The sequence below is a fragment of the Catharus ustulatus genome, chromosome 3, assembly GCF_009819885.2.
Source record: "Catharus ustulatus isolate bCatUst1 chromosome 3, bCatUst1.pri.v2, whole genome shotgun sequence".
In the NCBI taxonomy this organism is placed as follows: domain Eukaryota; kingdom Metazoa; phylum Chordata; class Aves; order Passeriformes; family Turdidae; genus Catharus; species Catharus ustulatus.
Window position 1 is genome coordinate 63,352,563 of NC_046223.1, and position 137,169 is coordinate 63,489,731.

Genomic DNA, 137,169 nt, shown 5'->3' on the forward strand with positions numbered 1-137,169 from the left:
ACTTCCTGACACTATGTTAAACTGATAGCCTCTGAAGAGAATCCTGTCTTGCTTCTACTCTGTGTATTAGTGGCAGGTTTTGCTGTTTGTTTGTTTTTTAATTTTCCTCCCTTTTTTCTTAATATATCTGTGTGCTGGGAGCGTTCTTGTGCTTTGCAATAATAGATCTCTTTAATAAACGTACTTTGAATTTTTTCTTGGGTTTTTCTATTTCCTAAGATAATCTTTCTCAACTCTTTCTCTGGAACTGACAAACTGTGTGGGCCTGATGTAAGTGCAGACTGCCAGCTGCTGGCAGGCTGAGGAGGAAGAGAAATTACCCTGCCTTTGCCTTGCATTTGCTGCTCGTTCCCCAGTCCACTACTGGCAGCTCTGTGCAGAGCAGGGGTACCAGGATGGATTGCTCAATCTGACCATTTTAATTTTCTCGTGTAACTTTAAATTCCTCATATTTGTTAACACATGGGTGTATGTGAAAAGAGTTGCATGGTGTATCAAGGGGCTGATTTCATCAGGATCTAAGAAATGCCTGTACATCCATGTGTCTTATCCCCATGTCCTCTGTGACATTGTCCTTGAGGCTCTGGATGCAGCAGTGCTGGCAGCCAGAGGCTCAGGCCAGCCTCAGAAAGCAGTAATTCTTCCCAGGGCAGCCTCAGACGTTATGATCTTCCTTTCTTCTAAATATACCACTCTTTTGTAATTCCTCTGGTCCTCATGCTGCCGAGGAAGGGTCTGAGCAGGGCTCAGGATTGCCCCACACAGGGCACTGCAGTTACTTTGTCAGCAAAAAGACTGTTTTCCTTTTTCTCTCTTGTTTTCACTTGCCTGCTCTCTTAGGTTCAGTGATCACATCTGTTAGTATTTTGGGACCTAATGTCACACAAAAGGAGAGGTAGAAAGAACCTTTCTTTCTGAAATAACTTTACTAGTCCAGAAGGCTGGCTTATACTGCCACTATCTGTCCACCATACCTGCTGCAGCCCTTTCTGGCAAACACATACACAAACTGTTCATGCAAATTTTCCCACAGCTGCAAACAGTTTACAGAAGGAAGTGAAAGACATTAAGGATTTTTATTTATTGTTCTATCTGTCCTGGAGAGTTTGATTAGGCATGAATCAGTTAAAAACCATTTTTGAATTATCATGTTTTTTCTAGCCATGTTTTAAGTAGGTATAAACGTCTTCTAACAAATCTTTACATGATTCTGCCTCCATTCCTCATCCTCTGAACCCTATTTTGAGCCACTGTCAATGTTTCCCAACTGAACAGCCCTTTCCAGATGGTCCAGTTAGGCAGGTCTGCAGCCCCAGGCTCCCCTACATCCTCCTAGGGATCCTTGACAGTCCTGCCTGTGGTAGTTCATGCCGTGTACAGCGCTCTCAAAATACCTCATGGCAATTGTGTTTCACTGTGAAAAAGAGAATTACAGTAAATTCACGAATACAAGCCGCACTGAGTATAAGCCGCGTCTCTGGGTGTTGGCAAATATTTCAGTTTTTGTCCATAGATAAGCCGCACACGAATATAAGCCGCTCTGTCGTTCGCAGCGAGGACCCGCGTGCAATTAGTAACAGAACCGCGGGAGGGCGGGGTTTACTGGCTGAGCTAAGGCTGTGCAGGCTCGGCCCGCTAGGGGCCGCTGACGGAGCCAGGTGGCCCAGCCCGGTGCTACCGCTCGGGGCCGGCCGCCGCTGCCCCTGGGCTCGGTCACCCCAGGTCGGCGCTGCCCCGCGGTGGCAGGCAGGGACGGAGCTTCCCCCGCTCCTACGGCAGCGGCGGCGGGCAGGGACGGAGCTTTCCCGCGCCCGTGGCGCCGGTGGCGGGCGCGGATAAAGCACCCCGCCGGCTCCCCGAGCCGCGGCAATGGCGGCGTGCACTTCCCCCCCCCTCCCCGGGCCGCAGCAATGGCTGCGCAGGGCTCCCGTCGGCTCCCGGAGCCGCGGCAATGGCGGCGCCCCCCCCACGTCGGCTCCCCGGGCCGCGGCAATGGCGGCGCGGCCCCCCTGAGCCGCGACAATGGCGGCGCCCCCCCCGTCGGCTCCCCGGGCCGCGGCAATGGCGGCACGGCCCCCCCGCGTCCTCCCCGGGCCGCGGCAATGGCGGCACGGCCCTCCCGTGTCCTCCCCGAGCCGCGGCAGTGGCGGCGCCCCCCCCCCCGTCGGCTCCCCGAGCCGCAGCAATGGCGGCACCCCCCCCCGTCGGCTCCCCGAGCCGCGGCAATGGCGGCGCGCCCCCCCCCCCCCCTCCTCCCCTGGGCTGCGGCAGAGGAGGGAAGAAGAGAGCTCTCCCACCTCTCTCCCCGCCCCCCGTGCTGCCTGCAGGGAGCCAGGGCAACACGGTAACACTGTAACAATTGCGAAATGCCGGCTTTTACTGGCCGGTGCTTGGCTCGGCACTCTGGTTGGCACGTCTGGGTTGTAAATGTCAGAAAATTATTAATATATTAGCCGCACCCGACTATTAACCGCACTTCCGGGTTTCCACCAAAATTTTTGTCAAATTGCTGCGGCTTGTATTCGTGAAATTACTGTAAATCCAAAATGAGCTTTGACTCAGATCTACAAGCATATTCATATTTTTTAATTATATCAAAACCAGAGAGGCAACGTTCTCCTCCTGGGGTCACTGAGGTTAGGGTGATGGAAATGTTATAACAGGTCTCCATCATCTTGAATCTCACTACCTTTGTTAGCAGGCACTGAAGCTCCACAGCCTCAAACACCCTGCTGAGTGGGGCAGGCAAAATGCTTTGGTCAGAGAAAGTAACTGAACACTTTGGATTTAGAAAATGCAGATCATTGTAATGTTGTGCACAACAGTTAGGCTATTTATATTAGGTCAATTTTGTTTTCTGTCTGTCAGAGTCCAAATCTACATTTTCTGCTTCCCAACAAAACCTCCTATCTGCCACATTAGAGGCTGCCTTAGGCAAGAATGTTTTTGTTTTTCCCTCCACACCTGCCAGGTGTGGCTTTTCCCACCAGAAAAAAACACACTTGGTTATTCATTAGAGAGCATAGGCTGGAAAGGAACGCCCAGTTCTCCACAGATTAGGGATCATAGGGAAGGGAAAACCTAGAAATCCAATTCCTATTTGAAAGAAAAAAAGACTTTTTTGGCATATTTGCTAATGGCTTCCTTGGATATAAGCTCCATGTCTTTATGTCTAAGAAAGCTGAAGAAGTGCCTGCTGATATCTGTCTGCAGTTCTGTGAAGACACAGGTATCTTTCCTAGAGACGGACAAGGTTCCCATTCCCCTCATGGCAGAATAGGTGGAAAGGTCAACCCTTACATATTTCTGTGATGTGAGTTTAGGACAGAATATGGAAAGGCACAGCAGCTGTATGCCCAGCTTAACCCCCTGGCTTTCTGAAACCAGCTGTGCCTTTGCTTTTTTTAAGCACCACCTCTGTCAAATAGGAACTAGCCCTACTTAATGCCAGGCACTCCTAAGTAGAGAGACCACATGTGTAAAAGGCATGAGAAGAGAGCAACAAACCCCAGACTAATGCTGAGCAGGAAAAACCCCTTATGCTTTGTGACCCCTTATCGCTGGGCAAACCCCTGCTTAGGTAGTCCTCAGATTTTGCTAGCTCTTGTTAGCAAGCAGGCTGCTTCAGGGCTCTCCCATTCCTCTCCAAAGACATCCTACCACACCTCTACAGCTTTGTCTTGATGCTTTTCTTTCTGTTTAGTTTTTGATACTCAGAAGTTTTTCTGCAAAGATGCATCTATACTATCTCAAGATAACTGGGTCAACCCTACTTGTAAGAATCCCTCATCCCATTTTGTCTGAACTTTTATGCATTCTTCAGCTTCCAAAGAGCAATCACTGGCCAATTTCTAAAGTCTTTATCTAACTTGTTGTCTTGTTGGATTACAACAAAGTGTAGAAATATATAAATGCTGTATTGAGAATGATAACTCTTTTTCAAAATTCTGTACTATTTCCTAATGTTTCCTAAATTCAGGTAAGGAGTAATTTACTCCCGGAAGTGCAGCAGATTGCAATTTATAAGTTTTTATTAATGGCTCTTTATGTTTTTTCAAAGCGCACCTTAAGTTAAATCTAAGTTAACCACAGAAAAAGTAAAAAAAATTTTCAAACTTTTCTGGAGCACAACTAACTTAATATTTTAGCAGCTGACAGCTGTGGTGATTACTTTTGGATTATATCTAAAGTCTGCTGGAATCTAATTACTGTGATCTATGAACCAGGTAATTAAGGTAAAAACTCCCACATTTTCTTATACCTCATTAAAGTATTTCCTTTGAAAATTGCCAGCTAATGATGGTACATTAAGAGTTTATCCATTAAATGACAATGAATAATTAACATCTTTGTCCTGGGACATTAAAGGACAGAATGGTGTTTAAGTGCTCAATGTGACGATAATTATTTTTTGATTTACAGTGCAAATATGCAAGTTTGGGGAAAAAAAGGACAAATCAACCCGGGAAAATGGAAGGGAAAGAAATAATTTTCTTTTCATAGAATTGCAGTAGGGTTTGGATTGGAAGAGACCTTAAAGGTCATCTAGTTCCAAGCCCATTTCTGTGGGTAAAGACATCTTTCATTCATTTCCTTCTTTCTCAAGAAACTTCAAGCCCTGTCTGCATGCAGGACCCCTGACCCACCTTCCCACAACCTCTGTTTTCAGTTTATAACTGATTCCAAATGTGTGTTATCAACCTTAAGATTGGGATCAACACTTGGGTCTGAGTGTTCCAGGCACTGGGAGTACAAGCATTGCAAATATATCTCTTCCTCAGTAATCAAATCTAACACGTGACACACAACAAGTGGATTAGACATGGGGGAATGGAAAAGAAACCTGTGGTTATATAGCATACATAATTCCATAAATTGATATACAGATCAAAGTTTTCTTGAAGTGAAATGAATCAAATACAAGGAATCTCTGCTGTCACGTAAAAGCTGGTGCCGAGTAAATTGTTTCAGGACTGGCTCTGCTCTACCACATGAGATATTTACTTGCTGCAAAGCAGCATAGCAAGGGAATCTATCTGTACTCAATTATTTAATCTGAAAAGCCTGGAAGCTTCCAGTTTGCAGGTGCTCTGTGAAATAACAGCTTTGGTGGGAAATAGTCAAGGCATTGCTTTTGGATCAGAATTTCAAAGAAAAGTTTCTCATGATCATCTGTTAGACCATCAAGGACCTGAGTAATTACACGTCTAGTGGAATACCTGCCTACAGGGGAAAAAATCCAGTCTGAAACAGAATACATTTTACTTGTTTTTATTTTTGTCTCCAATTATGATACATTATTTATAAAGTCACAAAAATTAGTAAAGTAAGATTTTTCTGTGAGGCTTTTTATTTATAAGGAATTGAATTAAACAAATGAGATAATTAGGAAAATTAAGGCTAAAAATATTGATTCTATATGAGAGAGAGACACGCATGGCTACTCAGGAAATCCTACTGTAAGAAATTGCCAAAGCCAGATTACCAGACACATCTGCTAAAAGATTAAATCAATCCGCATTGGAACTGCTCTTTCTCAAGGAACTGGGAACTTTCAAACAATCTCCTTCCAAATAATTCTAAATTCCTTCTAGGTCGAACTCATGGCTCGAAGTCACGCTTTCAATCAGTTCTCGGCCCTTTTTTCTTCCTTCTTCAGTGGACATAGCCTTTTGCCAGAGCTTCAGCAGCAATCCTCCTTGGAAAGAAACACAACAAGACATTGTCAGATTGGCATGGAGCACATGCAGCTCGCGGTGTACCAGGAACCAAGTGCGCATCTGGCAGCAAGCGCTGGACACTCCTGGGGACAGTGAAATGTAGACAAAGCTGGAGCTGGCCAGGGGCTGATAATTGCCTACAAAAACGTACAGGGAGATGCAGATCATTCATTCAGCTCAGCATCGGTTGTATTGACAGGCAACGGGGCTTGTTCCCTCGTCGCCAGTGTTGGGATCGAATGATTGAAGATTTATGGGAAAGTTTTTGTCTGTTCCACACAACTTCGTGGTTTATGGAGCAGTAGCCTGGGAGTTATAATCAGGCCTGTCTTCCTTTTCACTCTAAAACAAAGTGTTCACTTTCTGAGCTAAGACCTCAAGCTAAAGAAGCAAATGACGCTAATACTTTTGTCCTGGTGATAAGCGCTGACTCTCTATGAAGTGTGACTTGACCAACCCAGTCTAGTATTAGCACCACTTTGCAGGACAGTACTTTGCAGGACAATCATGCTTGCTCCTCACTCCACTCAGTACTCATCTTTAGAGTGGATAGAGGGATATCTGAGGGTAAAAAAAACTAGTGGAAAACGAAACAGAACTTATTCTCCTCCTGTTCTGCCTTTGGGTATCAGTGAGGGGCAGAGCATAAAAAGTTGATCTGACAGTCCACGAGTAGAAAAGCTTTAGAAGCAGCACAACAGTCTTTCAATACAGGTCCTGCTGGACTAACAGGGGCAACTAAACAAAAATTAAGAGTAATCAAATTCTGAATGAAGAAATCAAGTCTCACTCTGGGTTGCACAGGGTCCCATCCCAGGAGGTAGTAAGAACCTGTGTCTACTGTTGAAGTCTGCACTACCAGTAGAGAACCCTGTATCCCACAGAATGTATTTAAAAGCATCTACAAAATCAGTATGTTTTGTCACCTGTGTTTTGTAGCACTAAGGTAGGGTCTTTCAGGATCCTGTTGGGGCTGTGGATTTAGACACAGTCAAATTTATTTTAAATCTCCTTTTTCTGGTCTGCAAATCAGTTACCAGGCTGAATTAGCTGGCATTTAATTCTCAGCTGAATTCAAAGTTCATCCCTTAGAGCAAAGTCAGGGAAATCTCTCACCTGCAAAGCAAGGGATTTCAGCAGTGGAATTCATTATGGCTGCACCTGCATGAAACTCAATCTCTCTCTTTCCTTCCATTTACGGTGTTCAGCATCCATACATCCTCTGCCCTCTCCCTGCAGTGCAGTCCTCACCTGATGTGCTGCCCTGGTGCTCTCCTCCCTCCTTCCTGTCCTTCTGGTCATGCTTCTCCTTGCTGTGCTTCTCTCCCTTCCTGAAGGTATGTCAAGAAACCCTGAACTGTGTCATAGACTACCAGGCAGCAGATAGATCGTTTACACCCTTATTCAGATTTCAAAGAATAACGCTATGTGAAAATGTGAGAGAAGCACTCTGTGATGGGAGGATGCTCTTTTGTAGCACTCAAGAGCTTTATTTCAGATATTTTTCAGCTTTAAATACAAATGGTGAGTGAATTTTCAGTGAAATGTACAGATGGAAGAAGAGCATCACAAATGCCATAGCTAGGCATACTAATTTTTCGGTGTATTTTTATTTAAAGATTCAAAATAACTTTGCTTCATAAAGGTCAAACAAAAATAGCCGACTCAGCAGTATCTGTGAAAGAACTGAATCCTCAGGAGACTGTAATTCTGTGTTACACCACTGGATGGTGATGCAAGCCTTATTTTGGTGAATATGATGAAGCCAGCATTGTCTAAGGATACAGTTTTGCTGTACAGATCTCTACTAAATCAAAGACTGAGATAAAACTGAAACCAGAACACTTGTGGACAAAAAATCTGTCTCTCATGATAATTTATTTGTTTTGGGTTTTTTTGGTTTTTTTTTTTTGTTTTGTTTTGTTTTGTTTTTTCTTTTGGGGGTTTTTTTTTTTTTTTTGGGGGGGGGTGTTTTGTTTTTTTGTTTGTTTGTTTGTTTAGTTGTTTTTTGGGTTTTTTTTCAACTGGTCTAATAATATAATTTACAGTTCTAATGGTTCAGATTCAACTGGTAAAACACAAAAAAAAGCCTCTTTTTTTAAGGTGCCTGTGAAAATTGGGAAAAGAAAGAGTGAGATCATCTGCTCCCAAAATGTTCTTTTCTCACTGAAATCCCTCATATTGTCAGTGTTATCCCACCAGCATTTGCTGTCTGGTGTGTTGTTTGCTTATGGTTGTATTTTTAACTGTTTTACTGTTAGTCTTTATACATGTTTATACTACTTTATATCAAACATTCACTGTATTCATATGGAGAAAGGTATGTAGAGAAGAACAAGTTATTAAATAGCTATAGACAGCAGGCATCTGTAGGTCAGGCTCATACCTGTCAATTCATTTGCTTTGTGAAGAGCTCTCAGCGACATCAGGACTCTATTTTGCTCTGGACTGAAGTCACTAATGAATGGGATGACATCCCCTTCAACAAGCATCCTCTGGGGCAGGAAAGCCTGGAAGGTGTTTGTGTTTGGTAAGTCTGTACTGAAGTGTGTGGCACCAATGAAATCTACACCACTAGCCCAGTCTTCACCAAAATTTGCTTCTGGATCAGAGAGGTATTTTAAGCTGAAAGAGAAGAAAATAAAAAATGGGACAGATAATTGAACTCTGCTGTAGAACACACTAGTTGATCATTTTTCCCAAATGTTCTTGTTCAGTGTAAAATCCTGAGTGAACTCAGTGCCACAAGAACTTAAAGCCTCCTTCGGTACTTTATACCTAATTTATCCTGGCAACCTTACCTCTGCCCATATTAAAAACAGCTCCTGAATCTGTCCCTGGCCCCCAGAGGGCAATCAGCATCTCATTTTAAGCCCAGAGCCTGATTGGTCCTTGTGGTTTGAGCAGCCATCTCTCACTCTCACATCATCCCACACTCTGAGAGAGTGGAAGGAAGAGCAGAGTAGGTACGTAGCCTAAGGTACGAAAGCTCATGAAGACTTTGTTAGGATACTGTCCTTCCAAAGAGGCATGGAGGTGGAAAGGTCCTGCATGGACACCACTCTGTTCCCCTTACCTGTCCTGGAATTTGGGGAGCGCGTAACCAATGGAGTTGGTGTGTGCCTTCCACATGAGGCCAAGGGCATCATCCAGTTTGAAGGAGGAGAAGCTGGCAGAGCTCACAGCTTCGTGTTCTGTAGATAACAGATACTACAGCAACGGGGGGCAAAAAGGGCAGAAAACAATTATTATTTTTTTATATAACCACCGACTTCACAAAATAAAAAGTTTGACAGCTAAAGGAAATTGCATTTAAATAGTGGAAGTAGTTGCTGTTCTTCATCTTCAACATTGCAAAGGTTTTATCCACATAATTTCAGTATTTGGTTACAAAAATTCAGCGGATTTTTTTATCTGAGTACTATGGAAGATTCAGTACTGAAACAGGGGACTCCTTGAAAACTTGTCTATACTCTTTTGACTACAACTTTTTAAAGATTTTCAGAAAAAATAAGAACATTTTCCTTGTTATCATTATGGTTATTTGAGGAGCAGATATTTTACAACAACTTCTGAAACACGATACATGGGAAAAATGATCTTTTGAAGACAAATCCAGTCTTACTCAAATCATCTACCTTCACTTACAAGAGGGACTTGCAGTTTAAAATTTCTGATCACTATCAATCATTTGACTACCAATAAAAATTGTTGACTGCAGTAGCCTAGTTATAAAAAATAGCTATTAAATCTATGGAGTAAGAAATATGTCATCTTTGGGATTAGAGAACAGCTAAGTGAAGAGGAACAGAGAATATCTATTTGCATAAATAGGTGTCCCTCTGAATGATGTTGCAGCATTTTGAAGTTTTTAAGATGTTTAGAGAAATAAATGAACCCTATAAAACCACACATAGGCCACTTCTTAAGGGCAGTGTCCCACCTCACAGGCTTATTTTGCATTGCTAATATAAGCAGTATTGGAGGAATACAAATTAGTACAAAATAATTGAATGCAAAACAGTGTCTTGTAACAGAGGTCAAAATACAGAACTGTCTCAAAGGAAGAAAAAAATTCCATAACTTGTAAAAATCCTGTCCTACTTACCTGTGACTCACTCTATGTTATGCTTTCCATTTTTTCTGCTGCTTGTTTTTATATGAAGCTGTTATTGAAAACAAACTAAGCTCTCTGAATATTAAAAATTACAGTAATAATAATTTTTAAAGCTAAAATTTTGGTATAATTTCTAAAAATATTTTTTTTTAAATTATTTACTTCAAAATAGGCCTTCCAGTCATCCATGAGCTCGGGCATGCGAGACCAGCAGTCTTTAACACTGTAACAGAAATCATCTTTTCGCTCCTCTGGTGGCAATATTTCTATCTCATATGGCAGCTGCCCAAAGAGGCCAGCCTCCACCGCCCCCAGGAAGGGTATAATAGCCAGATAGTAATTCATACCTGCAACAATAATTAAAAGTTAGGAGGTGTTAATCACAAGTGAATGAAAAATTCCCACATAAGAAAATGAACTCCTTCCCACACCAAGTGCAACTGTTCCAAATTGCCACGAATACAACTTTGTTCAGCAGTGGAATATATGTATGTACTGAAATGTAATAATGATGATACTCGTATTGATTTAGATATGATTTGTAGTGTTCATTTATGCATTGTCCTTTAAGAGCCTTGCATGAGCTTACACTGTGCTTTACTTCGAAGGAAACAAAAAAAAAACTAATGGAAAAAAGTTAGATCATTGTAGCCTGTCATGGACAGAACAAGAAAAGTCTCTCAAATATTAGTTGTGAACATAACTAAGGGGTATTCCACAAGTATTATTGCCATTAAAACCCCTCTTTTATGTATCCTAGACCTATAAGAAAGGAAAATGTGAACTTTGACTATAGTAATAAATAATAATTTTGCTTCTAAAAAATATTTCACTCATTGAAGATTGCTTGTTTATTACCTGAGTTTATCCATTTAGATTCATTTTATGATGATGGCATTCTTTGGTCTGATCCATTAGTTGGAGCAGTCAGATCCAGGATGTAGGAAACTCAGGCTCAGTTCTCACTGGGGACAAGATTTGGCATCATAGGGCTATTTGATATTCCTCTCTTGAAACGAGGATTTAAAGTTCTCCTCTTAATTGTGTCCCCTTTGTAGAAATGAAGAGTGGAGAAAAGCCTGGGGATCAGTTGTTCAGCTGTTATGCTGAGAGGTCATTTGGTCATACTTGGTGTCAGGGTCATAGACTGCACTGATATTTTGCACAAAATCCCAGCAGTAAGAACCAAAATCACCAAAACCTGAACACCTCCCACGTCCTCCTAATGGGAAGCTATTGCTCCACCTTAACGGTGAAGATCACAAAACAAAGTTCACGAAGAAGGAATGTCTGTGTGTTGGCTGTAGCTCAGCAGGGACTGGGTCTGCACACATTAGGAACAGGAATACGGAGGGAACTTGGTGTGTTACTCTAAGCATGAGATTCAAAAAAAGGGTGGAGCAGCATGGAGGTGCTGTGGCCATGGTCTGTCAAAATCAATGCAAATATGAAACAAGGGGTAGAGCAACACAGCGGTGTAGTGGTTATGCTCCACTGAAAACATACAGCTAGCAGGAACTAAGCCAGAGGAATGAACCAGACAGTAACCAGAAGCTGGCCTTTGCTTCATTAGCTCAAAAATACATCTTGCTTCCATACTGTACATATACTAATGACTCAAGCACCACATCAGCATGAAATGTCACCAACTGTAACTTTATCTTTTCCCTCAAAGAAAATAATACAAATATAGCTAAAATGAGAAGGGAGGTCAGAGAAGACTCCATCATAACTTCTGGGATCAGTCAACAGGTTGAACCTGTCTTCTTCTCTATAGGGATGCATATTGGGTAAGAACCTCATTCTGTGCAAGGTAAATTATCTATAATCTAATCTATCTATATAGCTAGCTTTAATTGTGATTAGAATTGGTCAATATATTGCTTCAAATTCCTTTTTGCAATCAGTTACGATCAACAGCAATCTCTGAACCTTAACCTGTCACAGTGTTTGACTACCAGTGTGTTTGTTAATAAAGTGTGTTATTCAGTAGGCTATTTAGTGTGAGTCCTTCAAGGGCACTAGGGGAAGAGTGGCCAGCAGCAGATAACATACTTGACAAAACTGGAAATATCTACCAGCTCCAAGTGAAAACATTGTTGGCGTGTGACCCTAAACAGGTTGGTCAAACCATGCTCTGATAGAGCGGACTGTTCATGGGATCCCCATAACAGTGCACTGACAGGCTGGTCAGGCACAAGGGTTTTGACTTCCCTGGGGGAAATGATTGAACAAATACAAAGGATTATATGTACTGTAAAAAGAAATCCCTTGTCTCATGTGACACATCTCCTAAATGTGGACCTGGTTGAGAATTCAGGAAGAAATGTATGGCCAGTCAGAGGAGCAAAGGAAAACTCTGAAGTGATGAGAAGACAGTGTTTCACTGAGACTCAGTACTGAGCTGGCTCTTGCTTCTTGTTCACTGCTTTCATGAGAAGTATTGAAACCTTGATGGCGCATCACAAAGTGCTTATATTCTTTTAAGTGTTCTTGCCTATGTTATATATTTGCACCTGCCTGGGTGACTTAGAGGGCAGAAAACAATGCAGGACAGGACTATACTGAATATTATTCTAGGCAAAAAAAAAAAATGTTCTTAAGCAGATAGTATCCCATACACCTGAGATATACTAAATGTGAGTTCCTGGTTTAAACTCATTCCTGGTTTTATGTGACTGTTTGTGCCAGAGAGGGCTGTTCTGAAGGCCAGCTGAAAGCATTCATATCCTCAGAACACTAAGAGACATTTCCATGCAGTCTCAAAGACTCTTTGCACGCTTTTGTTGCAATAGGGTAAATCAAAGTCAGTATATATCTTTTCTGGAGGCAACAAAATAGATATCAAGCAAACATTTAGAAGTAAATGAAAAGCAGGAATTCAAACACTGAGAAAATAAAGGTGGTAGTTTCTATTCCAGGAAAGTCCCCTGCTTGCAAAGGGCTATGCAGTGACTTTTGTTACTTGACACTGTGTGGGACACCATCCCACAGAGCACTTGGTGCTATCCAAACACAGAGAGGTAAAACCAAAGCTAGAGTGAGTTTCAGTCTATTTTACCCTAGATTTACATTTTAAATTTTATTTATACTTATGTCTTTGTTCACTTGAAGATATATGCGTTTAACTGGTGATTCACAGACAGAAGTTTAATCCAAATGGCCACTGAAGGAAAAATGTTCCTGTGGTAGGGAAGGGACAGAGCCACTTGCTCAAACCTGCTGACAGGTCTGGGGAAAAGGGGAACTTACAACAGAGCATCAGGGAAGCTGAGGGAGCAAGGGACAGAAGTGATGGAGGGAAAATATGCTGTGGGAAAAAGAACCAAGGATGGTATAAGAATCACAAAAATTCCTGCATGACATTTTCTCACAGAGTTTTAGTTTGAAGTACAAGCATCTAAACTGAAGAAATCTGCTCTAGACTAATTGTAAACTGCAATTATATATAAATATCTACAAACACACATACCTGTCATAGTGTTTGCCACACATTTTCACATAAATATTTTCAGTTTTTAAGACTGCAAACTTGTTTGGTTTTTTTTCTCCTTCCTCAAGTAAATACTCAAAATCAATTAACTTTCATTTGTCTTGCTGCAAGTTTGTGATGGAGAATTACATAGCACTGAAATTATAATGTAATACAGAAATCCAAGGGGAAGAAATATTTTGAGATGGCCTTCTAGGACACTAATTTATTTTGGAGAAGAACAGTGTGACAGCATATACTTACAGGACCACCAGCTTCTTACAGATAGGCACAGGAGCTCTCCATTTTCATAGCCACAGGAAGTCACACCAGAAGGATCTGCTAACCTGCCTGAATGAATCAAATGAAATAATACAACAAATACTTCTTAAACTTTTCATACAAGAAATCCCGCTGAGATGAAAAAAAAAATAAAGGAATAAAGCATGCAGACTTTTGGCTAGAGAAGCAAAACAATTATTGTTGCTTTGCTTCATAAACTACTGTTCCTAGAGTGGTTGAGTTTCTCAGTGCATAGTAATTTGATTGTGTTTTACAGTTTGAGTTATCCCTCACTGTAAATGTATTCTGTGAATCTATTGAACTGTTTGAAATTGGGACATGGCAGTGTTTTTACTGAGATATAAATATACATTCACATACAGACATGAGCACGTGCATAATTTCTAATAGATGTAGGGCTGCTAGTTCAGGAGAGCTGCATAATGAGCAAAACAGCACAAACTAAATGTGCTAGTAATTGCCCCACCTAATTGGGTTGTGTGATACAGAATTACTTCCAGTTTAATCATGCAGACAAACATGGCCTTACTGTGAAGCTAAGCATGCAAACATTGTTGTAACTAATTAGCAAAGTTTGCAAGCATCTGTGCTGTAGAAAACATGCAAGACATTTCACAATTACTCATGACAGAATATTTTACTTTAAGCACGTGGCTTGAAGAAATAGCCTAAGCCCTAAAAGAATACCATATGTGTACATTAAGTGCTGTCATGCAGAGGGTCAAAAAATCTGCTTTGAGTGCATGACATGCAATTATCACGGCCTTGTGCAAAAACTTGAGCTATTCCAGAAGCTCCCGAAGTCTACCCTGCACTGCGCTTGCTCTCTAACAAGTCAGCTGAATAATGGCAGTGTCATTTCTGTCAGATTAGAACTAAACCTCATTACCAAACGAAATTTTCTGATACTTTTACTCAAGACGAAAAGATGATCGTCAACAATGTGCATACAAATTATCCTAATTATTTTCCCTAGCTGACTGGGCAGAGGTTGTGCTTTAGGGCATGCTAGCTATTCAAAAATGTATCTTTCTGCAGCCAAGCACTTGGCATGAACTTACAATGATGAGGATTGCAGTTCAACCCATTTTTTTAAAGGGTTATTATATTTTTTAACATTTACAGAAAGATTCTATTTTTCAAGATTTTACTTTGACAGAGTAAAACAGAGTAAGACAAGGTTTTACTTCAACAGAGTGTCAAAAAAACAGGCAGCAACATACCATTTGTGTGCAAAGGGGATGAATGGGAAGGATAAAGGCTAAGAAGAAAAAGAAGACAAAATGTTGCAAAATAATTGTACATGAGGTTTACCAAATATTGTTAGCCTTGGTGTTTCAGGGAAATTAAGACTTCCCAGGCAGTATCAATGATAATTATAAGATATGTAGAAATTGGAGCTGGAAATATAAACTGTATTTACAGGTATGCACACCATTTTTGCTGTCGCTGCTTCCTCCTATTCCCTGCGCTTAACACGACTGTTATTTCAGTCTTCAGATCTACCCAAGCTCATCTGTATTGTCAGTGCCTTCCAGCTGTGTTATTGGTAACTATGTGCAACCTCATCAGCTAGATTTCTCCACTATTTTTTGTGGTGAAACACTTTTATCAAAAGTGCTAAATGTAGTTATTCTCATCTTGTTGATGAAGAATTTCTAGCACATCCTCCACTTAGCTGTAGACTTTTAGCAACAGTTATCACTAAATTCTCCTTCAGGTGTTCCTTTACCAGATTTGCAGTTCCCTTGCCTTGTAAAGTATCATTTAAATTTTTTCATTCTAAGCTTTGCTTTTACAAAGAGAGTAAATGCATTTCTGAACTCTGAAAAAAACTGAACATTTATATAATGAAAGGAGATATTTGATTAGCCTGACACAATCTACCTTTGATTCACATAAACCTATGCTTTATCCCTTTTTCTGTCTAGTTCCATGTCATTAAATTTTCTTTCTTCTGTACTTATCTAAAGTCTTGTTTACTGTTGATATAAGACAAAAAAATATATGTGTATTTATCTCCTTTTTTCTTCTTAAATACAGGTACAACTTTTCCTACTCTTCAGACATACAATACCACATGAATCTTTCTTAAAATTCTTGATCCTGGATTTGTACTTCTGGATGTGAAGGGGGGATAGAGACTATCGTATTTCCTCAGTTACTGTAAGGAGGACTCTCAGTTTAGCTGCACCTCCCAAGTGACAGTTTCTGCTTCCACAATCACGTTCCTAACAGCCATGCTGTCTCAAGATCTTCATCTCTGCTGTAAATTTAGGCAAATTACCGATTTCATTTTATGTCCCTGAGTGGATTATCACAAATCTTTGTACCACTCTTGTTAAGTAACAGCTTCACTTTTTCTTTATGGGTTATAAAGAACCATATCCATAAAAATATTGTCTCAGTAACATAACTTTCAGGACCAGATGGAACTGTTTATTCTACAAATTTTGTAATATTTACAAAATATTTAAAGTTCTGTTGTCTTGCATCATGAAGTCTAATCCTGTTTTTGTTTGCCCAAGCTTATTATGTTGATGTACAAATGCTTCAGCCATTTCTCACTGCTCTATCCCCCATCTATTTGGATTAGGTTTAGCCCTTTGCTAACCTCACTACTGTATGCACCAGAATTATGTCATACTTTGTCCCTTATCCATTTACCCTTCAACTTCTCACATTTTTATTACTGTAAAACTACTTTCAGCTATGTGATATTTCTCCTATTAGTATTTTTTTAACCTTCTGGTTATGTAAATTTAAAAATATATCTGTTTTGCCTAAGTGTTAGTCCTATGACTCTTTAGCAGGTGACAGTACATCTTTAGCTATCTATGCAACCAAGGGCAAATCTTCTCCTCACAAACTATATCCCTTGTCTCTGGAAATTGTCACTGCAACAAGGCACGTCCCTTACTTCGGGGATGAGGCCATACTCCCCAACTCCTCCTTTCCAGCAGTAGCTGTTGTATCCAGTCATTTTTGCCTCTGCCACACATTGGGTCAATTCTCCTGCTGTACCAGCCATCCTTTCATCTGGTTTTTTTTTTTTGTATATAGAAAGAAGGAAGGAGGAAAAAGCTTGCCTAAACTCCAACCAATTATTTTTGTTGCTATCTGTTTGCCATCTAGTTTTCCTTCTTGGACTTTGCTTGCTATCTTTGTTTCCTCATTTAGGAGTAAATTTTTCTTTAGTTGTGGCTAAATGCTGGCAGCCTTCCTTCATCACCAGCTACAGGACCTTTGTCTTCTCTCAAACCTACAGTGTCACCCAAACCACCATTACATGTAACTACAGGTAACATTCAATAAAGAAAACAACAGACAGACAGATGCATTTGTTTACCCCTTGTTACCACCAGACACAAGTTTCTGAAAACCTCATTGACTCTCATTTACTTCTTCCCCCCTTTTTGAGTTGCTAGAACAAAGCAAGTCAACTCTGGCTTTGAATGAAAAGCTACACAGACCGCTGTGTGTGAGAGAATGGGTTCTCTGATAAAGCTCCTGATAAGATACCGCAGCCTTATCCTTAAGGGACCTCTCACATGTGTTCCTGTGTCTGCTCCCCTGGCAGGGACAACAAGCAAACCAGAGTGACTGCCCTACACAACAATCAGTTTTTAGGGGATAAACTCGTAGAGTCTGCACATAATTTAAGACAAAACAAAACCAAATGAACAAACAAACCCCACAAACAAGCAAACAAAAAACCCCAACAAACAGAAAAAAAACGTTAATTTTTGTAAAAAACATTTTTAGCAGATAAGGCTACTTCAAAATTGATCATGAAGGATAAAGGGAAATAAGTTCTCAGAGGGAGACATGAACTTTCAAATATCTGTCTTAGAAATTAAACTCAAACCACCTCTAGAAGCTTCTAACGTTAAGAAAAATAAAAACCTATTAGTTAACAATTAAGAACAACACTGTAGAATGCATACCCTGAAAACTGTCTACATAACCTGAAGCAACTGGGAATACCTTTCCAAAGATTTTTAGTTTGCTGAAATATTGCCCACCTATACCACAAACCTGGATTCTGACCTCTTCCTATAATGAATTTTAATAGCTAATGCTCACCAAGGTAAGGGTGTTCACTCAGCATTTCTTTTTCAAATTGGCAGCTGTGCCAAAGTTTACACCCTCTGAGGCTATAGTGGGCTTGTGAGGCAGAAACCTTGGAAAGGAAACCTCTAAGCAGGCCTGATAAACACTTTTCTAATCCAGCATTTTAATGACATAATTCATACCTGTACGAAATTGCCACCCATGTTGCAATGGTAATCCCCAGAGAATATTGCCACTGTTTTGGGGTCCAAAAGCAGCAAAATATTTGGCTGAAGCATTTAGTAAGCTCTTATACACTCCCAGTCGATCTTGAAAGTTCCAAGCCCTGATGACAATTTTGTTGTCCTTTACTGGGAAATCCAGCACATTTTCAGGGGCCAGGTCCCACAAAGGGGGATAGACATTTTCTCCAGTGGCATCGTTCCCACTCCGTGCCGCGGCAGTCGCAGGACTCAGGGTAACAGCCACTACGAGAAGAGCGTGTATGCCAAAGCAGGGCCACATGGTGCAGGTTTGTGACCCAGGTGATTGTGGCTGCAGGGCTTTTATTGGGAAAGGTGAGGGCTGGGCAAAGAGGCTGACTCAGATGCACAAGCCTTTGTCTCCCTTCCCTCTTCCCAGCCATGACCCTGACGTGGATTTTTCCAGACTAGTAACTGTGAGCAATGCTCTGTCCCATCTGTGAGATCTAGGGAGCATCAGTAGAAGTTTAAGAGGAATCAATCTAGTCAGAAAAGGTTCAAATCTGTGCTATCCATGACATATGCACATGCTTGCAAATGGTTGAGGTGTTGCAACACTGATTGTACAGTGGTGCTATCAAACTTTCTGTGTCTGTGTTTCTTACTACTGTCAGTTTCCCTTTCCCAGCCCAATTCCTTTGGGTGAAGAAGGGTCAACAGGGGCAGAAATCTCACCTCAACACAGCATAGGGTATGGCTGAGATATTCCGAGGAGGGCCCCAGGCACAGAAAAGACAGACACAAAAGCAGCAGGGCCATGCTGCTGGTGCTGATGTTGTCAGTTTTGTCTTTTGGCCTTGGGACAACTGCCTGCAGCCTTCAGTTCATAAGAGTGTTGAAAGCAGCCAGATCTGCCTGTCTTCAGGCCATGTAGCACCTGGTAAGCTGTGCTTTTGGTGCTGGTCATCATTATAAAGTTCAAAGGTCTCCTATTAAACCTCCATGATCCTGTAAACTCCAAAGGGAGCACAAAGACCATGCCTCCAGTGATAAATTTGACGTCCAAGTTATACTCCAACAAAAGTGAAACTGTCCAGCTGCCTTCATCTCACGTACTTTTGGGAATTCTAAGACTTTATAGTCTTCAGCTGCTTTTTCTCAGATAAGCAATGATTGCAAAAGAACACTCAGCAAACAAGCACGTGGTTTGTTATCACTGTAGTCTTTTATTGCATGAGAAAAATTGCAAATGCTGCTTCTCTTTGAAGTAATTCTGTGAGTTTCGGTTGGGCTTTGTGTGCCTAAAGTACCTTAAACCTGTGGGTGGGAGCAAGTCGAAACTGGCTGCAAACTTCTGATAGTAAATTCAAATACATCACTTCAATTCAAAATTTTTCTGTTTACTCTATTTGTTAAGGAGACTTTCTAGTAAATAGCAGAAGTTTTCAATGATCACTTATATTATTTTGTCTGCTACTGAGAGAGAAATCCAAAAGATTTTGAAATACAGTGTTCAACAGAGATTAACAGAAGATCATGCTGCCTTGAAGAAGTGTTGAAAAATCAAGTTGTTCTTTCATTAATTTTATGTAACCCAAATGTGGGCATTTTAACATTAACCTAGCTATGATAACCAAATTAGAGAATCAGGCATATCCAGAACGAAACTTATTAAAGCACACCTCTGAGAGATGTATTGTTCCTGACTGACTGTAGAGGGAGTAGAAATTATAAGATTACCTTCAGACATAGAAAAAATATTTTTAGATTAAATAAAATCAATATTCTTTTTACTACTTTTCTGAAATAATTTCTGATTTATATTCTGAAATAGTAATTTCAGAAATGTTTTGAAAGGTACTTTTTTTTTCATGAAATAAGGCATTCTATTAAATAATCCTGAGGACAAAAGCCAAGAACTCTGCTGATTTTATATATATATATATATATATATATATATATATTTATATATTAGGCTACTGAGTCAATGGGCAGTAAGTCTCACCTAAAAAGGAAGGATGATGAAAGGCATTAGCTAAGGCACAAGATATATGGAGAAAACCTGTGACTCTATGAAATAAAAGGCACAAAGCTCATAATTGCATTAAGGCAGAAATTTTATTTAGGAACATGAAGTGAGTAAGAGGTGTTGGCTTTTTCTTTTCTTTTTTTTTTAACCATCACTGAAAGAAATATCCAAATTGGGAAACTAAAATCCTTCTGTTTTTCTCTAGTCAAAAGGGAGAGTTTGAATTCTTCTAATGAAAGATACTAGACATTTGTATTTTATTAGTGATTTTGCTTAAAGTATGTAGGGTAAAAAGAGACGAATAATTTTTTTTTTTTTTTTTTTTTTTGTGGAGATACCATATATTTACATCCTCATGGCAGATTACCTGGTAGTGAACTACCAGTTCCATGTTTATGTGGAACTTTATTTATTTTGCACGAAAAACTGTTCTCCTGCTCTGCCATCTGGTAACACTGACCTGGGCAGGTATGAAAATATTAATCACTAGTGTAAATGCAAACACCTACTTTCTCAAAAGACTTATAATAAAATATTGAGATAAATGAATTACAGAATGCTTGGCTTACATCAGTTTTGGAGCTATTTGGTAGAAAAGAAATTGTGTTATATACTAAATGGGAAATAATGAACAAGAATACATCTACTTAGGCTGCTGAGTCCCTTCACTTTTAGAAGTTTCAGCCTCTTGCCTTATTATGGTAATAAAAGGACTTCAATAACATGGTTAATCCTTAAAGAGTCAACAATATTTTTTATTAATATAATAAAAAATTCTTCCTGAAAAATATAATTCAAATTGTAGATCTTACTTAATTTTTGCACTTATTTGTGTGTGCAAACAAGTTGCTGAAGTTTCAGTAAGACTTTAAGGACAACAGTTTTCCTTTGAGAAATATCTGAGCTGGTGTTTCCAGTTTGGAATCCAGTCCAGTTAGTTTGGCTGTCCTGAGGGGAGAGAGGGGAGGTTACAAGTGATGTCAATTGGACATGACAACACTGGTGTTGGTGTTGAGTCATAGCACCCCTCCAAGGATGTCAGCATTTTAAGTGAGGAGATTAAGGAAGGCTATTAGTAATGGTAACACCACTATTCACCACTCTGTTAGCAAGTACCCTATCAGTTACTCAGTAAGAATATGTTCCTAGAGACATTAAAACAGAATCACATGCTGGAAAAGACTGTAGGATACAATAGGTGGTAATTTCAAGTATATATCAATTACTTGATATGTAATGATCAAGTTTCAAGAGAGAATGGTGCAGTTTTCAAGGGAGCTACAGATTTTTGCTTCAAGACAACTGCAGAAAAGCTAATCAGCATCAATTAGATTTGTTGAGGTGACCACAAGAAGAAATGGCAGCCCTAAGCCCCCAAACCATAAGGTTCCTTAGTCCTGACTGGATATATTGAGAAAGGAGCTGGAAAGCCAGTAAGGAAGGGACATCAGTACTCCCAGTGGAATTAATTCAGAGTTGACACTGTGTTTTGCAGGTGAGAAACCTTTAAGTAAACTGGAGATATCATTATCCTTCACCCACATAAAATAGCATTGAAAGGTAGGGTTCAGCCACTTCATTTTAGAGTAACATTACTAGGAGAAAGAACAATGAGTTTTCATTTAGATGGGAATGGTATGAGCCTCCCTATCACATGGCACCTATTTTCATGCCCTGAAACTTCCACCAGTAATTGTGGGTGCTCCTTGACTGTGGTCTGCTTCAGGGGAAAACAACTACACTCTAGCTAAAAGTATTCTTCACGTATTCCACTGAATAAGTATAAAGCAGTGAATATAGTTTGGTTTCTTGTTCTGTTGTTATTGTCCACAGCTATTGTCTTGAAGACTTTGTATTTCTTTTTGTCACAGGCCTCTAGTATTTGACAGGGAGGATCTCTCTGGCTTCAGTATCCTCGAGCAAAACCCCTTAACGGGGCTATTAAAGGGTTTAGAAATTGCTACTAGTGTTTTTGTGAGTAAAGGTCATCAGCCAAACCCTGTCGTCACCAGTGGACCCAACCACTAATGCAGCACGACACATTGTGGTAGGAGCCTCAGGCACCTGAGAGGAAATTACACTGTGTGTGTAGTGGATCTAGCAGGAGGTGCTGCATCATCATATCCTGGCTCCTTCCTACATCCTTGAAGCTAACATTTCTCCTTCTTTGGAAAACATCATTCTCGTGTTGCCCATTAATCCCATTCTCCCCTCTGTAAAAGCCTTCCTGTGTTCCCTGCTGATCTTGCCTCACTAAAAAGAGTAGCTGTGCTGAAGATCCTGACAATTCAGAATATAAATTGTGATTAATCAGCACACAGAGAAATACCAGATTCATATCTGTGGTGGGATTTTACCATTTGCAGTTTTTCTTTCCCAGACAAACAATATTCTTTCCACAAGGCTGGCTGAGTGGAAGTCTGGCTGGACAAATGGCTACAAAGGCAATTGTAAATCCAGCATTTCCAGAGCTCCAGTTCATAATAGTAAAAGAAGATTAATTGCCACCAAGGTAAAAATATGGGTTGAGGAACAAGCTACACAGAAGATGTGTAATGGGCACCTACTGGTATCCTAGGTGTACTTTCCAAATCACAGTGCTTCAGAGGACTTAAGGCCATATTCAAATTTCCTGAACAAGCTTGCTTGCAGGGCCAATATTAAGATGTGCATCTGTAAATAAACAAAAAAACATATAAATAAATATTATAGCAACCAGCCAATTAAAAAGAACATTTATCAGACCCAAACCAGGAAAATTTGAATTAATCTATAATTTTCATTTCTAGAATGGTATTACGGAGGTATATTTAGCTTAGAGGTTAGTTCAGATTATACCATAATCTTCACTGTTTTTTTTTGTCTTCATTTAGAAGGTGAATGTGATCACGGAGTCAGATATCTGTAAAATTTAGCACCTACAGAATAGTCTTCAGCATCACCTCTTCAACATCTACCATAAAATATTTCAGCCTTATTTTCACAGTGTGAAAGAATTCATTCAATTGAGTCAGACTATACAAAAGCTCCACTCACTGAAACATGTACCTAAAAGTTGATATAACCAACATAGAGTGATATATTGCTGAGAGCAAATGAGTTGTAAACACCTGTTTAATGGAGGAAGATAATAGTAAAATTTTAATATAATAGGTCTACTTTTTCTTAGAAATTGTTGTCAAATACAGCCCTAAGACTGCTTATGAAGCCAAGGAAATCTTTTGACTGTTTGTTTGTATATCATCAGGGAAAGAGTAAACTGCAGCAAAATTTACTAGAATCACGTTGTGAGTTGGGTTTATTTTGCAATCTGCCATTAATTATGCATTCATTTATAAGACAAATAAACTGAATCTTCACTTATAAATTTAGCATGACGGTTTAGTTAGATGAAAATGAGAATAACTAATTAGAAAAAATCAGCATCATGGAAAAGATTCATTAAAAGAAAGACACAAATATCCAAAGCCGTAAATCTGTGGCTAGATGCTAGTGCCCAGATTTACTGATGTGAAGTATGCAAAATAACTGCATCAGTTAGAAACTTGGACCAAAACAGCTTTTTTTTTTTCCATTTTGAAGGAGTAAACAATTAATTCAGCAATTAAAACCAACTCTTGAAACTCAGAGACAGAGAAAATTTTAAAAAGACTACCAACCATCTTCTTCCAGCTGCAGCCATTTTCTTTAGACTGAAAAATAAAAGGAAGGGGGAAGGGAGAAGCTTTCTTGCAAGAAAGGAAAGGAGAGCTAGCAAAAATAATTCTCAAAGAAATGGATTAGTCTTCATTGTGTAAGTAGGAAAAATAAATTTTAGTACAAGACAACTGGAAAGAAATGTTGAAAAATAAAACATGAGGTATAAATAAGACTCACATTTATCACCCAATTTTTCTTCTGCCAAGGGAAAGAATAACACTCTTGTTGTTTCTAATTGATATTCTGTGTTGGTATACAACACTATTTGGGTTCTGCTGTTCATTTGCAATGAGAGAGGAAATAAGAGTGATTCAAGAAAAGCAGATTTCAGTATAGTTTAGAGAAGTCTGAATAATTCACAAAAAAACAAATTCCAAACCTGTTTGATTAAACTAAAATATATATTCAATATATAATTCCTAAACCAAATCAGTCATTTTTGAAATATAATTATGCTAGTATAAACCCAGAAAAGGTGTGTAAGGAGTAAACATGTGCATGGATAGGTACCAAAAGACAGAAATGACTGGGTATTCACAAATGCTTGCATAACAAAGCTATCATTGAAATGAGACCTAATGACAGTGTGTAGAGAGATGTCATGCCACCAAGTTGACAGATGACAGAAAAACATTTTTTCAAACAGAATATTTTTTTCTGGAAAACATGGTAAACATTTGTATTGCCCAGTTTTTCATGCTTTTCTTTCCCTTAACTTTTATTTCGTTTTAGAGCACACTCCAAACTCCAGTACCTGGGTACTCCTGAAAACTCTGCTTCTGAGATTTCTCACATGACATGATTTCATTCATATCAATGTCAATTCCATAATGCAAGTGTCCAATGAGTAAAGATTCATGTGAAATTCATTTTCTCTATCTGACAGCCGCCTGCTGATATTATACAGCAAACATAAATAGGACTAAGCTCCACAAAGGCCACCAAGCTTGGGACCACAAAAAAATCCCTGAGGCACACAACTGGGCAGCTATTGCAAGACAGGAATTTCTAGTCCATTGTCCCACATCATCAAAAATGTAGGCCTTGGATTATCAAAAGGATGCAAGCAAAACATGTTTTTAGTTTTAAATAGATTTGAAAGAAATTCATTTAGCTCCCAGGTGTTCCTATCAAACAAGAACCTCTGAGGACTCCATGATTTCGCTAGAAAAAATGTCCAGTTTCCCAAATATTCCTGGCCTGTTCTGAAGTGCCATTTCCTCAAATGAGTGTGTCACAGTACCTTACTCATCTTGAGTCATAGTTAATTGTCCCATTTAATTCTTATCAAGTAGACAAGAATAGCTTTTTTGATAAAAAGGCATGCCTCTCTCAGCCTCCCATCCAGCTCGCTGTGCTGCTCCTACGTTTTTTTCCAGTCTAACCTGTCTTTGTCTCCTCCCTGCCTGCACAGCACTTGGATCATCTCTGTGGTCTTTGCAGGGAGCCACAGTATGATGTTACTTACAGGGGATGGCATGCCATGGGAAATCACCCAGCAGAAGACCCCAGGGGAAACATGATCTGCATTTTTTCTGCTTTTTGGGTGGTGAAGGGAGCTGCTGTACTCCCTAGAAACAAAGGTTGCCTTTTCCAGAGTGATAAGACCTATTGGGGATGCTTAGGAGTGTCATTGACACAGATAAAGAAACTCTTACACTGTAGCCTAGATTCAAATGAAAGACCAGGGCTTCTTTTTTCCCTTCTTTTCCCCCCTCTGTTTTTTAGTATTAGCATAGACATCTCTGCTGGCTATTCCACACATAGAAACACAGTACACAGTTAAGAAAAACCAATCTTAAAATTTTGAAATCTTAAACGTTTAAGAAGAAGAAGACAACCCCCCTCCAGAAAAGTGAACATAAGCAGACATGCTTTATAGAAGGTGGGTTTCTGAACTCTGTGATGTCCTCCTGGATTTCTATTGCATTTCCTTCTAAGTAATTTAATTTAAAATGCGTAGCTTTGGAGACAGAAGACTTGGGTTCCTGTTCTGATTCTCTTTTTCTTGAACAAATACTGAAAAATAAAGCATTTTAATTGATTTTGTAAAATCAGAGTGAGTACAGCAGGCTCTGATCCTGGACTTTTACCATCTTTATACTAAAATTATACACCAAAATTCTTTGACTTAGCCTCATCTACAAAAATACTTACAAGAAAATACTTAATATTCTTGTCCCACTCCTGTGAATTCTAACAGCATTGGTATACCACAGCTCTTTTTTTCTTTTCTTTTTTTTTTTCTTCCTTAGAGTCCACAGGTCAACAGCTGGAAATAAAGAATTTATCTCACATTTTCCTTTGGAGTTAACACCGGTGGCAGTTAATCTAAATGAGTGAGAGTGGTGAAACTGCAGACTCCTGTAGATTTGTATATGAACACTAGATGATGCTATATAACTTTTCAATTTCTCTATCACTTTCACATGTAACTGAATTAAAAATTATATAAAATCAGAAGTCTGGACTAGAACATGTTTTTAATATGCTCGCAAGTATGCTCATATGCAAAATTGTATCACTAAAATAAAAAATCAGTGTATCCAGTCAGGACTAAGGAACCTGGTTTGGGGGCTTAGGGCTGCCATTTCTTCTTGTGGTCACCTCAACAAATCTAATTGATGCTGATTAGCTTTTCTGCAGTTATCTTGAAGCAAAAATCTGTAGCTCCCTTGAAAACTGCACCATTCTCTCTTGAAACATGATCATTACATATTAGATCTGAAATTACCACCTATTGTATCCTACAGTCTTTTTCAGCGTGTGATTCTGCTTTAATGTCTCTAGGGAACATATTCTTACTGAGTAACTGGCAGGGTACATTTCTCTCCCAGTCAGTTGTCTCCATCTCAAGTGACAGATGCAAAGACTGGGTACATCTGATTTTAGGGCTCCTCTTGCCAGACATTGTGGCAATGTGCTACAGAATGATTTTAAACAAATAGTAATAATGCTTTCCAAATGCTTTGCCAAAAAAAAAAAAAAAAAAAAAAAAAAAAAGGAAGCAAAAAAATCCCTTTGCCCAGCAGTTTTACTGGACCAGGTGTCAACTCTTTTGCTGCAGTCAGGATAATTCATTAAACTCACATAAACATAACATGCTGTACTTGGACTAAGCAGACTTGGTTTTGGTCCAGACGAAATTTGTGCTACCATGTAATGTGGTAGTGTACAAAAAAGGGCTTTGGCTCAGAGAAAACACTTTGAAGCCATTCCATCTTCTGTCTTTCCTGTAAGAACTCCTGCACCATCGGCTCCTCTGATCTCAGTGACCCTTGTATGTATGACGTCCTTACAACACAGTTCAAACACTGAGTGGTGACTCCACGTCTCAGGGTGGATATAGTTACAGATGTTTACAAACAAGTCTCTGTCCAGACATGGTGAGTCTTTCATAATTTGCAGAAATATTGAAAGGGAGAATCTCAAATGTTGCTGTCTAGGAAGTGGACTAGCAGCTGCTTTTGACCCAGGAAGATTTTGATCTATGCAGTTTCTAGAAGTTCTTCGTCAGGGGCAGTGATCACGCATTAATGTGCTCACCAGGCAGCCACAGAAATAACTCTGTGTCCTGCTCATTTCTCATCAGTGGTGCAGGTCACCATTATCTCAACGGCTTGAATCAGGTTATTTGAAAAGGTAGTTGGTGAGAGCACATGGGCTTGAGTTACACTTTAAAACTGCTTGAAGAAATAGTTTGACCCTTTGCCAAAGCTTTGATAGTAATTACAAGATGCACACTGACTCCCAATGGCTCACTAAACATCCTGCAATGAGATAGAGTGTCACCACAGCAGTCATTGAAGAAGACATTTATTCTGTAAAGTGGGCTCAAGGAAAGTTTTCTCATGTGTCTTTTTGTGGGCTTTAATGGTAGTGAAACCTTCTGAACTAGAATTTCTTGTATTCAAGCTATTAAAAGTATGGTGAACAAAATGAAAGCTGATATTTTGCTTCAACTCATTTAAGCATCCTTTAAATTATGATGGATTAATGGAAAGTGCATGCAAATTAAAAGTGATTAAAAATGTTTTAGGATTTTTTTCCTTAAAAGAAATTAACCCAGTCATCTTTGAGAAAAAGGACTTAACTTCCCTGAGTTAGTCTGTTACTCATATCTCATTCCAGAGTTGGATGTGTAGGGTAGGAGAGAACATGGCAGCAAATATTATCATGACTTCTGGAGGACTGTAACTGGAAGTCATAAGGTACATGGCCATCATCAGAGAAGAGATGGAATGCATTGCTTGGCTCTGTGCCTGAGCATTAGCAGCTCCAGATCAGAACAGAGGGCTTTTCTTTCCAGTAACTACAGATTTCCTCTGGAAAGAAAAACTTCATTATAAAACTGGGAACATTTGCTTTGCTGCATTAAATTATTTAATTTTCCTTATATTTTTTTAAGTAATACAAAAAATTTGTGAATGCAAGACAGTTGATGTTCTAATACAATCCATTAATACAATTCATTATTATGATTCACAGAAGTTCTCAGGTTATATGAAGTATTTCACATGAACAGAACATGGTTTTTTCTAGCCATGGCAGAAACAATAAATTTGAAATTATAATTTACTTTATAGCAGTTGGTTTAGTAAAGCTTCTAAATTAAATCTGTCAGTACCCAGATCAGTGTGAAGATTCCTGTGCCAACTTAGAGGAGACAATGAGCAAAATGCCCAAGGAAACCTAACATTGGGGATGGTCATTTCGACAACAATGTGAGATTAGCTATTGACCTTAATGGAGCCAAGATTTAGACCCAGAAGATTAAAAGGAATATTTCTGTATAATGAAGATTTGTTGCTTCCTATACATGCCTCTTCTACAATTACAAGACAGCTTGGATTGTGGGAAAAGAGGGTGGGCTTGGAAAGAGTGGATCACAGGTCTTTTGAGCAAGTATAACTATATGGTAGGGTAAGTTTATGTGCCTTCCTTGGACTTCCTCTCTCAATAATGAATGAAACCTGGAGGGTACCCTGTCCTGTATATATATCTCATTAATAACTTATTAACTTGGCCGAACAGAAACACTTGTATTTGTTGCTGACTTTGCTGGGATAGTTACCAAGTTAACTCACATTCAGACTGAGAACAGAAGAAACAGAAATATCCACTCTGCAGTACCCTTTTCAACACAAAGCATTATCTTAATCTTAAGGGTCAGTTATGCTTCAATTATGGTCTCTTGCACCTCAGATCAATAAAGGATTATCTCTGATCTGTTCTGCAACATCCTGATTCTCTGTGGGCAGCAGCATCAGCTGTCCAAGGTTTACATATTGCTATGGCAATGTGACCCAGAGCCTTGTTGCAGGATCCAGTGTCACTGGGACTGTTCTTACTCCACAAAGCTTGATTGCTCTTTCCCTCATAATGGAATTACACTAGAGTAGATGTGTTGTGCTGGAAAACATTTCTCCACAGGGACCCCAGACAAGATCAGGCCATCACCACTTGGTCTCTGCCGTGCTTTCTGTGAGAAGCAGGGAGTGCAGGAGGGGGTCAGGGTGGAGAAACCCAGCATCTCCCTGCATATTGCCCTGCAGGGATTGCCTCTGTCTATTCCCTGACACTCTGACATTACAACACATCAATACTGATTTTCCAGGCTTCTCCCTGGAAATACTCCTTCCTTGCCTCCGCCTCCTCTCCCTTGCCTGCGCCAGTTTCATGGAATTGGAGAGGGGCTGCTTGATGGGGTGACAGCAGGTAAGGTCTCCATAGAAACAGGGACTCTGGCCTCATTCCACAGCGAGCGAGGCTCTCCCACAGCCCGGAGAGAGTGCAGAGGCTGCTGAGGTACAGTCACAGCTTATCCACACTGTCTGTCATTTAAAACCATCTAAAGCAATATCAGCGCACACAAGGCAGCAGATTTGGAGAAAATAATTTTCTCACTTGTTCTTTGAATCAGAATCAAATTCAGTCTGTGAGTCAAAAGCCTTGCAACAAATCTGTCATGTATGCTTCTCAATACACCTACAGAGCTTTTTCTGTGCACATGCACCAGCTGGAAAACCTGATATCCTGATTTTTATTGTTTCGATGTGTGCCAGAGTCCTCCAATCTCTCTAGAAGCACTAAGGCATTATGTAAGAAGCTTGGATTTGATCCAGGATGTAGATAACAGCATAACAGGCCTGATAAAAAGCCCAGCAAATAGTTGAAAAAAGTATCTCATTCGCTGTTGATTTATCAATTTTCAGCTGGCCTAAATACCATGATTTTTAAATAGGATTTGTAAGGTGAATTAACAAATAAAATGTCCAGTCATCATACACAAAATTCATTGAGATATAGAAATGAAAAAAATTATTCTCAGAATTATTTATGTTGAGATCTCTCAGGTACTTAGGAGAAAAAAGGAACAGAGATAAATTTGACAACATTTACAAAAGTTCCTAGTCCAAGAGTTATGTCTGCATTAAGCTCACAAATTATATGTACAAAAATCCACTCATCATAAAATGCAGGTTATAGTGAAAAGATAACAGAGAAACAAAAGACAAAATAAAAAGAGAGATTATCCATAAGAAGAGGACAAAAAGGCAGAGAATAATTCAGGAGGTATCGCAGGTGTAAAAGGAACTAATTATCTGACATCAGATCTTGGAAAATCTAGGCGGAATTTTCATTTGGAAGCTTATGTATATGGTAATGTGATGCCACCTGGAAGTCAAAGAAGGAAGACACAGTCTCAGTCTAAACAACTATATACATCCGTAAGTTATCAAAACAAGCATACCAAATTAACAGGGAGGAAATAAAAATTTAATTAACATTAAATGAGGAATAAATAAAACATAAAACACTCTCAAGCCTCTCAACTAACAAAATGCATTTATTCACCTGTTTCCTCATGTCTTCCCTGCCTTTCCAAGATAAGGACCTAAGTTCTTCTCACATTCAAAGGGAATTGGACATTCTAGAGCCTACAAATAAATGCAGAAAAATCACCTACTGTGAAGATTTCTGAAAAGTACTGTGTTTTGTCAGTCACCAAATGCATAAGACTAGGATGGCCCTGCTTCTCCCAAACTCTCTTTAGGCACAGAGGAAGTCTGAAAGCCCCCTAGGATGCTAGAACCACTGTTTTCACTTACTTTAAGCTGTGGTGGAACACGATGGGGTAAGAAACTCTGAAGTCTGCTCAAGAAATTCACAATGAGAACTTTAAAGACTAAGACAGACAACAAGACCTTCATACTGGTTGCAGGCCACCTCTCAGAGTGATGCACAGGTTGTGGCACAGCCTCCCTCTCAGGAAGAAGCAGGCAGATCCCAGCATACAGCCTGTTCTGACTAATTTCTTTTAAGACCACCCATTTTACCTCTGAGATCGCCTGCAATTGATCATCTGCAACAAAAATACTTTGTAATTGAAATCTCTTCCTGGAAAAGCTGTTTGAACATAGTAGTACTGTGTCAGTGTCCAACAGAGTATTGTTCACCTTCATCAGCCAGTGAGCATGCTGTATAAAATGCAATGAGACAGGGTACGAGACTGCTTAATCTGGAGGAATTCCATATTTCGACTTTCATGCCAACAGTCTTGGCCATAACATTTTCTCTACTGTTCTTCTTCCATTAGCCTCATTAAAGAATCAATGAGGTTTAGATACTAATGCAATATATGGTCTATTCATATAGATGCGTGCCTGATAGCATTTATGCAAATTTGCTGTAATCTTATTCTCTGAAGAGAGTATAAGAAAGCAGAATGGCAGTAAACACAGCAATACAGAGACCTTTTCCTGTGTCTTAAATTCAAAATTGATACTTTAAAAAAAATTGCTATTGTAACGTAAGATATAGCAATTCCAGAAGAGACAGACTGACAGAAATTTTTTTGTCATTAGAAATGGTTGAGTGGAACTGGCCTGTTTCAGGGCATGTTCAGTTCTGTCATTACCTTTGAAAAATAAGTACAATTGATTGCTGTAGAAATAAAAACCAGGGTTATGAAACTTCTTGAATCCTTTGGAAAGGCTAAATGAAATGTGTGATAGCAAAATTAGAACTAAACCTTTATTTTAAAATAATTTAGTTATTAAAAGCAACAGACCTAATTTCACCTTGTTTTGTTCTCCATTGGTGGAACAAAAGATGCCTCTAATTTTAATTTACAATTTAAAATTTTTTGTACCTTCTCACAATCTTGTGAGTCTGAGAATTCAGTGAGGTGTTTGAATGCAAGGGTTAAACCAAGAGAGGTATGACACATGAGATCCAGACTTCCCAAACTGGGGTATAGGCGACCCCTTACAGATATGGAGGCTGAAGCTGCTTCATTTTACAGATATGGATGCTGAAACTGCTTCTTTTACCTGGCAGTAAAAGGCAACCTGACCTACTTCTTCCATTGGAATGACTTGCCAGGGAAGGTGCAGATGGTATTGCTGTACCTTTGGTGGGGCATCCTGTCCCCTTGGTAGGTAGGCTCTGCTGATGAACAGAAGGTGCAGATTCAGTGTGCCACTCTATAGCTGTCTCTGGCTGAGAAGCAGCTGTTAAGGAGGAGAAGGAGGAAAAAGGAGGGAGAAATTCCAATCAGATCACCATGATTTTATATAATGATCTGCCTAAACAGGTGTGCCAAATTATGTATCTTTTAACAAATTATTTGGTACTGTTATTTCTGTTCTACTGAGTTGTACGAACTTAAAATATTTGGGGGTTAGTTTTTGTTTTTTTCAGCCAAGAATTATTCCTGTCTAACATCAAGGTTTCTTCCTAAGTATAATGATTTGGTGCTGCACAATTCTGCTATACAGTACATGTGGAAACCTCTTCTATTTCCAAGTAAATAAGAAAAGAGAAAAGATGTAATGTATTCATTGTTTATTCTCTAATTACCTCTTGGGGTGCTTAGTCAACATGTTAGAAATTGGTGAATTAATGTCTCAAACTTATCTCTTTTTTTAATGGACAGAGAAAACAGGCCCTGGCCTGGGGTATAATTAGTTGTGTCCGGCACATCCTCCTGGGCAGGGAGATAAACTTCAGCCTCTGCCAGCTGGGACAGTGCCAGTACCATGAATTAGCACAGTATGCTCCAGAAGCTTCTTTTTCTGCACCAGCATAACCCAGCATATTCCCAAGAGGGCAGAGGAGGTGAGTAAGCAAGTGGTGAAAGTACAGCATTTGTGAGCCACCCAGGCATTTTCCTGGAAAAACATCCCCTCCAAGCCACTTCTGAAATCTGTTATTAAAGTATTCTCTACTGAAAGCCAGGGGGTCATGCTTCGGTCACACTTTTAGGGTGTTATGTAAAGGGATTCTCTTCCTAACTTAGGAAAAGAAACTTACATGACTTAAACTAAAACCCTACTTGGAGAAGAAATTCTCCCTCTCCTTTCTCTTCCTCTACTTTCATCTCTTGCGTAACTGTGTACAATTTAATGCAGCTGTAGGCTGAACACAAAAATGCATCTCTACATAAGCAAGTAATAATGGGGACTAGAAAACAAGGTATTCACAGCTCTAATTTGAGTCAACACAATCCCAACTATTGAAGGCAAAAAAGTAATGAAAAAGTTGTAAGTATGCTCTACCAGGGTGCAGCAGGTTGCCAATGTGCTGCAGGAAAATAAATCTAAGGCAGAAGAATGAAATAGAAATGAAGAAAATAAAATAAGGTGGAAAAGAGAAAGGGAAAAAGCTAGAGCATGATACTAACAGGATAAGAATTGTTATACAGTGCCAGATCAAAGGTTTTTTATCTTACTGATAAGTGTTTGACTGTGGTCAGTAGTAGATGTCAGAAGAGAATGCAAAGGCACATAATAATATGCTTTTGTGTCTCTCCCAAGCCATCTTCCAGATTAAAAAAATAGTCAGAGGATTGGTTTTGAGCATATTTGCCCTTTTTTGTCTCCAACTAATTTTTCTTCCATTGCTTTGTTCAATCACTTTTAAAAATCGTGTGGACCCTTATATTCACAACACTATGTCTGGGAGTTGAATAGCTTAACCCCAAGGACTGTGTGAGATTTTTGGAATGCATCACCTGCTTGTTTCTTTCCTTCACATTTGCATCTCTGCACTATTTGTGTGGGAAGAGACTGAGTAACAGTGAACCTTTTACACTTGTTTACCTTCCTTACCTAAGATTGTAAGGATTTGAATCACATCTCTCCTCTGTCTCCCTGTTTCCAGTCTGAAGACTCCTACCACACCTTGAGCAGAGGCACTTCAGGCCCCAGCCACCTTCCTTTGAACCTTATCCCTTTCCACCATGCCTGGTTTGAGATAGGGAATGAGAACTGCTCTCAGTAATCAAAAGCTCTCTGCACCATGGAATTATATGGGACCAGTAATTATATTTTCCATTTTGTTCTCTACTTCTCACTAAATAATTTCTAGTCTTTTATTTCTGCTGTTTTCCCTGACATTTCAGCCAGTATATTTATACAACTGTTCTGCACCATGTCAGCATTTCATTTCTGAATGACAACAGTCAGCTGAGAGCCCCTTGTTTACTATGTGAATTTAAGACCTTTCCATCTGTGTATCATTTCAACCCGCAGGTTTTTAGAGACTCTACAATAAAGTCTACTCATAAATTGAATTTTTATTGTATTAATTGGTATATATGGGTCTCCTCATATTGAACTTACTAAAGGGTAGATATAATTATTGTAACTTTTATATCATGGTCTGTTAATAATAGAAAATGCCCACAGAGGTCTGGCAGAAAACTTCCTAGTGGAAATACATCTTATATTAGAAAAAGAGTAGTTTAACTTGTGTTGATTTTATCCATTTCCCCCAGAAAACTAAATTATATTAATAGAATATTTTTGTGCCCATGTCAATTTTTATAACTCTGTCAGGACTGATGTTTAGATAGAATGGAGATTTTGAGAATTAAGTCAACTGTACCAAAGCACACTGAGAATTTGGCAATTTTTACCACCGTAAGATGGATCTTTGCTATCAGATACATAGCCTGGCAATGTAGGTGAAGATAATCTGATGACCTGGTTTTCATCTGGACACCAGCATGAGAAAATAAAAATCTGTATCTTTCCAAAAGCATGATCAAACTTGTTGTAGGTGGTATAAGATGCCATCACATCGCATAGTTGTTTTTTGTAGAAAATTCATCCAGGCAACTCACCCATCAAGTGAGCAGAAAGAATTGTAAATAATGCCCAGTGCTTAAAAGTAGGGACTGTTGTGCTTGTCTTTGTGAATGATATTGTGTAAATGAAATGTTATGTGTTGATGATATTGTGTATGAAATGTTGTGATGATTTTAACACTTCTATTCTGTATATTCACTGAGATCAAGACCTAGATGTTCTAGCAGAATCTAGTTCTTTCATAGCAAATTTTCTCAACTCCAGAAATATTTTTTATTTTCATTCCTCATGCTTTCAACCAATTATTCTCTTTACTTGTTATGATTGCAATTGTTTTTTTATGTTTCAAAAGCCTAAAAAATAATTAAATATGAATAATTTTAAAAAGTAGCTTTTCATCATCCCAGTGATTTCTTTATTCAGCATTAATGCTCCATTTCCTATTTTGTGATTGTCCTCATATATATATGTGTGTGCATACATATCTCCCGTTCATGCAGACCCAGGGCTCAAGTCTGGAGGACATGCACCTGCATGGGGGAAGTACCTTTCTGCATACCAGATATGCTGGTTTAGAGGTGTTGCATTCTGCTTGGCATATCAGGAGAGGTGGAGAGGACTGTCAGGAAAGGGATAGCTGGAAAAGGGGCAGCCCATCTCCCCTGAGCTTGCCCTCGCCCAAGGATGGCACAAAAACCTCAGAGATAAGTATATATATGTACATGCAATATACAAACCCATATGTATGTATATTTTATAGGCGTGTTAGCACATGTGCATGCAAACATTTTTGTGTACATATATATACACAGTGTATATGTGTATATACGGTTTGCATACAGACGTATGCATGTATGTATATGCTGGTATACTGATGGGCACGAAATTATCACTTAATTATCCTTCGGGAGGAGTTTCCAGCCCGGAAACCCAGTCTCCCCACGGCTGTTGGGAAGTGTCCGCATCCCCTCCCGCCGCGAAGGCATTGCCGGGGCTGAGGCAGAGCCCAGCAGCTCCCCCGGCCCTGCCAGCTGCTCAGGACATCAAAGAGGGACCCCAAAGGGGCAGAGCTGCACTTGAGGCTATTCTTCCTGGGTGTTCAACAGACACAGGTGACACTCCCACACACAGCCACCACACGGTGAGGGTCCCTCCTCGGAGGGAGGGAGGGGAGGGGAGGGGAGGGGAAAGCAAGCCGTTCCCCCGTGTTTCTTTGTTTGCAATTGGGAAAGACTTGAAGCGCAAAGTCTTAAGAGCCTCCTGAGGTGCTTCAGAGCAAAGGTAAATTCACCTCACGATAGAGGTAAAACAGATTTGCCCGCGACACGAGAAAAAGAAGGGGTCAGTGGCCCGTTAGTCCCGGTGTCGAGGCGGGTAAATAACCCGAGGGAATGATCTCCACCAGCTGCCTTTGTCTCTACCCCTCCGGGCGGCAGCCGGCTCTTGCCGAAGGGGCGCAGGCGAGGCGGCGAACAAAGGAGAGAAAGCTCTGTCACCGCAGCCCTGCCCGTACAGAGGGTGCTCGGCGCCCCTGCCCGCACCTGAAGGGCCTCCCTGAAGGGGACGCTAAATAATTATAATAATCGATTGCCTGCAGGCGTTGGGAAGCGAAAGCGGGCGCATCCTTTGCTTGCAGCCTGCCCCTTCCCCATTTGCGCTGTAATCCTATTCCACCATGTGCAGATAGACGAAGGGACGTAATTCAGCCTTCAGGCCTGGGCGGGGTTCTCGCCGTTTAATCTTTTCCTTTCTCTTCCTTTCGCTGCTTTCTTCCCTCCCCTCCCCCTTTCCATCTCCCAGGCCCAGTGAGGTCAGCTCATGAATATTGCTTCATTTTCCTGAGAGGCTCTGGTAGCGGCGGGTACCTCGTGTGCGGTGCCCGGCTCTCCGTGCATGCATTTCTCCAGCCGGGCAGCGGACAAAGTGGTGGTGAGTAATGCAGATGCTTTAGATACAAGCTTATTTTCTTTTCCTTCTTCTTCTTTTCTTGTTTTCTTCTCTCTCTCTTTTTTTTCCTTATTTTTTTTCTCCCCGAAAGGGAAATATTGCTCCTGATCCAGATGCAACAAACCCGCCAGGTATAGGGGGGAGGTCCTCAAAAATCCCCTCAGCTCCCTTAAACCAGGACAAAAGGCAGAAGCACTCCCAAATATTAAACGGCGGTTGCGAATTCTCGGCGGGGCAGAGGCGGGCGCCCGGTGGGACCAGAGGCCAGGGCTGGGATCGGGCGGATGCCCTGCCCGAAGTTCCGGGCACGGGAGAGCCCCCCGCCGGTGCGTGGAGCCACCGGACTGCTCCCCTTTGTTGCTTCCATTTATTTAGCCTTTTTTCCGCCTCGACAGCTGTTCCCGACAGGAAAACCTGCGGAGACGCTGCGTCCCGGTGCCACGTGGGTTTGCCTCTGGGGAGAAGGTCGAGCTGCGGAGTTTTGTGAGGACAGATTTCGGACTTGGTCTCAAACGGGGCTTTAGTTGTGCCAGTTAAAAATGTATATAAATACATGCATGTATATATGTATGTATCTAAAATCAGCCAACTTAGCCGTAGGCGGTAGCCGATTTTGGATTTTGGGGCATGTAGGGTAGGGGTTGTATTCTGGCAGGTCGGGGTTGAGCCTGATGTCTTAGTTGCAGTGGGAGTTCCTTAAAAGATTCAGGTACAACATAGTGTTCCCGATGATTAATTTTAAATACATTTCTTATATTTCATACCTGTATAGCTCCAAACAACAGTGGGGTGAGAATTCTGTTTGTGGTGCCTAATAGAAATGTAAAGCAAACCTTTTATAAAGTGTTGCCATGCAAGTTTTATAGCTCTACACTCTCATGCTTTCTTTTTACTAATTAATGCTTGGGAAGTGTCTGCCAAATTGTGCCATTTTGAGCATTAATTTCCTGAATATTGGTTTAAATCTGGTTATTAATGACAGTGCATTTGAGAGGAAATGATGTATTCCTCCTGCCAGTGAGGGCAGAGCAAACACAGCCTCATTGTCTAGTATGTTCCAGGGAGTAAACCAATTGTCAGGGCACAGTATAGTCTCTACATTGATTGTGCCTAGTCGTGCTTTATTCTTTATTCCCTGTTCTAGCAGGGAATGGTAAAGCCATGTTCTAGGAGGGAATGGGCAGGTCATGTTAGGAATGCTGCCATTTCTGCTGTTGCCCATGTTTACTCCCTAAGGAGAGCTGAATAAAGGCTGTGTGAAAACAGTTTGTGGATCATAGGCATTATTTTCAGAATATACTTGGGACATTAGCAGCATGATATGGCTTTTAACAGCCCTTTTCCATAATCTGTTGTGATCATGAAAACTCTGGTTGTGTCATTATAGGAGTAAATGGCTAAGTGAGCATCCTTCAGAGAATGCCACATATCATTTTGTTCAGGACGAGGGTGTATTCCTTACTTCCTGTTTTGAAAATCTGCTGGAGTGATTATGTCTGAGTCATACATAATCTATTGATCTGCATAACTGGTAACAAACATGAATCGGTCTTAAATCCTGACAGTATCTCTGGATAAACTGTGGCAAATGTGTGTTTAGAAGCTGATTGCAGAACCTCTTTCCTTTATGACCGTCGATTCTGGAGTCACCCTGCTCCGGAAAAGTCACTGTCAAAGCTGAAGGGAAATCTGTAGTTGCTTCCATGTGTGCAGCCCTTTGTACAGTAGCTTTCCCTCACTCGGCTGTGATAGACACTGGGACGAGGCGTTTTAGCAGGCAGACAGGTGCATTAGCAACCCAGGCCTGGTGGTGAGGACCAGGGAGAGAGAAGTTTGAGTGTGGAAGGAAATTTATCCCTGTGTGGCGGTCTGGCGGGGGCTGGGGAAACGCCCCTGGCTGCAGGCGGAGTGGAAACAGGTCTCGGCCTCAGCGAAGCCCTTGGGGCCCTTCCATGAGCAGCTCCGGTTGGCTCTGGGCTGCAGCCTCGGCCGGATTCTCCCCGGCCGCTCCAGGGTACGGCTCCGCCCGCAGGTGGGCGCGGGCCAGGGCTGGGGGCCGGCGCGGGCTGGCGGCCGGCGGGGAGCGGGCAGGCTGGAAAGCCCGTCTCCCCGTCCTCCCCATCCCGACCCCGACCGCTTCTCCGGTTCTCCTCCCCCAGCTCCCGGGGCGGCGGCGGCGGAGGAGGCGGAGGACACCGGCGGTGATGGACGCGTCTCCGAGATAGCCGTCGCCATGAGCCAGCCGCCTGCAGGGGGCGCGGCCGCCGAGCCGCGCCTGCATCCCGAGGGCAGCAGCGGCAGGAAGCAGCCGCGGGCATCCTCGCCGGCCCGGGCCCGCGACACCGCCCCGCGCCCGCCGCCCAGCGCCGCCAAACCCGCGCCCGCCGCCGCCAAAGCCGCCTCGGCCCGGCCGCCGCCCGGCCAGGCCCCGCGAGCCGCCCGCGGCCGCGCCGCCGAGAAGCCGCCGCGGGGAGCTGTCCAGCCCGGCGCAGGTGCTGAACCTCCGCCCGCCGCCGCCGGGAGAGGAGGAGCCGCCGCCGAGGAGCCGCTGCCGCCGCCGGGCGCCGCCGAGGAGGCGCCCCCTGCAGGGGCCGGCGGGGGCGAGCGGGAGGGGGCGGCGGCGCCGCCGCCCAAGCAGTGGCGGGGGAAAGCGGGGCGGTCCCCGCTGAAGGGCGCGGGGGAGGCGGCCCCGGCGCCTCCATCTTCCTCGGGTGCGGGGAAGGGCCGCGGTGCGGCGGCGGGCGGCGGCGGGTACTGGAAGGAGGGATGCCTGCAAAGTGAGCTTATCCAGTTCCACCTCAGGAAAGGGCTGGCGGCGGCCGCCCAGATGCAAACCAAGGGCAGCAACCACGGCAGCAGCAGCGGCAGCGCTTCCTCCGCTGCCTCCGCCGCCTCCGCGGCCGCCGCCCCGGCCGAGCATCCCCCGGCCGCCTCCGCCTCCTCGCCCACTGCCATGGCGGCGGCCGGGGCGGAAGGGCTGCGGCAGGGCGAGACGGAAGGCGACGGCAGGAGCTGCGGCCTCGAAGGCGCCCTGAGCCCCCACCTGCAGGAGGAGATGCAGGAAGAGATGGAGAAACTGCGGGAGGAGAACGAGAGCCTCAAGGTGAGGGGCCGGAGCGGCGGCGGGGGTGGAGGGAGAACCAGGGCCGGGCGGCGGCCGGGCTGCCTCCGACGGGAGGACCTTCCCGGCCTCCTTCTCTCGCTGCAGGAGAGCTGGAGGCAGCATTAAGATGGCTCTGTCTTGGGGCGTGCGGGCGGTGCCACTTCCCTGCTTCGTTGCGGTGCTTATAATGAGCTGGATTGTATTTACCTGCCGTCCCTGCGGGGCGGAGCTCCATTTTGGCTGCCTTCCCCTGTACGTGCTGACATTTGTGCTTTTGACCCACCTGTTGCGTCCCTGTCCCCTTCTTGCCCCCATGCCAGAACGAGATAGATGAGCTGAGGACAGAGATGGATGAGATGAGGGACAGTTTCTTTGAGGAGGATGCTTGTCAGCTTCAAGAAATGCGCCATGAACTGGAGCGAGCCAACAAGAACTGCCGGATCCTTCAGTACCGGCTGCGCAAGGCTGAGCGCAAGAGGCTCCGCTACGCCCAGACCGGCGAGATCGACAACGAGCTCATACGCAGCATGGAGCAGGACCTCAAGGTACAGACATGAGCAGGTGTCAAGGGGAAGGGAGTGTCTGAGATGGAGACACAACTGTGCTCTTGGTCCTCATGACTCAGGTGTTTCCATCCATTCCACTGTGCAACCAGAGCAGCTCATGGAATAGCAATGGCCAAGCTATTCTGTAACAGGAACCCTTACTGTATATAGATAGACTATTTTCACCTTCAGTCCTATCATTTTTTGTGAAGGCAGTGTGCAAGGAATTACTCAAAAGCAAATTAGGAGGTAAAGGTTTTGGACTCTATGATGAATGTAAAACATACCCTTCCACTGCAAAATTAACCAACCTCACCAAACAGCCCCATTGACTTTGAGATGATTTTGACACTCTTTATTGAAAGATTTTAGGGGGAAAGCAGATTGAATGCTTGCAGGCACAACACTAAATCATTATTCTGTTGCTGTCAGTAAAAAAACTGCTGTTGGGTTCAATGAATCCAGGGTTTTTCACATCCACCTGAAACCTTAGACAAAACCCATCAAATTTCAGTGTGTCATCAACTGCATTTCATCCATAAGATCTCAATGAACAACACCCTCTTGCTGAGGAAAAGTTTCAGTCCTTGTTTAAAGATTGTCATTGGTAAAATACCCATCATCTCCATTACAGATTGATCCAATCACAGAGAAAAAAAAACCTTGCTTGAACTGGCACAGGTGGAAGTTCAATTTCTGCTTTCATTCACTAGATATTGAAGGACTCCCACTGAATCAGGACACCTAAACATTTTACAGTTGACTGGTCTCCCAGACAACTGACCTTTTCTTATGGAAGTACAGAGCACTGTATAGCAAGTGTGAGCTTTATTGGCCACACTTCTGCCTAGGGCTCTAGTTATCTATGGCATGTGGACTCTGTGGGCTGCAATGTAAAATATGAATTTAATACATGGTTACAAGCAAGGTTATTTTTAAATTTCTTTCTGATAAATATGATGGATCAAGAGTATGTTATTCCCAGACTTGGTTTGGATTATCTTTTCTGAAAGTTTTCAAGCTTGTCATCACTATTATTAAAATTCTTATTTGATATTCCTTTTCTGTGTGTATTCAAAACCCACATTTTCTGTTGTGGCTGTGACAGTTCTATAAATAGAGGTGCCGATGTGGTTCTTGGCAAAAGAGTCTTCCTGATCAGAAGCAAAATCACTCCCTTTAAATTGGGATTTCTGTTTGAAACAAAGGATATTTTGCACACTCGTAATGATGCTTAGGTGATCAGTTGAGACACACACATTTGCAGGCAGAACTTGAAGGTGGGCCTCCCTATTCCAAGTGAATTGTGCTTCTGGTTCATAGAGTTAGCTTCTTTGTTGACTCAGTGTTACTTTTCTTAGCAAGTCATACACATGCAGGTTGGGGAGCAAATTGTTGAGGGCACCTCTGATGCGGTGCTTGTCTGCCAGTATAGGAGATAGAAGCTAAGGCCTTGAATTTAACTAGACAAAGAGCTTGCTTTAATTAGCATTTATCCCATGTTTCCTGGTGTGACTGACTCTTTGGAAAGGAGCAGTGCTCTTGCAGAGTGTTCTCATCATTCATGAATGTGTTCTGCTGCGGAGTAGGGATGAATATCTAATGCTAAATTTCTGCCCAATAGAGTTTTGGGTGCTGGCTAACCATAATTATCACTCATGTGTGGTTTTCTGTAGTGTTTCCAAGTCTTCTTTTGAAGGAAGAGTGTCCAAATTGACACTGTTCATTTTGCATTGTTCATTTTGCAATATATTAGGGAACTTGATCCTTCAGAGATACAGTCTTGCAGATAGCTGTATTTAAATGTACCTTACATATGTCTGTATTAAAATGTATCTTGCATAAGTGAGTCCCATTTCTCATGTGATCTAGAATGCTCTGTATTTTTCCTGCATAAATAGCTATTCCAACATTCTTTTTGTCAAAAAATTAGCTGCAAATAATGATATTACAATTTGGTTTTATTTACTGATCCAGACTGTATCTGAAGACTAAAGACAGGTTCCATTAGGGTGCTGTTTTAAATATCCCCCATGATTTTCCATTTACTTTGGTTGGACAACCAGATGAGCAGTTTAATACTAAGTGTAGGAAAAAACATCAAGCTAAAGCCCTGTGGTGTGTTTCTCAACTCATTCTGCAGTCTCTTTGGGCTATGGTTATAATTAAAATTCCCCTCCACTCGCTCTTTCTGTTGGGCATTATGTGTCTTGAGTGTGTGTGCAGTGGGGGAGGTTATTGAGTGATCTTGTGCTACACTGCAGTGTTGTATCAGTAATTCACACACACTGGGTTCCTTGTCAAGGGAGGCTGAGTCACTAGCTGCTGCTGATTTCTGATAGATTGGATCTTTCTAGATGCCTGCTTAGAGTTATTATTATTTTTTCTCTAGAGTTTTAGTATGTCAAAGAACTTCTGACATACTAACATAAAGATGGTTTGAGTCAAAGCCATGAAGGACAGCTTGCTGAACTCCTCTAGCTAATGCTAAGTAGGATTAATTATGCTTTCCAGTGTTCTAAAAAAAACAGGAAATGAGACTTTTCAAACTATGTGTCTGTGTGTCTAAATCACCATCAACACAGTGATTAGTGTATATTTAAATATTTTTGGTGTGTGATTATAATTTCCGGTGGTTCCACAAAATATAGTGCAAGAGGCTTGCAGGGCAAGATTCTCATTATTTTTCCTGAGGAAGAGGATTAGATCTTGCCATATGCCTTTTAACTCAATTCCTGTGAAAATGCATTAAAAAAACCCCAAACAACCAAAATCCTTAGTGCTCATTTTCATTGAAAATAGCGGACATCATTTGTGTGAACATGACGACAGTAAAAATGTTGTTTGTTCATATTTCAATCTTAAAATGAGCCAATAGTAGTAAATATTTTCATTAATTGTTGACCAAGGAGAGAGAAACTAGCAGTGTCAAAATACTCATGTGCCCATTTGTGGTCACAGGTAGACACAGGTAAGGAGGGCCTGGAGAAGATGGGCCCTACTTTGAGATGCTGTTACATGTCAAGTATTTGAAGGGCATGCGCTTTAGTGCATTGGAAAGTGTAAGTTAGCTGTGGTTAACAGAAGACAGATGAGGCACTGTCTCCAGGAATAGTGAAGGTCCAGTTTAACTGTTGATGTGACAGAACCTAAGAAGGAGTTGGGGTTTAATGTCTGATGTGGTTTCTAGTGAAGTCCATAGGGATAATGTACCTCTTTTTGGAAGGAATTTGCTTGAATTTGATATTATTTAGACTTCTGTCTGTACATGTTCTTGTCTACCTATTTCCTTATGTACCTCTTCCATCAAAACACCCAGAATTACCTTCTAAATGATTGCTTAAGCGCTAAGCACTGCAGCAGTACATTTTTTTAACCTTTCTTTTGATATACTGTTTCATTTAGGTTGCAAAAGATGTATCGGTGAGACTCCATCATGAGTTAGAAAATGTGGAAGAAAAACGTACTATAACAGAAGATGAAAATGAAAAATTAAGACAGCAGCTTATAGAAGTTGAAATTGCCAAACAAGCACTACAGAATGAACTGGAAAAAATGAAAGAGGTTAGTGTTGCTATTTACTTCTACACCAAATATATGAGGATCTTAGATTCTTACTGATGACCTGTTTTTCTTCTACAACTTGTTTTGGAGGCAAACAATATGGCAGTCAAAAGTTGAAAGTTGCAAGGAGTGCTAAAGTACAACTTGGTGATTGAGAAGCTGAGAAGAAACTAAAATATTTGGTGTTTTCTAGGCAGAACAGGAACCAAGTGGCGTCTTTTTTTTCCTCTCTCTACTAGGAGGGAAATGTGAAACTAGTGGCAACAAGAGTTCAGAGGCTTTGATACATTGTACCTACATAAATATTTACATAGCAAGTGTGCTCAAGGGCGTCAGAAGCATCTAACTTTACCGATGATGTGTCCCACAGGTTTTCACTAAGACCAGCAGTTCTTCCTTTGCTAACTACAGCTGGGGACTAGCAGGCACACTGAGACTGGGGAGCTAGCCACCTCCCTGTCTTGTTCAGTCATGCTCTTTGGAGGACTGGGAAGTGAGACTCTACCTGGCTTTTCAATCTAAGCATAATTTTTCATTGTATCTAATTAATCTTCAAAATTACTCCAGCTGTCATTATACAGATGGAAGGTACTGTGCCATTAAGTAAGCAGAAAATTGCATTACAAAGGTATTAGCCAGGCTGACAGAGATAACAAAGTAGTGGTAAAAGGAGAAACTGTTGACTAAGAATGACTGCTCAGAACAGATTTTTAAAACAGCACTCCTGTTTCCTGTCCAAGATTTAAAATTCAACTAATGCTCCCGATTTTCACTTTCAGGAATATACCCTAGTAGGAACACCAGTGTCTTTTTTGGTCTTGTATGGAGCATAAGAGAGGTATTTCAGTTGTCAAGAAAGGCAGGAAATTTTCAGTTGTATGATATTAGACCATTTTTAGGAGCTGTAAATGAGTCCATCAAGTGACATAGTATTAAAAAATGTTAAAATGTTTTCTTTACAGGAACTGAATTTCAAACATGTTAGTAGGTTAAACGGGTGGTTTGTTCCACCTTCTGCTGCTTTCCCAAATAACTGCTGTTTTTAAAAGAGCATGAAAAAAATCTGAGCTTTAGTCTGGCTTCCCCTCATCTCTCTGAAACTTTCACCTTCTGTTTTCTCTCTGGTTACTGCCATTAAATAGAGCTTGGTTTCCTGGACTAGCCTCTTGATGAGAACTTATAACTTGACTTAAAGATTGGCTTTACTCCAGATTTTGTTATTCTTGTCTATTCAGACTCTACATTCTTTTAGGTTCTCACCTCTGGTTCCTCCTTCTCTCTAACAGGTTATGCTGGTGTAAAATTATTTTGCCTTGCTTTTTTGAAGCATCTTCAGATTACAATGATGTTTAGTGGAAATTTAATAATTTGTGTTCTTTGATATAAGCCAGTTAATGGAATTCTTCATCCCTGTAATCACTAGTCACTTTCTCCTTTCTGCCCACTATGTGGAACTACAATTCTGTTGCCCCCACACTGATCTCTGCTTCTTTCTTTGGCTTAAGTTTTTAGCCCTTTCTGGTTTTGCTGTTGGTATCAATGTAAACTCCCGAAGAGATGTTGGCATGTTTAGGGTCTCTGTTACACAATAACAGTTTTTGTGAAGCTGAAGCAGATGGATAATTCCCAGTGGCACAGAATTGGGGCACTGAGCCAGAAAGGAAGCAGAAAGTAAGACTTGATACCATAGTAGGTGTGGAATGGACAAAGAGTGAGAAATACATCCTTATACTGAAGTAGAGAGAACTGCCTTGCAGTCATTATATGTGTCATCATAGTGAGGTAGGATTTTTGTATTTCAAATAGGCTGCTGAGTTGCTGTCAGTAGGTGAATGCTACTTTTCAGGCCAGGACTTTCAGCACAGCATGGGGGAAGTTGGAGAATAGTTGAGGAGATGTAAGTCAGAGAAAAACACGTTTGAAGCAAAGCCAAATTATTATGCACTTTGCAAATATACCATGACTTGAGAGACCCATGGAAACATGCTGGTAAAGAATACTAAATCTTACAGAATTGAAATTTAGAATCTGTGAAGGAGCTATGAAAATGTTAATACAAAAAAAAAAAAATGAAAACAACCAAAAGCAATCTGTATTAGAATTTTTCTGTGACAAATGATCTTTCTTCTTCTCTGGCAACTGAAGGTTTCATGCATTTTAAATATCATTGTCAGATAGTCATAATGTTAATTTTCTGCTTGCTTTTGAGTTATTTCCTCTAATTTAATGCATTTACAACCCTTTCTCATTTCAATATAGCCTTTATAACCAACAGAACCTCCTGCTTAAGGGAATTCTACTCAGCTTAAATTGAAGTATGAGGAAGACCTTTTGTCTGTATTGTGATCTTTGTTTTGTTGAGCTTAGAATTAATGGGAAAGTATCTCTCTAAAGACAAAGAAACTTTGTTTCACAGCATAGTAAAATGCTTGGAGATGTAATGATTGATATCTGTACTTGTGTCATCAGATGTACTGCAAAACTCAAACCTTTCCATTCTTAAAATCTATTTATGTACAACTGCCATTTGAAATTTCTTATTCTTTTATAATGAACAGTGTGAGATAACAGAGAATTAAAATAAGACTTAATAGAAAATGTAAGAAAGAAAACATTATGTTTGGTAGGTAGTCTCTAGGGCAGGACCAAAGCCAAAGTTCTTTGTGTGGATTCTCTGCTGTTTCAAAAAGCATGGAGACTTGACTGAAAACATGTAGAAAAGATAAAAGCTAGCAGATGTGTTGGTTTAGAGTCAAATCTGGAGTTCTCCAGTGAACATTTGGCTGACTATAGACATGTGAATGTATTTGTCCATTAATATAAAAATTGCTGTTTGCCTTTTTGATTTGGAGCTTTTGGAAAAAGAAAATTATGATAAATTTTACAACAAGTTAGAAATTGTTGTTGATGGCAGCAGAAGCTTGCAAGCATCCAGGATTTGGAAGGTGCTCCAGCAATGCATGCATTTTCTATCTAGTAACTTTTGCTGTCAGTCCCCGAAACTGCAGCTATTTGTTTGAAAGTTATTCCTGCATATGCCCACACAGACACACAATTTTTTAAAATCTCTGTTGGCTTTATTTGCAGCAACTGCTGCTGATTTCTTCTTTAATATTGGTTGCTATGAATTGCAATGCTTTTTGGGAAGCTGAAAACAAAGTAGAGGAATTGTTTCCTAGCAGGAAAGAGAAACCAACAGTAGCTAGACATAATTTTTCAGATATTGCAATGTTAACATGTTATAAATAATAATGAACATGTTGTTCATTGATTAATTAATTAACTTGCATTAATTTGTTGTTAACAGGTAAAGTCTAGCTGATGCTTGTAGACTTTTCTGTTATCATGTACTAAAAATTAATTTGTTTGCTGTGGCTACGTAGCAAACACCCAGTTAGCTATGCTTTAGTGGTTTGTTGTGAGACAAATGAAGTAGGGAGAAAATATGATAGATTGGACCCTGGGCTTTACAAATCCTTGTTGCAATGCAGATGTGCAATTGCAAGAAGCATAGTGTGTTTCAGGGATATGTGTCTCTCTGGATGGGTATAGATTGCTCTGCTACTGCTCCAAGCTGGGCAGAAGCAAGGCATCTCATTTCTTGCAGCCACTTTAGGGTGATGTTATCAAGCCACCATTTTCTTCTTCTAAGCATAGACTTTTAGTTCAGAGATAGAGAACCCGTGATAAGCATGGCACATGAACCAGAGATGTCTTTTGTCCCTTCAGTTCAGACTACAGGCAGAGGAGTCTATACCTCCCTACATGGGTCTGTGCTTTGCTGTAGTGGTGCCTGTCTTGTCAATCTGGGTCATACACTGCATGGATATGGAAGAATGCAAGAGGATCTGGGGAACTGGGCACTGGAGCTGAGAGGAAGAATCTGAATTCTGTTCCTTATTTTGACACTAATCTGCTGTGGGACCAAAGGAAAGCATTTACACTTTTCTGCTTACTCTTGCAGCCTTTGCCTGCCCTGTTTAAGTGCAGATTAGCTCTTTATACATCTCTGAGTGTTCAGTCTGCAGATGTCAGAGAGATAGCTGGAAATTTCACCATAAAAGCTGCTGCAAAAAAACCCCAAACTTCAAATTCCCACTTTCCCTCCTCTCCCCTCCAAAAAAAAAAGAAACAAAACAAACAAAAAAAAAGCCAACCAGAAAACACCTCAAAATAAAACCACTGCAAAACATCTGGTAAGATTCTGTCCCTTGTCCCCAATACCAGCTTGCCTTGCTTTTCTTGGATGAAAATCTGGTATTTCTTCTTTCTCATAACCCTTTCTTTCTTTCTTTCTTTAAGCCCCTTTTCCTGCTGTTTAATCACAACCGTTTATTTTGAGTCTTTCTTGTATAGCTCAGTCTCACATTCTCCAGATTCTTTCACTCAGTCTTGTTTCTGTGTCTCCTTTTTCCTTTTAACTTTTCCCTTTTTCCTTTTTCTTTCCCTTTCTCCTTTATTTTTTCTCTTTTTCTCTTTTCCTTTTTTTTGTTTTCTCTTTTTCTTTTATGTCTGATAGTAGTGGTTGTTTTGCTGTCTTCTGATTTCTAGGTCCCAGTCTTGTCCTTATCTCCCACCACTCCTTTCTCCTTGCATCCTTCCAACTCTTCAGGAGTGTCCAAGCTCCTCTTTGGACATCAAGAGTTTTCTAGTTCATTTTGCTCTTATTCTGCTCGAAATGTATTATCCCCATTTCTTAGTTACAGCTCCTATCTGCTATGAAATTTTTACTTTTCCCCTGGATCCTCCACCCACTCGTGCAAATCTGTCAGCTTCCTTGATTTGTTCTGTTCTTTTCCTTGTTTCCAAGCCTTAACTCTTCATTTTTGCATCTGGACTGAGATCAGTGGAGGATCACTCACTGTGCTAGGAAAGGGCAACTGCATCACTGTGAGCACCTGAAGGAAGGTTTCTGGTTCCAATGTGTAGCTTCAGTTTTATCCATATCCTCATGGAACAACAACTTCAGGCCTAGTTAGCTTTGCCTTCTGGCCCTGGAGCTGGAGAGTACAGTAATTTCATGAATACAAGCTGCACAGACTATAAGCTGCATCTCTGGGTGTTGGCAAACATTTCATTCTTTGTCCATAAATAAGCCGCACCTGATTATAAGCCGCTCTGTCGTTCGCAGCGAGGACCCGCGTGCAACAAAGTTGCCAAATAGTAACGGAACTGCGGCATGGTGGGGTTTACTGGCTCTGCTTGGGCTGTGCAGGCTCGGCCGACGGGGCCAGGTGGCCCAGCTCGGTGGGGCCGCTCGGCGGGGCCACTCGGGGCCGGCCTCCGCTGCCACTGGGCTCGGTCGCCCTGGCCCGGCGCTACCCCATGGTGGCAGGCAGGGACGGAGCCCCTACCCCGGCTCCCGTGGCGGCGGGCGGGGACGGAACCTGCCTGCTCCTGCAGTGGCAGGTGGGGACAGGAGCCCCCTGCTTACCCCCCGGGCCGTGGGGATGGTGGCACAGGGCCCCCCCGTCTCTCCCCCGGGCTGTGGTGAAGGAGGGAAGGAGGGAGCTCTCCTGCCTCTCTCCCCGCCCCCCGTGCTGCCTGCAGGGAGCCAGGCTCCACCCGTGGTGCAACAGAGTAACAATTTGTAACAATAGCGATATGCCGGCTTTTACTGGCAGGTGCTCAGCTCGGCGCCCTGGCTGGCACTTCTGGGGTTGTAAATGTCAGAAAATTATTCACATATTAGCCGCTCCTGAGTATAAACCGTATTTACGGTGTGGCAGCAAAATTTTAGTCAAAATGGTGCGGCTTGTATTCATGAAATTACTGTAATCTGTCAGCTGGAGAAAATGTTCAGATTGATAGCTGGGCAGTGGGAGAGGGTGAGGTAATTAATAAATACTGAATTTTCAGCAATTAAAATTGGTAAGTTCCAATAATTACCTGGTAATGTATAAGAATGGGAAATTTCTAAAAGGCTATGTCATCCTTTTGATGAATTAGGAAAGTATGAGGTATACAGTGCATATAAACACAAAAATGTTCTGGAACACAGATATATTGGAACATCTCAAGAGAGCAGTTGCTAGAATAATTTACTATGAGCAAACAAGAATATTGTCATCTTAAAAAGAGCTGAATAATTTGCTGAAATTTCCCAAAATATTAACAGTGTTGGTAACTTATCCCAGAACAGATGCTTGGTGTGGAAAATCTGCAATGTTTAAAATGTAATGAGATTGCAACACACTGGGAACAAGTCTCATAAAAAGTAGTGGTCTGCAGCATTTCCAACAGGCAAGACAACCATATCCAACAGTAATATTACATATTTGGATGCCTTCAGAACTTCCTCACCTGGTACTTGTCTTGGTCCCTTCTCTCAGGACATGAAACTTCACCATCTCACAGTCAGTGCTGCCAGTGCCACCATTGATGTCTGACCAGTGATTCCTTGTTTGCAAGAGGTCTACCAAAGTAATTGCCACAGCTGACTTAGTAATTGCCAGTGGCAAAAATTGTCTTTAATCCATTGCAGAAATCATGTGATTGCTAGTTGTCTGAAAAAAGCATCATCTATTCCCCCTTGTGCGTCAGATGATTGGTAGGAGGCATTTTCAGAGGGTGCTCCTCTATCCTCTGTTTCCTGTAGCTCACAGCAGACCCATCACCTGTCACAGGACAACACCAAATACAATTGAACTACTCTTTTGTGTAGAGCACAACCCTTCTTCCTCACCTTTGGAGTTTTCATCAATTTTCACAGGCATGTGGGCTGTCCTGACAGGTCTCTGAGATTCTAGTGAGATCATAACTATGTGGATGTTCATGGATCTCTAGTTTCTGTTTGTTGCCCATGCTGCATGCATATGAATCACTGGAGATTGATACCTGGTTGTTCTAGTTTGAATGAGAAAATTTAAGTCTCCTCCATCATACTGTCTCCCAAGCACATCGTAATTGTACCTCGCATTTTCATTTTCCCCAAGAGTTAGAACCTCATTTCAAGCAGCTGGTAATGGAGTGAGCAAGGTTAAGCAGAGTGAGATGAGAGGCTGCTGTAGCTGCACATCTTCACAGACTCAGTGCAGTAAGTGGAACTCTTTGGAGAGTTACAGTAATTTACTTGCTCTTGGCACCAGATGGCAGCAGGGGAGGATTTAATAGGGCTCTTACAAGACCAGTTCCTTCCTGTGTCTTTTGAAATATCCAGTACTAAGTCTATCAGCAACACTTTTACCAACAGTACCTCTAAGCAGAGGGTTTCTGTGATGTGGGATTTCAGTTTGTTGTCTCATGAAAATTAAATTTGTTTAGATTAAATGAATGGGATAATTATAAGACTCTTTTAAAAATAGATGAGAAACAAGTGTCTGCCTTGATTTGTACAGGAAAAAGGAAAAAAAGTCCTCTATCTCCAAGTACAGCTCAGTGATTGCAAGCAGCACATCCCAGCAGATGCATAACCCCCAGTAAGACTTGCTTGTGTCACCTTTGGTATCTTGCCCAAGTATTTTGTTCCTTTAAAAACAGTACTCAGCAGGGATGCTATTCATAAGCTACGAGGGTGTGATTCTGACATACTTGCTCAGAGCACACTGTGATTTCTCAGGGAGTGAGATAAGCACAGTTTGCTTTGGTTTGGTTCTTTGAATATGAGAAAAGAATCATAATGGAGAAAGAAATTAATCTCTGTAACAGAATCTGTTGTAGTAATTCTCTGAAAATGTGTCATAAGCAGGAAAAAAAAAGTGCATTTGAGAAGCAGCTGACACTTAAACTTTAAACTTAAAATTAGATTTTAATTATATATCAACCATCTACAATTCACAGGAGGTATTTGCTTCAAGGGAGTTACTCAGAGTTGAATATAAACAGCCTGATGGTCAATAATAAAGTATTCCAAAACATAGGTAATAAATAGGGAGTGATTTCAAAGGAATAAAGCTTCATAAATATCTTATTGTGAAGAGATTTTGTGAGTAAAGATGCCTGGAAGGGATATTTTTCAGTCATTGATGTGCTGCTTTGTGAATTTCTGTTGAATGGTCTGACAATTTACAAGGATGTGGAAAAGGAGTGGCAAGATTGATGGTTGATTGGGAAGTGATAATGAAGGAAGCTTAAAAAAAGAGAACAGAGCAACCTAACTAGAATGGAAGCATAGAATAAAACCTGAGTTTCAAAACACATAGAAACTATGTTTTACAGAAAGGATATCAGTCCCAACATTCTGGTCTCAAGCACCTGAAAATCTTTTTTTTTCTTCTTGGATCATTCTTTTCAAAGTTGTTCTTTGCTATAGAATTGCTTCCAGCAGTCAAAAACTATATATGTAAAGATGTAAAGTAAATCAGGCTAAGGAAGGGCCCACAGGCTGACAATCAGTTGCTAACACGTCCCTTAGATGGTTTTGACCTGGGTCAGCTACCACTGCTTCAGTGTTTGGGCATGATTTGGGGTCTAGCCTGGGTCAGAGCTTGTTAGGGATTGACAATTTGGATGTGATCCTGTTTGTTTGAAAAGAAGCTGTAGGGAAGTTTAGCTGTATTGTCATCACAGCTGAAAGGAGACTGAATTGTGAAGAACCAGTTGGCATCAGGTCCTGAGAACAGTCTCTGACCATTTCATTTACCAGTGTAAAATCTAGGCAAAGGTTCTCTGACTTGGTATGGAGCCAGATGAGATGGCAAACGAGATGCAGAACACCAAGTCCAGTCTGTTGCTGCCATGTGATTTCTTACTGCTGGGAATTACTTGGCAAGGGGCAATTAGCTGGCATGCCCAGTTGTCCATGGAGGTAATAGACAGGGTGGGAACTTGGATCAGCTGGTAGTTTGTAACTGGTTATCAGAGAAAATGGTTTGTGAGCATGAACTCACTGTAGGGAAGGCTGTAAAAGATGTATTTCTCTTGATACAGACTTCGGGGCATGACTTCCTCGAGGTATAAAGGAGAAAGAAAATCTTTTATATCTCTTTGCTGAGTAGGCAGTCTCACTACTGACTTCACTAAGGCTGCCAAAATACCACTTAAAAATGGAGGAAAGTCTGGGAAATACAGTATTAGGAGGCTCTTTAATGATCCTCAGCCACAGAAAAGTTTTTATTTTTGCACTTCCCAATTTCAGTATTGCTTTACTCAAATTGACATTCAAATGTCCCTATATGTGATTTAGACATAAGGGTACTTGCTTGACTGCTCAATCAGAACAAAAAATTGTCAAGGCACTTAAAAGTATAAATATGAGCTCCCTTGTTTAGGTGATTCTTAAATAGCTATTCTATCATGTTACCTTTCACGGTATACATAGACAGTATATAATCCACCCTGGTTCTTTTGTTGTTGTTTTGGCTTAGTTGTGAGGGGGCTTTGTTGGTTTTGTTGGATTTTTTTTTTTTTTTTAATAGTACATTGTCCTTTTCAAATTCCAGCTCACATTTTATTTTTGCTCATTTTGTCATTTTTGGCAGGTCCTTGAAAATTTACTTTTTGTTTTAAGACATTATGTATGATTTCTTTAGATCTTAAAGAAAGAGATTACAGTAATTTCATGAATACAAGCCGCACCATTTTGACTAAAATTTTGCTCCCACACCAGAAATGCAGATTACACTCATGAGCGGCCAATATGCGAATAATTTTCTGACGTTTACAACCCCGGAAGTGCCAACCAGGGTGCCGAACCGAGCACCTGCCAGTAAAACCCAGGATTTCGTGATTGTTACAAATTGGTTACTGTGTTGCGCGGTGGGTGGAGCCAGGCTCCATGCAGGCAGCGCGAAGTCGGAGGGGAGGGAGGCAGGGGAGCTCCCTCCTTCAGGCGGGGAAGAGGCGAGGGCTCTGTGCTGACATCCCCACGGCTCAGGGAGGAGGTGGGGGCTCCGTGCTACCATCCCCACGGCCCGTGGGGTAAGTGGGGGGCTCCTGCCCCCGCCTGCCGCAGCAGGAGCAGGCAGGCTCTGCCTCTGCCTGCTGCCGCCGTGGCGGGAGCGGGGGTGCTCCTTCCCCTCCTGCCTTTGCCGCTGTGGGTGCCGGCAGGCTCTGTCCCCGCCCGCCGCTGCCGCCACCGCGGGTGCCAACACGTTCCGTCCCCACCTACCACCACGGGGCAGCACCGGGCCGGGGTGAGCAACCCCGGCGGCAGCGGCAGCCGGCCCCGAGCGGCCCCACCAAGCAGCCCCACCGAGCTGGGCCACCTGGCCCCGTTGGCAGCTCCGAGCGTGCCGAGCCTGCACAGCCCGAGCCGAGCCAGTAAACCCTGCCATGCCACGATTCTGTTACTATTTGGCAACTTTGTTGCACACGGGTCCTCGCTGCGAACGACAGAGCGGCTTATAATCAGGTTCGGCTTATTTATGGACAAAGAACAAAATGTTTGCCAACACCCGGAGATGCGACTTATAGTCCGTGCGGCTTGTATTCATGAAATTACTGTACATGATAGAGAGGACAAATTCAATATCTTTGTACTGGTACAAAAATATGAATGGGAAAATAGATATAAGCTAGGATTCTCCTGATTTAGAGGAAATCCATATGACTTTGCAAAATTGCTTTCTATTACTTGGAAGGCTTTATAGAGGCAGAACAGAGACATTTTTTAGGTGCTGTACCAGAGGTCTAGATACGTGTTTTTCTATGGAATCAATGTACACCGAATGCCATCATATTACTGGAAGTCCCACCAAGGCTTTCATGAATAATAGTTATACATGCTTTCTGTCCCTTGTGCCCCACTGTATTTAGTCCTGCTGAAGTGCACCTGTCCCTTCTAAGAAACACCTGAAATAACAGAGTATTTGCAATGTGCTGATATAGGTCAAAGATGAGCAGGTTTTAGATTGAAAGGAAAGTTTCCATAGCTCTGTTATTGTTTAGTGTATGTGGTCATTGCTGGTTTCAGGGCTATCTTTCTCATAGTAATAAACTGAGCTTTTCAGAAACCCCACATGAAATAATTTTCTGTCTTTGCATTCTCTGGATGTTCTAATGAATCTACAGATTAAAAAAACCTCCAGAGAACTCTGTAGGCTAATAGGTTTTTCAGTTATTCTGCACATGGAATTTCCCAGTGCATCCTTCAGGCACTCCTGACAGGAGTCTGGCAGAGCCTCACAGCTGTAGCTAGTCAGTCCTGGCCTTAGGAGAGTAAATAGAAAGTAGCACCCTGGAAGTACGACCTACTCTGCATTTTGCCTGAACTCAGCTGTTAGCATGAGGATGGGAACCTTGTCCTGTCACAGTACAGATGGCTGTTTTGGAACATGTCATGGGCCCTCAGGGAGTAACCTCAGTGAAGTTTCCAGAGTAAAAACAGGTGAAACAAACTGGCAAGACCTCAAATAGAACATGGAGAGCAGAGACATATACAATAAAGCTATCACAAGAATGTCTAAATTTACTATTCAATAGCAATTATTCAGCACTTTTTTTTTTTTTTTTCCCCCAAAATAATGGTTCTGAGACTTTAGGTGGCTGGCATGAATTACCCAGTACTTCCAGAATCAGAAAAGTCCAGTGAAGCGAGCATAACTTCTTTATGTGCTGCTCTGACTAGTATGTAGCTCCTGAAGGAGAGGTGATACAGTTTGTTAACCAGTATCCTAATGGTACATAGTAGGATACAAAAGATGTCGTGTGATACTCTGGCCTTTTCATGGGGCTTGGTCCTTCTCCTTAAAACCATCTTCCCATGTCCTTCTCCCTGCCCTCGCCCAAATCAACCCAACTTAATGTTTTGTTGTGAGTGCTTCATAATGTCGCTTGTGTTTGCCTGCAAAATAAATAAAAAAATAGAAATAAAAGGTTATGCAGTTCAGATTATCAGTCAGGTTCAAAGTGATGAATCAGGTCTAAGGTTCAGCTGGAAAACCAATCCACAGATGTATCAACAACATCCATGACTGGTGACAGCAGCAACTGTGTTGAGCTGAAGACAGACTCACTCCATCTCACACAGCTCAAGCAGGACCTAAAGCGTGGGCTGAGCTGAAATGGGGCTCCTGGGCCTGTGGGCAGGGTGTCTGGGGAGGCCCCAGATCTATGTTTCTATGAAATATCTGATAGGATGCAAAGAAGAAGGAGGCAGACTCTTTTCAGTGGTGTTATGCAGCAGGACAAACTTTTGCCTGAAGGTGCTCAAACACTGAACTCATTGCCTCTAGAGGAAGGAGATTGCACCTGTGAGGAAATTCAAGACTGCACAGGACATGGCCCTGAGAAGTCTGCTTCAGTTGTATCTGCTCTGACTAGATGGAACTGGACTAGATCTTCAGAGTTTGTGAGAGAGAGGACTATTAATGATTAATGACTCAAAACATTTGCCCTTTTGTGAAGGTGCCAGGGTGCTTTGCTGAGGCAAATTATGGGGCCCAGTCTTAAAAGAGGTCTCTGTCAACCTCCACCATTCTGATCTGCTCTTGTTAATAACAAGCAGAATCTATTTTCCTATTTTGCAGTGGAGCATACAAGGGGTAAAAAAGGTCACTTCTGGATAGGGAGAAAGGAAGTGGTTTCCAGATGACTTCTGCTAAACAGGAGAGCTCAGGGTTTGTCTAAGCAGACTTTTTTTCTGAGGCAAACCACAGTAAGTGAACAGGAGATCTGAGACAGCTACATGCCACCAAGCAGGGAATTTTCCCTGTGGCACTGATACTGCAGTGATTTGTGCCTCTACGTGTGTTCTGCGTGGTACAGCTGTACAAGTGTGTATCTGTGTGCAAAGTACTGAACTCTCCCTCAGTCACATACCTCACATGCAGTACTGGAGTGAGGTAGCAAGAACAAAGAGCAACAAAGGAAGCATTGTACATGTACAGTGGTGGGGAGCACTGCCCAACAAATGACTTCTGTGTGCCATTGTTCAAAGAGGCCAGCTGATTGTTCATAAACTTGCAGTGGGCTGGTTGTGCTTTACCTCTGAACTACCCTGAAAGAATATGGTACTTCAGAGAGCAGAATGGCGTGTTCTGACCCTCTTCTTTTAGACTCTGTTATCTTTTACACTCTCTCACTTGCACACATTTATAGCTATACACTATAGTGAATGTCACTTGACAGGGAGAATACCCAGCTATAGATGTGCTAGGTTCTGGGATCAGCTCAGCAGCCCTTCTGAATCATGTGGAATCAGTGCTAGCCAGGAATAAGAGCACCAGGCTTTTGATGTCTTAGGTTTTTTTTTCACTCACTTCAGTGTTCATAGTATCAAGAAATGCAACCTCCTTGAGAAGTTCAGATTTTGATAATGTTCCATAGCTAAGAGCTCCAAGTATCACATTCCTTACTTTGAAATAAAGCACAACGAATTGACCTCTTAGACGTGCAGGTGCCCTTTTCTGAAGTGTTTGTTTCTGCTTAGATTTTTTGACATATGATTTCCCCTCTTTTCCCCGCATTGCTAGTATTAACAGCTGCATATACCAAGATGTGTAGAATAAAACCTGAAGGTACTGAGTCTGTTTTGTTTTGCCTGATCCTGGTTGCATGATTGTTTTAATTGACTTGGGCTAGCTTAGCAATGGATCCAGGTTAGGATAACAGCAAAGCCCTTTGCTTATGTCACAGATGAGTACTTGCACTTAGAAGGTATTTGACATGCATCTGTTTCCATCAGTGCTTTCTGTAATGAGAGGACTACACATCTCTGCTAAGCATGACTGATGATGACATCCAACTGCCCTGATTACCACTAGTCTTTTAAATTACAGGCTGGTCTAGATTATTTTAAATTTACAGATGCTAGCAGTTTAAATCTTTGATTAGAAGCAGCAGTAATAGTCCTCCAGAAAGACTTATGAACTGGAATATTGCCTTGCTGATATCTATAGATGCACTGCATATAATAATATAAATATAAAATAAACAAAGGTTTATTTTTCTTGTGATGTGGTTCTAGGAGTATTGTTGCTCAGTTCCCAAATTCTGGTCAAGTTTCATGTGTTCCAAAATTATGAGGACAGAACTGTCTTATACAATAAATCAGTCTGGTCTCCTGAATAACATAAGTCATAAAACACCCCAACTATTTTATTCAAACTGATGCCAGCTTTTCAGAAAAGGGTGCTGGTCTCTGTTAAAAATTGACAGCTGATAACAGTCTACCACAGCTGTTCCAAAGCTGTCTCGGGAACAGGTAAAAATTTGCACCTCCCTTCTCATCTGAATTTGTTGAAAGTTAGTTACCAGGCAGGAAACACATTCTTTCTGCCTTTAAGCATTTAATCTAGGTAAGGAATTTGACCTCCTTCAAAGAGGAAAGGTAGGCACTACTTGGAAGTGAATCTTTCCACTTGTCTGAGTCTGGTTTGATTCTGTGGAGAGGCACATTGTTTCTAGCTACTGCACAGCAAACCTCAGTTTTGATATCTACATCCCTTATTAATAAACCTTTTAGTCACAAAATTACACCTTGATATAATTTCAGCTGATTAGTATCTATGACCCTGCAGGTTTTTTTCAGAGATGAGGCTTTTCAAGAGATCTTCTTTGCTCTCTAGGGGATTCTCCTGTTGTCTTAGCATAGCTTTTACTCCTTGTTCTTATACTTCTATGTTCATATTTTGTCATATTAAAATCGATCTTATTTGATTGCACAAAAGTTTGCATCAGTGACCTTCCTTTTCAATATTTAGTGTTTCTCCAACCTTTACCCTGCAGTCTTTATCCAATGTTATTTTATGGAGCTTCTTTCCAGTTAGTAAGAAAAATTGCTAATTAGAGTAGGACCTAGGATTAATTCTTGCATAACCCCATTAGGGCTGCTGTGGTATTAATTTGCAGGTGATTTGCTGGTTCAGTGACATTTATGATAAAGGCTGAAGAGTCAAATATTTGTTCATGATAGCTAATTAAAAATACATTGCAGTGATCAAATATTTATAATGAGTGGAAGACTGTCAAACTTCTTTTCAAAATGATATTTTTCACATTTCTAGCAAAGGAAACATTTAAATAATTGTTTTAGGTCAACTTCTTTGTTAAGGTTTTAAGTCAGCCTAAAAGTCACAGCTGCTTCCCTTGCTGGGAATAAGCATTTTCCACAAGAATCTGAGCCAGTTTCAGTGAGAGGGAAGAGTCATTATTTAGGAGGACAGGACAGTGACTGGTCTTATGAGCTTCTAGAAGTTAGTGAAGCAGCTGGATGCCCTGCTGTAGCCAGGGCTGCAATATCTTCCCTCCCCTCATCTCCATCTTTGCATTGTTGAAATACAAGGAAAAGTATTGGGTGCAGGCTTAGGATATGTCAGATCAGACTGGTACCAGAGTGAGAAAAGTAAATGTGGGATTGTCCAGACTTATAAAACACCTTCCTTCCATTTCAGCTCTTAATCTCCATGGCTTGTTTTTCCTAGAGCACCTTCTTCACATGAGCTGCTCATCAAAATGTATTTAATTTGTGGCTGGATCACACTGGCATAACTTCAGAGCACTGCAGAGTCTGATCCTCTGGTCTGTTTTCAATGACCAAACTTTCCAAAAACCTTTGAAACTTCCCCATATGTTGTATTACAGAAAATATATTTTAGCCAATTTGTGAAGAGTTAGCTTTACAAAAGAGCTTCCCCAAGTAAACACAGACAAAAGGAGAGAGCAAGAATAACAGAAGACTCCTCTCTATAGTCAGAGGACAGAGATTGCTGAGAAGCAGCAGCTGGATTTCTTTCCCATATTAACAGAAAATCTTCTGGACACTTCTTAGGCTTTAAGACCAAATGATGATTTCAGAATTTTTCCTACCTGAATTCATCTTCAATTTTTGCATCCTTTCAAATTAACTCTGAAATCTGATTTTTTGGTGAGATGCTCCTGTAACTGGAAGTTGTCTGAAGTGCACAGTCTTGGAGGGTGAGCTTCAATGCTGCTTTCTCTGCTGTGTGCTTACATATGCCCATGGATATGTCTGTGTTAGATGCTGTCCTACCCTATGAATCCAGGTGAGGGACTGTAAGTGTTGTCTGTGCATTTAATGCAACTCTTGAGTATCAAATGAGCATGAACTCCAATGGATATGTGTGATGAGCCTGCAACTTTGTAGAACTGGCTTCTCCATACATTTCCTATGAGCAGTATTGAGGTGCACACTATGTACAGAATCATTCTTATTTTCCTTCTCACTACTTTTCATTTTCGGCACAAATTCTTTTTGTTGGGATATTATAACTACCCTTTGGTTAATATATATGCATTTGTATAAACAAAGCAATGAACATCATCAAGTTGTTGTCACTTTCATGTTCTCATGAAAATCTATTTGGAATCTCTTCTGACATATCCTTCTAAGAAGACTGCAAAATTCCACATGTGGTACTAGGTGTGAGAAAAAACACTTTACATTTGATGAAGTCTCATATGCATTTAATTCATAATTGCCATATACATATCTGTGCCTGTGATTATTACTATTGTTACATGGTAGTGGTTTTAACTATGTTGATGTGCTGTCTGTCATGCTGTCAGTCCTAGAGAAAGGCTGGAGCAGTGCACTGTACTAGGCATTGTGCAAACCCTGACAAAAAAAACTGAATCTCTTCTCTCAGCAGAGCTGGCAAATAAACACCAACAAGAAAGCCCAAGGGAAAGTTTAACTTGCATCAGTATGCAATACAATAACTTATTCCTGCACCTGCACTTCAAAATATTCATGACATTCTGGGATCTTCTTTTGCATTTCAGGATTAGGGAGCCAAGTGTCTGATGATTGTGATTTCTGCATCTGTAGCAAAGGCTAATTGGATAGCACTGGAGAAGTAACCATGTCTAGCTCTTACATGTTTTGAAAGGTTCAAATGGCAGAAGACTCTTCCTCCTCAGGGAAATTGCTTTTACTGTTTTATGACATCCTGGTGGATGAAGGACTGTGTAAACACAGAAAGCAAAGTATCAGTTTGGACAGCTATTTGACCAGGATGCGGTGAGAGCTTTGAAAAGGAGGCTTTCATCTTCTTTAATTTTTTTGAATAGGGAAAAGAAGGAAGCAAAGGTAATGGAAACATAAATATGCTTCTTCAGTTATGCACTGCAAAGAATGCTTTTACGTAGTTATACCACAAGAGTTACCATGATATGCTCTAACAACGCGATTTTAGTTTAAACAGCAAAAGGTTTCTTTATGCAAAGTGCAAATATTGCATATATTTTTCCCTTCCTTTGTACTTTTCCTTATTTAATTGATAAATATACATAATGGTAAAGGACCTGAAAGTGATAACTGAAAAAACTCCTAAATAAATGCAAAAGGAATAATACAAATATTGGAGGTCAGCTCCTCTTTTCTCTCCTGCAATATGAAGTCATTCAACTACATGAGAACTATTTTTCTCTCTGTAGTGAAGTAGTAAAGATTGTTTTCATTTTGTGTTGCTCCTCAGCAATGTTCTGAAATGTACCAGTTTAAATATGAAGAGGGTGTTGGTGCAGCTAATAAGGATATGCTTAGTGTTTTCTTTGTGTACAGGTAGGCTGTGCTTTTTGCATCTCAGTTACCCTCTGCTTTTTCATTTGTGACTTAATTTTGCAAGCAAGTAGAATACAGAAATACTCAAGACTTCTGCTCTTGAATGGTGGTGGAAGGACTAAAGTGTTGTATTATTCTATGTACTTGTGCCAATGGCAGACAAAGCCAGGGTCTTGGGCTGGCAAATTTCTGACAAATTGCACTAAGAGTTGCAGAATAAGGAAGACATTTTTAAAAGCAAAGATTATTGTTTTTTTGTTGTAGAATATAAACTTTCAATTTGCCAACGTGGATAGTGTCAATTTAGTTTTTACTACATTAGAACCAGTGGCAGAAAACTAAAAAAAAAAATATATATATGTATCTTGTGTCTGATTTGATCCAGCTGCATGAGTAACACAACCATATTGATTAAAGGGGAAATGCAGAGAGAGGCTTAGGGCAAATTTACATTTCCCTGGTTATAGTCACTCTGTGCCACACAGAAGCAAGTTTGTGCAGCCCAAAAATTGTTCAATATTCATTGACTTTCCCAGACTGTAAAGATGGTGTTAGGTTTACTCTGATTTTTGAAAGCTCTGCAGATGTGTCACAGCAGTTGGGAGTCAGCTAACCACAGCCAAGTACAGCACAGTTTTGTGCTGAGGAGAAGGTATGTGGTAGCTGAGGAGATTCAAGGATCTGTACACCTTTTGCCCTGTTCTTTGAGGATGGATATCTTGGTAGGTTTTGCTTAAGGATTCTTTATTAATTGCTGAGGTACAGTAATTTCACGAATACAAGCCGCACCAATTTGACCAAAATTTTGGTGGAAACCCGGAAGTGCGGCTAATATTCCGGGGCGGCTAATCTATTAACAAAATTCTAAAAGCTGCCAACACGGAAGTGAGAGCCCGCGGCAGCCCCAAGCCAAGCTGGAGCCCGGCCGGCCCCGGCAGAGGTGGGAAAGCCTGGCAGAGGCGGGGCCAGCAGTGTGGGGGCGGGCGGCAGAGCCTGAGCCAGCAGGGCGGGGGAGCCCGGGAGAACTGGGGCTAGCAGTGCAGGGGAGCATGGCAGAAGCAGGAAGGCCGGCGGGTGGGGCTGCCTGGCAGCGGGGGAAGCCCAGCATAATCGGGGCCAGCAGCGTGGGGGAGCCCGGCGGTGCGGGGGCCTGCAGTGCCGGCCAGGGCGAGGAAACGCGGCGGCGGTGCAGACGGGAGGGGGCGGCCGGCGAGCGTGGTGGCGCCGCCGCGAGCCGCGAACCGCGAGCCGCGAAAGCGCCGCCGCGAGCCGCGAACCGCGAGCCGCGAAAGCGCCGCCGCGAGCCGCGAACCGCGAGCCGCGAGCCGCGAACCGCGAGCCGCGAGCCGCGAGCCGCGAACCGCGAGCCGCGAAAGCGCCGCCGCGAGCCGCGAGCCGCGAAAGCGCCGCCGCGAGCCGCGAACCGCGAACCGCGAGCCGCGAAAGCGCCGCCGCGAGCCGCGAGCCGCGAGCCGCGAACCGCGAGCCGCGAGCCGCGAGCCTCGAGCCGCGAGCCGCGAAAGCGCCGCCGCGAGCCGCGAACCGCGAGCCGCGAACCGCGAGCCGCGAGCCGCGAACCGCGAGCCGCGAGCCGCGAGCCGCGAGCCGCGAACCGCGAGCCGCGAGCCGCGAACCGCGAGCCGCGAAAGTGCCGCCGCGAGCCGCGAAAGCGCCGCGGGGCGGGCGCGGCGCGGGGCGGGCGCGGCGCTCGCGAGGCGCGGCGCGGGGCGAGCGAAAGCGGCAGCGGGGCGGACGGCGAGCCCGGCGGCGGCGGCGGCAGCCCTGCCAGCCGGGCGAGCGAACGCGGCAGCGGGGCGGTGCTGACGGGAGAGGGGGGCCAGCGAGCCCGGCGGCGGCGGCAGCACCACCCGGCCAGCCCCGCCGAGCCGTGGCGCTGAGCTGGGCCACCCGGCCCCGTCGGCAACCATGAGCGGGCCGAGCCTGCCTGGCCCCGCCCCGAGCCAGTAAAGCCCGCTATGCCGCGATCCTCTTACTAATTGGCCAATTTGTGAAAGCTGCGCACGGATTCTCGCGACGAACGAAAGTGCGGCTAATATTCGGGGTGCGGCTTATCTATTGACAAAGACAGCAACATTGTCGAGGCACCGGGGGTGCGGCTTATAATCCGTGCGGCTTGTATTCGTGAAACTACTGTATTTATTTTATTTTAGAACCAGGTGGGAAGAATTTGGGTTCATAGTATAGCTTTCCTGCTCCATGGAGTGTGATGCAATTATCTCTGTATTGTGTTATTCTTAGAGTTGATTTCAGGTCTCTTTCCACCTGAGAAGCATTGAGTATGCCAGGTGATGTTAGGACTGCACATTTGGCTTGCAATTTAGGGCTGGCAAGAGAAGGCTTGTGCCATCTCGAGAAGTGCTTAGCATCTCCAGCAAGACATTGGACAAACTCCAGTGAAGGTCACTGGAGAATTGATGCTGCTGAGCACTGCAACAGAATTGCCATTTGCATGTGATCTGGTTTGCATCAAATACAAACATTATCTGCAGCCTAATCTAGGCTACAGACACTTGTGAATAGGATTATTTTAATTATATGGAAAAAAAAAATCTGAGCCCACAAACTGTTCTTCACAACCAACTCTCACGACCAATTCTAGCCTATGAAGGGCAGAATTTTTGCTACAGCTGAGAGAGCAGCAGAAGAGGCTTTTAGTGACAAGCAATGTGCAGACAATTTTAGTAATGTCCCATCTCAGTTTAGTATGAAGATTTGAGTGCAGGAGTCTGAGTTGCTATTTTTTGGTTCTACCATATGTTAGTTTGAACATTTTTTTTCATTTTTTCATTTTGCTGCAATGGATTTCACTGCTTATTTCATTAGCAGCAATAATTATTTTGTCAGGTTGAAAATTGAAATGGAAGACTGCAGTAGTACAAGGCTTGAGAGAATTGATAGAAAGAGTAGCCAGTGTAAATATTTATGGCAGAATATACTCCTAGATATGTGGCATTCTTTGTTTAGTGTGATACTGCCTCAGTGCTCTGACATGATGTTGTGGGACACTGTGATTGTCAGAATATTATCTGTCAGCTGAGATGTGTGAGATCTTAACCTCTGGTGATCAGAAACTGTGTCATGTTTTTTTTCATATGAAAAGAGCTCATACCAATTCCAGCTGGGCCTAATCTGCTTACCCACATCATCCTGCTAATTGAATTGTGCATGTTCTTCATTGCTTTCTGCTATAAACTTATTGCTAAACGCTGGGATTTTGTTGGTGAACAATACAAGCTCTGGAGGGTTGGTTGTAATTCAAGTAGAGCAGAATGGAAAGTAGTGCCTAATCATTACATAGCCACAACTACTATTGTAATTAGAATGTTGCTATCCTGACTAACTAAAAGGAACACCGAAAAAAATATAGCAAGAAAGGAGAAAAACAGGGGGTTTTTGTTTCACATTAAACCTAAAAAAAAGTACTTCTCCTTATATCTCTTATTTTCTGAAAAGTCATAGGGTACAAAAGAAGTTTCAGCCTAGCATTCCAGAACTTCGTTATTTCTGGACAGATGCTGAACTCAACAGGGTGAGCAAAAGGCATTTAGGTAATAAAGCAGAAATATAGTTTAACTATAACTTATTCATTTATTTATTTATTTAATATTGTTATTATCAGTGAGTGGTTTTGGCATAATTATGGGGCAAGGAAAAGTTTGCAGTGTAAACTGATTTGAAAAGGTTTTTTTAAGTGTTGATATATAGTGGTATAATTAATGGTAATATAGAGGAGCAACCTACTCATTTGAAAGTTTAGGGCTTTATAAACTTACCAATTCTAAAAGAAAAGAACAAGACAACCCTTCCAAAAATCCCTGTACCATTTCTACAACAGGGTAGCTTGTGGGTGACCCTGGAAAAGAATCATTTTGTTTGAAGACTGGATTCCAAAGTTGCTGGGTTTATACTTACAGAGAAAAATTAGTTAAATATACTATTTTCCTGTCTTTTCTGGATTCCATTAGAAGCCTGTGTTTTACAGCCATCCAGCTATCTAGCTATGATCTTAGATTTGTTTTATTATTTGGTCTACTGAGAGCATTCAATGTTTCTGCAAGAGACATAAAAATTTGATTTATATGTGAGTATTTCTATGTCATTAACTTTTTCTTTTGAATGAGCAATCCATGAGTGTAGGAAATTTTAACAGAGTTGATCTGCAGAAAAAAAGAGGATGATTAGTACCCGCAGGCAAATGGTGCACAGGATTGTTATGTGCAGTGTACCCTCCCACTGTACTCTGTCTCTTGAGGGTTATGAACATATTTTAATTCCCAGTGTATGGATAGAGATAGCTTCTCTCCCAGCTGGTGGAGGGAGGTGCATGTTTCTCAAAGGATGTTTCTACCAGAGCACAGTCTCGGAGGGAGATGGTGTAGGTTGTATCACTGTCCTGCCTTGGGGCCTACAGTTTACCTGGGGAACACAAAAACTAGGAACAGCTGCAAATGGGATGTTATGTATTACAATATTCTCTCATTCGATTGCCTCTCTCCTGGTGTTTCTTTGGTGATCAGTTTGAGTGTTGCCAGTGTGGTGGTGGCACTTGTTTTCCACTGCTGCTGCTTTTCCATGATGAAGTTTCTGCTCTCAGCAGCTACAAGATTTTTTCTGGATACACTAGCAGGCTTCAATGCTTGCACATCCAGCTCTGAAAGCAGGAGTTTCTTTTCTACTCTCTTGGGCTACATAGGAGATGAGAGGACACCAAAGAATCTCACTCATATGGTGGTGCAGACAGACCTGTGGTTTTGTGTTTTGTGTTTCTGTTCTTGACTTGGTACAATTTGTTTCTCTTAGAACTTTGTAGTCCAAGCAGTTTTAAATGGCATTTACTTGACTATAATCTGAAGACAGAATAAGCCTAGTGACCAGAGCTATGTGTGAATTTCTCCCCAGTGTACACTTAGCAAGGTGTGCCTGCAGTACACTGCAAGCTTGAAGCTAGAGGGTGGGGCACAGAGAAAGGTGTGCTTGTAGATGTACACTGGTATCAGCTGCAGATCTCAGTGACACTGTTTTGCGTAGCTGTCGTACCACAAAATCTAAGACTAAGGCTTTTTAAAAGTGCCTTGGCCCCCACCAGGGCTAATACTGAATGGGCAAGGTGAGTTTCACTGCTTACCTCAGCTTTCCCATCTGCAAGTTACCACTTGGGATGTCTGTTTTCTTACCACTCTTGTTGAGTGTTAAATATTCGTAATACACTAGTCTTAAAATGTGTTGAATAAAAAATAACTGACTGATTAGACTAAAACATTATTTGTGAGCCATTGCTGTTTCATTTTTGGGCAATGACATCTTTCCTCCATATTTAGTATCTCAAAAATTGCAATAAATTAATTTCTTTATAATTGCATTTGATTTGCTATATTTTTAAATTAATGATATATGAATTATATACATTTAAAGTATACCTTTAGAAAAATTCAGTACATGTCCTTTCGTTGCAATTGCAGCAATCACTGAAAAGGAGAGGAAGCAAAGACCTACCAAAATCAGAAAAAAAGTCACAGCAGACACCTACAGAGGTATGTTGCAGTAACTGTAGCCTCAATTCTTACATGAAGACTTCAGGGAACTGTGGAAATGGGGTACATAATTTACATATTTACACTTGGCTTGCTGTTTTGCTTTGCCCTTTGTTTTCCTCCATGCTGTGAAATGGAAGAGCTCTTACCCCAGATCTAACAGTCAGACACCACTAACCTCAAGGACCACCTATAAACGACCTTGGTGCTGCAACAGAACCCGCCATCTTTCACCTACTCTGCATTTTAGGCAAAGTAAATGGCTGCAGCAGTGAAACAAGATTTATAGGCTCTATTTTTGCTGTCTTCAGTAGTTTTGAACACTGTAAAGTCTGATAATGTTGCAAACATAGAAAATAGAAGGTTTTTTACAAATCCCCCTTCCCCCCTCCTCCAAGGTACTTCTGGGGACTGTGCAAATTTTAGTCACAAGTAAAATAATATTTTCCCCTCTTTTTAATGTATTGATCAGTGAAAAAAATATTGCAGGAAAATATATGAGTACCTAAAGCCATGTACCTGTGTTTGTTAATCTTGTAAGTTAAGGCAATCTGCTGGAGGTCTCATGTTTGCCTTCAAGTTTCTTCAAATACTGCTTTTTTTTCCCTAAGGATGACAATGAAGACCTGAAATGCCAGCTACAGTTTGTCAAAGAAGAAGCAGCCTTGATGAGGAAGAAAATGGCTAAAATTGATAAAGAGAAAGACAGATTTGAACATGAGCTGCAAAAGTACAGATCATTTTATGGGGATTTGGACAGTCCCTTGCCAAAAGGTGAAGCAGGTGGGCCACCCACCACAAGAGAAGCTGAACTCAAGCTTCGACTGAGGCTTGTGGAGGAGGAAGCTAACATTCTCGGGAGGAAAATAGTGGAACTAGAAGTAGAAAACAGAGGACTGAAAGCAGAGCTTGATGATTTAAGAGGAGATGATTTCTCAGGGACCACTAACCCACTCCTGGGAGAGCAGAATGAATCCCTGTCAGAATTACGACAGCATTTGCAGCTAGTAGAAGATGAAACAGAATTGCTGAGGAGAAATGTAGCTGATTTAGAAGAACAAAACAAACGCATAACAGCTGAGCTGAACAAATACAAGTACAAGTCTGGGGCCCATGAGAGCTCTAGGCACCATGATAATGCCAAGACAGAAGCCTTACAGGAGGAGCTAAAAGCTGCACGGATGCAGATCAATGAGCTGAGTGGCAAAGTCATGCAGCTCCAGTATGAGAACCGAGTCTTAATGTCCAACATGCAGCGCTACGACTTGGCCTCTCATCTTGGCATCCGTGGCAGCCCTAGAGACAGTGATGCGGAAAGCGACGCAGGAAAAAAGGAGAGCGATGATGACTCCCGCCCCCCGCACCGCAAAAGGGAGGGTCCCATTGGTGGGGAAAGTGACTCCGAAGAGGTGCGCAACATTCGGTGCCTGACACCCACGAGGTCTTTTTATCCGACGCCGTCCGGGTGGCAGAAAAGCTTCACTGACAGGCAGCAGATGAAGGACATTCGCTCTGAAGCGGAGCGGCTGGGCAAGACAATAGATCGCTTAATTGCTGACACGAGCACCATCATCACAGAGGCAAGAATTTATGTGGCTAATGGGGACCTCTTTGGACTGATGGATGAGGAAGATGATGGCAGCAGAATACGTGAACACGAGCTTCTATACCGGATCAATGCGCAGATGAAGGCCTTCAGGAAAGAGCTCCAGGCTTTCATCGACAGACTTGAAGTTCCAAAGTCTTCGGACGATCGAAGTGCCGATGAACCTTTGTCAGTGAGTCAGGTAGACTTTTACTTATTACGGCCTACAGGTAAAAAGGCTCTGCCAAGCAAATTCAACCTCAAATTGGATTTATGGCACAAAAAGAAAATTCTTTATTCCAGACAGTGGACAAAAATCACTGTTTCTTATATTACTAAAAATGCTCATTTGGCCATACGAACGCATATTCTACCAATAGAGTTGTTTGTGAACATGGAATAAATCTGACCTCCTGGAAATTAAAATTATGCTCCAGGAGGTAGAACATTTTACTCCTTTCTGGCTTTACAATTGCATTTGATAGAGTTGGGCCTTCATTGCCACTACAGGCAGTGCAAACGGTATTTTTGGTGCATATGAACGTGATGCGTAAATGGACATGATGGTTTTCTTAGTGGAGGTGTTTCCTACTAAATTAATAAAAGGAAATTTTTATTAATTTTAAGCAGGAGGAAATACTGAATTTCAGAAATTGTGGAGAATATGGCAAACCACAGATTAAAAGAAACCATGCAAATCTACTGTATGGATTCACAGAGCCACACAGTAATGTGAATATTGTAATGGCTGTAATAGATTGCATCTTGTTTAAGGCCTGTTAATCACTGCTTGCGTGCAGCAGTAACAAGCATCTTTGTTGTGGTTTGTTTTTGTGCAGAATTTTTTCAGAGAGGTTTTGGGGAGCAAACTGCTTGCTGACTCAAGATCTTTTGCCATGAAAAATGAAAATTAACTACCCTTATCTTATCACGCAATCTTATAGTTGGCATATCTTGTTATTGCTAATGAAGTTATCCAGTGTTTTGTAAGTCTCTTGCTGTGTTAATTTACTTTGTGCTGTATTGCTAGTTTACAGTCGAAGTAGTTGCCAGGTGAAACTGAGAGCTATTCTTATTCCTATGCTGACTAATTAGTCTTTTGTTTCCTTGTATCAGAAAGTCACAGACGCAGTGAGTTTAAAGCTAATCAATTACTATACATGTATTGCATGAAATCAAACAGAGACGGCATTTAGCATGCTCACTTTCTGATCTAGCAGTAGTTCTGAGCTTGTAGAGCTTCCATTAGCTGAAAGGCAGAGTACTGCATGGACTTACACAAATTTAAACCAAACTAATTAGTATTTTCTCTAAACAAATAACAACAATTGAACATTTAACAATTAGGCGTTTCAGGGCTTGACCATGCAGAACTCCTACTGAAGTAAATGGGAGATGGGCGCTTGGTCCCTCTACAAGCATAGTCTGATTCACTATTTATTTTGTTGAAACTTTGGACTTGCTATTCCATTAATTGACTGTTCTCTTTGTCTTTGTATTTACTTTCCCAGATGTTCCAGCCTATCATTTTACTTATTCTCATCCTTGTATTATTTTCATCCCTTTCATACACAACAATATTTAAACTTGTCTTCCTTTTTACACTGTTTTTTGTACTGTAAGTCATTCATCATTTACTGTTCATTGTAGTGTTATTTTCAGTTTGTTTATTTTGTCCACCCTCCAAGATAAGAAGTGCAAGAGACATAGTTTCTGTAATAACCACTGCTGTAAAAACACTGAAGACTACTTGTTTGCCAAAACCAAAGCCAAACCAAAAAACCTGCAAAAAACATACCAAAAAGTCACCCAGTTGAATAGGAAACCTGGTCACCATCGTATTCCAGGTAAGCAAACAGAAAATGGAATTTTTTATTTTGTCTGGTTTTTATTATTTTTGAATAAACATTTCCTGAGGACTGGAACCATTAATTTGCACCAAATCAGAAACAAAACAGAAATATGCAGCGTTGGTGTGAGGATTCTGTTGCTGTCCTCTTCCTGCTCCTAGAAAAACAAATTTTGTTCTAGCCATGTGTTAATAGTAAAGCCTTTGGTACCCAGTGACCATAGCAAGGGAAGCTTGTGTACATCAATAGTCACTGAATATTCCTATCTTGCCTAGGAGAGGCTGAAGTAAGAGCGCAGGTGACTCATTTCTTTCTTTCACACTTACATAGGCATCTCCTACAAGAGGTAGATCTCCCACTATGAAAACCTCACTGAAATGCCCAATGGAGCTCACTTTTCTGTTTTATTCAACCTATGCTGAAACCACTGAATCTCATGAATATGAATTATCCAAAGGTCATCAAGTATGTGTATTAATGACACCTCTTTTTCTGCAGTTTCCATGTTGAATAATGTAGTAGTAAAGAGTGGTAATAAATAAAGCAGCTGTTTTTCTAGCTAGCGGTAAGCATTTCCTTTGATTTATCATGTTAGCTCTCTGTGTACTTAATTCATTCCCTGGTGAGAACTGTTCACCTCCATGCCTAGGTTGTGCTCTGCTACCTGAAATAGTTGAGACACCATTTTGTGGCAAAATCCTCAGATAGCAGCAAGAGATGGGGCAATAAAATTTTTGTTATGAGAATGAAAAAAGAAGTAAAAATATTCATTATCAAAAAATACTGTCTTTTTCTTTGTCTAGCTTTCCCTCAACATAATACGTAGGTGCAATAACCTTGATCAGCTATATCACTGAACTCCTTGATTTAATCCAAATACTTATTCCTACCACGGAGTGTTATCATCATTATCCATTTTATATTTAGTGAAATGGCTAAAGGAAATGATAATATATGTAAGATTAATAGATAGCTTTGACTGATTTCCCAGTTAAGGATAAAGTCCAAAGTAATTCTGAGAAGTTTCTAAGATGCTCTAATTTATGCATTTATCTAAAATAAGGTTCCACATATTAAAAACTATTATGGCAAGATACAATCAAGCCATAATTCACAGTGAATTTCTGTAACTGGAAAAGGCCTTTTGTTTTTCAGCAGCATCTGGAAATACTAGGACTTTTTGCCTAGGATTTGCCTAGGATTTCAGTTTGGACATTAAAAATACGATTATTTGAGGCTTGAACTTGTCATACAAAATCTTAGCACAAGACTGACTTTCTCAGTTTCTCTCTGCTTTAATATCTCCAGTGGAGGAAAAACCAATCATTTGTGTTTTCTTAAATGTTACTGACTCAATTTCTGTAAGAGAGACAAGGTCATACTTAATGTGGGATCTAAAGTTCTGGGCTTCTAGTTTTTAACCCACACTTGCTTATAACTTTCTTGGTGTTGTGCGTAACAAAAATGAGTAGAGAAAGTTTGATTTACAGAGAGTGTATCAGTAACAGCAATTCTCTAAAGTAGTAATACATTGAAATTATACATTGAATAAATCTTGGAAAGTAATTGGGAATGAATTATTTCTCAGAAAACAGAAAAGGTAAAAATGAATTACTGAGATGAGAGCTGGAGATAATCTCTGCACAGCACTGGCAGTTACAACCCAATTGATGTCTCACAGTGTTTTTCCTTGCATAAAAGCTGGAGCTTTCCACCAGGCATCAACAAAGCAAAATCAAAGCTGAGACCTTTTGGGACATTTAGGGAGCTATTGCAAGGCAGCAATCTGAAATTAAAGCATACCAAAGCACACAAAATTATTTTAGAAGCTCCTCACAGTCTTTGAATCTCTCACAAGCAAGGAGAATGGTGAGGAGCCTCACAGCTAAATCTCAGTGAGAAATGAGATGTGTTTTTCTTGTCCTTTTGCATTCAGGTTGAAGAGAGGGATTTGAGCTGCTGATCTGTTTCACACCAGATATTGCACAACTTTAAAAGATGCTGAGAAAGCTAACAGAATGAGTATGGACATTTATCCATAGCCAGAAGATAAGATCTAGCCAAAGAAATAAGTGTTCTATGTCTTGCTAAGTTGAAATAACTTGATATTACGAAATGCAGTAATTATACTTGCCAAGAAAGGACGCAGATTCTCCCCACTCAGTAACTGGCCTAGTGGGCAAAGACCACCTCACAGGTGAGTGAGAAATGCCTGTGAATACATCAGCATCCTCTTGCAGGACTGCATTGGAGTCAGGCAGGGCAGAGACAGCACTGCTGATTCACTGACTCTGCCTGCTGCACAACTTGGAGTTATGAAGAGAAATAGTAAGGAGAATATAGATTTTGTTTGCATGTGCCAAGGAGCTGGATATGCCAGGTTACCTATCAGCTGAAATCTCATTCAGCAGATTCACAGTTCCTGTTTTGGAATATTCTAGTAAAGTATTAATGTTCCAGGGGGAAAAAGTCATTGAATTTCAACCATGAGATTACTTTAATTTAGCACTTCCCTGAAATATTAAATTTATGTTTCTTGTGTTCCCAGGGGATTTATTCTGTGTTCTTTCAAAAGGAAAAGATCTTGCTTCTGTAGATCTAATTATGATATTTTTGTGCTTGTGGAAATTGGCACTATCTCCAATGAATTTTTATGCAATTTAGGGAATAGGTACATTAATGTTACCAGAAAAATTCAATTAAATATGTTTCCTGTTTAGAGCTGGCCCTGAATACCCTGACAGAATCCCTTTATAGATATTCTCTTTTACTCTACTGAAAAATTCCCATTATGTTAAAATGACCATTTTCTCCAGGCTCAGAGATATTTCTTTCAACCAAAAATATCCATGCCTGAACTCCAGTTGAGAGATAGAATAAGTATCTGCTGACAGATGTCACCAGTGCTTCAGAATCAAAACTAGAAGAGAGCAGGTGCTATAGTGCAGAAATATGCCTGGCAGTCGGAAAATAGAAAATTGCCAAAAACATGGCAGTCTAGATATGAGATATAAAAAGAGATGAACTGCACATGAACTTCAGGAGTTGTTTACGAAAACAAGTAGAGCTTCAGGGTATTACATGCCCTTTTCCTTAATCACCCCAGAATCTGATAGGTGAGTAGGAGACTTCCAAAGGCATCAGTATCAGGGACGTAGTTCCCATTGGCTTACATTTCTGTCTCTGATTTAATGCCAGGGGAAGTGATATTCAGAACCAGCTTTTGCCATTACACATGCAGTTGCCTATGGGGAAAATTACGGTGGCTCTATTTAAAGTAAACATCTAAAGTATCTGCCACCGATTTCCAATGTAACCTTGGAGCAGTGACATGACATAACACTTAGCTGGCTCTGTTTCTCCACTGAGTTATATGCAATTGCAGAAGCACACAACAATAGGAGGAGACAAAGTTTGTATTCCCTTCTGCCCATTTCCTGTTGTATGTATCCACTCCCAAGGTGTATATACTAAGGTTATCAAGGTGCACATCATTCAGGAATCTAATGGTGAGGTTGGGTTTTTTTACAGTGGCAGCAGTGCTCTTCTTCCTTCTTGTCACTAGTTTTTGTGGCCATAGCAGAATGGGTGTGCCATAACCAAGCTGGTGCAGCACAACCAAAGATGCCCTGAAGTGGTCTTCAGTACATTTTATTAGCCACTGCCCTGAGTACGGGATCCATAACTCATGCTGAAATTCATGCTGCTTTGTCTCCAGTCTTGCATATTGAAGAGAAATTTAGCAGAAGTCTTGTTTAAAATGCCCTTGCATCTTTTTTTGTTAACTTGCTGACTTTTGACCCAAGCAGTGCTGGTATCAGATATGAACAAAATAAGCTTTTCCTGTGGAAGAAATATGTTGGATGTAAAAAGCCTACAGTGGTCTTCCTGCTTATTTTATGTGTGCTAAATACCAAGAAGCCACATTTGCTGCTTTGTACGCTGATGCTGGAGGAGGGACAGTAGGGTCAGTCTCTGTTGAATAATTTCTTATCCTCAAAAGCAGAATTCTCCACTGCTACATTTAAGGGTATATAGAACAATGATCTCATGTTTTTACAAGTCACTTCATGTTTTCTTTGTCTCACCTTTTCCATGTTAGGATGAATTTAATGTGTCCCTTTGACCTATGAGATGGGTCTAATGCTTCTCTCCTAATGAACCCCTGAGTCTCACGCATTTCTAATTCCTCACACAGACAGAAACATAGGCTTTTGCCTGACTGAGAACTCAAGCCTGGGATTTAGCCCATTGTTTTATTTATTTTTGCTGTTTTTATTTCAAAGATTCCACGTAGCAAGACAAGAGACAGGGAGTTAGCAACATTAAAGACACTAGAATAATAGCCTATGTTGATGTATAAGAGCAAAAAAATATGTCTGAAGAGTCTGCCTCCATGTGCAGTAGTGCAGCTGTGCTGGCTTCAGGGGGGAGGCAGTGCTCTGATGCCTGGCCTCCAGCTGTGAGCTCAGTTCTGCTCTCAAGCACTCCAGCTTCACTCCCAGCCATGTCAGCTAGCACTTGAGACCTAACCTCACAAAAGAGAGTCATACTGTTTCTTTACATTTAAATCCTCAGAGTTTAGAGTCTGGGGATTTTCTTCAGGAACATGCAGTTGTGTACTTGGGGAATATTTGTTCAATTTTTAGATCATCTTTACAATTTTCACACATAGCCCAAGTACCATTATTTAAGTTACATGGGAGCAGAATAAGCATCTAATTAACGTATTCACTGAGACCATATAAGGAGAAAAAATGTGTTTTCTCTGAAACCTGGTTCAGTATTTACTATAAAATGCACCCAGAGTTAAAATCCTTATACTGGATTTTATCATGGATTTTATCAGATAAAAACTTACTGTTCCAACGAGGAGAGTGCTGACTAAGCAAGGGATGTGTGAATCCTCATATTGTGCCCTTTTTTTCACTGATCCTCTTGTTATCAAGCTGCACTGCCCACAAAAACATGTTCCTGCTTAGGGCATTTCAAGACATCCGTCTGACAGCAGGATTTATCCAGTTTTATGCTGCCTGAATCAAATATTTTGTAGCCCTTCTCCAGGCACACATGGGGCAAAATGCTCCCTGAAAGCTGAATGTGCTGCCTGTCTCAGTTGCTGCCTGCAGACACCCCCAGGCACAGGTGCCCAGGAGGGCGATGCATGTGAAGCCTCCTCCCAGGAGATCTCTCTCAAGGTGCCAAAAAATGACAGCAGTTTAACCCACAGTGCAGCAGGGAAGTGACCACGAGGGACCTGAGGAGAGAGCTGGGTTCCTCCTGCCTGCGATTCAGCAGGGGGAGCAGCTGAATTTTGCTGCTCTGCCTTCGGGGTCTCCTGTGGACTTTCACTTGCTGGATTGCTTTTATCACACTCCCTTCCCGCATCCCATGCCAGCACTTGCTATGGACCCTCCTAGGGATTTATATCCAGCCCAAGGTGTTTTTGGATCTTCTTTACCAGCCTTGTGCCAGAGATGAGTTTCCCTGTTCAAGGGAGATTTCTCGTCCAACTTTGAGTGCTTTGCTTTGCTGAAATACAAAGTGAATTAACAGACTGTAGAATATGATCCAGAAACATTGTAAAGTATCAGGAATATTTGGGTATATCCCAAACAAACTGTTACTGCCATTCCCAGAATGCAAGACAGTAGGATTACACAGTGCCCAATAATTCTGCATTTCATAAATGAGAGCATATTTAGAATACAGAAAAAAGATTTTAGGGAGGAATGGTTTGCTTTCAGCTCTTTAGGATAGCTATTAATCAACAAAAAACACTGCTTTAAACAAAACTCCTTTTACAAAGCAGTTAAGAAGGATCAATTTGCAAAGCTCAAAATTATTGTGCTAAAAAATATAACCCTGAAAACTGGGTCTAGAAGGCAGCAAAAAATCTTTCTTTACAGCATGGACAACAATAAAAGAAACATAAAATTGCCTGTTCTCATAGCTTTGATATTAACACTAGCTGCTTTGCAAGCTTTAAAAACTGGACTGCACTATAAAACCTAAAAATGTCCTGGACTTGGAGTTGTTTACACAAAATATGAGGAGATATAAAGTTACAAAGCTGGGGGTTGGAAGAGATGGCTTTAAAACCATCCTCCGTGCACTGACGTCACGTGGAAGCCAGCTGCGGGGATGATGCTGAACGGAACTGCTTTCCAGTTTGCAAAAGTTAAGGATTTATTCCAAGAGAGTTGCAAATGCCACCCCAGTTGAAAGGTTGTGTCTTGCTTAGCTTTCTTACTTCTTTTAAAGATCAAGATTCACAGAACAGGATCCCTGCTAGCTGTGTGTTTCATTGCTTTCTCTGCTGCCTGGAAATGGACTGAAATACTCCTAAAGGATTTCTTATTTTATGAAAGGTATGGTTGCAGTTTATTTTGAATCAGTGTTTTTGAAAAGTTAAGATTAAAAACTAAGGCAAATTTCTGATGTGGCAAACAGTTATGTAAACCCTCCCTAAATCCCTCTTAATCTTATTTATATGTAATGTGAAGTTCTTATATGTTATATATAGTCTTTAGTCTTATAGTTCAGATAGTTTTTTCAGTGCAGGCAGAGATACATTAACAGAACAGGGATGACAGCATTGTGTACACTTAAATTCTTTCTTTCTTTCTTTCTTGCTTACTTGCTTGCTTTCTTTCTTGCTTTCTTTCTTGCTTTCTTTCTATTTTCTTTCTTTTCTTTAACTTTATTTTTTTCTTTATTTTCCTTTCTTTCTTTTTTCTTTCTCTTTCTTTCACTCATTTCTCCCTCTTTGCTTTCCCTTCTCTTTCTCAACTGTACTGTCTTTTAATGTATAAAGTGCATGTTATCATGACACATGGCACACATTTATAATTGAACAAATACAGATGTTTACAATTTTCTTAGTCATACAAAATACAGCACTTATTTGGAAATATAATTTGATTGGATTTTTTTTCTGTAAAAACAAGGGAAGATTTGTGTATTTGAATGATTATACGCATCCAATCTGAAAAAACTCTGTTGAAAAATAACATCTCAGCTGATGTCAAGCAGATTATTTTCATAAGTTTCTAGAGGTTGTTTGCTAACTATTTTGTATTTTTAATATCTGGCTAGAAAGGGCAAGATATGGGGGAATAATGACTAACATCAAATAGTTGCTTAAAACAGTTTTTTGCTTGAGAGGAAGAAGGGCTAAAGGATGAGTTAAGGGAAAATGCAGCTGGTGCAGACAAAATTGATTATTTGCTTAATTTGATTGCTGTAATGAGCTTCTGACCTTGTCTAGGACACGCAGAAATTGCCAATACTGCAAGAGCACAGATATTGTTCTGATCCACAGAGCAAATGATAAATTGGCATTTTACATGCCTTGGGTTGCTTTAGCCAAGTGAAATACCTATGGGGAAATCTCAGTGCACTATATACACATACGGTGTATTATCAGGGCTGCACACTGCACTCTACCAAAATAACCCCAAACAAACCCAAAGGGAACACCAAGAAAAGAAGAAAGTGGGGGGAAAGAGAAGTAGAAATGGAAGTCAAAGTCTCTGAGGAACTGATCCACTGTACAATAGCTACAAAGCTGTATAGTCATCTAGCTGCTAACATCAATAAACGGGAGTTTTCTTCTCCGAATTTATGTCAAGAGGAAATCAGAGAAGCCTAAGAAACAATACAAGCCTTTTGTGAATCTTAGAGCTACAAGTGACCATCTGTAACTTCTGTAACTATCCTCTTTCAAGACTTGATTTCCTTCTGTCTTCAGTCTTTTTTATAATCAGAGTACCATATGAGACAATTTGAAAATTGTTAAATTGAGTGCCAACATGGCAATAGTAGTTTCCAGCACTAAGGAAATGCCAAAAGCCTTTTCAATGCTTTATTCATGCTTGAAAGGAGTACATATCTATTCTTATGTGTGTAAAAACAAACATGCTATACAGTATTTACCTTTCTAGTAATATGTGGCTGACTAAAGCAAGGTCATTATTACTAATAGTGCACTAGCAAAACCACCATTTGTGCAATTTGTTGACAGATTATGTCTGCCTGTCTTGTTCATGACTGTACAGCATTTACACATGGGGGTTTTTTTAAATTTTTTTTCTAATGTGTGTTTGTATAAGAATTATACTGGAGCAGAGATTTGACTTCTGTTTATTTCTCAGAGGTGTCCTGAAATGTTATAAAGACATAAAGGCAGAGAAAAAAAAAATCAAATGACGGTGCTAAAAATTGCAACCTTTGAATTAGCGAAGTGAGAAAGTACTGCAATATCCTTAAACTTCATTAGCAGTAGATGTTTAGATTGCAATAGATCTTAAGTGTAATAGAATTTTTTTTGCAAGTTGTTTTTGGTCAATGCTTACTGGAGTCTGGCACAAAACTGAAACATTGGCCTGGAGAGGTGCAGTCTCTGTAGCTGGCTGCATTCCCTAAGAGGCCACGAGCAAACCAGTACTTGGCTTCTTTTTTGATGAGAATTCTGTGCTGTCTTTCAGCAGCTCCTAGTTTCAAGGAGTTTTATGGTTTTGTGAAGTTGCTCTGTATGTTTTTAGGCAGGGGAAAGAAGAAGGGTTTGAAATCTGTAGGTAGTTGAGGAACAGATTATCATTTCAGAGCTCCAAGGCAGGTGCTTGAGGCAAGCTGTTCCACAAGTCCTGAGTTAGGGCTAGGCCTGTGATGGCTTTGGTGATCCTGTGGAAGGACTTCCTATGATCCAAAGACCTAAGTAATCTGTTTGGTTTCATCTGAGTTCTACTTACTTGCACATGAAAGAAGCTGACTCCAAGTTTGGCATTGTCTTCCCAGTCAGCTGAGATAAAGCAGACACTGGCAAATGGTGATTACATGGTAGCCACAGCTAAATCAACAAGTCTTGCCAGTAACATACGGGATGGGGAAGAACTTTGCTCAGGAATGAATTTTTACATATCATAGAAAATGTGGGCAGTAAGATCAGCAGTTCCTATGAGTTGACAATCACTGATCATCAGTCAGGGAAATGAACAAATTGCAGAAAGGTAAACTGGGCTTACTCCTAGTTAACTCTCTGATAATTCAATTGCCCTACCTATTTGATTTCTGGCAGGAGAGGAAAGCAATGCAGAGACATTTTATGACTAGGACTAGATTCCATGGCCACCTAGGTAACCCGACAACTGGCTTTGAGAGCTGAAGTTAACAAAGTATCAACTCCTGTGTACCATGCATTATATCACAAGAGCCATCATAACTGAATGAATGAGTGTTATTTCAGCCTTGCTGCCATAGTAAATGTGCTGATGGAAATGGGGTTTCTAGTGTAAAGCCTAAGAAAGCAAGAGGAACACCAGGCCCATAAGATTTGTAACTGCTTTGCTCCAAAGTCAGATATGCAGTTCTAAAATATTTCCCTTGAAACTTTCCTATTTAGTGGTTCAATTTTATTTTTTTTTCATTTACAAACACTAAGATGCTAAGGACTTCTGAAGGGGAAGAAGAAATTGAAGCACTAAATAGTCAATTATTCTGAGAAGGCTTTTAAACTAGATTTGAGTTAGTGCTATTGGAGAATTTTTCTAGTTTGCCCCATGCTGACCCTGAAACTAACATTTATAGATTTAGATTTGTAAATCCAAAATTCTTGAACCCTTTTTGGTGACCTTCTGTCCCTCTATATAGATGATTTCTACTGTATATGTGTTTGTACCTATTATTTGCTTTCCTGTCCTGTCTTCCTTCATGAATTCCAAAGCATTCATGTAGTCAGGAGAATTTCCTGCATATATCAAGTTTGAAGTCCTCAATTGCCAAAATAATGTACCAGTCCTTGTCGTGCTCCTTGCATGTGTGCAAGGAGTGCATGAACAAACATGATACTTTTACATTGGCAGTTGTCTTTTGAACAAATATAAAAATAGCTTTCCCCCTCAAGGGCAGATAGTGCAGGAGCCCAAGGTCCTGAAGTGCCATTCAATATTACATGGACTCAAATTAATTGAAAACACATTTATAGTGAAGAGTAATGGCAAAGATGCAAAGTGATCATGGTACAGAGCCTGCTGTGGCAGATGTTACTGAAATCTGTGATGCTGAATGTGTTCCACCTCCCGTTTTCAGACTGGGCATCTCTGCCTTTGGGTTTATGTCCTATAATGCTTAGTTCATCCATGTTTGAGTTACTCTCCAGACAAATTTCAAGCAATTGTGTAATACTCCTGCAAGCTCTTTTCAATTATTAACTTTGGGAATCTTCTTGGTTGTCTTTGTTCCCTGAAAGCTAGAATAAAACATAAATAAGACTTATTCTCATAAACTTCCAGGAAACATCCAGGGAAGAGAGAAAAAAAGCAGAGCTGTCTTTGCTGTTGCACAGACTTTAGCCATGGACCTGCATGAACTGGAGAATACCGAAAGGAACTGGAATAAAGAGAAAATGGAATTGCTGGAGAGATTTGACAATGAAAGGAAAGAATGGGAATGTCAATGGAAACTCATGCAGAAGAAAATAGAAGAGGTACTTTTAAACAAAAATCAGAGCACTATCATTTTCACTTGGGGTAAAGTGCCATGGAGTCACTTCTTTTTTTTTTCTGTATTCTATCTTATTTCTTATGTGTCACTAGAAGTTTCTAACAGCTGATGGTAGGATGCAAATCCTAGGATTAAGCAGTATTTGCAATTGCTCATTTAATAGTCATGAATACAAGGTAGGAGGTGAAATGTGGCTTTGTGAGCTATGAGGTTATTGGTTGTACATACTACTGACAATTCAACTGGCAAGAGCCATGTTGGTTATATTACACATGCTTTTTTTGAGTGAATACTGAACAATCTGGGGTTTAGAAAAATTCATATTTAGTAACAAAAAAATTTAGGTATCATAATTATCTAGCAAAAAGGCTTTAGATGGCACAGGCCTGCTAGGACAAATGGTAATATTAAATATATCTATTAAATACTGCATGATGCAGAATTATTCTGGCTAGAACCTGTTCCTTTTATGGATGACTCTTGGGAGAGAAAACAGGTACATTAAATAGCATGAAAGTTCTGAAACCACTTGTGTTTACACATACTAGCAACAGTCCCTGCTATTTGAAATGCATCTCCTTCCAGAAATAGTCACATCAATTATTTATTATTCTTTTATCCCCAAATTGTCCCTGCAGCCAAACCCTCTAGCACTCTCTAATGCATTAACTGAGTCTGCTTGGCAGCCTATAGAGGCAAGTTTTTTCATTAGTGAGCTTTCCACATGGAGTAGTTTCCCTTGCTCTCTGCCAGCACTGTCCTGTGGCTGAGCAATACAGGAATGTATGGCAGAGATTGCTCACATTAAGCTGAGAAGGAAAATGGTGAGAGCCAAAGGAGTTGCAGCCATTCCTTGCCCATTAAAGCAGCTTGCTGCAGAGCTCCATAATGTCAGCTCTTATATTTTACCTACAATTCTTGCAGACTTTGGTATGATGGTCTTTGCCACATTTTGTCTTATGTGTTAGGTCTTTTCTGTGCAGTCTTCCCTAATTTCACTGCTAAGCTGAGAAGGCTTCAAAAGTTAGTAATGTGATCTGTATGTGTAGTTGAATTTCATTTTCTTAGGTATAAGAACTGATTTGGAATGACAGTAATGAAAAGCTGTTCTGGCTATTAGTAGACCTGACAATGTCAGCAAGGACTGTTTTCATCGTATTCTTTATTAGAAGGGAGATTAGGAAAGCATGACAGAGACAGAAAAAGCAATAAAGAAATGAATGGAGCTGAGGGGAAGAGAATGAAGCAATTTGCTGGCTACTGCAGGGCCAAACAAAACTACAGATTATACTCCAAGGTTACTGGAATCCTAAGGTCCCCTCTTAAACTGTGACTGTAGCTGCTGCCGATTTCAGATGCCTGACATTTCTTCTCCACGAGCCACAGGGCTGGAGAAAAGGAAATAGAGACACTTTTCAGATGCCATTACCTGTAGAAGGATTTCCTCAGTAAAACTTGAGCTCACTTGTCATCTTGCATTTTAATTTGACAGTTTTCTCTAGTCTACCAAACCTAATTTAATTTCTCCAGGAAGACTTGTGGTGTTTAGGAGATTATATTAATGGAGTGGTATCCTTCCATCTTGCTGGTATGCTGAATCCATATGAGGCTCTTATTTCTTGGAAATGGCAAAGTTCAGCCCTCAGTTTCCATGAGCAGCTGGGCTTTAGGAGTGAAATCTGAAAACCCAGGATGAGGTCAAGTGTTAAGTCTTGAACATGAGAATACTTTGAATCCACAGCACTATCCATGAAATGGCCACATGTTCTGCATGCTGTTATTCTTTCCACCATCCTTCCAAAAGCTGTTGTGATGGCCTTGTGCAACTGTGAGAGGGCAGGCAGATGGCAGGTCAGAGGTGTCTGTGTGCTTTCTTCGTGAGAGCAAGTTAAGAATGAATGTTTATAAAGAGCTGTGGGATTCTTGGCACTGGAAATTATACTGTAAGCAGAAGAGATTTTTATGAGGTTGCCATTTTCTCTAATTTATAATTTACCATGGTTCCTACTTTGAATGTGCTGGGTAACCAGAATTAACACATTTTTATTTAGTAATGAAGCCACTGGATCTCAGCAGATAGCATGAAAGAATAGGGTGAAAGCACATTGCCAGATAATACCATTCTGCAGTACTGATTTATCATTCCAGTCATAGGGAAGAATTCCACTTGTCTGAGAATTGAAAGAGTCTGCTCTTGTGCAGATGGCACTGTATTTAATGAGAATTCACTTCCTCTCCCTTAAATAATATGCTTTAATAGGCTGTAACATAGTCAGAACACTCTCTTTCCATCACATTCCCCCACATTCCCTATCCATCAGATCACACTTTGTCCACCACATAGCGTGCTGATATTACTTGGAAAACAACCACGTGGCTTTCGGCTCAAGGCAGGGCCAATTATCTCATGAGATCTCTTCCAGTCACAGCCATGGGTGGAAGCCATACATTAAAATTATGGCAGGGAGTTTGAGAATAGTAACAGTCTTACCCTGTGGCAATTGTGGTGTTTGAATTATCACACTAGGTCACTTAGCACTTTCCTACTAACATGTTGAATTTTTCTAATCAGTGCTACTGAGTGATTATATCATTCAAAATAGAAGATAAATATGGGGACTTTGCCATAAAGTTCGTTACAATACCATGATTTAATAGAAGGTTCTATTGTCTTTTCAGCTTTACCAGGAGGTAAAACTTAGAAGGGAGAGCAATATGACTGTCCATGATAGCAAGGCCATTCAGAGCAAGGTGCTACAGCTGTCCATGCATTCCCCTACTTCACAAGAGAGCGATACAGTGGAGCTGAACCATCAACACAATGTGGCAAATGACAGAATGGAGAAAGGGAGTCTGCTCGGTGTGACAGGACACAAATGGGAGGAACCCAGAGACAAGAGCAGAAACAATGCCCTGTTAATGGACAATCTGGCCTTTGAGAACCAAGAGGAACCTGAAGACAGCCTCACCATTAAAACTTCCGAGCAAAATACCAAGAATTATATTAGTGATCTCAATCTAGTAAGTGAAGTATGAGCATGTTTCAGTTACAAGGGGGAGGAAAACACTGAGGACCTTGGCCTGCCAGGTTAAATTAAAGAACCAATCTCCCTGATTTTAGCTTTCCACAAGTCACCGTCTCTACTTGCTCCTAGGTTTGCTATCAATGAGTGTCTTCTCACTGTTTAAATGTGTTAACAGCATGCTCTTTACCTCTGTTCATAAGGTAGGGCTTTTTAGAATCTTTTTCTTATACTACTTCCCTCTACTCTGAATCTTAAATGCAAATGACCACAAGTTTCAAATTAATTCTGGAGATGTAATTTTAAATGTATATATTAAAGGACTGTTTTTATATTTATAAAGGCTCTTAAAGAACTTGCCCGAGTCAGTGAAGAATTATGCAGCTATCAAGAGGAAATTCGAAAGAAGTCCAATCACAGAAGGTAAAAACATTTGGACTTCTTATAATAGAGGAAGGAAATTAATAATGCTCCTTATACTTTTTGCTTTGAAGGCACATTTGCTGTTGGATTTATTAGTCAGTGGGCACTTCCTACCCTCCTAATGTTTCAGTGCTCAGCATAAAACATTCAAATGAAATATTCTGAAATATGATACAAAGGCACGTTTTACTAGCAAAATTGATTTTATATACAGAACCTACAAATTCATATTAATATTTAGATAAGATGAAATTGTATTTGTTTCTAATGGCTCTACAGAGGATTGGGAAAATGAACAGATATCTCTGTCTGCTCTGGCCTTATTTCCATGTAGTTTTATACAACACTGCATGGGTTTGTCAGGCTGGGAATTTCTTACTTAAAGCCCAAATCTAGCCTTAAGCATGTGAGATGTGTCAGGAACTGATGATACAAGAACAGGAAGGAAGAAAGCAATAGCGAGAAGAACCACCATACATTTATACTAATGGAAAGATGACAAGTCAGACCCTGAAAAGTATGGCAAATGAACATTCCATCATCTGTTAAAAATTCAGTTTTTATTGTCATCTCTAGCAAGCTAAACACCAGACTGACTCTTGAGTTGTGCAGAAGTTCTCTGATAAAACAGAACCTTCTCAGATGCTCCCAAAGATCAGAGGGATTTCTCACACTCCACCATGTGATCAGTTAAAAGTCTGTCACTAATTCATTATTTTAGCTGGGCTACTGTTTGTATCTTTAGAGCAAATGGATTAATAGCTGATGCATAACTTCTAAAGGTGCTTTCTTACCAGATATCAAAAAACAGATCTCATGTGTAAAGTTATGAAACCTAAACAAAGGATACATTGTGTCCTACAGCTTTCTTCAGTCAGTTCATAGTGTGGTTCATCAGAACAAGATCCTACTGTACTTACTGTACCATAGACAAAAAACAGTGATCTAAAAAACTCAGAAGAAGAATTTTAGTGGCAAAGGAGAGGAATAAAAATTCCTTTTCTTGACCTTTCCTCAAATTTTTTGTGTGTTTCCATTATGCTGGGCATATCAGCTGCAGCAAAACTGCTCCCAAACATTTTAAGTGGCCAGTGTTAAAACACCTGCTCCTTGGGAGAATTAATCCATGCTGAGGTCCTCTGCCTTATTGCTCATCCCTAAAACACCTCTTCTGTTATTTCCAGAATGAAGTCACTTCCTTTCCTGAGGGAATTTGAGGAAACCGAAAACACAGTTATTCTGCCTGAGATGAACCATGCGTCCAGCAATGAATCACAGACTTCAGTTGCTTTTGAAACAGAGGAACATAATAATAGGAAGAATCTAATGAGCTCCACCAGGGCTTTGAAGGACATTTCTTATGGTAGTCTTACTAGTGACAAAGGAACAGATTTCAGACCTTGGCAAAAGAAAGAAGCTCCACCAGTTCCTCCACGGAGCACTTCTCGGCACCTAGCAAACTCACTTTCTGCAGTTGTACAGCTTTCAGAAGCACCCATAAGAGATCCAGGCATCAAAAGCAATTGCAAGGCTCAGGATTGCTGGAATGGGGGGAAACTGAGGAATCCTTCACCTGTCAATAAAAATAAATCTGCAGTAGCCTGTGCAAATGAAGGGCAGGCTGTGAAAGTCCCTGTGATGGTAACTGCTGCAATACCTGTAACCAAAAATGAGTGCAATGTTCCAGCAAGTTTCTGCCACAACACATGGGCATATGATATAGGCAAACTTGGAAAAGACAATAAAAATGAGCCTTCCCCACTGTCAGCCCAAAAGAGTTGTTCAGATGGAAATATGGCCCAAAGCAACAAGATGCATCAGAAACAAAACACCAAGTCTCACAGCAGCCCTTTTTACATTAATGACTTTAATGCCCCTGCTACCTTGCACAATGATCTTTTGGAAGACACCAGGTATATTTTGGGAAAGACCCAAAGAAATGAAATGCTAGCAGCAAAGATTGATGAGTTTAATCGGACTGTATTTCACACAGATAAACGTAACAATGCTCTGCAGGAAAACCAGGTGCCTCAAACAGCATCAGAAGATCACAAACCCTGTGGTTCACTGTGTGATTCTGCTACTAGCAGGGCAGAAACTGTAAATACGTCTTGTGTTTCAAATCCCAAGCTCTCTCCACCAAAGGAGCAAGAAACTAACAACCCCAGCAAAGCTGTCAGGACAGCAGGGCAACAAAAACATGTGAATGGACTTCCAAATACTAGTGGTTATAGACACATGCTTCATGAGCATGACTGGAGACCAAGTAATTTATCCGGTCGCCCGCGTTCAGCTGACTCAAGGTCAAACTATGGTGTTGTTGAAAAGCTTTTGAAAACCTATGAAAAATCAACAGCGACTTCTCCGTGTAATGCAAAATGCTGCAAAGATAAGTGGACACGGGCAAATTCTGAATTCACCAATGAGGGTTGCGAGACACTGAGTCAGTATTTAGAAATGCTCCAGATTGAGCAAGAAAAGCAAGACTTTCCAAGGAATTCAGCCAGGCATATTGGGCAGCAGTTCAAGCAAGGAAAAGAGAGACAGAAGTTACCAGAGGTAAGGTTCATAAGAATGACAAAAACAAAACAATTCCATTTCATAACAAGCCTCAGATTCTAAAATGGGGCAGACTAACAAATTGTAAATAATTATGCAAAAATAGATACTTCAGGCTAGGTTCTGGATGAATCAGGAGCATTTCCTCTGCAAATTATAGAGCTGTGGGAGGGCAGGAGCATGTAGGAGTGAGCAGTGAAGACACGTGCCAGATTCTTATTCCTGCTGGTGTTCTGTAAAGCTAGTGTTTTGCTGCAGTGCAGTTATGCTAAGATTGAACTACTGAGAACTTCAGCCAGGTTTTAACACCCTCTCTCCTTCCTTTAGCTGACGTGTTATGTCATAAGATTTCCTATAGGTCTTAAGCAGACTTGGCCATGCCTCAAACCCTAGAGGTCTCAGATAACATTCTTTAGTACCAAGGGTGCTCCTTGGTTCAGGATTTCCTTGGAACTGCCTATGACAAGGGGTACTGTGACTCCATAAAGTTTCCTTCTCTTACTCAAGTCTCAGTTCCATCTTCTCTTGTATATTCAAGCATAGGCTCACAGAAACAGAAGAGCATGGCATGATTAATTAATTTATATTTGGCTGAAGTTTATTTTCAGAAGTTTAGAAATACTGCCTTTGCCAACATTCTTTCTTAATGAAAAAACAAACAGATGGTTTGGAAAACACTCTGCAAGTTGCAGGTTCTGTAAAAGTCCACAAAGAACATAAAGAGATATCTGTTTGAATCTCGAAAAAGATTTTGAGCTGGGAAACTTAAATGGGTTCAGGTTGTCAGCTGGTATGCGTTAAACTGTCACAAATTCACAGACTTCAGTGGAGCTATATGGATTTAAGCAGCTGAGAATCTGACCATGCAGAATTTCTTCTGCATGTCTTTCTGACAGCCTTGCTGTGATGCAGTGTCTTGCTTAAGAGGAACATCTTTGCTTCAGCATAGAAAGAAAAAAGCCATGAAGTTTCTCATTTCTTTTTCATCCCATAAACTTTTGACAGGCAAACAAATTTTCATTAATTAATACGGAGGAAAGGAATAATGACTTTTTCCACAGGCTCACATTTCATATAGTCATTTCTATCTGTAGAAGCTAAGTGTAGAATACTGCCTGACCAGGAGTAACCATTTTAGGTCCAGCAGAATTAATATCACAGAGATGTAAAGAACTATATGTGGCATGAGGCACTGGGTTTATTTTCATTATTTCTAATTTACATAAATGTAGCTATGATCAAAATTTGTTGAGTTTCCTGTGCATCTATGGCTCTGCTGGTAGACGTGACACTGTATTAACACATAACTATTCTAAATTAGTTGCCAAGTTAAACAGCTTCACACTGAACTAATGGAAACAAAGGTTCCTGAATTAGGATAAAAAATACCTGAGAAGTATGTAGATCCTGTTACAATTATATCAGATGGCATTCTGAGTTCTACACTTGGAATATTTTACAGCATTCATTGACAAAAAAACTCCCAGAAACTAAAAGGTAAGAGGAAATGTCAAATCTTGCACTATCATTTCATACGTTTCCTCGTGTCTGACACTTGTCTTCATATATTTTAAACCACAACTGGTGTGAGAATCCCTGTACATAGAAATAGCTGTTCTTTTGCATTCTGTGCATTGCTGCACTCCTTTTAATAGCTTCCAACCACCTGTTCTGAGGTCACTGCAAATGTCTTCCTGCATTCCCACTGCATTCCACAAAAGCTGTAACTTGTTAAAGCAAGGACTTGCCTTTGTGTTCTAGATATGTGTGCCAGCTAAATGTTCAAGTGAGAAGGGCTTCTCCCGTCCCGCTCGGCCAGCAAATCGACGCCTACCTTCCAGATGGGCATCCAGATCCCCATCAGCACCACCCGCTGTGAGAAGAGCAGTGTACAACTCAGTCTCCTTTCGGTCAGAGACCTCAGTAGTCTGAACCCAGAGTTGGGTTGGATGCTATTATGAAAGCTCTATGCCTCACTGTAACTGTGTTTGGTACGTGTCGTAGCAACCAGTTCCACACTGTTGTGTTTTGTCCAAGAGTGACCCCCACCACATGCCGGACAAAGTGTTCTGAATCTTAGGTCATCATCACCATGGTCTTCAGTGTTTTTATTGAGATGAAATAGCGATATCCCTGGTTTTCTCTGGGTCTTTTTGTTTTGGTTTGGTTTTTTTAATATTTCACAAGGAATTTCTTTTGAATGGCATCTTTCTTAATTTGCCAAACAATTTTGAGTTGAAACAATGTATAGTGCTGTATATTCTGACTTTTCTGCAAACAGCAGAACGTAAAGCTGTATGCATGATCATGTGTTTGTAGGTGCATGTGTTGGACTAGGAAGTATACAGGCCTGTATTTAGAAGAGACAAACTGTGCTAGTGTTGACATTGAAATTACAACCTATATGCCTACATATATATATACTTTGTGTTTATTTTAAGAAGTTTGAAATATACAGTCCTGATGACATTTATATTTTGTATATCTTTTACATAGGTTCACAGGTGTAGTATTTAATGTAAAAAAACTAAATATGCATTTTTGTGACTGATCGCAGTGATAATGCCTTGCACAATATGTATCTGAAGCAGACTAGCTTGACTGATTTGTCAGTCATGCTTCATGGCATCCTTGTTCAGATTCCTAACCCTAATGCTAGGTCAGAATTCCCAAACATATTTTTTCTGAATTAAAATATTATATGATTTGTAATACATTAGCCTTTTTCAGCACCAGAGACATTTCTGAAATGTTCTAAACCCTTTACAAAGCTTAAATGTGCCATTATATAAATAGCATACTGTAAACACTTTGGTAGATTCAGTTACTGTAACATACAATTTATGAAGGGAAGAAAAGAGTTGTATATGCTCAATTCTGTAAAACTTATTTTTCCTTCTAGCATTATACTTTGAGGTTTGGCAAAGTCAGATAACAATGGACTTGCTTAATTTCACTCAAGGCAGGAGAACAAGCACCATTGTTCCCAGTGCTGCAGTCACACTCCTTTTTTACTCTTCTCCTAGACTAGAGTGCCTGAGCCACTTGCTAATTCCCTGCTCCTGGACTGACATGGCAGTCAGTCATGATGTTTACTTGCACTGGCAACAAGCTGCATCTACTAGGGAAGTATTGCAATGAGATATGATCACAATGGTGCCCGAAATCCTGACACATGGCATTGCAACTCTGGTGTTGCCATCGCTTGACTTGGTATTACTTGCCATCTGAATGACATGCACAGAGCCTGGCTTGTTCCTTCTCACAATGTGAAAGAAGTATGGATGCTGTCCAGGCTCTGAACTTTCAGAAAGACAGTGTCCTTCATCCTGGATTTTTTTCAGCTTTTGTTAGGCTGTTGCTGGATACACAGTGCAGTAATGACAATAAATGTTACCTTTAAACATTATGTCTAGGTCAAAAGGAGTAAAGAGGCACTTCTTCAACATCAGCCTGATCTTGTCTGGCAACTTTTCTTCTTCTTCTGGAGAAACACAGTGTGTTCAAAGGAACTTCAAAAATCATCCCGGGATCCATTAATGTGCGCATCTTCTTATGTGAATGTAAAAAGGATTTCAGAGAGAGTATAGGGTTTTGTCCTAGTGAATTTGTATATGTGGCAATATAGGGAAAATTTAATGTGCTTTATTTGGTAGTGAGCAGTTGTTCTACTCCAGTCATGTTGAGAATTCACACCTTTTTCCTTCCTTTAAGGACCTTATTCTTCTTTCCTCTGCACAACTTTGATTTTGAAGAGAGCGAAAACAGGAGGCCATGTGTTCTGAGCAATAGCCTATATGGTAGTATTGGTAACAGTTCAGGCTTGCCAATACTGGAGTGAGCAGGCATTAGAGCCGTAAATCTTAATTTATCATGCCATTGTGGCTATCTGCCTGGCAAAAACTACATTCAGAATAATTTGGTCTATCTAGACTTCTGGTCCTTTGTAGGTCTATCCCACAATACATGAAGACAAATCAACAATTCATCAAAATTTACTCAGACATTATTGCTGGAAAAGATACAAGAACAGAAAATCTTAAAGAAAATTCATACAGGTTGGACAGAGACAAAAATCTGTGTGCTAAAGTGAAAAATCAAGAGTCGTAGAAATTTTTTCTGTTTGCCCTAATTTACAAATTGCACTTCATTAGCTTCCTCAGAACTAGAAAAATTAGACCTGATTCATGGTAAATTTTGAACATGGCTTAATATTCTACTTAACTATGGAAATTAGCAACCCAAAAATACCTTGCAAATTGACCTTTTGAATACCTAAGTAGCTGACCAGCTTTGAATGCCTAATGCTGAGGAAAGGGTAATATAAGAGAATCGTAAAAAAAATATTACTTCAGTCACTGTTGACTGCAAAAACACTTCTTTAAATTACCTTTATGGTGAAGTTTTGTTCTGAAAATTTGTGATGCACTTTTGTTTGAAGTATGTAACTACAAAAGCATTTCCCTTAATTTGTGAAGGTGTTTCTTTAGTTCCCTTCTGTTTCTTTGGTTGCCTCTAACATAGACTACATTGTTGAATCACAGAGAAAGGATCAAATACCAACAACATTCCCTACTGTATGTAAGTTAAATGAACAGAAGGTTTTTGAAATAAACTAACAGGTCAAGGATGAGTCCATTTTGTCAAGATTTTCTGTGTCCGTCTAATTTTAGACATTGGTTCAGATTGCCTTAAAGTATCAAAACTGGTAATTTTGGTCTGCAGAAGGCTAGTTGGAAAGCCTAACTTTAGAAAATTGCCACTGTCACTGTTTAAATATTCTCTTCAACTGCACTTGTAACAGGGCCAGTGGACTGTGGTGATTTTTTCTAGTTCCATAACTGTGGTTATTGAACCATAGTAAAGGCTTTATTCACTTATTTGCTGTAGGGGGGAAAGCTCCATTGGGCTTTCAGGTTCCCCTGTGTTGTTTCTGATAAGGAAATCTGCACATATACACACACTTGTGCAAGAAACACAAATTATTTAAGCATAAATTGACCTTCCTATTAATCCTAGTGTCACCTATGGAAGTGGTGACTCTTGTAAGCCTGTGTCTAAAATAGGTTTTAATAATTTTACTCCTCCGTACTCTGAAGTCTTAATGCAGATATATGTTCGCCTTTCTTGTACTCTGAATTAGTCTCCCTTTATTGCATGGGTTTATGGGTCTTAGTAACTCCATGGAGACGCAGAGTCAGCTGCCCATTAAAATGAGGACATCACTAGGAATCAGATGTCTGGTACTTAATTGTCAGAAAGCATCATTCTCCCTCATGCTGGGGCATGGAGCCATAATCTCACCAGACCCTTTTATGGAGCAGTAGAAGCATACACAGAAAAATCACTTAGATCTTACTTGCATATGTAACAAAGCAGGCTTCCTGGAGACTAGAAAATTGGCCTGACTCAGACCCTCTGCTGGATGCAGGAGGAAAGGAAAAAAATTCCCTTCAAAACCTCTGCTTATCATTCCTCAAATTCAGAGTACACTTCCATTAGGTATTTTGTCTCTACAATGTAAATGACAGACTTATGTATCTTTAAGATGTTGCTGAAGGAGTGAGCTTTATTTTCCAGCAACAGCACAATTGACCTTCACTATTACACACACGGTGAGGGAGTTGGCTGTTATATGTAGGAAAGGATTGGCAATCCATGTAATAAAATTTTCCAGAGCATTCAGAACACTAATTTATTTCTCTAGTTGTCTATTTTAAAAATTGGGGTTTTAAATAGGGATTTTGTATCCAAATGTCTTCAACAGCATTTTAGCAAAGATCTACAGTGCTGAATCCAGATGGCAGGTCCAAGAACTTTCACAGTGCTGCTATGCAAAGAATTTCTTTGGCTTTGAGCTCTGTAATGTACAACTCTAGTCATCATAGTGCTGATTCCCTCAGTAATGGTATTCTCATTTGTAATGGTGTCTTTAGTTGTGTGTGTGCTCTTTAAACAGGGAGGTGCTCTATGAGTATATTAGATCTTGATCTATTGTTTTGCATCACTGAAAATGCACTTTCTTCATCTACTGTTAATGGCATACATTTTACAAAACTTGGGCTTTTGCTTTTTGAAATGACAATTCATCTGCTTCTTCTCTTTGGTTCTACCCCTCTCCCTCAGATCTCTTCTGTTGGCAAAGTTCCTGTATCAGCAGAGACTTGTTTCTGATGTGTCCAGTTGATCCAGTTGTGTGGCCATGGCAGCTCATACCTAAGGGTGCCTTGCTAACTATGTTGCTCTAAAAAGAATTGTACCAGAATTTCCGTGGGACAAGAGAGATTGAACCATCAACATTATCAAAGTGAATGTGTTCTTAATGCCTTTTCTCTACTACCAAATGTCAGCAATGTTTCTGTTAAAGGGTCTGGAATTTGTTTCCTTATAGTGGTGCATGTTTGTGTGTGTGTATGGCCAAGATTCACTGTAAAATGACACTGTAGGGGAGTCCATACATATTGTATTTAAAAATCAGATTATCTAATGTGTGAGCCCAAAATATAGTGGTCTATCACATGAGATAATTTTTCTTTTTACTGCGGAGTAGATGCAATCCCAAATGAATGGTGAGAAGAGAGCAGGCCCTGCACAGATATGTCTAAGGTATGTAATACAAGTAAGCAAGCTATTACCAGGTGAATTAAATCCCTTGACTAGTCAACTCGTTAAAGCCAGAGGTTCTTCAATATTAGATCTTGGCAGATGCATAGACTTCTACTAACTTTCTAAAGTGTCACAGGGATTGTAATGCCGAGGAATGTGATTTTGATCGCCCCTCCATATGAAGGTAGTCACTGCATACGGCAGATGTGCCTGCATAGTCTTTTGCCAGTCCCCTTCAAATTTCCCTAAATGACTGCAGCTAGAATAATTTCTAAATTATTTTCACTGTAGGAAAGACTGTCATTAAAGAAAATTGCACTCATATATGAACTCTGCAAACATGACACTGCCAGCTGGCATGGTGACACAGAAAATCATACTGGATTTCACTTCTGTATTATGAGATATCTGCAGCAGGTCAGCTGTTCTGGTACCATATGTGATGTAGAGCTGCTTAAGATGTTGTTGGAAGAACACCACAGCCAGATATGTATGTACCTATGGCGTGCTTCTTTGCAAGAACTTTCTAGTTTCCACAAAGATATTCTGATTGTTTTGGGAGTTTGGTATTTTTTTTTCCAAATTCAGTTGATGACACCTGACCTACCCATGCTGTTGCTGGTAAGAAGTCTCATAGGAGTTCTTCTGAAGCCAAAATATCTACTCAGAGAAGTAGCTGGATACCAAAGGAGGTAAGATGGTGAGATGTAAGTTGAACAAGTCAGTTCACAAGCTGACTCACACAGTCTTACATCTTTGTGTACACACACACACATGCACATACATGCATATCTTAGGAACTTTTCTTCCAGGAAGTCCCACAGTGCCCAGTGTGGCTGTTTTTTGCTGTAAGACACCATTTACTGCATATATGAGCACCACAGTCAGAATACATACAGAAAAATGATGTCTCATATTGTATGCAAACAGACTCCTCCCAAAGAATGGTACTGAAATCTTCACATAAAAGTAGCATGTGACTTAATGGGATCCAGGAGTTTCTGAAAGCCCAATTTAATGTAAGTAAATGCAATCAAATCCTTTAATGAAAGAAATGTGCTTATATATGTCATCTTTTCCTTCAAAATATTATAAGCCTACCTTACAGTTCTGATCATGATTTTGCCTCTTGTACCGCAGGGGAAAAAAAAGAAAGAAAAGAAGTGAAAATAGAGATAATAAGAATAATTCTCAAGCTTAGGCACTGAAAAATGGCTGTATTCATCTCCTTGTACATGGATGAGAATTGCCAGTTTAACAGTACTTTCCATGCAAAGATCTTTGATTTCTCCTCTGTGTAGTTTTACTCCCTCCTTCCCTTTCCTTCCATCAGAAGGGGACCATTCAACCTCCTAAGGAGAAGAGAAATAGGCCTGGTAAAAATAGGTCTATGGAGGCTTCTTTTCACATTCCAGATTTTCTTCCACAGCTCTTCAGACCTGCAAAACATATGATGTTTCTACAGACCAGATGAGAGAAAACAGAGAAAGATGGCTTTGGTTATCTTTCTGCAACAGGCACTGCGTAAGACTGAATAGTTTCATGGGTGATTTTCTCTACTGTAGTGTGGAAAAAGCTTTTTCCTGTTCTGTGCAGGAGTCTGTAGTCCTTTCAACCACCTTTTGGATGGATTTCTGCAATTTTAATTCATTTTACAGCAAAATTTCACAGCAGCTGGGACAGAAAGTGAAGAATTCCTCATTTACTATTGGAAGTGGACCAAAAGCTGAACTAGATGTACAAATTTAAAACTGTTTAAAAATCTCCTGCCAAAGTGATCTGCAGTCAGCCCACCAAGGTTTTTAGAAGTGAACTGTCTCTTTAAGCTTGGCTCCAATTCTTTTCTCCTGTAGCAAGTGGAAAGTGGATGATGAAAGTAATTTGCAACATTCAGAAATAAAGATAACAGTAGTCTGGTGACTTAAGTAGCATTATGCTGCTTGCAAAGCCTCCTATGAATTATGTGTTAGATATTCTGTTTTTCCTAGAATGCCATTTAGTGCCAGCCCGCATGTATTGTGGCCTAGACTGCTGTCTCATAGGTTGTATACATTTCAGTATGTCTGGGAGAACCAGACTCATGTAATGCTGGAGCCATCGGCTCTGTCATCATTCAAGAAACATTTGAAAAAATCAAAACTCACTAATTCTGAATGCCTCCTTTCATTTTGTGTCTCTATACACACAGATATATGCACATCACATGGATATGTATACTGATCAGTTTGTGATTTTTTTGCTTCCTTATTTTTGCACTGCATGGATCAAGAACGGGGCCTGTACATAGTTACAGTCAGTCTTAGCCAAAGTGGAATGAGCATGTTGTGCTGGACTTGGGATCCCTACCGAAATCCCAATGAAAGGAAATGTTGAGACATTTCAGGGTAGGAAGTTGACGCAAGTAATTTATCATTTTTTTCAGCTAAAGCAGTCCTAATGCTTTCTCATTATAGGTTTGCATCTGTCTTTACACGATCGGTGTGAATATATTTATATTATCCCTTACCTACATAGTCCTGTGAAGAAAGACAGGCTGTAGATAAAGTGATACCTTAAGTTTTAGCTTTCATATTTTCCAGATTCTGTACTGCATTAGTATATATCTTTGAACTTTATATGGAGTGTTAGTAAGTTCTCTTCACAGTTAGACAAAACAATCCTTTTTCAGCCTGAGAACTAAGGGCACTGTTACAGCTACAGGCTCAAAATGTATAAACGACAGTGAATTGAGGAGAACAGTCTGGGAGGATGGGACTTCAGAACCTGAAGCTGTAAATGGTCAATTAATCCCAACATGCAAATGGACCAAAACTTATTAAAGTGTGAAAACTCATGACACACTGTCCATCTTGGGTGTAGCCTTGACCAGGCTCTTGTACTGCCCAAAGTGTATCCTTTGAAGGCCTTTTAATAGATAGCTACTTTATTCCTTTAACACTGTCTAGCCTCTGTTCTAGGTAGCCTCTCAAGGCATCAAAAGGATTAACAGTGAAGGTTTCCCCAGTTCAGGAAGATTGGATTCAGTTCATTCACTTGGCACACAGGGGTCAAATATAAACTGCGTCTGACAGGAATGTATTGAAATCAGAGAGGAACTGAGTCTTCAAATTCAGGCTTTTGGTTTAGTTTAATTGGTACTTGAACCTCCCTAAAATCCAAAATCAAATCTCAGATTAATCTGACAGTCCTGATGCCTCCCACAGAGTTTGACATTGAAATGACTGAGGAGACAAACTTCAAACTGTACATGCGTGTATAAGTATTAGCAGCGTACAGCACTTCATGTGAGTAAGTTTAAGGTGGTTTTTGAGGCTGAAATTCACAATGTTACTTGTCCTAAACACCATAAAAAACCCAACAGCTAACTTCTCTTTCTGGAACAGTCTACACACCCACTCACTGCTGACTAAAACTGTTTTTCATGACAGTGGTATTACCCACCACTGACTTTCCATATTACAAGAGAGGCCAGCTGCAGCAGGTCCGGAGTAAGGAAATGACACTCTTGGTTTTCTTATTTCTTTGGCAGAGACACAGACAATTTGGTTTTCATTACACACACAGCTTTTATTTTTAAGTTGGATCTAGAGGAGAGGGTATTAACCATCTCCATCACTTTAGACAGGCTTTGATCTGCAAAATTCTTTAATGCTATCACACAAGGAGTACTTCTAATCACTACACTTTGTTTGGATGTAGAATAAAAGATTGTGATCCAGCTAAGTAATAAAGTTGGAGGTTGGGAAGACCACTCTTCTCTTTGCAAGCAGTATACAGAGTGAAAGCATGCTAGAAGTGAGATGTTAGAGCATTGCACTGTTTTAGTGTTTTCTGCAGTCCTGTGGAGCAAGCATTAACAATCCTGGTTTTGAAATGCAGGAAAATTAAGAAGAAAAAGAAATAGAGGGAACTCTTGACTTTCTGGGGGCAAGGGGGAGGAAAGAATTGAGGCAGAAGATTGGAGCAGACACAGCTGTAGCAATGTAAGATGTGCTGTGCCCTTTTCTACTGCCCTTTGAAGAGGGAAAGGGTGAAACCTGCATCCACCTTACAGGCCAAACACTCTGACTGATGTCAACCCACATAATGCTGAGGAAGGGAAAACCCAGCTGATCTTGCATTGAATTAGGTGGGGAACTTCTGTGGTTCATTCCAAAAGCTCATCCTGGGAAGGTGGATGCCTTCTGCAGCAGCAAAGGAGGCAACTGGTGAGAGGTGACCTCTGCTACTGAGCCAGAACAATTGTGCTGCTTGTGATGGCTCACTGGAGCTCACAGCATTACTTCAGTCCAAAGATACTACTCTGCCATTAAGATGCCTTTGTTGTGGTGCAGAAGACTCTGTCACCACTGCCCAATAAAATTGGTCACATCTGATAATGCACCAGCCTGGCCTGGAACAGCATAAAAGGTATCCCTGGGTGCACAGTGCAACAGGTTGGTTTGTTCCAGTCAAAGGCAGAACAGCCAGGTGAGGGCAGAAACCAGCCCCCATGAGCTACCAGGCTACCCAAGGGCCAGTGGCATGTCTTTGGCTCAGATGCTGAGAAAACAAGACCTGCTGCTTTGCATCCCACTTCTCCATATGGAACTTCAGACTCTTAGATCTCTCTCTCTCCCCTCCCCAGCACAAAATAGCAGGACTACATTTTAGATCTCTTTGAAGACTGAGGAGGTACCTTTTGTTCTGCCTAGACTTAGTCCACAGGGGGTAATTTACTGGTTGGGTATAGTCTATTTGCTTTAATAGATTAGCAAGAAAAGAATTTTTTTAGCGATTTGGTCATTATTCCAAGTAATTTGATAACTGTCAAGCTTATTCTACATTTCAAACTGTGTAGCAATTGAGCAAACAGTTCTATAAATCTGTATTTACAATCTTAAGAGTCTTTTTTCAAAATGGATGTGTGCTCTCCTGAGGCACTTCCTTGTATGTATATGTCTGGTCTAATAACTGCATGTTACAGTAAGATTTCTGGCTTAGTCCAGGGAACAGAAACAGTATCCAGGTGGATTATGGAACTGTGACACTGGGGACCTGTTGTCATTTTTTTAATCTACTAGGACCTGCCTTAGCTGATCTTGCTCAAACCACTGGGTGAGATTCTCAAATAGGGACCAAGAGCTTGCTTATTTCTGCTGGAGTGAGTGAGACACTTTCACAGTTCTGTGGGCCTCAGCTTGTGCTCCTCCTGTGCAGAACAATGGTTGTAATAATGCTTTCTTTGGCTGACTGTTCTTTTTAGGTTATGTTAGTCACTCTGCAGACATAGCAGAGAGACAACAGGAACTTCTTTTCAGCCCAGAAGGAATAGTAACAAATCCGAAATCCACTGCGATCATTAGAAGTCCTTTCTATCTTGGATCATGCTCTGTGTGTTTAAGATCAGTCTTTTAGCTAGCATTTCCTATAACTAAATTTGTGAGAGATAAGCCATGAAAGAAGGACCTGAACAGAAAAAAAAAGAATTCTTTTCTTTGATTAACAAATGTCACCCAATTACATTTTGGCAAAATTTCCTGGGCGTTAGTCCTAGTTCTGGGAAAAAGGAGAGTGTCCCAAAGGTCAGCTGTGATAGTGCAGGAAAAGAACTGCACTTGCACTGTCATGAAAAAACTTACCGTCAAGGTAGTGGATAGGTATTAAAATGTTACTGAATTTACCATATAAGACATATTGGGTTCCAAGCTGGACTGCTCTGTGACCGTCAGCATGATTTAACAGATTCTATGCATCAGATTCCAAATCTGTAATACTTTATTCTCCTGTCCCTGATTAAGGTCTTGGATCCATACAACTCTCACATTTAATTGCACTGTTCTTGGTTAAGAACACATCTTTAATCAAGCGCTGGGCAGCCCCTGTTACACAATCAGATGTTCTAATGAAAGAAAAGAATTGTAGGTGTTGCCAGCAGAGCTCACACAGAGAACGCTAAAAAAGCAGGCAAGCAGACGGCTGGAAAAGTTTGTCTCTTCTCTTTAATCACCCCTCCCCTCTCCTGCTGACATTTTCTGACTCAGTAGAAGCTGCCAAATCACAGATGGTTGTGGGGCCTGCGTGAAGCAGAATAAAACAAGGAAGCTAGTATTTGAGAGAGATTGGAACAGTAACAAATAAGGCTGACCTGATTATCCGAGCATGGTTGAGCACAATGCCAAACTGCATCTTCTGATATTTGCTATGTGATTTATATTTCAGTGTATACTGCAGGATACAGTCAAAAAGTGCTGCATTCCTTATGCGTCTTCTCTGCCATGAAACTAGTACAGTAATTTCACAACTATAAGGTGCACCCTTTTGACTAAAACTTTTCCCCGAACCCGGAAGTGCGCCTTATAGTCCGGTGTGCCTTATATGATGTACAAAGTTGCGACATTTGTCACCCCGGAAGTAAGAGCCGCGAGGGGGGCGGCGCCATGGGAGCTCCGAGTAGCGATGGGGGGGCAGCTGCGGGCAGCCCCAGGCACAGGGAGCAGCGCGGGTAGGGAGGCATTACTACTTCATTACTTTGTTGTGCGCGGCGGCCTGAGCCGAGGGGCCACAGCCGATAGGGGCCAGCTGGGCCAGTGGGGCTGTGGCCAGCACAGGCCAGCGAGGCCACAGCTGATAGGGACAGGCAGGGCTGCGGTCTGCCGAGCCGAGAAAGGGACGGGTCGCAGGGCGGCCGGGCTGCTGAGCTGAGTGAGGGACAGGCCGCAGGGCGGCCGCGCTGCCGAGCCGAGCAAGGGATGGGTGGCATGACGGCAGCGCCAAGCCCAGTGAGGGACAGGTGGCATGGCAGGAGCGCCGAGCCGAGCGAGGGAACGGCACGGCGGCTCCGCGGAGCCGCGAGGGGGAGCAGCACCGTGGCAGCACAGAGCCGCAAGGGGGAGGCAGCCCCGCAGCTGCACCAAGCCGCGCCAGCCAGCACTGGGGGTGGGCAGGAGTGCCAGGGCCCACTGCACGGGGAGGGCGCCTGGGGCTGCCTTTGAAAGCTTACGCCAATCTGTGAAAAATGTTTCCAAATTGAGCCCCTGCCAGTAAACTCCACGATTGCGGGTTTCCATTACTAATTTGTTACTTTGTTGCGCGCGGCATGGATCTTCGCGGCAAAAAAAAAGTGCGCCTTATAGTCCGGTGCGCCTTATATGATCTACAAAGTTGCGAAGTTTGCCGACTCCTGAGGGGTGCGCCTTATAGTCCGGTGTGCCTTATGGTCGTGAAATTACTGTAGTTTTTTTGTGCTCTAAACCTCCTGACTTTGGAATTTTGGTGTACTGGTTATAAACATGGCTTAGAGTGGGCACGCATGCCAAATCAGATAATGTTTGCTTCTATAGCCATAAGTATAGATATTTTGTTGCAAATATTTTTAATTGCTAAGCAACTAATATTCCATTAACATAAAGTTGTGCTGTTGCACACTGGGACTTGTAGTTTCAGCACTGTAGCTGTGTATTGGAGTAAAAGAATGTCACATTATTGACAATAGTTCATTCTTAGCTACACTCTGAGGTCACTTTTGCTACCCTGTCTGATGCTTTGTCAGTGAAGGCCCATGTCGGAGAAAAAGAATGGTTGAAGTTTAAAGAATAGAGGCAGAAGAGAAGAATGTTGAGCTGCAGGCAGGAGTCATCAAGCACTGCTTCTGCCCTCCTGACACTCTGGCACCTGACTGAACTCCTCTAGGAGTAGGGCTGCAGCTGCAGTACAAACCCAGCTAGACCTTGGCAGCACTCAGCAGCTTCACATACTTTGTGGGAGGGAGAGGAAAAAACAAAGGAGAACAGCACAACCAAATCACATTATCCCCCAGAAGTAGGAACATGAGTTAATTCATTCTGGAGACAATGTTTCTCTGATTTTCAGTCACAAGAGTATTCATCTGTGCACATTGATGGGTTGTCTGTTTCATATGTTTTCTTTGGGGTACAGTGACATTGTTCTCACTTAGTAGCTGGAGAGCAGAGCCACAGAGAGACTGATATTTTAAAGGCATTGAACTATGTAATTCCAGAGAATTTGTGTGGGATTCTGGTCTCCAAACTAAGTTTCAGCATCTGCCAGCTATTGTCTTTCCTCCCTCCCTGGCCAAACTGAGATTATATGGTAGAGGAGAAAATTGAACCTACACCTCTCACAACCCCCTATTCCTACCAAGATTTGAGCCCTGCATGCTTGTCCTGTTAGAACTCTGGACACTGCTTGAAGCTGTAAATACACTTAACTTGCCTTTCTGCATTAGGGGGAGTCTGTTTTAATGCAAAAAAATAGGTTAACTGTGTATATGGTGAAAATATACATTTTTAACCTGCTTTTCCTTCATTTGGGGAAAAAAAAAAGCAGGTTGAAAACTGTCTTTCAAGAAGTTGCCTTTGTTGTCTTCCTGATTAACTTCTGTCTGTATCATTTTATATGCTTTAGTCTTGTTTGTTTTTATTCAAAATTTTATTTCCAAACATTTTACACCCCAAACTTTTCAAGCATCCATTAAGGGAAATTTTGCTTTAATTCTAGCTATGCTTTGGAATTGTCTCCAATACCATTCTGTTCTCTCAAAATAGGATTAAAAATGTGTTTTGTGGAAGAAACTTTCCCTGAAATTATGAAATGACACAGAGCATATTTCATACTGTTCTCCATCACCTTCTTTTTGTGTTCTGACAAAAATCAGCTTTTTTCATCACTGCTGCAGACTGGGCAGAGGATTTTTTTGTGGTAGCCTATGCCAACATCAATTAATTCCTAACATGGATTACAGATGCCCTGGGGCATACCCACACAACAAAGAGGAAATGGGGCACTCACTGTCCTGAGTGATGGTGAACCACTGAATGTCACTTTGCAGTTGTCTCTGAGACACTTCAACACAGCTTAGTCATGGAGTTAGCACCTGGGTCTCAGTGTGCCCTGCAGGTTCATGTGGTCCCTCTGAAATATCATTTTCAAGAAGATCTAAACATTTGCTGGCAGGCAGTGAAATCTCCGTGTTTATTTGTTACTTATGTGGTTAGAAAACACACATGTAAAAGAATAAACTTTCTTTTAGAAACATATTATTTTGTTTTACATAGCAGTGGGCAGTACATGTTAATGTGAGACCAAACCACAGACTAAATGACATGTCTCTTTCTGCAGACAAATTTAACTAGCGTTGAAGTCTATGGGAGTTTTGCCAATGACTAGTGGAAATACTAGCAATTCCTTAGGGTCAAACAAAGAGCACAACAATATCAAGAAAAAAAATAGCTGAAAGTTGCTCTTGAAATATATATGTGAAAGTCCTGCTCATAAGAAGTTCACTAGCTGGACTTGCACATCTGCTCAGGAGGAATCTCCAAACTGTTAGAAAATTAGCATGATACAGTTTCATTAAGGTTGCCAGCTATCTTGGTTAGCAAAAGATTACCTTCTCTCCCTTTAAAGAAGATGATAATTAAAGAATGCAAATGCAGCACACAGAATCCTATTGATTAGATCTTTATCCTGCTTAGTGCTCCTGATCCCTGGATTTATCTGAGAAGTGTTTAAGTGGATAAATTGTTTCAGGAAGTGAACTGTTGTCTTAGATTACCAGAGTGTATTTTGTATTCTGCCAAAGTAGGGTTCTAAAAGAGATGCCCTGTAAAATAGGGTAGATAAAATAAAGTAGAAGAGTAATCATATGCTGGGTAATTGTAAACATCAAAATGCTTTTAATGTAACAAACACAAATGTAGTTGAGTACTTGAAGGCATCAGGGGAGATTTGGACTGCATTGTGTCAGACACAAACACAGTGATCATAATTTGTGTGCATAGAATTGTTATAATCAAAACAAGTGTACTGAATCTTCAAATGCTTTAGTGCAATTTATCACACAGGCATCCTGCACTTGCATTTCATGTGGCTGTGCAAATATTAAGAAACTTTTTACTGCAAAGTGAGATAAATCTTCTTTCCTGTGGGCTCATAGAAAGTTCAAGTTCAAGGTCAGCAATGACTCATTTCTGCATGCCTAGATCATAGCAGAGGTACTAACTATGGCCTGGTATTGGAACTATCAGGTCTGACCACTTCCTAGCATTGCATACTTACAGATTTACCCTGGTGATGCTATTTACACAGCAGTGGTCATTCTGTCTCTATGGGCCTCAGTTCAGCCTGTGAAACCAGAGAGCTTGGTCAGAACTGGAGGAGAGGGATGCGACCGAATGACCCTGAGAGTCAAGTACACCTCATGCTATGTAAAATGTTACATCCCCAAAGTGTTGGGCAAGCAGTGATTTGGTAAGGTGAATTCACATTCTGTGTCAGAATAACCACCGGACAATCCAAGTACAAGTGTAACTTGGTACCTGGTGCTTGCTTGGGCTACTTGAGCAATACAAAGACATTGCAAAAGGGAAACACACACCACTTTTGGCAAAACGTACATCCCTATAATGCACAGTTTCTCTGGAAATTAGGCTCCAGACCTTAGCAACTTCCCAGGACACTGTCAGAGTCCAAAATCTTAACAGCCGAGAGGCACAGACAAGAGTAAGCCAACCTCACCTTTCTCAAAGGCAAAGCTATATTGGTTTCCAGCCTGAAAAATAATGTACTAATGGGTATTTCCAGGTCCTGGCTTCTGGTGTCTGTAACTCAATGAGAGTAGTGTGTTTCCTCTCACCAAAGGATAGCTGTGTCCAAGAGATAAATGACTCTGGTTTATCTCTGGGGCTACCTTATATTTCAGTCTTGACTGCTATCTATTGCTCTCACTGAATCTCACTTATCTCTCATCATGTTTCTCTGGCAGTTAAAAAGAAAAAAAAAAAAGCAAGAAAGCACAACAAAGTTTCTTAAAATTTCCACTTTTGTGAGACAAAAGGAACTTCATACTATTAGTTGCTGTAGGCAACCTCCAGATAGATTTGAATGCTCTCCTGGAACAGCAAAGATGTTCTGTCTCCCAGCTGTCCACCCTTCAAGAAGTCGTCTACACTGGCTGTCAGAAAGCATTAAGTGCTCTGGAGAAACCATGGATGTAAATGCTGCTTGAAAAATAGATGCATCAAATTATAATAATTACCATTGTACTTACCACATTGTAGTATGTAATTGAAGGTTTTTGGTTTTTTGTTTTAAAGTATTAGTTATGTTTTTATATCTGTTAGGAAACAGATGTAAAACATCTTTTTGTCATTTCTGAAGAGGAAAAATGGCTGAAAGTTGAAAATATGTGCTTCTCTCTGGGCTCGTTCTCATTAAGTACATAGTATTTGGATTTTATTTCTTCATGTTTTAAGTATCTAAAGTCTGCTGATTGATTTGTGAAGGTTTTTCTCAAGCTCATATGGACATGAGATCTCTGCCATGTCTGAAGTGCTGGTTAGTCGCCTTGTGACCCAAAAGACCTGTGTATCTCTAGCGGTCCTTTAAGTACCTTAAGTTGCTAGTCTTCCATAGCCACAAAGTAATGCAAAACAGCTCAGACCATGGAGAATATAAAAAATGGAACTCAAGGTCTACAGTCATGCCTAACAATGCAGGGCTTAGGAAGTTTGGGTTGTTCTCCCTTCTCTGCCATTTGTTTGCTGTGCAACTTTGGACAAATCACTTTGACCTGTCATCTTTCTTTCTTCACTTTTGCTTCTATTCCCTTTCTCATTTACTTGAAAGTTCTTAGGTACTTAGTATCTCTACACTTTCCTCATACAAAGAATTCATAAGCTAGTTGGAGTTTGCATCCAGCTAGGATATGAAGCTTTTGTTCCTATGACCTTAGAGAGTACTCTTGTGAAGGACACCTACAGGTAAGTAATGCAAGTTCAGTGAAGGGATCAAATATTAACTGCAGCAAGAGCAGTAAATTGTCCAGTGCCTGAGTGCAGAAAACAATAGCCATCAGCCTCAAATATTTCTAAGTGAATCTGAATCCCAACTAAACCACTGCTGTGACTCACAGCTGTTATGCCATGTAAATACTTTTCTCAGAGACAATAAAATAAAATTGGAGTCAGCTTGTTGTTATTGATTAGAACATAATGCATTAGAGAGCACCCTTTTCCACGCACTCTATTTATAGGCCCTGTATCATGGAACTGTCATCACAGCTTTTCCATCCTCATTGCACAATCATGAACAAAGTACTAAACATGCATTCCAGTTAGCCCCCTAACTTTAACCTGTCAAAAGTGACAGGGAATAAAGACATTCAGACTATAATATTAAGCATTTCTATAAGAATCTAAGCAAGCAGAGTGAAATCCAAGTGAAAAGGGGTGTTATTTAGCAAGTGATGTTAACTTTCTTTCTATGGGGTGTGCTACACATTGAAGACATGTTATGTATGTTTGCACTGCCAAAAACTTTTACAGGGCAGATGGCACTATGTCAGTATTTTCTCCCTGCAAAAGTGGCTTTGTGCCCAGCTCTGCAGCTTTTCTTCCACTCCCTCCAGGAATCTGCAGTCCCAGGAGAACATTTCTTAAAGAGGTCTGCAGTGGAAAGCAAGGCTTGTGCTCTGCCAGACTCAATTCGCTTTAAACTGCAGTCAAGTGAATGAGGTGCAAGCTAGCAGGCACGTAAGCAGGAAAGTACCTTTAGGCTAAGGCAGTGCAGCTGCACGCACAACTAGAGAAAAACTGCTGTGCTAGCAAAATACTCTTCCTACTCCTTGCTTTGAGTGCCATAGAGGGTTCAACATTGAGACTGCTGCCTTTAGAGCTATTGTTGCAGGGTGATAATAGTGCAGGACCTCAAGAAACCTCTGATTTAAAGTCTGCTTTCTGCAGGGGCACAGAAAGTGGCCATCTCAAGAATGAGGTTTATATAGGCAAAGACAGATGCTGTGACAGCTTGATATGTTCCCAGGAAAAATAGCACTGTAGTGCTCTTGAGGAAGTCCTTTCGGTCTAAGGTTTGGAGTAACTTCCCACAGGCCCAAGGGTGAAGTTGCTGTCATACAAAGCCCTCCTTCCTGATCGGAAGCAGGTAGTTAACAACCAGAGCCCCAACAGGGCAAAGCACATAAGCACATGATTAACTGCTTGAAGTTAAATATGTGCCCAGCTAGTTCATTAAACTAGAGCCAAAGGATGGAAAAGGTGCTAGCAAAGAGAACATTCAACTGAAAAAGCAGGAGGAAAAAAAAATACAGCATGTTACTGGAAGCATGAGAATCCTTGTGAATTCCTATACTCCAATATAGTCGTTCTTTTTTAACTCTGCTTGCAGCCTAGCACCATGGTGTGTTGGAGAAATTCACCCTGGAGCGGTCTCTATTTCGGTGGAAATTGTTTTAGAAGTGTAACTTATTGGGATTGCTCATAGTGATTGGTGGTACTAATTGTGTAGTTTTCTGGCAGAAAAAGTGAGTAGTATTTGAAAGTGAGTAGCAACCAGCAGTGGAAGAAGACCTACAATGAATACTGCTGTTTACTAGCTATGAAGAAATAAGGTTACTCCAGATTGTGCATCCTTCTACTACAGCAGGACCTCAGAGCACCACAAAGCAAGGTGCACCTGTTATAAATAGCCACTGAAGGTTGTTTGAGAGGCTTCTGAAGGTATTAAATGTTTTTTGCAAAAGTAGATCTTTCACTTTTCCTTCATGGTATGATACAACAGGAAATTCTATTGCTATGATATATTAACTTGGATATTTTAGGCCTGGCTGTCATTTTGAGCAAAATGGGCAGTAAAAACACTAATCAAGTTGAAATAGAATTTATGCCTGCCTCAAGATGTGACACACTTTCTGCTTTGGGTAAAAGGTGCCAAAGGCAGATACATTTCTTGGTGATGTGTTTGTCTGTCTCAGTTCCCTGCAGCCTCAGTGGTGCCTGTGAACAGACCATGGAGCACTGCAGCAGTGTTCCAGCCTCTTCCCTGCAAAACTTTCATCCCACACTTTTAGTGGCAGTGGTCCTGCAGGACCTTCTAGCTGTTAAATTGTCCCAGGTGTCTCCAGACTGAAAGTAAGCAAATTTTATATCTAGAGGAAAGAATGCATATTGTTCCCAAGGCACAGGGTAAAGAGCAGGAGGGAGTGAAGGAATGGGTAGAGCATGATGGATTGCCTCATATCAGATTCCTCTGGGCCTCAGGATAACACGTGGTTCTGTACCAGCGCTGGCTCACTGCTTGACATGGAGGACACTGTCCAACAAGTGCTGAATTGTTCATAGAATGCTCTTCAACAACCTCCTTGTGCCTGAATTCATGAGGAAAAATCCTTGGGGGATTTCTGTCATGCTGCTGCTTCCCCGGCACACAACAGGCTGATGGACATCAGAGCACACAGGCATTGAACAAAAGAGGGGATCACTACAAAAGGAAGCCAAAAGATCAGGCACTGCTCCAGGCATGGCTGCTGATATATAAAATATAATCCAGCTGGCATGCAAAACATTGTAGCTGCCAAATATATCCCATGAAGAGATCAGGGTGGTCTCCAGGGTTGGACCACTAAAAAGAAAAAATGCACTAATGGCAGCAAGACAGGGAAACTTTGCCAAGTCAGGACAAAAGTCATGCATGGGCCAATTTCCATGCTTCACAGCTCTGTTATGTCTGAGAGAAAGGAGCTACCCGTGGGCATGGTCACACAGACATAGGCACATGCTCAACCCAGGCACACACATCCCAAGGTGCCTCAGACTTGTGTTGCCCTGTGATGCCACCAGTATCAGATGGTGCTGCTGACTCAGACTGCAGCTTGTGGTGCTGCCAGGGGACTTTACTGCCAGCCACACATTCCTAGAGCTAATGTTTGTGTCCCTGCTTAGCAGGCAGTATCTGGGGAAAGGTGCAGCTGAAAACCAACCCAAAGAAAAAATAATGACTCATGTTCAGCTTGAGACACTCTCTGACTCAGTTTGCCACAGGTCTCTGCTGCTGGTGACAGTGCAAGGGAGGCTTTGGACATGTGCCAGTCTTGTCCCATTTGGTGACAGTGTGAAATTAGATCTATGCACATGAAATCCAAGACTAGTTCATACAGGTCAGACTTAGACCAGTTTGTTTCAAGGAGAATGTTTTTCTGGACTGTTCTTTTAGACTGAAATAGAAATAAGTACTCATCTTGTGGCCTGCCATGCCAGCGAGCTCTTTGGCCAGTTTCTGTGCCTCCTGAGAAGACCCATCATCCTTTCTCTTTGGTTTTTGTTGTCAATATACATTTGTCTATAGTTCATATGCTCATCCAAAGCTTGTGACCGGCAGGTTTCAGAACCACAACATGCTGTACAGTCTTCACTGGTCGCTCCTCTTGTTTTCATGAGGTTTTGTTAATGGCAGCTGGTGTCTGCTCCCACTGAGCCAGGAGCAGGCAAAACATCTTTGTTTTGCAGTCGTGTCTCTCATGCAGTCTTGTAGTAGATGGTCAAAACTGGTACCACTCATGCATCTCAAAGGCAGATCTTCCAGAAGCTGATTTGCAGATGTCTAATCCCTGCATGAGCACCTTGTGGTGGGAGAAGGAGCAGCCCTCTTTGTCTCTCATATAAAAGGCAGCAATTAGTTCTAACGCAACAAGCATGTTCTTGATAAGCACCTGATGTCAGCTCTGGGCATCCCTGTGGTGATACAGTAATTTCACGATTACAAGTTGCACCTGATTATAAGCCGCAGGTTACAATACAGAGTGTGATGAAAGGTATCTATTCTATCACCATCTGTTGAGGGTGGGGGTAGTGATCCTTATCTGCACGGGAGACATTCTGCTAATGAGCCATGAATTGAAACCAGGTAGGGCATTGTTCTTTATCTTTTCACAACCCATCCTTCCCCCAGTGAGTCATTTTCTGCTAATGGCCCATTGAGTCCCACTGTGGGACTGATAAAATTACTTCATCCTATTGGAAGTTGCTCCAGCCAGGGGGAAGAGCCCAACATTTCTTACCAAGATAAAAACAGAGGTTTTGGGACACTAAGGGAGCCCTTTTCTCCACTGGACTCCAGAGGAAAACCGGATTTCTCCACATCACCACTGGACCTCCAGAGCGGAACTGCACCTTCTACAGGAGCACTGCTCCAACTGAATCACGTCTGTCACTGCAGGAGGATGCAGCCACCATTTAATGGAACTGCTACCAACACCCTGCCTGACAGGATGTCAGGTTGTACTCTGACTTTGTCAGGGTTTGGAGTTTGTTTCTTTGTAGTACTGTATTTCTATTTTAATTTCCCTAGAAAAGAACTGTTATTCCTAATTACCTATTCCTAATTGCCTGAAAGCCCCTTGATTTCAAAATTATAATAATTTGGAGAGAGGGGGTTTACATTCTCCATTTCAAAGAGAAGCTCCTGCCTTTCTCAGCAGACACCTGTCCTCCAAACTAAAACAGCAACTTTTTGTTCTTTGTCCATATATAAGCCTCACCAGATTATAAACCACACTTCGGGTTCGGACCAAAATTTTAGTCAAAATGGTGTGGCTTATAATTGTGAAATTACTGTACTTGTACTCATATTTGTGTATTTTTTTCAGTTCTTTTCTTCTTTTTCATTTGCACATACCTGGTCAAATAATTTTCTCATTACTCTACACAGTTTACTTCCATTGTGTTTTTCACACAGAGATGGGTCATTTCCTATTGCTCCCTTCACTGTTTTCATGTGCAGCCCTTCATACCCCTTCCCCTGCAGGCCCATTCATTTGCTACTGCCTTAGCACTCACTGGTTGCGCAGTTTCTTGGTGCTGTTTTGAATAGCAGCAAAACTGTGTTCACACATGGAATGTCAGTTTGTGCACAGACTTGAGATTGCCAGGAATGGTCAGTCAGAGGCTAGAGAACTTCCCAGAAATTCCAACCAGCTTGAGCCAATAGTTTTAGATAATAAATTATGTCCAAAAAGAAAATAATATTGGAAATTTAGAAGCATGAACATTTACTGTTCCAATATTTTCCATTTACTTTCAAGTTTCCCTACTCTCTTCTAGAAAGACATAAACATATGAATTAATGATCAGTTCTGGCCCTGCAAATACTAGGAATTAATTTCATGGGGTGCACTGACTGAATTATCTGAGCAGAGTGTGTGCACATGTCTACTCATATGACGGCCACGTGACCATGTGGCTTCACCAGAGGTTGCAGATGCAAGCCTTGCATTCCATTAGATCAGATTTCCCCTAAAAATGGTTGAGTTCTCGAACATACAAATATCCTAAATACAGGATAAATTGCATTTTCAGTCTTCATGCCTCCTATTACAATTTTTATATATATGTATATGTATACGTATATGTATATATGCCTTTCAGGAAAGGGAATGAAATCTTGAAATCAGAATACAAAGTCTAATAAATCCTCTGGAAAGGAGATATGATCAAATAAAATGCAATGGAAAAAAACCCTAAAGATTTGGAAATGGAATGACAACAACCAAATGGACTGAGGTGAAATGAGGGGCAGTGAAAAGCATGAAAACTTGCCAAAATGATTCCAAATAAAATACTGAATTTAAGGAAGAAAGGTAAAAAAAGAATGTAGAGAAGATGCTAAGGAAATGAAATGCCTAAAAAAAAAAAGGGAAAACTCCAAAACAAGTGAAAACACTAAAAGTGAATGGGATGACGAGGAGTGCAAGGAAACGGACCGAAGCTTGCCCAAATAATCCTATTGGAATCACAAGATTCCATTGATTTCATTCCCTTTCCTGAATGGAAGAACCATATACATAAAATATTTTTATAATAACAATAAAAACGTAATCCTCAAAGCTCTAAACAAAAAATACTGCTACAAAAAGTGCATTTTAATTTTCTGTGTTCTCCTGTGCCTACCTAGGATTCTCCTCTTGTAGATTATCCAGCCTCTTGCCAACCTGCTAGACTGTCTTTCTTGTAAAGAAGTGAAGTGGGAATTAAGGCAGCGAGTGGCCTGGAATATGCATACTATGCCTGATTGGAATCCTTGTGTGTGACAGAATAATGAAAACATATATCTGTCCTCAGTGTTCTGATAATTCATTAATTATTTGCACTGCACTCCGGAATTCTCTGGTAGGAGGCAGGGCTCTGTTGTTACCCCTAGCAGCAGTGGCAGGAGTGGTTTTAGCCAAGCAAGAGGGACTGGTTTGGTGGCTGAATGCAGCATTGTGCCCACTGCTGTTGTGCCTTAAACCTTAAGTTCAAAGGTATTTTGTGGGTCTTGTTACTTTGGCCACTTCTCCCCATCTGATATTGAAATGTCGTGTGATTTTTGGAAGAGGCAGCTTCCCTTAATCCACCAGAATTGCTTCCATTACAAACAAACTTCTCCAGTCGATCTGGAGCCTGTGCTGCCTTGTGCCTCTTTGCTCCGACAACGATTCCCTGTGTCAGGGTGGGAGTGGAAAGTGAGTGCCAACACTCCAGCACAGCAGCAGCCTCCCAGGAAGCCACTCAGATCTCCAGGATCTCACATCCTCTGCCAAATTGGTGCCAACCCCATCAAAGCATGAGCTAATGCAGGGGTAGTGATTGAGCACTGCTGGATGGGGACCCCAAAGAAGACACAAGAGGGGCAATGGCGAGTGAGAGGGGGACCTCCACAAGGAAAGGCCCCAGGAAGATGAAAGGGCATAAAGTGGAATGGAGGGCAGATGAGCAGAGGGATGGAGAGCTGGGGCCACAGTAAAGAAGAGGATAGGAAGGAGGAAAGATGGTGACATGGAAAACCATGGAAAGGATGGCAGAATAGGGGAAATAAAGAGAGAGGAGGATTTCAAACACCCAGAAGGGGTGCTGAGAAAGGGAAGGAATTGTCCAGGGTGACAGAGGTACCTGGGGAGTGGATCAGCAGTGAAGACATGAGGGCTGACAGAAACTTTGTGAGCAAAAGAGAAAAGGTAATGGGGAGAATGTGACGGGACACTGGATTTTGCATAAGAAGAATCAGAAAAAGAAAAAAGGAAAGAAAACATGCAGTACCTTAGTTTAATAGAGATAGATAAAGAAGGAAAGTGAAGAAGCAAGGAACTGCCCAGGACTTTTAGAGACTTCAGTTCATGCAGATCTGTTCCAGCCCAGCTTTTGAGGGTGATTCTCAGGATGAAATCAGGAACCTGTGTCAAACACACTCTGAATTTTGGAAACCTCCGTCCAATAGTAATCAAGCCGAATGCTTGAAAACTGGTACATTTCCTATTACACAGAGATGGAAGGAAAGAAAAAGAATAGACTTGTCCATAAAGGCAGTAATTACAACCACATGTTCTTATAGCAGAACTATTTTTAAAGGATCACTCTAGTATTTTTTGTTTATTAACTGTCACTGGGGAGGATAAGTGCAGTAAGTGTGATAAGGAATCAACCAAGCTGTGTTTGCAGTACTGCCTGCTGATGGATGGAGTAATGCTTGGATGCTGTACATACATGCCTGCGCTGTACATCACTGGGTAGCAGGTAGGGAGCCAAGGTGCAGTTTCTCCAGTGGATTTAGCCAGCCTGGTATTGCAGTGCTGCTGGATGGGCTGTGCTCCCAGAGTGGGAGCTGAGGGGAGGAAGAAATTCTCTCCTGGGGTGGGAGTAATGTCTGCCTACCCTGCCTGGGTGACCAGAGGTCCCTGCCAGTTGGAAAGGGGCTGGTTTTCAGCCACTTCACACTGGCTTGGCTTCTCCTGCCTCACAGGCTGAACCAAGGCAAGGGAATTCAGCCCCTAAAGCAGCCAACTCTGCATTCACTGATACTTCCAAATTCATGGAGCAGAGATTTTATTGCATGCAAGCAGTGCCGTGAGAGCAAGACTGACACGGGGAGCTGTTGGAAAATCCCAGTTCTACAGAGATGGGGCAACTGAGAGGCATTTAAAAAGATTTTTTTCTATTATCAGTCTCATTGAAGGGTGAAGCATAAGAGATGTAAAACTCAACTCCATTCTATCAGAAGCCAACTTATTTCCTGGTTACAACACCTTATAAATGTTTTCCAGCCTATTATCTTTTGCCACACAATGCTGCTAATACTTCTAACACAAATCACCTATTATTTTACTCCACATGGTCTTGCTGCAATGCATCTTTCACCGTTCAAATTCTCCAAAATATCTGGTCTTTTTGCAAGGCCATAGTTTGGAACTTGTTTCTAGTTCAATCTCTCTTTCAACAATGTCTTCTCTATTCCATGGCCTTCCTAAGTCAGCATACTTTATCTCAAGTTTGCATACAGATGTACAAGGCTGTGTGAGCTTTCAGTCAGGCTATGAGAATTCTTTACAAATTCATTTCTCACAGAGGGAAGTCTTTCCATCAGGTGTGTTGCTGGCATGAGCTTCACCTGATGGTGTGATGCTGCTATTAATCTCTTATATGCTCCTTAATCCGAGTGCTTGAATTCCAGTTTTTTAGTTCACAGCTTGTCCCATTCCTCACACAGGGAAGGAAAGGCTGAACACAAAAAAGAGATGCACGTGACACTTTTTGTGAGATTTCTTGGCTCATCCCTGCAGCTGCTGTCCCTAGAGGCTCTCAGCTGAAGCCCAGAGGGAGAAGGTAGGTGGCAGGAGGGCACAGCCACGGCTGCAGTGCAGAGGCAACTCAGCCTGATGGATGCAGGGACTCTGCCACTGCCATCAGTCGGTGCCACGTGTGCTTCCACCTCATACCCTGCAGCCCACACTCTCCGTGCCCCCATCCCATCACCAGGAAGACATCTGCCCTGAAATGTGTACCAGGGACAGGCCGTAAATGTGGCTGATCACAAACCCTTCCCTGTCTGGTACTGCTGCCTGTAGGGAAAAGCCACAGACAGCTGTGCCAGTGACCTTCTGCAAGTGCCCATGGGGATGCACATCCCTAACAAAAACTGCTGTGTTTTACAGAGCAGAGGCTACTGCTGAACGAGTTCAGCAGATGGCACAGGCTGACACCATGCACTGGACCTCTCCTCCTAAGGAATTTCTCTGTTCTAAGATGTGTTGAAAGCTAAAGCATTAGCAAATACAGCAACTAAGTACTGTCTCCCTGCATTTTAAATATCTTGTTTACTGCATGTGACATTGAAAAGCCACGTTTTGATGTCATGTTCAAAGAGATATATATGCCAGTATCCAGCAAGGGTGTGGTAGCACTGCAAACATACTAGAGGAGTGGTAAAAACCTGCACGGGGAGGCATTTGCCCACAGCAGTGACTCCTTTAAAGACAGAAGCAAAGTAAAATTCTGTAAAAATCAGATGAGCCAAGCAGCAAGCTCTTTTGGATATCCAGCAGGAAGAAATGGCGTTTGTTCCATGAAGCCGTAATGAAAACCACTTAACAGCATTAAAGAAGAGAACATCTCTAATGAGCTCTATGGAACAAGAAAAAATAGTATGAATACTAAGATTAAAAATTCTCAGCATAATTAGCTCTTGAAAATCTCTGCTTACAGATGTGAAAACAGTTTTGTTTACTTCCTAACTGTCACGGTTATAATGTCATAAAACAAACATCCTGAGGTATTAATCTGGTTTATAGGTCTTTCCTTACAGATGTAAGTGTTCTTGGAAAATGGTTTGAGCTCTGGCTTCTCATTAGAAACGGAGATCTAGCGGCTGAAACAGACTGTAAACCACGTGTACAACCAGGCTGTATTTTTGTCACGGCCCATGTCCTGATATTCTCTTCATGCACATGTTCATGTTAGGAACTTGTTTTTCAGAGATGCTGATAACAAGCAATTCCAGCTCATGTCAGGAATGTTTCTGGATGCAGAAACATTTTAAAAATTAAAAATCAGGTCAAATGCAGTTTTCTGTTTCACTGTTTCCATTTTAGTATCTCAAGAACACCACATTGGTATGTTGTGGACACATGAACCTGCTCCCTGCTTCCCTGCTCTGTGCTAACAAGTTGCTATTTGTTACTGTAGTTATATTGATTATTTTTAACAGACTAGGGAATTGCCATGGGAACTAGCAGTCCATTTCTTCTCTTTCTACATCCTGATATCTCCAATTAGCTCATAAATGCAATCTGAACTAGGTGTCTCCCATGGCAGCATCTGGGGTCAACTGTTTGCATCATTCTTGAGGGGTTCACAGAAGGAAAAGCAAGCTAAGGAAAGTGAGAAAAAAAGGTCTCTTTCTACTATGGGAAATGTCTGGTGCTCTGAACACACACTTGGAAAGCACTGGGCTAGCTCAGCTTCTCTTCCAAAGGAATGCCTGTGAGTTTACATGCTTGTGGCTTTGCCAGAGTGTGCTATAGAGCTGTCATTGTTTCTCTTATTAGCTTAATAACTTGTATGAGCTATATGGCCATACATAGGTACCATGGACCTCAGCTATATTTTCTGTGGACTTTCGCTTGTTGGTTAATACACTGACTACCTGCCAAGCCAGGAATTCCCTGAGAAGAACAGGCATAAGTGAATGACACAAAAACTATTTGCACATGCGACAGCCTGGGAAATTCCCAGATGCTCTGAGGTTGAATAAAAGAAAAATTCTATTTTTATGTGGGAGCAGCTTCAGGAAGAATCTCAAATATCAAGGCAAGATCAGCCAGACTTGAACTGCCTCAGAGAGCTCCCTTCCCATGCCTGTTATCCCTGATATTAGGACACTGTTCTTCAAAGGCTAAACAGGATGCATGATATCGAACTTTTTAAAAACAGTTTCTTCTTGCCTTACATGTTATTATCATGGAGAATTGTTTTTCCTTTTCTCCCCACAGTTTTTGCTTTCATTTCTACCTGGCCTTTGCAACAAGACCCTACTCCTTAGCAGTCCTGTCCATGTTGGCTTGCTCTCTGCAAAAAATGATGGTCAGAAGGGTCCCTGCTGTAGAAAGGTCCTGCACAAACTTTAGACAAGACCTTTGTTCAGACTTATTTACGGCATTTATGCCATCAATGCTGTTAGAGCACAAGCAGAGACAGAAGGACATAAAAAACTGCCTGCTCAGGATATTTTCTGTGCAAGCACACACACCCCCACACACTGCAGAGCCTCTGCCAAGGCAACCCACATTTTTGCTGGCTTTTGGATTCTTTGCAAAACGAATTGCAAAGCAACTTTCAAAGTCAGGGAAATAGGGAGAGAGCACACAGGTAAAGTGGTGGTTTGTTCTCTCAGATTACCATAAAATAGTGGTCTGCAGTATTTTCACTGTGGTAAGGGTATCAGAACATCTGAAAACATGGGAATAGCTAAAAAAATTAACTTGGTCTCAGCCAGATCAGCTTCCAACACATATATTGTTTCTTACAGTCAAAAGGTGATTGGATGCTTTATTTGTGAGTGGGCATCTTGAATGGATTAATTTCCCTCTGAAATAAGCTTACAAAATTGCCCATAGTACTAATCTATATGAAAATTTTCTCTTGGTAACAATTCTTTCCCCTAAATTGTATCTTTTTTTCCCCCTCTTTTTTCTTTTTTTTTTTTTTTTTTTTTAAATTCTAAAAATCCATCTTTACAATAAATCAGAGCTGTAGGGTTGTGCAATTTTGGTTTTCCTTTTAGTCATAAAAGCAGTGCCCCAGGGCTGACAAAGACTTTTATGCACTCACTTACCTCCATGAACCAGTAGAGACAGAGCTTGCTTTGACCAGTGCCATTGGATTCAATGCCCAGTATCAGCTAAATAAAATTTCAGATGTTGCACTTTCAGTGAAAGCCTTTCCATTGCTCTCTGCTCTACGTTGCTTTTCTCCATCACCCATTCTTACCCCCACACCAGCATTGACAGATAGAGATGTGGGAAAGGGTGCAGTCCACAAGTGGAAAGAGGCAGGGAGAAGAGGAGGAAGGAGCTGGTGAGTTTACATGCATAAGTCTGCAGAAAACCTTGAAGACTAGGAAAGTCTGGGATTCTAGCACTGGATCAAAAGCTCTCTCCAGCTCCCTGAAACCAATCGGACAGTAAAATCTCTCCATTTTGCATTCATTCAATGGACATTGAGAGGTTGAGCTTTTACCAGCCATTTTAACTTCACACCACATCAGGTACTGCGTGTTCTCCCTCATATAAGCTCATGTTAAAGCTTCAGGCTGGCAGAAACCATTGCTATGGGCTTGTGCCAATTTGGCAGGAATGTGATTGTTTGATCTCATTTGTCCTTTTTGGACAGGTAGTGTTCAGGTCTGGTACTAATTATCATGAAACCACAGTTTCTAGAGACGTGCTGTGATTGGAGAGTAAGAGCCCAAGATCATTGAAAGGGAGAATGAGGGAATGAAAAAAAAAGGAAAGGGAGATAAGGATGTTCTACATTCCCAGGGAATAAGTAAAGCAGAGGACCATTAAATTCCAGATAAAATTCTTTGGGAACAAGTATCCAAAACAGGCATGGTAAGGGGAAAGGATAAGGCTTGATGTTTGGATGAATCCTTAAGTCACAGTCCATCCTACACAAGGATGACTTTAAAAGAGGCAGGATATGCCGCAGATAAATGTTCCTCATCCCATTTTATGGGTGAGGAGGTGAAGATTGGCGTAGGTGGGTGGTGGAGTTGTCCAGCACCTTGCAGGAAACCCTGGTTAATTCTAGGCAGCTCTCTTAAGCCCTTGCAGGTGTCCCCTTTCCAAAAGGAAGATGAGGAGCCATGGTGACCAGCGTCTGCTTCTTGCAGGAAGATCTCCAGCTTGCCGGGATGGCCAGAGGTGGCACAGTTGAGGGTAAAAGGTTGAGGAACCAAAGAATCAGCATTTTTACTCTCTCATAAGCACAACTTCTGGCAAGTCTTCCCAGCTTTCAATATACTCTAGCAAAGACAAAATCTGTGTCAAAGGGTAAAGCGCTTAATGGGCAAACAAGCCATGAACTTTCCAAGATATGATAATCTCATCCAAAATGTATTCTGGCAGTGGTATTTTGTCTTTCTTCACATACCTATGCTCCTGAGAACCTTCTATGGCAGAATCAGAAACAGCAGTGAAAAAAACCTCTTCAATCTCCAAGTTAACTACATTGCATTGTTCCTTAAGACTTTGCCCCACTTGCTTTAAATTCATATGAAACTACTTTTTAATTAATTTAATTTAACTTTTAATTTAATCTCTGTCTCAGTGTTTTCTCTCTGAGTTTTGTAGACAGGACTCAGAAACTGAGATCCTAGCACGGCATGGACTAAAGGGAAAAAGAACAGCTGAGCACACCAATAAATTAAAAATAGACATAGTAGTTATGCTGAAAGGGACAAGGTTCTGCAATCACGCTGTCTGGCTCAGCATTCCCCTAAGATCAGAAAATTGGGAGCAGGAGGGAGGGACTCACTCTTACTATATAGTTTCACTCATATCCTGCTGGGGACAGAGCCCATTTCTTTAATAATGAGGATGTGGCTAAGGAGAAGCCAGAATGGTAAATATGGATGTGGACAGAGATCATAAAGCCCTGCTCATTTGTGGTTTTTTGAAGTATTATGTAGCAGCAATAGTAAGTGAGCATCTTGTGTCTCTTAGATGTCTTCAGGGAAATGTGATGGTTTCCTGATTTGTTGTTTTAATTGGTGAAGGAATTTAATGGAAGATGGAATTATTAGTCTGGAGCTCAGCATACTTGAAACAGAGCATTTCTGGGCTGGGATTTCTTGAGAGAGTACTTCTGGATACCTAGAAGCTTTTCATGCCATTCATCTGGAATTTGCCTTTCCTCTTTTAATCTTATCCCCTTTGGGGAGATTTTCACAGAACTGCATAAGCAGTTCCTATAGGAGTAATTTCTTTCTGCTTCTTTTATGTAATTGGCAGAAGATTTAACCATTTGATTGCTATTGATATCTTCAGGAATTAGGCACAAAAGTATTTTTGGGATTTGAGCCAAACCTCTGTGAAGAGATCTCCTTTTTGCATTTATAAAATTTCTGGTCAGTCTCTCCACACCTAAGTGCCATAATCTGCCTTGAATCTTAGTGTTCTCAGTCATACATGCCATATTCTTTTGCCAAGCTTGCCAGGAGAAAATCTACCTCTTACTCTTAGAGCTGTAGGCTGTACATCCTGATCTTCCTCTGTTCCCACCCAGGTCATGGGGTGAGAGACATGTCCTGGCAGCTCAGGTAGGATGTGAAATGGGGATATGTGGGGATGTCCATCAGAGGAAGAAATTTGCTCAGATGTGAGTTAGGTCAAACAGAAGTCTAAAAAATTCAATCCCAAAAGCAAACAAAATGCAGCTGGATGCAATTACTGGAGTGAGCTCTGTCCATTTTCTGTCTGCCTTGGGTTCTTGCACCACTAGTAATCACTAATGGAGCTTTTTGGTATCAGAAAAAGAAACCAGCCACTTCAGCCCTACCTTGGCTGGCTTTAAAGCATGTGCTTTCTTGCACTGTTTCTACAGAATGGATTTTGAAAGATGGTTTGGCTTTGACAGCCCTTTTTGAAAGGCTCAGCTGACCTTTCCTGAGAAGTAAGACAGAGGTGAGCTGCCTGCTTCATTTCCCCCTCACTCCGTGACAGCTCTATATACATAATAATACTTACAACTGGCAGCTGACATTTACATTGACTGCATAAAATGACCTCAAAGGAGAGAGGTTTTCTGACATAAAAAGTTTGTAAAATGATAGTGAACTTGTGTGTTCTGCAAAATAAAATATAAAAATAAGTGGGACCCAGTGAAGGGGGAATAGCTCAGTGGAGTTTGACAGCTTACCAATGTACCTGTGCTGCTTTTGTATCTTTGCTCTTTTCTGCCTTCAATGTCCTCACTAGCATTTCTATTACAGCCAGTAATCAGGAAAACAGGAGCATGCAAAAGCCAGCTCTGAACTTGCTCCATCTCCTGGCTGCTGGGTTTTACTATTTGCCTGTGAAATCCAGCTTCAGCTCTGGGTTTTCATTAACTTCCTACCCTGTGAAAATCTTCTTTAAAATGGAGATATCACACTCTGGGTACTCCCATCAAACCAGACCCCTCTAGCACTGCCAAACCTAAAGCAGTGCTGAGGCAAAATTTGAAGACACAAGCAGATAACAGAGTGCATAATGGCCTGGATTTTTAGAGGATGCCAGCTGCTGCAGTTGCAATCATGCCTCCTCCATGAAGAAAGATTCTGGTCTCCTTTTGCACCTGTGATTTCCTAGTGCTTACATTTAAGCCTTTTTGGGTCCATCATCTCTGTAAACCCTTTAGTAGATATAATAAAGACTTATATTCTTAAGGATTACTCTTGTTGCTGCAAGACATTAATGTAATAGGTAGGAAGAACCCTGATTGTTTAGTAACTCACTGAGGATGATGCAGTTTATAGCCTATCTCCTTTGTTTTTTATCTTTTGCCTTCCTCCACATCTCTGCTCCTTGGCCATTTAAATGGAAAACTGTTTAGATTTGACAAATTGCATTTGTGATTTTCACATGTAATTTTTTTAATTGAATCAATATGTGCAAATAAAAACTATAAGAAAATAACTCTTGTAAAAAGCTTGTGCAGCCTTCTGCCATGCAGCAGGCAGTCCCTGACTCAGTACACACTGCCTATCTAAGCTATTTCATCAGCCATAGGAAAAAAGACACATGGACCAAGAAAAATGGGTTAATCTCTCACTGGGCACAGAGGAATTGAGGGTCTCTAAATGTATGACCACAATTTCCCAGGTCACAGTGCTTCCAGAGAATAATTTTGGGCCATCCATTTATGCTGACTGAATATTTAGGTTTGGATCAGCTTTTTGAATAATGGTTGCTCATACTCCTGCTTACAGGTCTAATTTGTTGCTCGGGTGATTTAAAGGAATTATTAGATCTTCAAATCTGGTTTCCTGTAAAACAACAGGCCATTACATCTCATCCAATATTCCTGTACTGAGTGCAATAATTCATTTCTGATGCAAAAGTAATGTGTTTACATCAGGCTTCAGGAGGAAACTAAGGACCACAGAGATAGCGAATGTCTTACCATTCAGTCTGTTGGGTTTATGTTAGTATATGCACATACGCACATGTACATACACGAAGGCAGGTTATAGGTATATATCTGATTTCTCACATTATTACTTTGGCTTCATTTTTCAGCCACTGCTACTGTAGCACTATACCTACACAATTAGAGACAATTCAAACTTTATGTATTTTCTCATGAAGTGCCACCATGAAACCATGGCAACCTTTTTTGTCATTATTAAACTCTTCAGGTAATATTGTTTGTTTGTTTGCTCCCTAGCATAGTGCCTGGCTTGTGCCTCTTCTTCCTCAGTTAGGAACTTTGCAGGTTTGTGTTGAAGCTATTTTCAATGAATATTTCCAGTTTACCAAGAGGTTAAAATCATTATGGTTACCAATCTTAGCATGATCTTCTGTATTTCTTTCATCTTGTCTCATCAAAAGCAGTGTGCCTAGCAGCTTGAAGGACTGATTCTTTCCCTCTACTCTGCTCTTGTGAGACTCCACCTGGAGTACAGCCTGGGGCCCTCAACATAAGAAGGAGATGGACCTGTTGGAACAAGCCAAGAAGAGGGCCACAAAGATAATCAGAAGGCTGGAGCAGTTTGGGTTATTCAGCCTGGAGGAGAGAAAGCTCCAGGGAGACCTTATAGCAGCCTTCTAGTACCTAAAGGGGGCCTGCAAGAGAGATGGAGAGAAACTATCTCCAAGGACTATCTTCTAGTGATAGAACAAGGGGGAATGGCTTCAAACTGGGAGTAGAGTTAGATTAGATATTAGGAAGAAATTATTTACTTTGAGTGTGGTGAGACACTGGCACAGCTTTCCCAGAGAAGTTGTGGATGCCTCATCTTTGGAGTGTGCAGTGCCAGGTTGGACGTGGCATGGAGCAACCTCACCTAGTGGGTGGCATCCCTGCCCGTGGCAGGGGGGTTGGAATTAGATTATCTTTAACCCAGTCTTCCAACCCAGACCATTCCATCATTCTATGTGACACTTAGGGACATGTATTTTGTGCTGGGTTAACAGCTGGACTTGATAAACTTAAAGGCCGTTTCTGATGTAATGAATCCATAATTCTAAGACTCTGTACGTGCAAGCTACTTTTATTAACCAAATGCTTCAGTAGGTGAAATCAGAGCTGTCTTACACTAAATATTTTTCATGACTTGACATCACATGGTCATGACACCACCCACACATACCACATTGAATGTGACATCAGTTTAGATGGCCTATCATTACTTGAATCTTCTGTCTTCTATTTAAATACTTCCAGATTTGGGATTTTCTCAAGTATACCATGACTTAGAGATACTGACAGAAGGCCATTGATCTTTTGTTGCTTTTTTATTCCTATGACTCCTGGAGGAAAGTTGTCAGTGTCCAGGCTGTAATGCATATTTGGATGTTTTAAAATCCTACTTCCTTTTTAAGAAAAAATACTTTATTTTATTATTTTCTGGAACATTTTGTGCATATGTTGATTGCAAAATTGTTGTGCTTTCTTGAGAGAGCACTGGATGCAGTTTAAAAATACTCATCCTAAATAGTTTCCTAAATTGAATTCAGTTATAGTAACATATTCCAAAGCAAGATCATTAAATCCAAATCCATGACATCAGAAAAATGTATTTGTGGGCAAGTTCTGCTTATTACTGCAGCTTGTGACAAGGATTATCTTTACAAAAAAGGTGCAGCTTAAGGAAACTGAGGGGAAAAAACACACTTCCACTTTTAATAGCATTACCATGCAAATCAATGCACTTAACTTACACTTACCCTTTAATACAGATGATTTGGTACCTAAATTCAGCACTGTAGCTGAAAACATGTAATCCTTTGCTTGCGCTACCATTAGAAGATGATAAAACTTGTGAAACATTACATTTTAATTTGTTATGAGACTTGCACCTTTGGGAAGTCATGGCTCAGATTTGCAGATGTGGCTTCTTTGAATAAACGCTAGAGTGAAATCTCAGGAATGTTTCAGAAAATTTCAGGAATAGTCTTTAAGAAATTATTCTGGGTTAAGTTTTCTTAAAAGAAGAATATGAAAATGAGATTTAACTGTAACTTCCTTAGTCTTTTTTCCTGTTGACACAATTATTCACTCACAATGTGCGAATAACTGCCAGCAACCAAATTTGTCTGTGAATTTGACTTTTATTTGCTGTAGTACAGGTGTATTTCTACTACTGTGTTCCTTTACTAAGCTCACCCATGTGCTGGCATTATTGGAGCTGGATACAGAAGCCATTCCCCCTCACACCACTTCTTGCTGGGCTTGATATCAGGAGTGACACGATTGTTCCTGATGGCTGGCTGGCTCCAATTCTGTCTTAAAAATCCCACTAGAATCTTGATTTTCTTTTTTCTTGGGAGACATTGACATAAATAGGAATGAGGAACTCCAGAAACTATGGAAACATTTTGTTTCCACCCAAACAGGCTCTACGCAGGACATTTTTCCAATAGTAAATAGAATTCTGTAAGATTGATTGCTTGGGAGCACCGTTTTTATATAATTTACAGTCTTCACCATCACACAGGTATATTGCAATGCTCATGTGGAATAAACAGCAGAACTGGAGATCCAGAGCGCTAACATGCCTTCTACCAATAAGGCAACTCTTCCTTTCAAAGGGGAGTCAAAGCATTTTTAATGCCTGTATGGAGGAAAGACACTTAACCAGAAGTCTTTCCTGAGAGATAAAGAGGAAGCAGATCCAGACTGGAAGATGGAGAAGCCAAATCCTGTAATATCCCATCTGTTCTGGTTAGTGAGCTACTTTCTTGGTTAGATAAGTAAATGTTTTATTTGATAGACACCCTAAGGCTGGTATGGTTCATGCCAGAGGTTGGTTTGTTTCCTTCATATCTCAGCATGATGCATTGATGAGAGAAAGTGCTCCTTGGCAGACCAGAAGACAGCTTTTGAAATAGATGCTGAACTTTTGCTCAAAAGAAGAGGAAAGTCTCATTTGCTAATCTTCTAATTGCAAAAACCAGGCTAAATTCTCATTTAGCAATTTATTTTAAGGGCTCATCAGAAAGCCTGTCTACTAACTTGGAAATTTATGCCCCATCAAATTTGACTTTCCACAACTGTCACTGAAGGTGAAGTCTCTTTTCTGGAATGTTCCTGTAAGAAAAAATATTTCTTCATTGAAAAATGAAGCTTCCAGGACCAGGGGAACAGCTGGAGTTCATTGATTTTTAACTTATGACAAACACCCCCCTCATTATTTTTTGCAATATGAAGCCAGCTTTCGTTACTTCCTGAGGAGAGAAAAGGTTATGTTTGCCTTCCTGAATGAGCTGCAACAGTTTATTCATTTCCCAGGAATGCTGGTTCAGTACTTCTTTTTTTCAAACCACTCAGGCAAAAATTTGGGAACATCCAAAGTTATTTTAAAACAATTTGCACTCTGTATTTCATTATACTGTCTCCCTGAACTGCTCAGATATCCAAGAGCATCCAAATTATGCTGTCATAGAAGCATGTCTTCATTCTGTCACCCCATAAGCACGAGTGCTCATATACCCACACATACATTACTAGCACTTATGGCTTTGTGGTTGTAAAGTCATTGTGCAAATCTGAAGCAGGTTGTTTTGGCCTCTGCTTCTTTTCTGTAAAAACCCAGCACCACATTGTGATATGGATGTGATCTGGAGCAGAGTGCTAGCACAAGGCACAGCTCTGCTGGTAAAGCAAGCACCGCTGCCTTGAAATGAACCTGCAATGGATGACCAGGATTTCATTTTCCACCAAGATGCTTACATGACATTAGAGTTTTTTCTTATCTTATAGATGAGAAAAAACTTTTTAAACAAGAATTAAACCCAGCGAATCCTCAGGCACTTTGATTAGCTATGCTGCCATGGCACAACCTTACTGTGGCTGGTTTCAGTAGTTTATTATTAAAGCCAGAGGAAGTACTGTCAGGTGTAGAGCTGGGCAGTCTGTTAAACCTATTGCTGAACAGATTAATGGGAAGCTTCATGAAAAATAGTTTGCTTAAGAGCCCTTTTGAAAGGGATTGATTTGGCATGAGCCAGATTTTGTGTTTAACCAACACAATGCCCCATCTAGACACAGACTAGTTTTTTGACTGAGTTTTCCTTGGCTTTTAGGAATTAGTTTCATGCTATCCCTTCTTCTCTTCCCCACCTCTCCCAACAAAGGGTCTGAAGAGCAGTCTCAGTCTAAATTCAAACCAAATGATTTAAGTAAATGCTGCACTGTAAACAACCCAATTCTTCCCCCTTGTGGCATTTCTAGCAAGAATCATAATTTGAGATGTTTATGGTAAATATTTTGCAAAGCTGACAGGCACAAGCCCTTGTGTTACATTTGTAGCTACAGGCAGGGAGAGAGAGGAGGACAGCAGAGGTCTGAGGCAGGATTTGAAGATGACTTGTGTCACTTTTGACACGACTTCAGTGCTGCACCTCCAGGTGCAGTGGTGCCTGGCTGTGGCAGCTGCCCTGCAGTACATGGCTCTGCTGAGAGGCTGTTCTGTTTCCAAGGGACTCGTGCTCTGCCAGCAACACGATTTAACTCCATGCTACCCCACTGATCGCTGGAGTCAGCCAACGTAGCATATCCCTGAAGAGAAGAGTCACTCCCCAGCAATGCTCTTCTTGCCCTTGTCCCTGACATTCATTTAAACAGAACCCACCAAGGACTTCTGGCATTTGATAAGCTGTCAAAGCAATGAAGATTTGGCTCCCCACAGGAGATCATTCATTCCTGTGACTTGGAGCAGTAATGGCAGAGGATGATGCTTTCAATGTGCTAATTGCAGAGCAGAGAGCAAGTCGCAGAGAAACTGCAAGTGAATTTCAGGATATAATACTATGTCATTCATTTTATGAAGTTATCAAAATATAACTTAAGGGAAGATTTTTGCTCACCACTGCTTTTCCTGTAGGGACTTGGAGCAATAAATCTGTATAGCAAATAGCCCCTGCTTCTCCACATTTATCCTCATCATTTAATGTCAGATTCCTGCCCCAATATCTTGCTTTTGAGCAAGATTTGAGCTTTTTTCTCAGTTTGCAATGAAAAAGAAAACTGATTTCCTGGAAAGAAGGGATGGGAGAGCTCTTGGCTCATGTCACAGAAATTCCTGTTTGAAGTTCTGATTCTTCAACCGCAGCACATCTTTGAGCCTTGTGAGCCACTGTAAGCTTCTCTTGCAGACTTCACTGTATCAGCTGTCAGAATAACTACCAGCTTTTACAAAAGGGCATCAAGTAATTTAACAGTAGAAAAGTACTCCAGCAATTGAAGTCTTTGCAACATCTTTAACTAAGGCAGAGATGAATAGCATCTGCACATTTTTCTTTCACTTAACACTGCAGACAAGGTAAGGGGCACACATTTCTACTACAATTTTTCCTCCTTGCAAAATCAGAGCCTAAGCCTACTTTTGACATGAAAAATAAAAAATAAAAATAAAAAAAATTCAAGAAAAATTTAAAACCAAAAAAACAAACAAACAAAACAAACAAACAAACAAAAAAAACCACCAAACCAAAACAAACAAAAAAACCCAAAACAAAAACCACTTTTCAGTCTGTTTCAAAAGCCTGGCCTGGAGCATCCCTACAAATTCATGCTGCAGTAAACCAGCACTTTTATTTTCTATTCTTAAAATAGCAACAACCTCCTATTTAATTTCCCTGGCAACTGTATGGAAGAGAGTAGAGTAGCATATTAGAGTATTATATGTATACATGTAAAGTGGCATATAGAGAGTATTCCCTGGCATACATCTGCAGAGTAATAACTGAATTTCATGATGAGCAATTTCAAAATATCATCTGTTTTCACCACTACTGGATATTTTTTCCTTAATTTTCCCCAAAACCCCTGCCCATAATCAAGTCTTCTCACACTGTTCTATTTGCCCCTACACAGGCTCCCACGTATTTGTCTACCACGTTGGTCAGATCCATCGTCTGCTGTTTTGTAGCACCACAGATACACAGTGTCCATAAGCCTGAAATGCATTTTGTGGCTGCTTTGTGTTGGTGGAAGATTCAGGTCATTAACTGAATACAGCTGAAGACACAGAGGAACTGCCCCCAACATTGCAGCTTGGAAAATTTCAGCTGAAAATTATAGATACACAAAATGTTAGAAAATAGGCATTTTTGGTCACCTTCTCCAGTCAAATCGCTTAGGCATAATGAGGAGGTGGATTACTAAGGGAAAAGCCAAGGCTTTCGGCTGAGGTAGTGCAGTTCAGGGTCATGGAAGCAGCTGCTCAAACCACGGTCATTTTGCAAATCCCTCATAAAAGTCAACTTTGTCAGGGTTATGCAGCACCAGCTTCCCTGTGCTATTGATCAAAGTTAGTCACCTTGTCTATATATTACTTTGGAAAAACAGCTCATGGCCAGCAGGCAGCTGATTCCTTCCCACAACTGAACTGGGAAATAGTCTCCTGTGAGACAGCTGAAAACATTTCATGGAACATGTGTTGGAATATCACACCTCCAGTGAGATGGAGATATATCTGCTTCTATCTGATGACTATGTCCATGCCTTTTCATAAGTATGGGGATGTAGCTTCTGTTGCCTGTCTGATGGTGTGACTGGAGGCAGGCCAGCTGCAGGGTTGGTATTGGATTATTGGATTATAGAGATACAGCTGGCAGGTCCTGTTCTGGCAGCTACAGCTGTACACAGTCTTTGTAGGGCAGACACAGTTTGCAGTTTGGGACAACATTCATTGAAGTTTTGGATAGAGCATCATACATTCCTTGCTCACAGTGATATGCTTTAAAATGCCTTGGTTTTATCCTTCTGTTACACAGCATACTCAAGAATGATACTGGACAGTGATTTATAAACTCAGAGCCCAGGACAGAGGGAACTACATCATCTGACCATCTGACAAAAAAAAGCTTGCATTTCACCCACTTATCCCCACACTAAGTGTAGCTAATTGAGAACTTGATTAGAAGATGTTTGAATCAAATGTACATGAAATAATTAAAAACCCTTCTGGTTCTCTTGGCATTTATTCCCACAGTTAATTCCCCACGCCACCCCTGTTCTTAAAAAACTGGTGTCTATTTTCTCACTTAAGAGCACGAAGGATTTCTCCTATTAGTATTAGGTAGATATTAGTTCACATCATGACTTTTTCTCTGCTGGCACGAAGGAAGCTGGTATACCCCCTCCTGGTGCAGGCATGAGGGTGACAGAACTGAGCCAAGGCATAGGTGAGCACAAGCCTCAGCCTGGCTTCTGTGTGACTCCTCTAGTGCAGGCAACTGCTGCTGTCATGGGCTGCCTGCCTTGCCTGCTGAGCACCACCTGTCCCTTGGGCCCTGCCTGTCAGTGCAACTGTTCCAGCATCTCTGCTGCAGAGAGGGTGGCCACCCCCTCACAGAGAGGTGAAGGCAGCACTAAATGAGGAGCTGAGGTCTCTCCCTATCAGGAAGTTGCAGCTCCAGAAGTCTCCATCCTGAGGCAAGCTTAAGATACAATGCTTCATGTTATTCACTTCTTGAAGTAAACTCTGCCCTGGGAATACCAGATCAAACTAAAATGCATATTGATCAATGTGTTGTGTTCCCTGAAGCTGTATCACAAACAACACAGTGCCAGCTATGATGTCCTATGTTCCTTCATCCCGCTGCAAAAGTCGGGTTTCCCCATTTGTCTGACCCTACAGGGAATTTGAACTGGCTTATTATTGTAGAAGTACTGTATTTCTGCTTTGTTTTCCTGAAGTATGACTCAGTTACTTTGGGAGTGCATACAACTACTAATAATGATTAATAATATTGTTTAATCTGAAAGAAATGCTGAGATGACTAGAAGGTCCTCCATTATTTCTTTGAAAGCAAAACCCATGATTGTTCCAGACCCAGGTCATTGGTATTCCCAGATAACAGCAGGAGTACCAGAGCTTGCAGCCTGTGTTTCTGGCCCTCATGAGCTGTGCATAGTCATGCTGGAAACTCACACCCAGTGAGCTCCATGGCTGCAATGGCTCTTGCTGGGAAAGAAAGGACAATTTCACCTCTGTTCTGGGACAAACGTAGGCTAAATGACACAGTACATGTTCCTGTGAATCACACTGTTTCTATTACTTTCTTGGGACTAAGAACAGCCTCTCATTCTATTTTTCTCTAAAAAATCAGTGAGGCACTTGAATGTGAGACTAAAGGATGTGCCTGAACAGTAATTCCATGTCTAGTCTCAGCACCAATCCTTAACTCAAGAGAGTCTCAGGCTAAGGTGGTCCTGCTGCTAAAGCTGCAATTCCTGTTTTATGCTGAGACAAGGCTACATAAAGTGGGTACCTCAAGTTTATGGAAAGACACAAATATTTCAAAGAGCATGGTGAAGCCAAACTGGGCCAATATAATTTGTTGGCACACACTTTTTTTTTCTCTCTCTCTCTGTGTCTAGCAATCTATCTCTCTATCAATCTATGTTTCTTTTCCAGCTGGGTCACTATGAAACGTTACATGCTAGAGAAATTAATCTTGGTTTTCTCACCCAAGCCTCAGTAAATGGATTATGACCTCTATCATACAGCTGTTACAGACACGATGACACTTGGGCATTGATATATGACATAGACAATATCTACCTATCAGCACGAGTCCTGCAGCTGAGACCACAAAAAGCATGGCCAAAGCAAGGGATCCTTTCGTTTTGTGCCAAAAGTATTGACCAGACAATACCATCTTTGCAAATAGATATGATTGTCTCCAGTCTTGGTGAGACCAAGGAAGCAATCTGTGCACAGCACCTCATCTGTCCTTTTTCCCTCATCTTCTTTTTTGTTTCTCTCTGGACACTTCCCTTCTGCTTTCACTGTATAAACTTGCCATTGTTATTAATGCCTTGCTGCTTGTTCCTTCCTGCTTTGACTTAATATGGCAAGAAGAGAGGAGCAGCCCCCACGAAAGAAATAAATATTATTACTACAAGGGGATGAAAACTACATTGTTCCTGGGTTGTAGGCTACCACATTGTCATTATGTTTCTGGGAGAGCCAGAAAAGGTAGATAAAGTCCTTAAACTACCCATATCATATAAGCTATAATATCCTGGAAAGTGTGCCAAGGAGTCCTGAATATCTTGGGTAGATGAACCTGTTCCAGCAATAAATTTCTTTGAACTCATCCTGCTTGCAAGGTGACAGGGATATTTGTAGTCCTTTGATGCAGTGCAGGCCTGAAGTGTGTAAGCGTAGTGTCAGAGGACAGCTATATTTACCACAATTTCTGCCTGTGTAGGAAAAGTGGAGGCTTTCCCTGATGGGAACTGCTGTGAGTCTTCACGTATCAGACTGAGTGCACCTGTGAAGGGATCTCAGAGCATGGGACAATGCAAATACAATGTCAAAAAGACTTTGATATATTGAGAACAGAGAAACCAGAAAATTTTTTACACACAAGAAATTTTGTCAGTTTAAACTTCTAAACATAATTCAAATAATTGTGTGAGATTATCCATTTTTAATTTTGAAAGTTCATTTTACTCCTTCAGCACTCTTAAAAATGTGATTCAAATTCTTCAGAACTGAAGAATCCAGATAAAGAAGTACCATGTATGTGTGAACATCCCATTTTTACTGTGATTTTTATCCTAAAAATTATTCTGTCTGTACATCGATCACTTCCTTTACAGTTTCTGAACTCTTTGTTTTATGTCAGCCAAGTCTGATGGGGTGTCCAGGTCTCAAAGGTATTCAGATTCCTAAAAGTTCCAGATAAATCAGCTGAGTGGACTCAAACTAATTCCCCTTCTAGGGAAATTTAAGCAAAATAACTATAACTCCCACCTTCCAGCACTGGTCACCCACTGCAAAAGGAGCCAGCCAGCATGTATGTTGGAGGTTGCTGCCTCTGCCTTGGGGTGGCCAATGGGGAATATTGTGCTATTGCGAAGGAGTTAGATGAGCCACCAGGCAGGCACAAATCTACAGGAAATTACATCTCCTTGCTTTTCTTGCTCACAGGAAAAAAATGTCCAGTCAGTCCCAGCACAGTCTCCTGGGCTTGGAGGGGCTAATGAATGTTGGTCTTGCTGTAGTCCATCATCCTTTCCCTCCATACAGCCCTAAATATACATTACGATTAGTAAAATAATGGAATTTTTGTGCAGTTTGAGTTAGCATTGATTCCACTCCAAAAGCAATATGAAGCACGGTAGTATATCAGGGACCTGAAAAGTCCCAGGTTGTTATGTGTTGGAAGGGCACAACAGGAAGAGGAACGAGCTCACATGGTAGCTAATACAGAAAAAAAAAATTGGAGAATCGCTTCCAGTGTTTTCTGCTTTTTATTTTTCATGTTTGACAAAAGTCCTGAAAAACGTCTCTTGAAATAAATGTTCCCAGGCTATTCTACTTTCTGTGTGAAAGAGATTATTCACATTATCTTGTATTGACAAAGGCTTTACAAGTTACAATAGGACCGATTTTTAGTTAGAGCATGGAAAAAGCCTTTATTTCTTTTGAAAAACATTTGTGAGAAGCAATGGCTCAGCCAGCAGTCAGTCCGTTCCGAGTCAGAGCAGTAGCTGGAGCCAGATGCTACTGTGTGAACCCACCAGTCAGCTGCATTGGAGCCCACCAAGAGATGGGATCAGCCAGCCACCACTGCATTTTTGATGGAATTTTTTCCCTACCTTCCTCTCAAAGACCTGTACCACATGCATTTCAGGTGGTATTTCAGCCTCTCTTCTACTTGGTAAAGGATTTGTTGTAGCTGTTTGACAAACAGCTGAGATGTGCCAGAGAGGAAGAGACCAAAGTACTGTGGAGTGGCATAAAGACATGTAAGTGCTAAAGCCACTTAAGGGGCATTCTGACCTTGCTGTGACTCGGCAGGTGACAGACAGAGCCTGTCTCATGCACTATATCCAGATAAATTTCCTTGTTCACTTTAGTTGCCTAATCCTTCCTCAATGACACTTGGAGCACAAGTAGCTGTTCTGACTCCCAAACAGTTGCAGACAGTGCCAGGGCCCCAGACAGGATTTTAACCACCTAGGGCTTGAGGTGAGGCTACTACACTGTGCAGCACCTTTGTGCCGAGTATGTAGGAAGATTAATTTTTGCTATTTTTATTTGCAGTGGTTTTTTTGTTTGTTTTGGGGTTTTGCTTGTTTGTTTGTTTTTAATATGAAATTATGTTTCCTACTCATCTCTTCCTGCTTGGATGAGAAACAGTAAATGGAATACTGCATAGCACACCACATGGCCACAAATCTCTGATCACATGCAATGAACAATAATACCAATACCTAGGGTTAGAAAATACACTATAGAGAATGTGTGTCTAGTCATCCATCCCTCATTCTGCAAAGGGGAAGGGAAGGTAAAGGCAGGAGACTCTCCTTTAATTCACACACACACACACAAACTTGCCAGCTGCCCTTCGAGTTGATTGATACTAACAAGTGTAAAGAGAAGACCAACAGAAATCCTAAGCATCCCTGGAAATGATGACTTGGTACTTCATCACCAGCTTTATAGGAATACAAAAATAAATCTGCCTGCATTAAATAAATTATTAATTGTGAATAATTCACTTGATTCAGCAGTTAAAAGCTTGTACCCTTTGTTTTCTTCTGTATTGCCAGGAAGTACATGTGGAAGCACCAGAAAGCAGAAAGGAATTTTGTAATGATTCAGGCTTTTTGTTAATATTTCAAATCCTGTATCTGAAAGGTGGTAAGAGAGATGATAAAATCGATGACACGTTCATCTCTTTATGTGATTTTGTGTCAGGATAGGCTGGCCATATTTTCAGATGTACTCTGAAGCAGTCCTGAAATAAAGCTGTCTGACTGTACAACCACATTATGCACAGCCAATGCAAGCTTAAGCAGCCCTGCCTCAGGAACACAATGTAAATTTACACTTATTCTGACTCCAGACTGCCGTCCCCTGGTTACCTTGGATAGTCCAGGGATTTTGCACTCCTGTTTCTTCAGACTGGCTGGCAAAATACACCTATCTAGATCAAGCTGAATAAAATAAGATTTGACTGCACTGCTGAAGAAAATATAGTGTGAACAATAGGGTGACTCAAAGATATCAATATTCTAGTGTTATTTATGTTAGATGTTACTTCAGGCTGTATCTATTTAATTTAAAAAACCCCAAACACTTAACTGACGGGTTTATATGCTGTTTGTCCTGTTACCTTGAGTTGACAGGGGTAAATGGGCCAGGACAGAAAACATCAGTACAAACCCGAAATCTCTAGAGGTTTATTTTGCTTCCAAAAGTCTCTGCATTTGCTTTTAGCTTTGAACTAAACCACAAAAACAGTAAATTTTGAAACTGTAAAAAAGAGCAGGTTTGGGTTAGAACTTTGGATCTGTACAGAATTATGCTTACAATGAGGAAAAGTGCATGGCCTGGTTAATGTCTAAAGGCTTTAAGAATAGTGTCCAACTTTCTGCAATTGTTAAAAAACACTAACATATAGATATAAATTAATTTAGCCCAACTAACTATTCAGAGTCATGATCACAGCTCTCAACTGCTCTTTAATATTATTAAAATATCCAGATTTAATACCATGAAAATACTATTTAATACCATGAAATCTCAGGGACAGTCAGAAGTTCCTTTTTTTGATAACCTCTTTTACCATTACAGTATTTTCACATGCTTTGTGCTTCTATGTTGGCTACTACAAGGTGAGCTCTAAGCTGGTCAACTTCTTATATGAAGTCCAGTAGCCTTGGTGAACCCGCAGTCAGGATTCAGCAGGCAGCTCTCCCCTGCCCAGCTGACAACCTCATTATCCATCTTTTGAAATATTTCAGCTGTGGAAGTGATACACTTATGTAACATGTACTTGGGGAAAATAAAACCATCTCTGCTTTTAAAGAGGAATGCTCTGCACCTCTTGCCACCACTTAATTCTCACAATTTCTTCTTTCTCTATAAAGTGTGAACTACAAAAATACCAGGAGTCAAAAATAGTGATGACCAGGAAAGATGAAATAGGAATAAAATGGCAGATGAGAACAAGGGATAATGCTACCTTAAAGAGGTACCTAAAAATATTCCAGTTCTTATCATTTAGCAACAATCCTCTCATCATAGCATTTTCCATTTCACCTGGCACCACTATCTCTTCCTGTTAAAAGGGCATTAGAAGAATGTATTTAAAAAAACAAACATCAAATTAGTGTTTCTGTGACCAGCAACCATAGGAACTGGAGCTGGGAATCTGGCAGTGTGCCATCCAGTCATGCCCCACTGCCCAAAATGGCTGCAAGACTTGTGCCCCCACCACCCCATGGTCTCCATGCACAACAGTTGCTTCCCTGGCATGACAAGTACAGGGGATTCTTTCCAACGGCCAGAGACTTGAAGAGGTCAGTCCTGAATCAAGGGTTGTCTCTGCTATAGCTGCAGAAATGTAGCTGCTGTGAGGATGAAGATGGATAGTGTCTGCAGCAGTGTGCTCAGTCATGTGCTTGGTGGAAATGCAGCAATGCTAAAGACTGAAATCTTCAGCCAGATCTCTGCAGAGTTTCTCATATGTGGACCTCCTGCAGAGGTATCTAGGTACAGAAGTGCCAATATAGACTATGATTTCATGTTACAGTTACTGATAATAACTGGAACTGCTCTTCCAAAAGCTCTAATGCACTGGGAGGCAAGAAGGAATGAAGTTTGGCAGGCAGAGTGGGCCTGATTCAACCAACTGCCTATGCGTCACTGAAATCAATGGTGCTATTTAGGGGCTTAATTGCTTTGCTGAATCCAGGCCAAAGAGACAAAAAGCAAGATGGTTAAGATGCAAAGCCTGGATATATATCTTAAATCTTGAGCACTTACATCCTTTATCAATGTTATGATTCTCCCCAATAATTCACAGTTGTTCAGAAAAGTTTCAAAGGAAACACGTGCCTTACTTTTTGGCCCTGACTTAGCAAACATTTTGGTGTACCATTATTCATGCAGATGGTGCCATTTTCTTAAGAACAGAAAGACACAAAAGAAGTGCCACAACAGGCTGTTTTTACAGGTCAGAACTGTATTTAATATCTTCAGCATTTAAGCATTCCTACCAAGATTATACAACTGCTAGAGACATCTGGACCTAATACTGAAATGTTCCTATTGCAATCTGTGTGTGCGTGAATATTCTTGTGCCAAAATACTTGTTTAAAACTGACTTTAAAAGAAAGAACAATAAGTTCAAGGAGTTATAATTTTTTTTCATTGTTTTTCTTTCAATAACAAACACACCTCAGACAAATAAAAATTAACAGTTTCAATACCAGTGTTGAAATAATGCTCTTACTCACTGTTTAGTCAGTATCCATAAAGAATGACTGCATTTGCCCTAATTAATGCCCCATTTTCAGGAAAGGCTTTAATTAACATCTGACATTTAAGCAGCACTACAATGTGGTGTTCAATTATCACCTGGCCTACTTCAGTGTGATTCAAATGCTCTTGGAGAAAAAGATGCTTTTTTTTTCCCCCTGAAAAGTTTTACAGAATGGAGTAGCAAGAAAGACCTAAGGAAATGAAGGAAAGAAATCCAGATCTTTGAAGAGATTTAGGGTGGAGTTTTCCAGTACAATTAGCTCATCCCAGTGGCTGGCTGCTCCCTCAAAAGAGGGGAACCCACTCATGCACCTCTCAGCTTTGCCCTGGGCCATGTATTTCTAACCCACTTCCTCTTCCCAAATTGGCAGAGCCCTGAGTACCATTGGGAGAGTCAGAACTGAAAATACAACTGAGCCCATTTGATAACTCAATGCTGCTAAAACAGGATGGTCCTCCTCCTCTAGTTTCCTTCATCTTCTTTCCCCTGCTTTGTGTCCCTCAGGCTCCACGAGCAGCAAGCCAAGCTGGTTCAGTTCCTTAGCCCTGGAATCAAAAGAGAAACTAGTTGCTGTGCTAAAACAGTTTCTTGACAGTTTGGTGAGCTTAGCTGGCTCACTCTTGGCTCTCACACCCAGGAAGGAGAAGGAAGAAGAGTGGGACCACCACCTCCCAGTGGAAGTGGGCTGGTATTTTGTCTCGTGAAATCAGATCTTATCCTGTGTGGAACAGTACACAGAAACATGTTTTCGTGCTGTATATATTTTCTATCAGAAAATTTGTGTTTAATCAAATGAAAGTGTTGGTGAAGTGAAAGGTGAGAGCATGTGGCAGGGACCTGATGGTCCTTTTGGCTGGACTGAAGCTACTCTTCCCATGGTGAGCTGTAATCAGAGAGAGGTCTTTGCAGAGTAAGAACATATTTTGCCCTGCCTGTTCAAGTTATATGGCATGGAAACATGGAATGGTATAGGCTGGAAAAGGCCTTTGAATCTACAGAGTCATACATTAACTTAAGTAGCTAATAATGTTTAAATACCCAGTATTTGCTGGGTCACTGAGAGTGTGAGCAAGCATCAAGCTGCGGCCATGGTCCTGCTAAACCTCTCTACTGCTCTCTGGCCTGATGAATTATGCTATATCAAGAGAAACAGCTTTTAGCAAGGAGCCCAGGGGTCCTTTCCCTCAGCTTCCCAAGAATACACCAGAGCCCCCTGAGCAGAGCACCTTCCTCAGAGAAGTGAGCTGGTCTGCTTTGGCAGAAGATGATATGGGTGACACTTCCCATGCTGTGCTACAGAGACAGGTGTTTCTTTAACTCATCTTCCAGCCATGCCTTACTGGAGCTCAGAATCAGCTCTGAAGGAGGAGATACTTAAACAACATGGACAGAGAATGTAAAATCAACACACTGTGATAGGATGGGTACAGAGCTACCTGTGAAGAGCTTATCCCTTTGCAGACACACCCAGTGACCAAATATTGTGAGAAATAACACACTGGCAACTTTGGTGCATGAAGTGGAGGACAGGCTGACATGCAAGTACTGATAAGGTTGCAGTTCTGAGGTACTCATGGTGATTTGCCCAGTCTCCAGCCAGTCCCTGCCTAACAAAATCAAACCAAATGTAACTTGGCATGTGGGGCTACATTTAGAAAGCTGCAGCAGCTCTGGGGTATTTCAGATATCTGCAGCAAGGACAGGAGAGAC

The 137,169-nt window shown here is 41.1% G+C and overlaps 3 protein-coding genes across 3 annotated transcripts; 2 read left to right on the forward strand and 1 right to left on the reverse strand.

Moving 5' to 3' along the window:
* Window positions 1-5,255: 5,255 nt before the first annotated feature.
* Window positions 5,256-18,190, reverse strand: C3H6orf58 (chromosome 3 C6orf58 homolog). The gene is made up of 6 exons (XM_033054991.1): window positions 17,869-18,190; window positions 13,574-13,660; window positions 10,000-10,184; window positions 8,797-8,930; window positions 8,107-8,345; window positions 5,256-5,698 (listed from the first exon to the last, which is right to left on the reverse strand). Exons 1-6 carry the CDS (start codon window positions 18,188-18,190, stop codon window positions 5,580-5,582), a joined length of 1,086 nt encoding a protein of 361 aa, XP_032910882.1. The 3' UTR covers window positions 5,256-5,579.
* Window positions 18,191-36,449: 18,259 nt separating this feature from the next.
* SOGA3 (SOGA family member 3) lies at window positions 36,450-76,607 on the forward strand (the record flags this gene model as incomplete). The annotated part of the gene is made up of 8 exons (XM_033054989.2): window positions 36,450-36,621; window positions 38,799-39,742; window positions 40,063-40,287; window positions 43,693-43,851; window positions 66,736-66,807; window positions 67,419-68,594; window positions 69,904-70,239; window positions 76,507-76,607. Coding segments are annotated over 7 exons (2,859 nt in total), but the record flags the coding sequence as incomplete, so codon positions are not given.
* A 7,173-nt stretch (window positions 76,608-83,780) lies between these two features.
* Window positions 83,781-91,383, forward strand: KIAA0408 (KIAA0408 ortholog). The gene is made up of 4 exons (XM_033054990.2): window positions 83,781-83,971; window positions 84,112-84,191; window positions 85,376-86,750; window positions 88,512-91,383. The coding sequence occupies exons 1-4, from the start codon at window positions 83,912-83,914 to the stop codon at window positions 88,680-88,682; spliced, it is 1,686 nt and encodes a 561-aa protein (XP_032910881.1). The 5' UTR covers window positions 83,781-83,911; the 3' UTR covers window positions 88,683-91,383.
* The last annotated feature ends 45,786 nt before the right edge of the window (window positions 91,384-137,169 follow it).

Excerpts from the sequence above, each read along its gene's own strand:
- C3H6orf58 (XM_033054991.1), bottom strand. The coding sequence starts at position 18,190 with ATGTGGCCCTGCTTTGGCATACACGCTCTTCTCGTAGTGGCTGTTACC. Across the intron at positions 13,661-17,868 it reads TGGGTGGCAATTTCGTACAG|GCAGGTTAGCAGATCCTTCT; the intron begins GTATGAATTATG and ends TGATTCATTCAG. Across the intron at positions 5,699-8,106 it reads CAAAGCAAATGAATTGACAG|GAGGATTGCTGCTGAAGCTC; the intron begins GTATGAGCCTGA and ends TTTCTTTCCAAG.
- KIAA0408 (XM_033054990.2), top strand. The coding sequence starts at position 83,912 with ATGAGTGTCTTCTCACTGTTTAAATGTGTTAACAGCATGCTCTTTACC. Across the intron at positions 83,972-84,111 it reads TCTTTACCTCTGTTCATAAG|GCTCTTAAAGAACTTGCCCG; the intron begins GTAGGGCTTTTT and ends ATATTTATAAAG. Across the intron at positions 84,192-85,375 it reads AAGAAGTCCAATCACAGAAG|AATGAAGTCACTTCCTTTCC; the intron begins GTAAAAACATTT and ends TGTTATTTCCAG.